Here is a 144,179-nt window from a genome sequence, read left to right as displayed (position 1 = left end):
TTTTTTTTTTAAATAACTTTTTATTGACAGAACCCATGTCAGGGTAATTTTTTACATTATCCCTTGCACTCACTTCTGTTCTGATTTTTCCCCTCTCTCCCTCCACCCTCTCCCCCAGATGGCAAGCAGTCCTATACATGTTAAATAGGTTACAGTATATCCTGGATACAATATATGTGTGTAGAACCAAACATTCTCTTGTTGCACAAGGAGAATTGGATTCAGAAGGTATAAATAACCTGGGAAGAAAAACAAAAATGCAAACAGTTTACATTCATTTCCCAGTGTTCTTTCTTTGGGTATAGCTGCTTCTGTTCAAACCGGATCAATTGAAACTGAGTTAGATCACTTTGTTGAAGAAATACACTTCCATCAGTATACATCTTCATACAATATCGTTGTTGAGGTATATAATGATCTCCTGGTTCTGCTCATTTCACTTAGCATCAGTTCATGTAAGTCTCCCCAATCCTCTCTGTATTCATCCTGCTGGTCATCTGAACTCTCATTTCTTATCCAATTCTTTCATCTGAAACTTTCATTGCCTTATCATGCTGGAAGTTCCCTCAGCACTTATTGCCTTTTCATACTGGAACATCGCTCCATTCTTGTGGCTGCCTTTTGTAATTGCTGAGTTCCTCCTATGAATCTAGAAACTATAACATTTGGAGCATCTGTGATAAATATTGATATTAATTATGCCTGTGGTTCTTTTCAGATAATGTAATTTCTTTGTTTATCCCTATATCATGAAATTTTGTTTTTGCTTTGTTAGACAGCATAATTATAACCCTACTTTTTTTTTATTCACCTAATCAAGAATAAATTTTGTTTCACTCTCTTATTTTAATTCTGTAAATATCTTTGATTTTGAGTTATATTTCTTATAAACAATAAATTATGGGCTTTTGTTAACCAACCTGTCATTTTTTTTTTTTTTTTCTATTTTATGGGATTGCTTAAGATTCATTCACATTTAAAGTTATGGGCTTTGTATTGAAATTATAGATTAATATTTTCTTTGATTTGAATTTTTATTCTTGCTTTTAAAAAATACCTTCAATTAGTGTTTCTTCTTCCTTTAAAAAAAAAGACAATACTTCATCCTTATAGTTATTTTTCTTTACTTTATCTTAAGGCAACTCTATTTCTACAAGCTGTCTTCATCTTATCCTTAAACCCTTCTCCCTTTCCCTAGTTTTAGAATTTTATTAAGTTAATGATTCATTTTTTCTTCCTTTTTTTAGTTATCTCATTATCTTATTCTCTCCCCTCTTCTCTGCATTAAGTAGCAATTAATTAAAAATCTCTCTTCCTTTTAAACTCTTCCAAATTCTTTTATTGTTATATTATTAATATTATTATTATATCAAAACTAATTATATAATATAATATGATATATATTAATATTGATATTATATTATTAATTTTAAAAATATTCTGCATTTTCCTTTACTTTTTTTTTTGTCACTAATTCTCCTCCCTTTCTGGGAAGTCCAGACTTTTATTTCTTGATTCATGGTCTTCATATTTATTCCTTCTCTAATATTTTTGCATTGCTTTTTGTGTTGGAATTCTTCTGAAATTCTAATTTTGAGTTTCCTCTTCTAAACACTTTCTATGATTGCCTTGTAGATTGTGTTTTTTAATTTCCTTTTTTTCTGTTGTGTTTCACATTTCAAAGAATCAAATCCTACAAGGGAATAGTATAATTGCTACAGTGAATATAGAATTATTGTCTTAAAGTAGAAATTTCTCTGTCTTCTTTTCAACCCCCTGCTCTCTCTATGATCACTTTCCTTCCCATTTTGCCTTGGAATCTCATGGTGAGTCGATGGCCTCTTATCCTTCTGAAGTCTGTTAGTTCCTGTAACTTTGATCTCTCTTTTCATGATGTAGGAAGTTCATGGAGGCACAACACTTTCTAAGAAGAAATAGTCTCTTTGAGCACCAAAGCCCTGAAAATTATATGCATTGTAAGGCCCCTATCTCCCATTAGAGAATACATTTCTACCTCTATGAGAGTTTTTCAATGGGACCCTTCTCTAGCCTTCTCTACTTCTTTCTTTCTTTCCCCCCATTTCACTCTCTCCTTTTATCACCTTACTTGTTTTCCTGTATCCTCTCTTGTTTCTGAGAAACTATCAGAGTTATTTCCCCTTCATTGTTTACCATTGACTTGATTAGGATGTATCACTCATTCCTCTGTCTTCTATTATCTCCCCTGTGATATATTCTGTTATTTAAGCTCACAAAATACTTTGATTTACTCATGACAAATGAGGGTTTGAGATTAAGTTAATATGAAATTTGTAGTACCTTATTCCTATTCCTTTACTATCACTTCTGTTTCTTTGAGTTCCACTTTCATAATTTTTCCCCTGTGTAGTTTTAGAAAGAAACATCTAAATGGTTCCACTGTTATTTCTTTTTTTTTAAACTCTTTTAAAGACTAGCTGTCTTTGTCTTTCTTGGTTTTATTTTTTCCTTTGAAAACTCTCTCCAAAGATCTGGTAATTAATTTCCTTATTTGTGCTTCCTTTGGTAATTTTATTTATTTACCTTTCTTGTGTTTATGTTTTTGAACTATGAGTGAGTTGAATAACCTGCTCCAATCTGTTTTTTTCCTCTTTGGAAGATGGGGATAGAAATGTTCAAATGTTTTTCTTTTTTGAATACACATCTTTTTTGATTGATGATTAGGCTCAAATTTATAAGGTATGTTATATTTGGGCAGCATCTTAATCTCTTTTGCTTTTCAGATTGTATTATTCTATTACCTTCTGTGGTTTCTGGTGGGCACAGAACAGTCTTGTTCCTCAAATTTCCTTTCCTTTATATTGAATGTCTTTCTCCAGTTGCCTGTGGAATTTATTGTTGTCATTAGAATAATTAAATCTAATTACATGTTTCTTGGAGTTTACAGCATAGGTTTTTTCTCCCCCTAGAGAAAGTTTTTGGGTTATTTTGATTGATGCTTTGTTTTCTGTATTTAGAAGTTCTAAACAATTTCTTGTATTACATCTTGCATTATGGTGTTCAGGTTTTTTGATTTTTTATTTTCTTGAAGACTTGTAACCCTTACGTTGTCCATATCCATGCCATCATTGAGATAAATGATTTACTTGTATAAAGATCTTGTGTTCTTTTAGCATTATTGCTTTTTGCTTTTCTTTTTTCAGATTGTCCTTCACTTTAGTCTATTTGATTTCCCAAACAATGGTTTCTCATTAGCTTCTATGGAGAGACTCATCATTGTGGATTCAATTTTAGCGATTTTGCTAATTATTTTTGCTGTGCAGGCCATACATTCTGTCATTGTTCCCTTTTAATTTCTATTAAGTTTTCAATTTGTATCTGCAACCATTCTGAAACATTCTCCTGTATTGTTTGCTCTCTTGAGAATCCATAGAGTTGTCTAATTAAATATATTCAATCTTCTTTGTCCTGTTATATTTATTTAGAGACATTTGCAGTCATTTAGATGACTTAGTAGTCATCTTAACTTCTGTTCTAATATCTTTTGATATATCTGCTTGTATTATAGATTTTTAATTGAATTTTCTTTCTTCTTACATCTTTGATAGTTTTGATCTTTCCCTCTTATATTTGTTTTTCATGTTCCTCACTTTCTGATTCCTTTCCTTTTGATGACAATACTTCAGTACTTGGATCTCAAAGGTGTTTAAACCTTCTCCCAGTTTACCAAGTTCATTTTTCACAAATGACTTTTGTAGGGATCAGCCCCAAGTGGATGTCAATCAGTCCCTTTTTCTTCAGTCCTGCTACATTGACACTTTGCTCCAATTCCTTCTGCTCCTTAGTTTTCTGGCCAAGCATTGCCAGAGCACTAAAGACATCCCTGGCATAGCACACCCTCCTATACCGTCCCCTACTCCAAAAATGGGTGGTTAGAGTTGAGGTCTATAGCTTATTGCCAGAGTAGTAGGATGGAGGCCAGTTGCAAGGTATAGTGGGCATAAACTGGAGCAGCATTAGGGAAATCACTGAATGGATCTCTAAACATATATTGAATACAAGCCCTGCTGCAGAAGCAGGGCTTTTTGAGTGAGAACATGAGAATTTAATATTCTCTGCTATTAATTCATATTGTTGCTATTTTATATGGCTTCTTGGTATCTTAGCTTGTGGAGGCAGCTGCAATTGCTCCACTTTTGGCATATAGTTCCTCTTCTGGGGAGTTTCTGGGAACTTATGAGAATTGGGGGGAAAAAGTTTCAACTTCTGTATTGTTGGCTATGTGATTCAGAGTTTCCTTTGATATCATTTTATCATTTGATATCCCTTTTAGACTCTTGTTTCATGTCTCCTAGAAGTTGTAGTTGATCTTGTGGCCAAACTGTATTTTTATTTGAGATTTCGCTTATAAGTACTTTGGAGTTACTCTCTTCTCCTTGATGCCATAATAGGTCTTTATCATTGACGTCTTTTTTGTTTGTTTGCTTGTTCTTCCAGTCTTATTCTTGAACTGTGACTTTGTATTAGGACCAAATTCTGTGTACTTCTGTAGGGAATGTTAGAGCCTTGTATGGTGTTCTTTATATTATCTGGAGTCATGTCACTGCATTCTCTGGTTATTGAGTATTGTGTTCTTTAAGGATCTCGAGGGCAACTTAGTCCAGAGAGTTATAAACTTTGAGTGGGACCTAAATCTTCTGTTGTAGGGCACTATTTGATTGCTGCTCTCATAGTCTGAGCATTTTAGGCTTTGGATCCTGATTTGGGTTTGAGAAACACAACTACAAGCTTTCTTCCAATTACAGTTTCAGTAGACAGTTGCTGACCCCAATCCCTGACAGCTAATTGGAAGGTTCTGAAGGTTCAGAGGGACTGAATTAAGCTGTTCAATTACCTTGTCTTCAGTTCCTGCTCCTATCATTTGCTTGTAGATTAAATCTACAATTTTTCTCTGAAGTTAGAGTGATGGAGTTCTAAACACTGGTTTGTAGGGCGACTTTGGACCAAATCTGAGATCTCATTCTAGGATCAAAACAATAGGGATGCAAAAATACTCCAAATCTGTACTCTTGGAATGAATTTGGGATTCTTCTCTGAAATTAGAGTAGCACATCCCATCGCTGGCCACTTACCTGTGGACTGAATATCTGATCTTGGACTGGAAAAATAATCCATTGTGGTTAACTGTAAGTTTGTGTGTGTGTGTGTGTGTGTATGTTTCTCTGGCTGACTGCAGTAGCCTGAGAAAAAGGGAGAGAAGGGAAGAAATTAAAAAATAAATAAATGAATGAATAAATGAATAAATAAATGAACAAATAAATGAATAAATAAATAAATAAAATTTAAAAAAGGGGGATTTGAAAGTTTGGAAAGTTAAAAAAAAAATCTAGAAGAGCAGTGTGCTAACATTTAAAGAAAAGAAGTTTAAATGGAATATCTAGGCCTTCTCTGAAGGCACAAAATGGGCTTGGAAGTTCATAGAAGACTCTTTGGATTCTGGAAGGGAAAAAGGGAATTCAAGGTGAAACAAACTTCTCCCCCAGGGTAGAGGTCTTGGAATCAGCCCCTAGTCTGTTTGCCCAGGTAAAAGCTTTAGGTTTTTAAGAACAATGATTAAGGGATTTGGGAATTTGTTATTTGAAAATCTGCTTGTGATTTTAAAACTTTTAACCTGATGTACTAATTTTGTAAGTAAATGGAATTTAGATATTTTAAACAAGACAGGAAAGTTTTTTTCCCTTGAAACAGAGCCCGGGCCAAAGGAGCGTCTGAGTCTTCAGGTATATAGCTAGGGAGAAAGAGAAAACTGGAAATGGGTGGATTTGGGAAGAAAGTAAATAAAACTGATGGGCTAAATCTTGAAAAGGATCCCTATGTAGGACCCTGAGCGGAGAACCTGAGAAGATTTTTCCTAGGAGACAGGAGTGGGGGAAGGGAGTCCTCTCCTCTCCTCTCTCCCCACAGTGCAGCAAACCGTGATTTAAAGGAACATGCTTACTTTTAGGTTACTTGATTGAATATTTGTTTCTTGATACATAAGTTTTCTTGGCTGAGGAATATGGTCATAAATGTGATCCATACTTTGGTAAGAATATTTCTGAAAGTTAAATTAGTAATTTTAAGAAACTTCTTGAATTCTAATAATGGAATTGGGTATTCTGTATAAGTTTAAATTGAATGTATTGGGTCATCCTGAGGTTATTTAAAGGGCCTCTGAAAATAATTTTTTCTTTGTCCTTTTGGGAAATGTTTCTGTTATGGACAATATGAAATTTGGGATATTTTTCTATGTATTGGGCATTTTAAAAGCAAAATGATTTGTATGTATAACGTTCACTTATGTAACATCTACCTAGATATGATAATTGTTTTTAAGTTGTGAACTTAGACAAAATTTCTTCCTGTTATTACTGTAAGGTTATGATAAGTCTTTTAAGATTTATCAGAAATTTGATTAATGGAATTTGTTATTGCAGGTAAAATTTCTCGGACTTAAAATTAGTTAATGCTATTTGGGAGTTTTAAAGCTCCACCCTCTGACAGTTACTGGGACAATTGATTGGAATAAAAGTGGATTAAGGCTATTTTATCCTGTATATGCTAAAGGTTGAGTTTTAACTGCTTATGTTATGTTATACTTTTTCCTCCTGTAACTGATCTCTATGATCAGAGCAATGGTCAATAGAAACTGTTAATTCAATTATGTCATACCTTGCTATTTTCAGTCTGGTTATATGTAATCATTGTATCCTAAATGCTTGGGCAACTAAGTATTTTGCCTGGTCATCTCTCTGTTACTGGATATTTGTGTTTTGTTTCTTTAAGATTTCTACATGATGAGAGGACAATTAATAGGGGTCTATAAGACAGCAGCCGTTTGCCTGACCTGTAAAGCAAACTCATCTCTTCACATAGGAAACAATTTATTTTGGCCTCCTCATATTTTGCAGCAATCTGGTGAACTGAGTCTTTCCATCTGAGACTGATCTAAATTGGTCAAATTACAGATATTGGCTTGCTTTTGGAACCTTGATCAGCTTTGATTGTCAGCATGGCACACCCAGTCTGCCTGGAATGAGAGCCTCCTGTCACTTCACAGCCTGAAGCAGTAGTTTTTAAAATGAGACCATGAACTGGACCCTGCATCTACTGTACTTTGGACTGATATGAGGGACTTTGGGAATGTTTGACTGACTGTTGAATCTTGCCTGGATCATCTATCACTCTGTGTTTAAGATTTGGGATGGGATTTGTTAAAACTGTGTAATTATTGCTGTTATGTTTGAAGGATTTTTAGGAAATGCCACTGTACTAGTCTGTTATGTATAGGGATTTTAATTCACTCTTGGGATTTATATGGGGAATAGTCATTTGATAATTCCTTTCCGTGAAAAAAAAAAAAGGGAAGAAAAGATAGAACATTTGGAAACTGGTAGATCTCACTAGTTTAGATTGAATTTGGATGCTTTAGCTTTAGAATCCCTTATTTTGTTAAAATTGCCCTGGCAGACTCAGTTTTGGGGATTATTTTTTAAGCTTTAGAATTCATTAATTAGTACTTCAGAAGTTCAAAGGGCCTTTAATTGGCCTTCTTTTGCTTTTGTCCCAAGTAGATAGTGCGCTGGCCAAACCCATTCATGTACACTATCACCGCCTTGAGACTGGTGATGACCCCCTTGATGCTCATATGAGCAATAGAAATTTTTGACAAATATCGAGACCTGGTTAGCCAATGACAGGTAAGATTCCTCAAGGACTAGCTGACCTAAGCCAGGAAGAGACGTTTCTGTACATCCTTCCTATGACCGGTAAGGCTTTTCCCCATAGGAACAACCTAAGCCAGGCACAGGTAGAGAAATGAAAAATTCTACATTTGATTTTTTTAATATAAATGAAAAAAGGGGGACCTGTGGGGAGCCGGCACTAATCTACAGCCACATAAGGCCAACCTTGAATAGGTTGAATCTCCTAATCACATCATACCAAAGACTTCCTGAATAGGAATCTCCTAATCACATCCTAACTTTGAATAGGCAGATATCTAGGCATCCCCTAATCCCATCATAGAGCTTCCTGCCACCAGAAACATCTGAGCAGCTCATCCTTGGGCGGGATACAAACCCTTTGTCTAGGACCCCCACCCTGTACTGTGTTTGTACAACCCTGCCTTCTTTCCTACTGCTATATATATCTGTACTATTGCACCCATTAAAATGAGGCTTGATCAGATGGATTTGACTTGCCTCCATTTTGCACGTCCCCTCTCTCTTACCCTTATCTCTTTTCTTCCAGGGTCCACACACTCTGCCTCGCGGGCCTAGGCAGTTAACCAAGTTGCTGGTCTGGTCTGATGCTGATACTTGATCTTTGTTGGAATAGTAGCAGGAGATAGCTGGGCTATATTGTTTTCTTCTAATTTGCCATCTTTACTGATCTCATTTTTTTTTTTTTAGGAAAAAAATCACATAATATATTTCAGAGATAAATGTAAATGATTTTTTAGCATGTCAATTACTTTATATTATCTATGATAAATAGTTCTACATTAATTCTAATAATTGGGAGTTGACTACATAAGGAAAACATGAACATATATATTATAAGACCTATATCTTGCCCCTTTTATTTAACTTGAAAAGCAAAGCAAAGGCAAAAGGAAAACAAAAATAGATTCTTCTCAGAATATCAGACATTAAAATCTCTTGCAATTATCTCCCAAAGCTCAGGGCTATTAAAAAAAGTACTGGTGTCTATAGGAAGTAAATTTCTGTCCAAAAACTGACATTAGGGGATGCTGAATATAATTTTCTCCCTTTATCACTACCCATCCTGAAAAACAGAATAAAAATGAAAAAAAAAAAAAAAAGATAGCTGTACAGGATGCTTTTCTTTTTAAAGAAATTGATAGACAAATGGCACCAAGTCCCCTGTTCTCACCAGCTGAGAGTTTAGCTACCAGAAAGCACTACTTTAGGAAACAAGTAGGGTAGTGTACAGTGACTGAAAGACTTCATTGACACAACAGCCTGGAGGCTCTTGTACTACATTGTCTGGTATGCCATGTCTTTCTAAAACTAGCTCTCTAGATTTCTTTTCCTTCTAGTACCCTAAAAGATAAGTATTAATAACAACATCAATAATGATAATGATCTGCGGTTGGGTTTTTTGGGGGGTTGCATTTATACTTCGTCATCCAAATGATGCCTAAGAAATTTCTTTTTTGACCTTTTGCTTTTGGATGTTGAACAGGAACTTTATGAAAGTCACTTGGCATATTTTTAAGAGTGGTAAAGAGTAGGTTTGTGGTATTTGGATAGCTATCGGACAAATCCATTGAACAAAAGTGGTTTTTTGTTCTCAGGGGGGAAAAAAGAAAAAGAAGTGGGGAAAGAAGTCAAATTTGAAGTTAAGGTGTTAATTGTTATTGATTTTTCCATCGTTTCCCAATGTTACCAGTTGTTAAAAAAAATCAAATCTTAGAAAAATAAAATTATCTTCCAGAAGGACTCTAAGTAATGAAGGAAACAGTTTAGTGTAGAAGGTAAGTCAGATAACTTGTTCAATTATTCATTCAAAGAACATATCTTTTCAATTCAATTGAACAAATATTTATTAAGTTCTTACTATGTATAGTACTGTGATAAGTAGGGTGAGCTGCAATTTTCTTCCTACTCAGAATGTAGAATAAAATGTCACTAATTTTACTTTAGACTTACTAAATGAAACTCTCAAAGTGATTTGAAAGAATTTAGGTAGCACTCAGTAGCATAATATATATTGAAAGGAATTTTTGCACTTTGAATCAGAGTAGACTAGCTAGTGTTCTTTTTTGGGGGTAAGTTTATTTATTTATTTATTTATTTTTATTTATTTATTTTTTTTTTTTTTGTTTATTTATTTTTAATACACATTGCTTTATGAATCATGTTGGGAGAGAAAAATCAGAGCAAAAGGAAAAAAAACATGGGAGAGAGAAAAACAGAAAAAAAAAGAAATGAATATAGCATGTGTTGATTTACATTCAGCCTGATTAGTTCTTTCTCTGGTTGCAGATGGCATTTTCTATCCTTAGTTTACTGGGATTCCTTTGGATCACTAAACTACTGAAAAGAAGCAAGCCTTTCATAATTGATCATTGCACATTCTTGATATTTTTATGTGCAATTTATTCCTGGTTCTGTTTGTTTCACTCAGCATCAGTTCATATAAATCTTTCGAACCATTCTATAATCAGCTTGTGCATAATTTTTTTTAATAGAACACTATTCCATTATCTTCATGTACCATAGCTTGTTCAGTCATTCCCCAATTTTGGGGCATCCACTCCTTTTCCAGTTTTTTGCTACCACAAAAAGAGCTACTCAAACATTTTTGCACATGTGGATCCTTTTCCCTCTTTTATGATTTCCTTGGGGTAAAAAGACCCAGTAATCACACTTCTGGGTCAAAGGATATACATAGTTTTATATCTCTTTAGGCATAGTTCCAGATTGCTCTCCAGAATGGTTGGATCATTTCACAACTCCACCAACAATGTATTAGTAACCCAGTTTTCCCACATCCCCTCCAACATTTATCATTATCTTTTCCTATCATTTTAACCAATCTGAGAGGTGTGAGGTGGTATCTCAGAGTTGTTTTAATTTGCATTTCTCTAATCAAAAGTGATTTAGAGTATTTTTTCATATAATTACAAATGGCTTTAATTTCATTACCTGAAAAATTGTCCATTTATCAGTTGGGGGAATGACTGTTATAAATTTGACACCGTTCTTTATATATTTTAGAAATGAAACCTTTGTAAGAAATACTGGCTGTAAAGATTTTCCCCCAGCTTTTTACTTCCCTCTTAATCTTGCTTATGCAAACCCTTTTTAATTTAATGTAACCATAGTTGTCCATTTTAACTGGCTAGAGTTCTGAACTAGAAAAGAGCTGAAATAGCTGTTGGAGCTATAAGCTAAAAGATCAAAGGGAATTGTCTCTGCCTCAGAAAAGGGCATATAACAGCTTCAACTTAGCAGACCGCTTAGCAGATAGCAGTGGTGGAAATCCTGCAGAATAACAGCAAAGACAGCATCACCACAGAGAAAGTAAACCAAAGAAGACTCTAACCATATGTAGTAGTGGAGAAAACATTTCAAAACCATCACCAGACCGGGGGATAACATTGTGGGGAAGTAAACGGCAGCAGCTTTGGAGGTAGTAAGGTGTTCCACTGGGATTGCAACTTAGGAGCATGAATGGACTTAGCCACATATATTCCCTGGACACATGTTCCAGGACTAAGTGCATTCTGTCTGCCACTACTGATGTGGGAACTTGTGGGAAAGCAATAGAGGGGGAATGTTCATTGTCATTTATTTTACTATAATTAGCATTTTTTCTGAAGCAATTGGGGTAACTTGCCCAGGGTCACACAGCCAGAAAGTGTTACGTGTCTGAGGCCACATTTGAATTCAGATCCTTCTGATTTCAGAGCTGGTGCACTATCCACTGTACCAACTAGCTGCCCCTATAATTAACATTTAATCAAAGATTTTTATTTATTTTTTATTTTTTTATTTTTTTTTATTAAATAACTTTTTATTGACAGAAAGATTTTTATTTTTAACTAATGTATCTTTTGGATGGTTTGGTCAAGAGAAAAACTGGTAAGGGATAACGAGCTGGGTTTTTTCCCATTGAACAATGATTCCCAAATGTGTCTTGAACCTGAACCAGCTCCAGTGGCTTAAACCAAATCAATCTCATGGTTGGCTAACAATAGGTCCCAGGCCAAGCTAAATCATTGTTTGGGCCCTGATTGGCTCAGAGTGAATGTAAATAGCAATTGTTTCTGGTTTTGGTCAGAAACCCTGAGGATCTCCCCTTCCCAGATTGATTTTTTTTTAATTAGGTAAAAAAGGCCATCCTCTGGTTCACTTTTTACTTAGTCTTAATCACTAATTGGCTGTTACCTCAGTCAAACTAAAATCTGTAAAAGACCTTAGCTTGAAAAGGCCAAGGCCTCCCACTTCATTCAGGGACATTTCCAGCCATCCTGATCTATATCTTGCCACTTATTTAAGGCATAGTCCTTAAGAAAAAAATCTAGTTCGGAAGTTTCAAGATATCTTTTGAGGTTTCAGAGACCAAAATTTACTTTCCTTTGGGGACAGTATCCACAGGATATGATACCCTATGTGGGCAGAGGGAAGGGAGGGGAAAGAAGAAGAAAAAGGAAAAGAGAAGGAACTGTATTGCCCAATTGGCCAGTTATAGTTCAGTCCCCTGTGGGGCAGCTCCTACTACTCACAGAGATTGTTGTTTGTTCTTATTTCTCAAAGAGGACCATGACATCAGGGAGGTGATGCTGCCATGCAAGGAGGCTGTGCAAGGTCAGCAGTCTTACTTTGTCCCCCAGAGCCATCTGGGTCCAGAGGCAAGATATAGATAAATTACCCAGAGAAAACCACTTTTGGCCCAGTGAGATTAGGACATTCCCCTTCCCCCTCTTGTACTGAGGAGTCCCTAATTTTATATCTATGCATTCTCTTTTCAATCCTGGAAGAAACTGGCCTCTGAAGAAACAGATCAGGCTCTTTTTCTTGCATTCTCAATTTCTTTATCTCCCTACCTCAGCAACTCAGGAAAAATATTCAGAACTTAGGTTTTCCTGAATCTAGGGTCTTCTCAAAAATAAATAATAGAAAAGCACTCAATAAACAATACAAATCAGGTATGGATCAGTTATTTATTTATTCCCCACAAAAGAAATGCTTAATAAAAAAAGATTCTTGTGTGTACACTGACAAAGATTTATGGAATAGTAACTTATAAGTCTACTGTTAAACTTCCCCAAGTGGTTGACACTTAAAACAAGCAGACATGAAGCATTTTGAGGGAATATAGATTTAACATTTCACCTTCAACCTGCCTGCATTGCTTTTCTAAAGGCTAATGTTTTATGGCAAGCCAGTGAGAGGTTGAACCTTTGTTCCCGTTGATGTCATTTCTTTTTGCCAAAAGTATTGTAGTTGTAGGGTACATCTCCCATAGCACAATTAGCATTGTTTGAAGTTTCTAGGTATTTGGGACTTCTCTAAATTACAAGTTGCTTCTAAGTTTGGAAATGTCCATCTCAGGATTGTTATTTATCTGTGCTAAGGAAAAAGCAGAGAGCAGAAAAGGCAACTATGACTTTGAGATGCTGACTCAAGCTCATTTAGGCTGATATATGCTCCAGCTACCATGTGCAAACAATTCACTATTTCTGCTAGTTTAGATGAAGGAGCTGTTTCCCTTCCCATCACCAGAAGTACAGCAAGAAGCCCAAAGAGTCCTGATACATTCAGCAAATGGAAACTTCTTGTCCCATGTTCCACAGAGTTGAAGGGTACAAGGCAAGTAGGAAGTCTATGGAAGATGTAATTGTTCTTGGCTCAGTGGCCAGGTCTCTCTGATGTAGCTTTAACTCAGTCACCCATCCCTGCATAGGAAGAAGGTGAGAGAACTCCTTATCTAAGTTTTCCTCCATTATCCCAAAGTGCCAAGGTCAAACTATATTCCAGGGAAGCTCGGTTGCATGTTCTATGGAGTGGCCCCTCAGACTCATCATCACATATGCTCTCTTGGATCTATCCCAATCATTCTGTGATACACATGATTATAAGGGAATATTACTAGGCTCTAAGAAACCATGAATATTAAGTATTCAGAGAGGCAAGGGAAGAATACTATGAACTGATGCAAAGTGAAGGAGGCATACTTTATGATTACAAGAATGACCAATGGAAAGAACAACAATAACATCACAAAATCCCAATTAATTTCCATGTAATTATAAATACCAACCATGCAAGTGAATTGGATTTAAATGATGGAGGGTTGTGTGAGGTCATCTGCCTCACTTTCCCCTCTAGAGCCAGAAGAACAAGAATGACCAAGATTCAGTAGTTTAGCCTGAGGGTGATAACTTTTTGACCTCAGCAACACTAGAGCAGTGATCTCTAAACTTCTTTTATTGTATACTTCCATAAGTAGGGCTTTTTGGTTCAGGCACCCCCAAATAGTTATTTATAAGTTACAAATATGCACTATGGTACTAACATGCTTAAGATTCAAAACTAGAGTGGAGGGAGAGTTGGTGCATGATTTTTTGTCCACAAAATTTGAATGCTGTGGATAAGCTCATTTAACTTCTTAGTATAGTTTCCAGGGACGTACACATAGATGATGGAATTAATCCATGTATTGCCAGAGCTAGCTCAGTGTTTGGGAAGCTCTGAAGGAGAGTGTGGAAGATAAGAGGTATTAGGCTTCCCACCAAACTGAAGGTCTACAAAGCTACAAGTTATGTTGACTTCATTGTTGCATACCTGTGAGTTCTGGATGGTATACCAACACCATGCCAGAAAAGTGAATTGTCTAAAGATTTTGATGATCCTCTGGCAAGATAAGATACCAAAGAATGAGGTCTTTTCTCAAGCTAAACTGCCAAGCATTCAAAGTCTCTTTCAGAGCAAAATAACAAAAGTGTAGATTTGTCTAAAAAACTATTTTTCAGAATGATGCAAAGGAAACTCACATTGTAGTCAGAAGAAGCAATACAAGGACTCAAGTTATTTCTAAAGAACTTGGAATCGATAATGAGACATGGGGGACACTGACAAAGGACCACCCAGCATAGTGTGCCCACATCAGAGAAGCATCTCTCTGAGCTCTGTGAGCAAGCAGAATTGCAGTGTTCAAAAGAGATGTGAGATGTGAAAATTTAGAGATGTTTCCATTCCAAACATTCATGTGGACTATTTGTCTCCAACTTATGGTAGAGTCTTCTGAGCTCATATTGGTCAGATCAGCCAGCCAAGAATATACCTTGACCCTGTCATAGTGATGGATTTTGGTCCTCTTTGAGAACCAAATTGGCCAACATAATATGTACATTATAAAACAAACAATAAAATATGATTTATTGTTTGATGAAATAATGTTTTATATGTTGTAAATATATTTTAAAGTTTTTTTTGTTTTGTTAGTTCCTCAAAATATCTTTTACTCTCATTAAAATATTGTTAGAGGATAAGGATTGAACCTGTGATTTTATTGGTGTAGAAAACTATTTGGTGAGGAAACTGATACCTTTTGTACAACTTAAAGTTTAACATATTTGGCTAGAACACAGAGAGATGTCCAGGGTTACACAGCTAATATTTGTTATAGGCAAATCTTAAACTTAATATTTCTGGCTTTGTGGGTCAGCTCCATATCCATTATGGTGGATCTGGTGAATCAAAATATTATAATCAATAATTTTTAATGAGAGTGATAGCATCAAATATGACTTATTATTCTTGAAAATCTTGGTTTAACATTGTGATCTACAAAATGCTGAACGTGAATAAAGAAGTGAAGATAATCCTTCCAAGTTATATAATTTGCCTTTTTTGTCTAGATACTTATATAACACACAATTATTTGATATATATTAACCAAGTGAGGGCATCACTGTAAATTTATATTAAACATTAGTAATTTCTTTGTTGAGGGAGGTATTTTTTCAAAATGCATTTATGAAAATCAGCATTTATAATTTAGTTTCCCTAAATACATATAGGCATGTCATATCCTATTCTTACTATAAACTGAATAATAGTCATACCTGATATAATGTATGTGAATATTAGGGACTAGTTGGAATTAGGGACCATTGGCAAGTGGGGAACAAGCGTGTTTGAGATACTATTCTTCCCACTTTAGGAAGTGTGATAATTTGAATTCTAAGCAACAAAGAATGATTGATGGGAATGCTTTTTAAATTTATTTCAACTGTTGTCTGAAATAGAAAGGGAGGAAACCTGTAGTAACCATGTTATAATCCTGAATTGGGTTATCCTCATAAATAGTTCTTCCTGGATTATTATCTAAAACTAGGCAATGCTTCTCACCCTTTAATGCCCCACAAGTAATGAAGCAACCATAATTTCTCAGGTATTTCTTTTTTTTTTTTTTTAAATTTAAGATATCACATTGTCCAGACTGTCTTGAAGCTCTTTTTCTTTAACATTTTTTAGATGTACTTAGTGGTTGTTCAGATTCTAAATTCAAAAAACCTTACAAGAACGTTTTTCTTTTGGGCCATCTTCCTGCCTTTCTTGGATTTGGGGTCCTGAGATGCTTGAGCTGTTAGACACATCCAAGTTTAGCACAGATCTAGTTCTTCATCCAGATGGTCCACAGCTGGCTGCAATGGGAGAATTTAAAAAAATAATTTATAATACATTTGTATTGATATCTTTTATTTTCACACTTTATATTTCACAATATTTCTAATTTCTTCCCAGTCCAAGCAAACTATCCTTTATACTAAAGATTAAGAAAAAGAAAAAAAAATCTAATCAATTTATCAAAAAAAATCTAATATTATATGCAGTGTTCCATACTCATGGGCCCAACTTCTACAAAGAAGCCAGGAGCTGTCAGTCAGTTAATCAATAAACATTTATTAAGTATGTACTACCCATTGAGCACTATGCTAATCCCTGAGGATACAAGGAAAGACAAAAACAGTCTCTGCCAATAAGGAGCTCACCTTCTAATAAGGGGATAACATGTACATACAAGGAATATAAAAGTTATCTACAGAGAAATAGAAAATAATTCCACAGGGGAAAACACTATTTGGCTGGAGGGTATTGGGAAACTGCAGAAAGTGAGATTTGGACAGTCTTGAAAGAATTCTAGGCAACTAAGAGGCAGAGGTACAGATGGAAAGGAGCATTCTGGGCATGGCATGGGGGCAGCCAATGCAAATGAAGAGAGCTGGAAGATGGACCACTTTATATGTTTTCTCAAGTCACTGTAATTATCATAGTCATTATTTCTTCCAGCATGATAATTTTTCATTAAATTTGTGTGCCACAATTTGTTTAGTCCTTCCCCAATCAATGAGTAGCTAGGTAACTCAGTGGATAAGGTAGAATCAGGAAGACAGCTCATCCTGGGTTCAAATTTGACCTTAGAAAGTTGGTGAGTACCGAATCCTAGACAAATCGCTTAACTTGTTTGCCTCAGGTTTCTTATCTGTCAAATGTATCGGAAAGTGGCAAATCACTACAATATTTTTTGCCAAGAAAATCCCAGATGGAGTCATGAAGAGTCACACATGACTGAAAATAACAGCAATCAATGGGCGCTAACTTTGTTTATGGTTCTTTGTGAACACATAAAGTAAAGCTATAAATATTTTGGTATATATGGGGATTTTCTATCTGTTTTTGTTGTTGATTTCCTTGATGTATATATATGCTTGTGGACATTTCCTTTTCATAAATTTCACAATTCATAGACAGTTCTTTTTCTTAATATCAAATTGCATTCCATAATGGTTGGACCAATCACAGTTCCACCAATACTGTATTAGGGCACCTGTCTTTCTACAATTCCTCCAACTTGACTATTCTTCTCATTTGTCATCATTGCTAGTTTTCTGGGTATGAAGTGAAAACTGAGGGTCATTCTGATGTGAATTCTCTTATTTTAGTGATTTAGTGAATAATTTGCAATTTTGCTTTTGAGAATTGTTATTCATGTCCTTTAATCACCTGTCTACATGGAAGTGGCTTTTGATTATTTATTTCCATTAATTGCCTATATAAGGATTTTATCATATCCTTATCAGAGATATTTGATAACATTTTTTTTCTAGTCAACCACTTCTTTGCTTATCTTAGATACATCAATATTATTTACTCAAAAGCTTTTCTTTTTAAAAATTTTCATTGAATTTTATTTTTTCCAATTACATGTAAAGACAATTTTTGATATTCATTTTTTATAAAAATTTAAGTTCCAAATTTTCTCTCTTCCCTCCTCTTTCTGCTCCTTAAGTTGGTAAGCAATTTGATAGGTTTTATATGTACAATCATGGAAAATATTTCCATATTAGTCATGTTATGAAAACAGAAAAAGAACAAAAGGAAAAAAACCTCACAAAATGAAATAAAAATATCATGCTTTGATCTGCATTCAGACTCTATCAGTTCTTTCCTTGATTGTTGATAGAATTTTCTATCATAAGTCTTTTGGAATTGTCTTAGATCATTGTATTGCTGAGAAGAGCTAAGTCAATTATGGTTCAACATTCATGCAAAAGCTTTTCAATTTCAAATATTTATGTTACCTTTTATATTTGTGTCTATCCCTTGTTTAGTTAGGAATTTACCCCTTAGTCATGGTTTTTGAAAAGAACCTAAATTATTCTGTTCTTCTTTTTTTTTTTTTTTTTTTTTTAAATTTTGAGATCTTTAATTTTCTAGGTCACATATCCATTTTGTTTTTATTGTGGTATATAGTATAAACTGTTATTCTAAACCTAATTTTTTCCAGGCTTCTTTCCAGTTTTTCCCAGCAATTCTTTTCATGTTTTCAGATTTATTGAGCTCAATTATTTCTAATTCTAATTCTTCCTTCCTCTTGTCTTCTATTACTCTACATTTCTATTTTATAACCAGCACCAAATACTTTTTTTTTTTTTTTTTTTTTTTTTTTTTTGCTGAGGCAATTGGGGTTAAGTGCCCCAGGGTCACATAACTAGGAAGTGTTAAGTGTCTGAGGTCACATTTGAACTCAGGTCCTCCTGACTTCAGGGCTGGTGCTCTATCCACTGCACCACCCAGCTGCCCCGGCACCAAATACTTTTAAAAATTACTCTTTTATTACTCTTGACTTCTAAGATTACTTGACTTCTAAAGATTATTCTTGACTTCTAAGAATACTAATGAGGAGGTAATGATTTTCTGATAAACCTCTGAAGAATATGGCCCAAGTCCATATACACTTATGGTTATTGTATGGATTTCTTCAGAAATCATATCAGAGAAGGGCCCTAAAGGTCAGTTCATCTGCATACCCAATCTTCTACCATCTTTCACTTTGTCCGATTTTATCTGTGGAAGTTCTGGAGTGCTATTACCTGTACGAATTCAGTACCCACATTTAGCTAGAATGATAAAAATAATTCTTGAGGGACCTAGCCTAATGACTCATAGTCACATAGAGGGGCTGAAGTTTGTTTAAGAGATGAAACTTCACATTCTGCTCTTTTTCTTCCAAAATATAAAACTGTGAAGGGTTAATTCACATGTAAGCAAGACACGGTCCAGCCTTTTCTCTTTGCGTCTCTGATGCTTAGCACAGTGTTTTTGGTTCATGATGCCTAGTCAATGCTTTTTCATTCACTTATTCATTTAAAAATATTTTCTGCCTTTTTCTCAATCTATTCCAATTAAAAGCAATCTTTTTAAAAATTGTATTGATATCTTTTGTCTTTAAATTACCAGAATTTCTGCCCTTATTTATCCCCATCCAAGTCAAGCATCCATATAACAATGAATATATATATATATATATATATATATATATATATATATATATATATATATTTGCTGAAGCAATTGGGGTTAAGTGACTTGACCAAGGTCAAACAGCTAGGAAGTATTAAGTACCTGAGGTCGGATTTGAACTCAGGTCCTCCTGACTTCAGGGCTGGTGCTCTATCCACTTCACCATCTAGTTGCTCCAACAATGACTATATTTTCAAAGTTAAAAAAGAAAAATATAAGAAAAAATTCAGCAAACCCCACCAACACATCAAAATGCAATGTTCCACATCTATGCATCTTTCAACTCTGCAGAGGAGTGGGGAGAGAGCATCTTTTTTATATTTCTTCTATGCACCCATGCTTATTCTTTGGAATTCTACAGTCTTCATTTTTGATCATTTTGTGGTGGTTCTTTGCATTTACATTTTTATAATCATGCACATATTATTTTCTTGGCTTTGCTTGCTTCAATGTGCATTAGTCTTTCTTTGAATCTCTGGTTTCATTGTATACATCATTTCTTACCATGCAGTAACATTTCCTTATATTCATGTACCACACTTTGCTTAACTATTCCCCAAGTGATGGGCACCCACTTAGTAACAATGTTTTCCTTTAAAATAATTTTTCATTCATGGCTCTCTTCTTCATGCGTTTCTGTATCATTGTCCTGTTTATAATTTAAAGCCCTTCACAACCTGGTCCCTAGTACCTTTCTAACCTTATTAAAGATTAATTTCCTTCTTGGTTTCTTTAGTCTATCCAAATTGCTTTTCTTGCTGTTCCTCGTATACAATACTCCAGGCCTTTGCACTTCACTTTGCACTTTACAATGCCTTTGTACCAGCTGACCTCCATCTTTGAAATGCACTCTGACTCTAAACATTCTAAAATGGCTAATTTTCAGACTCAGCTAAAGCAGCATCTTCTAGTAGAAACATTTCCTGATACTCCTTAGCCACTAGTGTCTCCCTCCCTTTATAATTATTTTTTATGAATATATTTATATGATTCCTACTTTGAAAGAATCTAAAGTTTTCAAAGGTATGAACTCTAAAGAAATGTGACAGAATTTTGGTTTTTATATCCCTGAGCTTAGTACATAATGGATGGTCAATAAGTGAATGCTGATTGTCACTTTCCGTAAGTTGGCGACCGCTTCTTCCCTAGCCCATGGTCCAGTCTGTCTGGGTCTTGGTCTGGGGTGGACACTGCTCCTCCCAGCTTCTCATTTAGCCTGCATCTGTCCCTGCTGTTACCACTGCCCTAACCCTTAGAAGGGAGAGGGGAGAGGAACTAGTAGCTCATCCTATTGCTACTGCCAGATAAAGTGGCGTCCATCACAAATTAGCCATGCTAGAATGGGAAGCAACTGGGCCCTATGTTTTATTACTGTACTCCAACTTGTTGGAGAAATACACTTTAGAGCAGTGTTCTCCAGAATGGGTACTATTATTCTCAGGGTCCATGACACAATCTCAAGCGGTGTGAGATCAATCAGAGGAGGCAGGGACAAACCCAAAGACCCCAGCTTTTGGGATAAGAACTTACTGTTTGATAAAAATTGCTGGGAAAATTGGAAACTAATATGGCAGAAACTAGGCATTGATCCACACTTAACACCGTACACCAAGATAAGGTCAAAATGGGTTCATGACCTAGGCATAAAGAATGAAATTATTAATAAATTAGAGGAACACAGGATAGTTTACCTCTCAGACCTGTGGAAGGGGAAGGACTTTATGACCAAAGAGAACTAGAGATCATTACTGATCACAAAATAGAAAATTTCGATTATACCAAACTGAAAAGTTTTTGTACAAACAAAACTAATGCAGACAAGATTAGAAGGAAGCAATAAACTGGGAAAATATTTTTACAGTCAAAGGTTCTGATAAAGGCCTCATTTCCAAAATATATAGAGAATTAACTCTAATTTATAAAAAATCAAGCCATTCTCCAATTGAAAAATGGTCAAAGGATATGAACAGACAATTCTCAGATGAAGAAATTGAAACTATTTCTAGTCATATGAAAAGATGCTCCAAGTCATTATTAATCAGAGAAATGCAAATTAAGACAACTCTAAGATACCACTACACACCTGTCAGATTGGCTAAGATGACAGGAAAAAATAATGATGATTGTTGGAGGGGTTGTGGGAAAACTGGGACATTGATGCATTGTTGGTGGAGTTGTGAACGAATCCAACCATTTTGGAGAGTAGTTTGGAACTATGCTCAAAAAGTTATCAAACTGTGCATACCCTTTGATCCAGCAGTGTTACTACTGGGCTTATATCCCAAAGAGATTATAAAGAAGGGAAAGGGACCTGTATGTGCACGAATGTTTGTGGCAGCCCTCTTTGTAGTGGCTAGAAACTGGAAACTGAATGGATGCCCATCAGTTGGAGAATGGTTGAATAAATTGTGGTATATGAATATTATGGAATATTACTGTTCTGTAAGAAATGACCAACAGGATAATTTCAGAAAGGCCTGGAGAGACTTACACGAACTGATGCTGAGTGAAACAAGCAGGGCCAAGAGATCATTATATACTTCAACAACAATACTATATGATGACCAGTTCTGATGGACCTGGCCATCCTCAGCAATGAGATCAACCAAATCATTTCCAATGGAGCAGTAACGAACTGAACCAGCTACGCCCAGAGAAAGAACTCTGGGAGATGACTAAAAACCATTACATTGAATTCCCAATCCCTATATTTATGCCCACTTGCATTTTTGATTTCCTTCACAAGCTAATTGTACAATATTTCAAAGTCTGATTCTTTTTGTACAGCAAAATAATGTTTTAGTCATGTAAAAAAAAAAATCAGAGGAGGCAGGGAAGAGGAATTATATAATACCTTTCCTACAATAATATTTGAACTTCCCCTCACCCCAAAAACCAACTATACTACAGAATGAGGAACGGCCATTAGATTTGGCCATTTAGAGATCATTAGAGAAAGCAGGTTTAGTCACATGCTAAGGTCAGAAGGCAAATTTCAGAGATTTAGTGAGAGGAAGGGAAGTAGAATTACTACTTGTAGATGATGTCTTTTAAAAGTTAAGCTTCAAAGAGGGAGATTTAGGATAATAGCTAGCAGGGGCAGTATGATCCAATGATAGCTTTTTAAGGTTGGAAAGACACAAGCATGTTTGTAGGCAGCAGGGATGAGGCCAGTAGACAGAGAATAAAGATTAGAAAGAGTGGAGATAATAAAGGGGGTACTCTTCTGGAGGACATGGGAAGGGATGACATCAAAGATGCTTGTAGAAGATTTGCCTAGACAAGGAGAAGGGCCTCTTACTGAGATTAAGGGGAAGATAGTGAGAGACGACATTTGAGTGATGTGAGAAGAGGAAGGGAAAAAGTCTTGGCAAATGGACTCCTTTTTCCAGTAAAGATGCATCTAGATCCTAAAAAAAAGAGGAATGGGGAGGGGATGCTGTGCAAAGTCTGAAGAGGGAAGAGAAGTTTTGGATTGTGTTGTGTTGGTTGGGAAAACAAAACTTTTAGGGAGATGTGAAAGGATTGCTTTCTTGACGTGATGGTCCAGTTAAGATTATGTAACATAAATTTGTAGTGGAATTTGTATTTTTCTTTAACTCCATTCTGCAGTGCAGATGTGAAGGTGACAAGTTGTAGTAGTAATTCATAGCTGGGGTTTGGGCAAGGGGGCAAGTGATTAAAATCTAGTGTGGATAGTGTAGAGTTAAACTGATTCACTGAAGCATCAAGATAAGGAATAAAGAAGAGTATAGTCGTTACAGGGTGGGGGGATGGTCTGGGAAAAAAATGAGGAGTGATATGATGAAGACAGGATTAGGAATGGTAAAGCACAAGAAGAGATGGAATCATGGGATGTTATCAGATAAATGAATTTCAGAGTTTGTGAACATGGAAGGGGAACACATAGGTGACAGCAAGATTAACATTAAAGATATGACTATCTCTGAGTGCAGCTAAGATATCGTACAGGAAAAGGTCATGGAAACTAAGTAATATTTGGGGAACTCAGGGTATTTGAGGGATATCATTATTTACATTGAAATCTCGATTTGAGGGAAAGAGATGGGGTGGGGAGGAGGCAGACACTGAACTCATTGAGGAAGGAAAAGTGTGTCCTGGGGTCATTAAATAACCATCAGGATCTGGAATGGGTGATAAATTTGAATGGCATGAATCCCAAAGGAGGATAACAGTAAAAGGTGTTGAGTGATAACAGTAAAAAGAGTATCTGGATTTGGTGGTGGGAAGCAAGGAATATTTCTACTCTCTTATCATGACCAGTTAAGGGGTATGAGTGGAAGTGTAGCTAATACTGGAAAGAGTGACCAAGGAGGCTGTGTAATTAGGGAAGAGTCTTGTCTCAGCACTAGAAAAAAAGGAGTAAGAATGAACAAAATTTAAGATAAAAGCAAGTTTGTAATTTTTGAGCAAGCATTCCAGCAGGTATAATAGAAAGGACTGGTAGATCTAGATTGGGACATATGACTAGGAGTGAGAGACTAGCTAATTTGGGATTGGGAAATGAGGTTTGTACTTGTGTATCGTCATAAGTGGGTGGAAGTGTGCTAAACAATGAAGAATGGATCTAATTAGAGTATCAGTGGCTAAAGAGAGATATATTGAGGGAGGCAGATGATTATTCAAGCTTCTCCCCTGAGGTTCATCCTTATAGCAGGTGGTAATGCTGTGTCCAAAAAGGTCCATTTCACAATAGGTAGGAGTTGGCAATTCAAGGTGGATTGGGAAAGACCTCTGGGGACCAGGAGAAATTACAGGAACAAGGAGACCCTAGGGGAATGACCTAAGTCTAGGCTGATGAAAACCTCCTGAGAAGTCTCTGAAGAGGGATGGGGAAGTGGATGTCCTAGTTTGGGATTGAAGTGGGGCTCTTGGGGAAACCCTGCAGTGAAAACAAAGGGCAGGACTTGGGTGACCTAGATCCAGGGTCAAAGTAGGACTTCTGAAGAAGTCTGTAGAAAAAAAGATGAATGGCTATTTCATCATAAACACAGGGCACCCTTGAAGAAGACTAAGGTTAAGTGCCCTGAACTCCCTGGCTGAAGCAGAGCTCTCAGGGAAATCTCAGAAGCTAGGCAGATGGCTAGATTTGGGTTGGCTGAGATATATATTCTATATACATATGTACGCATCTTGTCTATTAGAACATAAGCTCCTTGAGGGCAGGTACTATTTTATTTTTATCTTTCAGGGTTTAGCACAGTGCCTGCGTTAAATAAATGACTACTGATTGACTGATTCTGCTTTGTCACTTTGGGATCAGTTCATTTCCATGTTTCTCCCCATGTTTTTTCTGAATTCCTTATACTCTTAGTGGTGCTCTTTTGGTACTGCTCTAATTTGTCCTTGTCTCTCTGAAATGAATAAGTAGCAGTTCAATATGCAGCAGATGTGGATTGAGAGCTGTATCAGTGAGGTTAGTCTAGTCTGGATTGGCTTTTATTTATGTCTTCATAGGTCACACACGGGTAGCTCCTTTAGGTGCACATAGAGTTAATTCTTATACCTCTGAGTGCTCTCTGTCTATATCTTCTTTCTCTACCTCCTGACTAACTATCCCAGTTCTAAATGGGTGTTTAGGGATATATTCCTGCTAATCATGCAGTTCTAGATATAACAGCTACTGTTCCTATCACTGCATTTGAGACAGGGTGAGGGAGAGAATAGCAGAAAAGAAATAATTAGGGAAATGGAAGGAATTAAGAATCTAATTCTTTAGGTCTCTTGCCCAAAAGTTTATCGACCTTTATAATGAGCACTTGAGATTTCTAATATCAGATGAATTTTAAGTCTTTTGGTCCAAAGTGTTTAGAAAGAATAAGCATACAGAGTCAAATCCTCCATACTACTTATATATTGTTTCCCCATACACAACTACAAATTTCCTTTTGCCAGAAGGCTTTTATTGGGAGCCAATTAGATCAGAAACTCCTCAAGGAAACAAAGCATGTTTCTCCCAATAGACAGAACTTTGTGAAAGAAATGATTCCTCCTTTCCCACTGTATCACTCTGTAGTGCTGAAACCCAAGGGTGTTTTCCATAATAACATCTTCCAAAAGAAGATAGCTAGTCCTTTTTCCCCCCTATTCTGTGGTCAGGAAAGTTCATTGAGCTGTCAAAAATCATCATTTCCCAGATATGCTTTTCCTATTTTTTTTCCTTTCTATTACTCAAATGTCAAAAATTGAATTTGGGATGGCATTGGGGAGACAGAAGGAGTCTATAATTCTCATCTATCAGTAGTTTTAAATCTATTTTCCAGTTACCAAGCAAAGTATTGAATTGACCCTCACTTCCCCTTTCCCAGCTCTTCCTGACAAAGTCCAAAGTGGTGTCGGGGGATTATTTCTAATCTGTTTTCTCTCTCCTGGCACTGAAGAGACCCTAGGAAAAGAGAAACAAAAAGATAGACACACATAGAAAGACAGAGATCAAGATGTTACTGTTGTATTACCTTCTCTCTACCTTATATTTCATAATCCTTATGTAGAGAATATTTATCCATTTGTAACGGGGTTCCCCATTCCTTCGACTTCAGCTCATTTCCTCTTTAGTCAGATAATAATAGCTAACATTTGTGAAACACTTACTAGGTGCCAAGTGCTTTGCTATTGTCTCATGTGATCTGTACCACAACCCTGTGATAGATGCTATTATTATCCTCATTTTGCCGATGAGGAAACTGAGGCAAACAGGTTTAAGTAACTTGCTCAGGGTCACATCTCTGGCCACATTTGATCTTCAGATCTTCTTGACTCCAAGTCCAGCACCCCATTGTCACTTAGCTGCTAGATGATAGTAAATTGGGATCTGAGCCTTTCAAACTCCCAAGTCTCCCCACTCCCAAGCTGTTCTCCATTCATTGGAGTAGCAGGGGAATTGTTTGTTTGTGCTGGTCCAGTTTTGTGCCCTCTTGCTTAGTAAGGCTTTCAGACTCATTTGAATATTCCCTGAGACACTTAACTAGCTCTGTGATTCTGATTAAGTCATTTAATGTCTGTGAGCCTCAATTTCCTCATCTATAAAATGGGGATCATAATAATAACCTCATCAGGTTGTGGTGAGGATCAAATGAGATACCACATACAAAGTGTCTTTTGAACTATCGGATGCTATAATTAGTGTATCTATTATTATTATTATTACTTTATTGCCCAGGATTCGAGGCAAGAATGAGATGGGAGCTTTGGAGAGGGTTTTTGAGAAGGCCCCGACTGTTGGGAATGACTTGATGGATGACCTTCCTGTCCTTTCTTTCTCCCTCTCTCTCAAAATAGGGATGAGGAGATGCCCAGAGATCACCCTCAACATACAGAACAAGTTCCTATTGCTGTTTGTTTTCCTCTCGGGTCACTTTTGTCTGAATAAGAAGCCTTAACCTGACTCCCTCCTAAGTCTGCTCGAGGAGGAGCTTGGGAAATGGATATGGAGAAGGTAGCCACATCTGGACAGCAGCAGACACTCTCACCCTGTTCCCACCTATGTCCTCCCGTTGGAGAAGCCATCTGTCTTCCCCATCCGCTCTCACAGGTCCAGTGTCTTTCATCTCTCCCCCTCCCTCCCATCTCAAAGATCCAACCTTCAAAGCAACACTGATGATTTCCACAGGGGAGGGGGCGGCGGGTGGCTCTGACTTCGTCTCATTTCCCGAGTACAGCAGAGCTGGGAGCTGCTCTAATTGACCTCCAGGGTCTCAGCTGCGCTAAGTTGGGTGATGGGTGGATATAGTTAGGCCTGTAATTAGTGCAGGGGAATCTAGGTCAGAGCGGTTGGAGTGTTGATCAAGGGGGTGTGGGTGGGGGTAGTGGTGGGCAACAAATAGGTTCCCCAAAGGGTTGGGAGGTGCAGAAAGGGAGGTAGCTGAAATGAGGAAATCCATGTAGTGAGATACACAGACACATATGGATATGAGAATCTGGTCACAGAGACACACAATTGTGAGTGTGTGTGTGTGTGTTCCCGCATTCATTTGGGTTTCTTTCCAACTTCTCCATATATGGTGCTGCTCTAGAGCGGGCTGGGGATTGGCTGCTGTAGTTGGGAGACCGGGAGGTAGAAAGAGAGCAAAAAAACAGAAAAGGACCCAAGCCAAGGAAGCCAGATAGAGACGTTCCCCCATGCCAGGCAGTGCAGCTGGGGAGTCTGTGACTCGCAGAACTAGGCAGTTTTGGAGGTTCGGAGGAGGGGACTCCCCCCCCCCTTGGGTTTCGGGAGTGAAGAAGGGGGAAGGGAGGAGGGGATCTTGCTATTTTCTAGCTCCTTGAACTGTGATGGTGAGAAGGGGGAGTCTCAGTTTCTGTTTGAATTGGGAGAATGGGAGAAAGCCTTGAGGGTTGGGGGAAATAATGGGGACGGAGTGGAGGGAGCTGAAAGACGCGGAGATGTCGGACGTCTTAGAGAACGTACCAATGAGACAAAACAAACTGTATATAAGTTCTACTTCATGAGACAATGGCTCTGCGACTCTTTTTTTTTTTTTTTTTTTTTTTTTTTAATAAGACAGACCAGAAACACCTCCTTCCCTCACTCCCTGACCCCCAGGCTTCTGCCTACTTTAGAGGCTAGAAGAGGGGAAAGAGAGGCACATGCTGACAGTGACTGGATGGGGAAGCAGAGGAGTGATCCTCCTTTTTCTGCTGCTTCCCCTAAATATTGGCAGCTAGTTCCTTGTCTTAGACTGCTCACTTTTCCCTCTTTGGAGAATCCTGAAAGCCTCCATCACCCATAATATTTTTGTGCAAAGATAAGACAATCAATTTATCATTGGAAAGATAGGAGTGGAGGTAGGGAAATGGGGTGGTGGCTAAATATTTTCTGGGAAATGGCTGATAGACTTTGATACTCAAAATTTCAGAGCTGGAAGACACATTAGAGACGACCTCCCCTCCCGCCTTTTCCTTTTTCACCGAGAACAATATTAAGAGACTTTTCCAGGTGACTAAGCATAGGACTAGGGCTATGTCTCAGATCACCATTTAGCAAGGGAGCGTAGTATCTGACAGACTGTGCAGCCTCGCTCAGCTACGCGCTCCTCCCTTCCTGCTCCCATCAGACCAGCACTGCGGGCTGGTTAGGTCCCTGTGTAATCCAAAGGGTCACAAAAGACAAAGAATGGGGGGGGGAGGGGGAAAGTTTGAGAGAAAGTGATGAAATACCCTAGGGACAGCTGGCTAACTGGTGGGAGGGCTGGGCCTGGAGGCAGGATTCCCAGGGTTCAAATCCGACCTCGCATACTCACTTGCTGTGTGAACTTGAGCGAGTCACTTAACCCCGTTTGCCTCCTTTCCTCATCTGTAAAATGAGCTGGAGAAGGAAAACACAAACCAGAGCAATATCTTTGCCAAGAAAACCCCAAATGGGGTCGGGAAGAGTCAGATCTGAATGAAATGATCGAACAACAATAACATCCTAGGGATGGGAACGAGGGGGTCTCGATGTAGCGTAGCGGAAGTAAGGCTCCATTTAATAAATAAAACTGCCTAAGGTGTTGATCCAAAAACATGTTTGTAAAGAAAGACCTGCTGTCAGCAGGGCAGAAACTTGGAACTTCTTTTCTAACAATGATGACAAACTTGCTACTGATCCATCCCCACAATCATAATTGTAAAACAGTCAGCAAAGATTAAAAAGGGCAGACACTCTGGCCTTGAAATAGTGAAACAATCTAGGTTAAGCCAGGATTGAGTTTGTGAACTTGACCTCATTAGTACCAGATGGTAACCAATTGAGCTAACTGGTCTATGGATAACAGGAGTATGCATTAAAAAGATAAATTATCTAGTTTTAACATTTTTCTAGGGATTTGGAGACTTGTTCCTGGGCACTGATGAATGGTTGAATAAAATAAGCATTTATTAAGGGCTTACTGTGTGCAAAGCATTAGGGATACAAATTGGAAATTAAGATAGTCCGTGCTCCTATGGAGCTTAGTTCTAATGGGGGAGATAATCGAAGGTTTTTAGCTGCAAATCAGATGAAAATGTCCCTGGTCTTTAAAGTATACCTTAGAGCTCAGTTCTTCCCTTAGTCTCACTACTTTTGCTTTTTGGCATTTTTCTCTTGGACTCCCCTTTTTTAGTGTCTCCCCCATCTTTCCAGTCCCCTGGGAAACAAGACTAAGTGGCATGTTTTAGGAATACATGTCATTCTGATTCTTTGTCTCTCCTCTTGTTACGTGGGAGTGACTGGGAAGAAAAAAGGGAGAAAAGGGGAAAACGCTGGTAAAATAAAATGAAAATAAAATAAGATGGAAGATTTAGAAATAGAAGAAAGTGTAGGTTGAATTCAGACTGTAGGTGGCCACAAATTTGCTGGGTCAGGGGATTTTGGAGGTCTTATATATTTAGCACCCCACAACTGTATTTTCTTGTTCCAATATCCCAGATGATCTCCAGCCTGGGCTGTGGGGAAACCAGCCTGGTTATTTAAGCCCCAAAGCAGCAGCATCTATTCCCCATCAAAGAAAGCACCTTCAGAAAAGGTGCTTACTGAGGTTCCTGAGAAAGAATTTCTGACTACGAAGAAGTGGAGAGATGAAAGATTTGGTGGAAGTGGAAGAGTTATCTATCTTCCTGATTGGGTTGGCAAGGTGGGTGGGGAGGTGACATCAGGAGGAGAAATGGAATAATCCTAGGAGCTAGCCTTGGATTTGTGAGGTGATAAAAGGTTTGTGTTTCTCCAAGGACTACTTTCCTTTATCCCTCTTGACTCATCTCCAGAAAAACTGGGAAGTGAGAGGGAGAATGTTGAAATAGGAATGGATTTTTCTGTTTGGGTTGTCTTGTTGGTCACGTCCCCTTAGATTTTTCCATTTCCCCATACACAAGCCTTCCTGTTCCCCAGATTGAAGGGTTGAAAGACCACCCTGGGTAAAAGAATCATGAGGGTCCGTCTTTTTTTCTTTTCTCCTCTGCCTCTCTCTCTCTCCTCCCCTCTCTTTTCCCTCCCTCTCTTCCCTCTCTCTCTTTCTCCCTCCCAGAAAGGGCCAGTTTTAAGCTCTAGCTATCTCTATTTCTCTCTTTCTTGAAATCAGTGACATGTCTTTTCTCTCCCCTCTCCCTCATCATTGTTATAAATAGCAAAGGATAAGCAAACAACTCGAAATGTAAATTGTACAGGATTTCTCATAAACAAAAATGCAAGGAAGCCTGGCACCTGTTGGTGAACCAGAGGTTTGAGTCAAGTGGTGTGTGTGTGTGTGTGTGTGTGTGTGTGTGTGCACCTTCACTTTCTGAGACAGGGACAAGTGCTCTTGGGGGCAGGCAGAGTAGGGGGAAGGACCCAGAAAACTCTGGCTTGCTAAAAGAGGAACACGAACATGTGTTTGGTTTTCCCCCTCTCACCTACCCAGCATGCTCCCAGTTTCATTCTTAGATCAGTTCTCCCTTGGGGTCAGCTGTCCCTCATTTCCCTGCTACAGGAGTCCCACCCTCCCAAGAAACAGAGAGAATGCGACCATCTCTTCCTAGTTACACTATAAGCATCGTGTCTTTAAACTCATTCTGAGGTGGAGGGAGAAGTAAACACCCACATAAGAAATAAAAGAGAGAGAGAGAGAGAGAGAGAGAGAGAGAGAGAGAGAGAGAGAGAGAGAGAGAGAGAGCTCAAATAGCAAGGAAAGGCTGATGTTAGAATGATCATGTCTGATTGCTGATTGGAGTCTACAACTATTCTCCTTTCTCTATGCCTAGCTCCTTTCCCTTCACTGATACCAAGGGCTGGAACAGGTGGAAGTGGAATCCACCTCCTTAGAGTCTGGACTTTCTGGCTAAAATTTCATCCTTAGAGGGCACATGGATAGGGGGAAATGATTCTTCCCTCCGCCCCCATTGCACTAGGATTGGAAACATAAACATACGACCTCTGCATAGGGGTAGGGGATGGCAGAGAGTCCGGCTCTGGGGAGTTAGCCTCCCCATATCTCTAGTGCTAGATGAGAACTTGGCCAGACGGCCTCCAACATTTCTTTTCTCCCCAGTGGGTCCAGATCGCTACCATTCAGCGGGGAACCCCTCTCCCTCCGATCTGAGCCCAGTCTATGGCTCCGGAAAGAAAGGGGGAGGCCACAGGGGAGAATTAGGCACCAGCGGGAGCCGTGAGTTGTTTTTTGCTTTTCTTTTTGGATTGCGGTAAATTAAAAAAAAAACAAAACGAAAGAAACAAGCCCTCTCCCAGCGTCCGCCAGTCCATCCCCTGCAGCGCGCCTCGGGGCCGCTTCCCCGCTCCCTCACATCAGGCTCTTGCGATACTGGCTGTGCTGAGCGGTGTGTCTGAGCTGGGAGTCTGGGCTCTGAAGGTCCATCTGCCTGTACAGGTCCCTCAGCTCCCTCACCTCCTGCAGTACTTTCTTTGCCTGGCTCCAGTTGGAGGACGCTTCCCCGAGCAGTCGCTCCGTCTCCAGCAGGAGCTGTTCTGACTCAGAGTCAGGGGGAGAGCGCGGAGGGTCCTTGGCCTTTCGTTTCCCATCCCCCAGCCCCTGCACCTCCGCCAGCAGCTCTTGCGTCTTCTCCAGTTTCCTTGCTACCAGGTCCTGGATCCGAGACAGCTGTCCGGGGGGAGGTGGGGTGGGGGTGGAGTGCTCCTCGGGCTGGAGCGGGCCGTGGGCTGGGGCAGCATCCCGCTGTGACAAGATTTCTTCCAAGGAAGCGCACCGGCCTTTCTCTGAGGGCGTCTGCTTCTTGGGGGCCTGGGGAGTGTAGGGGGCCCCCTTCTCCGGCTTCTCCCAAGGCCGGGGAAAGCTGCGGCCCCGGTCCAACGGAGGATGGATCCGGTCTGAGTCTGCCCGTCTCTTGCCTTCTGCCAGCTGGGCCATAGATTTGTCCAAGTCCACCCGGAAGCTCTCGGCACAAGAAGTGGGGTCCTCCGGAGAGGGGTCCTCCTCCTGGATCAAGTCCAAGGTCAACATTCCATCCGAGGTAGAGGTCGAGGCCTGCACCGGGAATTATAACCATAGGTCATGAATAGCGATACCCAGGCAAGTGCTACTCCTCCTCAGCCCCCCACTGCTGCCTCCTCCAATTCAATTCTAGACTACAAACATATATTAGAAGCCTCCTTTGTGCTGGGGAATTAAACACAGGGAGAAACCATTTCTGCCTTCCAGGTTCTTTCCTAATTGTGATCACTGACACTTGATTATTTGAATCCATGTAAGGATTTTTCATGTGGAGGGAAGCATCCTCAAGTACCCACTGTAGGGTTCCACACTGAGGAGATCTACAGGATCTCTTCATCCACATCCCCAGGGAGCTGGGGTGGGATGGGAGGACAGGGGTAACTGAAGCATGATAGCAGATAGAGTGATGGGCTCAAACCTGGACTAGCCAAGTCACATAATTTCCATCTGCCTCAATTCCCTCATCTGTAAAACGGGAATGATGGTAACACCTACCTCAAAGGGTATTGTGAAGATAAATGGCGTCATATTTTTAAAAAATGCTTAGCACTTTGCTCTGGCCAACAATATGTGCTACAAAATGTCTATTCCCTTCCTCCTAGCTACATGACTTCAACTCCCTCTACTACCCTGACCTCATATTGGGACCTTAAAAAGACCCTAAGAAAGTAGTAATACTCAGAATTACTAAACCCCTTTGAAACTTGGACAAATATATAGCAGGTTAGCAAACTTATAAAAATATGTTCATTGAGACTGACTTCTATATAGTGCTTTATATATGCATTGTCTCACAAGCTTACTAGCAACTCAGTGATAAGTCACTTGATTGACTTTCTTATACATTACCTCATGACATCTCTTGTAGTTTTTAAAAATTCTTGTGGTATTACTTAAATTTTCATATTTTACCTCCCTCCTTGACTCAAGGGTCTTCTCTCTCTAATCTTTCTTCCACAGAAACACCATAGTGATATTCCCAAAGTATCAGATTGACCATGTCATATTCTTGCTACCTTCAAAACCTTTCCCATTCTGGCTCCAATCTACCTTTCCACACTTTCTATTCATCATTTCCTTACATTCTTTAGTCTAGTTAACCTGTTCTTCTGGTACTATTTCTGGGTCTAACCACTGATTGTCCTCCATATCTGAAATGCACTTCCTCTTTACCACATTCTACCCATTAGAATCCATCCTTGATTTCCTTTAAAACTCAGTTCAGGTATTGCCTTTTACATTTAATTCCCAGCCCTGTTGCCCTGAGCTGCTAGTGCCTACCCCCACAACTTTATTTTATTTATATTTACAGGTGGCCATGCGTTCTCCCCTAATAAAATATGTTTCTTGAGTTGCAGAACTTTTATTTTTGTCTTTGTATTTTCAGCACTTAGTAGGGGAATAATAAATGCTTGATGATTGATTGGCCTTTCAATTAGTGTTCCTTGAGCATAAGATTTATGAATTTAGATTAAGATTTTTTTACATGTTCTACAACATGACACTTTCTAGGCAGTTGGTATATGTTAAGTATCTCTTGAATAAAAGTTTTGGTAATGATTCATAAAGCATTTAAGGGAAACTAGGAAGTCTATCAGATGTAAACACAACCTTTAGAGGCTGATGGCAAGACAGACACCCATCTACAAAGATGTAACCTGGTGCCATTTTATAAGATAAAATCTTGGTCTCAGTTAGTAGGGAAACTCTGGTTCTTACGTACCACAGCCATTAGGTGTCCTCTGGTTGGGGGACGTCGAGAGTGCTGGATCTTTGCTCTGTCACGGGTGGGATGGGCAAGGTAGCTGTCCTCTTCAACAGTGACCTGGCAATGAGAAGAATTGTGTTCCCTAGAACCTCCCTCCTTCTGTCCCAACTTCCCTGAAAACACCTGTGCTGGGGAACAGTTCCCATGACCTGTCTCACAATATATCCCTTGAACTTCAGGATCTCCTAGTTTTGAAAGAACCGCTAATCACATCCTAAAGTGGGAATAGACCTGGGCAAGAGAGCTGGGAAGGGGGTAGGAGGAGGTAAGCATGAGTTTGAGAGAGAGAGGGAGTTGGAGGGGAGCAGGTCATTGGGGCCAGTCAGTTAATTCGGCTTTCCTCTTGGTTCTAGCTAGACCTGCCCATCTCCACACTGATCCCCACCTCACCAACCTCATCCAGGATTCGGTTCTTGGCTCGAGTGATGGCGGAACTGAGGGCGTTAATCCAAGACTCCTTCTCCTCTGGACTCACTGCCAGGAAGATCAGGTTGGGTGCCTGGTTGGGGGTGGTGGGGAAGATTTTTGTTACAACAGGGGGGATCACAGTCAATGCCCCTGCCCCTGAGGGTAATTTGGAGACCTCGTGGTGAAAACACCAAGATGTCCGATTAGTTTTGGTCCCACCTTTTCTAGGAGGGAGATTCTATTTCTGTCATTCTCTTCCCCCTCCCCACAAACCCACACCACCTCTTTAGGGATACTGCTATGTCTCCCACTACAAAACTGCACAACTGGGCGCTATGTCTCGGAAGTGATCATGGATTGGAAAGGGAAACATATTTTGTACAGGAGAGAGTCTTGGGCTCGCTGTTCTGGGCCCTAAGCTCAAATGAAGTATGGATGTGAAGGAGAGAATATTGAGAGGGACACAGGTGATTATGCAGCTGGAGAAGAGAGGGCTGGTGGTTGGGGGGCAGCGAAGGACAGGCAAAAACCAAAAAAATCAAAAACAAACAAAAAAAAGGCTCTTTACATGTATGAAGGAACATTTTCCAGGAAATGGGAGTAGCTGCTGTGTGTTCACTTAGACAAAAGGAAATAGGCTTTCAACTACAACTTGCCTCTTAGGGACAATGTAAGCATTCACTCCCAAGAAAAGTAAAGGGGCTTTCTTCTCTGGGCAAATTTAAGAAAATAGGATGGGTGTCAGTGGGCAGAGGAGAAGAGCCTGAGGGACTGGGAGAGACTGAGGGATGAATGCTTCCCAAGAAAAGGTCAAAGCTGATGTCGGGGAGCCTGGGGATTCGAGACTTGGGAGGTAAGAGAGCTCCCTGAGACAAACAGTGAGCATGTGTGTGGGAGAGATCTTCTCAACACCGCTGTGTACAATAAGCGTCCAGGGGGCCAAGGCGGTGGGGACACATACCATATTCCCAGGCTGTTTGGAGTGTGCCAGGGTAAACTTGCTGTGATTCTTCTTGCTCCGGCTCTTGGATTTCCGAAGCTCCTCGCATTTCTCATAGTCGCTCAGGTCAAATACTTCCTGGACATTTTTCTCATCTTTTATCTAGGGGGGCGGGGGCGGGGTGAATTGGTGTGGGGGAGATAAGAATTATTTGGCCCTTTCCCCCATTCACTCATTTGGTTCAAACCAGCCCAGGGAGAGGAAAAAACCAAAAACAACAGTCTGGGGTGGTCACCTGTCAGGAGGCCTTGGGAGGTACCACTGAAAAGGGAGGAATTGGGAGGGCTCATGTATTAACTCCTAGCTGGAAGATTTGTTCACAAACTCGATATCCCCTATTCTTCTCCATGAGGACAGAGTTTACACTTTCTCGTTCCTACTCTTCCAGTCTTTTCTCTTGTCCTTGGAGAACATGGTTTCATTGACTATGTTCATCCCCTTATTCTGAAGAAGGCAGGAATGATCTCCCCAGTCAATGGAGGCTGCCAAATCAAAGTCTTTTAACCTTTCTCTTCAGTTCATCTTTGCAAACTTTCTCTTAGGATGCTTTCAGAGCCTTTCCCCAATGTGGACACCTAAAACTGGCTCTTGGGTTCATTTGGGTCTGATTAGGTCAGAGATGTTAATCGATTCTACAAATAAATTAGTCCAAGATCTTAGAAGGAAGGAAGAGAAGTTAAGGCTAGGGAGGATCCACTTGTAGCCTCCCCACTACAATGACACTCACTATTGGTGATCCTCACTCTGCCCCTTCTTAGCTCCCCCCCCCCATCTTTACTATATCTTCTTATAAAGAGACTCATCTGCCTCTTGTATTTCAGTAACCGGATGGTCATAGCAAGAGAGGCTCATTCCCTGTGCTGCAAAGTTTGCTCTGTACAGGTAAAAGTTACAAATGCTCTTTTCAATCTCAGGATCCCCCTTTAAGGCCCTGTGTCAATTCAACCTAAATTCATTGAGTTTATAAAATCATCTAAAAATAATAACAATAGTTAACATGAATAGAACACTTTACAGCCTACAAAGTATGTTTTTCCTTGCAAAAATACCATGAGATGGATATTGTAAGCACTATTAGTCCCATGATACAGGCAAGAAAACTGAGTTCTTTAGAGGTTAGGTGATTTGCTAAATAAAGGTCATAGGCTAGGAAATGGTAAATTCCAGGTCTTCTGGAGCCAGTCAGTGTTCCCTGCAATGAACTTCCAATGCTGCCTCTGACTGAGAGGAATTTTCAGAGAGTTCTAAAGAAAATACTTTACAATCTCTTTGAACATCCATCCCATTTTGAGAATCGAAGATTCCGAACTATTTTTTTTTAATTTTGGTTCCTAATTATTAAGAAATTATTTCATGTATTTAATCTTAATCTTTCCTTTTGTAATCTCCTTCTAAGAATCTACCCTTATTCCTATGGCCTTCTCTGATCACAACAAATCAAACTTTCTTTACCTTTCCCCCACGTTCATTTTTTAAAAACTTTCTCTTACAATCCTCTTCTATCCTTTCCCAGAGTGTCCCCCATCATCTTCTAAAGCTGGGAGACCTAGAACTGGTTCTTGGATCCATTTGGATCTGATTAGGTCAGTGGAGGTAGACTTAATCAGTTTCCCAAATGAATTAGTTCCCAATCATTTAGGGACTTTAGAGTTAGAGGTCTATACTAGGTGGACTGTTGGGGGAGAAGGTAGCATCTGGTACTGTTTCCCCATTAGTTGGGAGGCCTGGTGTGAGGGGTGACTTTGAGGATAAGCAGGCCATACTTGCTGGAAGAAACACAAAACCAATCTCCATGTGTGACTCCAAATGCTGGCCTTGTTATGGATAAACACACAACTACATGTAGCTACATGTCTCCCAAGTCCCCCCGGGACACAGCCCCATGCACGGCAGAGTCCCCCAGTCAATGATAAGCAAATTCTCACACTCAGACACAGAATTCTGAAGCACACATGTTTTAGAATTACAAGCTTGGCACTCCAGAGGAGACTTTGTTCCTTCCAAATCAGACAAATGCAGGTTTTTCTACCAGTCCATACACCCTTATTCCCAACTCCTCTCCAGTGTCTACCTATTCTTTGGAACCAAGAACTGCTGTATCGTATTGAGCGCCTAACAAAAAGTTCATCTTCCCAGCCGCTCATCTCCAATTTGGTTCCTACCTCTACTTTGACTTTTTTCATAAAACTCTCAGACCTTTTCTCTTGTTATCTTTTTACATTTTTGGGGGGGTGGGAAGGAGGAAGGGGAGGAAAGGAACCAAGGACTCTGAAGCTACATTGGTGGAGGTGTGGCCAGATCCTGGCAAGGAGCTCCTAAGTCAAGAACAATTCCCAGAAATATGGGCAGGGACATAAAATGATGTGTCACTTCTCTTTCTCCTCCTTTCCCAGAATTAAGAATATTAACAGAAATCAGAAGTTATGGAGAGGAAAGCAATAGGTGTGTGTAAGGGAAGGGGCACACAAGGGGGGCACACGAGTGAGTGTTTTGTTCTTTTTTTTCCCCCAGAAAAGAGGAATGGATTCCTCTATAATCAGAACTGAGAAGCTGGAAGAGGCCTTAGGAAAAAGGGAAAATTGAAATGGATACTAGGTAAGATAGGAGAGAAACAGAAAGAAAATAAGAGGGAACATTTCAAGGGGTCAGGTCAGGGAGTCTGGACCTTAATTTCCTTCATGCATTTTATTATGGCTTTTTATTTCATAAAAAAAAATCTCTCAAAGCCATCCACAGATTTATTGATCTTTTGAAATCACCTCTTCCCTTCTTTTGCCTCTATGTCCCAAGTCTACAAAGGCTGAGATGTTTATTTAAAAAAAAAAAAACTAAAGAAAAAACAAAAACAAAACATGTTTTGACTCCTTTGCTCCAATTATTCCAAAATCTTTTTGAGGGAGATTTCTATTCCCACAATGTCAGCACAACTTATCTTGAGTACCCTTAGATCTTTTTGAAAGATCTTGAAAGCACCTTCGTGCTATGAAGTGGAAAACCTAAAAATGACATATATAGGTTGCTTTTAGGAAGGGAATTTGTGGGAGCTCAGCTTTTACATCCCTAAAGAAACTCCCTCTTGGCATTAGAGGGTCTGTTCCCTCTTGGGGTTGCCTGTCTGTTCTATGGTCCCCAGGGCTGAAAGGTAATTGGAAGGAGAAGGATAAATATGGGAAATTTACTAGGAGCCAGAGGTATAAAGACAAAGACATTCTTGCATCATTGTTACCATCACCATGTATAGCGCTATATATGTTAACATTGTTGATCTTGCATGAAACAATTTATAAATGAGCTAAAATAAAATAGTGTGTCACAAAAGTCTTAGTGTGCTTTTAAATTACTGAAGTTTAACACTAAGACAAAAGTCTACTTAAAGCTATTAAAGCTTAAAACTTCATTAGGATATACACTCTTTAATTTTTCCCTTTAAAAACTTAAATTTATACTTTAGAGTCCTCAAGGCTCAGTCCCATCAATGCTCGAGCACTTTGGGGGAAAAGGCTGTTTTGGTCTGAGATGGGGACTTGATCACCATCTGGGGTTCTGGGGGAGAGATTGTGAGGGAAGTATGAGAAAATCCATACCCTTCTTTATGAGCCCCTAAAACTTAGGCTGTTTTCTGCATAGAAAATGTCTCCCAAGAAGAGGGAGACATCAGCTTATTTGTTTTCCAGATCACCCAATGCCTTCCTCTGCCCTAATCCTTTCTACTGAAGGACCAAAGCTACACTTTGAACCTCTCCTTTTAGATTCCATCCACCATAACTAACCAGATGCTGCTGATTTATAGAACACTCAACATCTCTGCCTGAGGTCATCGCATCCTTCCCTCTGCCTCCACACTCCAACCTTTCTCTCCTCTAGGCAGGGGTCAGTTACCCTGACCCTTCCCATGACTAGCCCCTTGCTAAGACATAGACAAGAAAGGGATACCCTGTTTCCCTCTGTTCCTTCCTATTCCCTCCTCCCCCTCATCATAGTTGTGTTTCCCCTTGTGATGTGACGTGTGGGAAGTCCTCCCTGACTGTTCTCTGATGTTTCCTGCCATTATGAAGTTCAGGGAAAACAGATGATACACTTTGACACTTGTTCAGGAAAGCCAGAAAACTTTGAAAAAAAAAAATCCTCTGGAGGAATTATATATATCTGCATACGTGAAGTTGAAGGGGTATTTTCCTGTCAAACAGTTCCCTAAAAACAAGTCGGCTTCATTTCTTTTTCTTTCTTCCTCTTCTCTGGGTCCAGACTTTCTCCAGTATTTAAAGACCCAAGGCCCCACACTAATTATTCCCCCCCCCCCCCCCCCCCCCACGCAATTGGGGTTAAGTGACTTGTCCAGGGTCACACAGTGTTAAATGTCTGAGGTCATATTTGACTTCAGGGTTAATGATCTATTCACTGATACCACCTAGCTGCCCCTCTATACCGATTTGGACAAATAGGGGTTTCCCTCTTAAAGAGGAATTTTGAGAGTAGAAGGTTTCCAGGTCTTTCCTACTCAGCTACAATCTTGATTTCTCCTGTGCCTTTAGTCTCCAGACAAATGTGTAGGATTTATTTACCCAAGCACAATCTTTAGAATAAGAAAAGCTGTGTCTTAAAGCAGTGCCTGGGAAGTTAGAATCCAAGGAGAACTTCCCCCAGTCAGTGCTGGGTAGAGAGAAAAGGGAAGAAGAGGAGGCAAAGGAAGTCACACTATCTTGACTGGAAAGTCTAGGAAGAGTCTCTCACTGTGTGACTCAGAGGTAGGAATAAAGACAAAATGACTTCTAGCCAGGGGGTCTGTTTAGATTTCTCTATAAACTCTATAAACTAAGGTCTGTCTATAAACCATCTTTTTCCTGGTTTGAGATACTAAGTCCTTTTCTTCCTTCCAAGGAAACACACAGAAAGCCAGGGGTGGGGAGAGAGGGAGGAAAAGGGTAATGTCCGGGATCTATGACCAGGACCTGGCCATCCTAACCCAAGAGGAGTTGAAGTTTCTAGTTTAACAACAGAACTGGAGCTGGCTAAGGAAAAGACAAAGACTATTGGTTGCATTTTCCCCCCTGTGGTTTCCTCCTTCAGGAAGGCAAAAAAGGAGATATGTAACTCTGGTCCCCAATTGAGTTGGAGTTTTTTGTTTATTTTTTCCCCCCTCTGTCCTTTTTATTTTCCTGGGAGGTAAGGGAGGGAAAAGAGCATAATAGACATAGAATAAGAACTTAATAAATGTTTGTTAAGTTGAATAGTGACAAATAGAATCCCCCAGCACTCACAAAGCTACACATTCTATCCCAGGTCACGTTAGCTGACTTTCACATATCCCAGTGATCTTGGGCCTTGTGTGTGTTATTATTCTATCTCCCTTATGATTCAGTGCAGTTGAGCTGTTGATATGATCAATGTATGGCCTCGCTAGAAACAGGAAAAGGGAGGGAGCTTGGCTGGGGGGTGGGGGGGGGGGGGGGTTGGACTGAGCAGAATGTTTTAGCAGCAGCAGAGGAAACAATTCTGTCTGCAGATGGAAGCTGCAGACAGGGCTGGGGGTTGGGTAGGAGGGGACACTGGGGGAAGGGCTCCCCATTTTATCAGAAGGGGTTTTTATTTTGAAATCTTGGGATAAAATCACCATTGTTTTCAGAAAAATAGATGCAAGGGAAAAACCACCAACTAGCTTCAAACTCAACGTCTGTCACCCAACTCAGGGCATTTCTCAGCAAAGGGCAACCTTGTCATCGGACAAGGTGTGGTGGGAGATAGAAAGTCTGCTCCCTCAACTTGCTTTGGGAATACAAATATGGTTTATGGGGGTGGGGAGGTAGAAGTGAGGGGATGTAAAAGGCTGATGGAGAGAATGAGGGAAGGTGGAGAGGAGAGCTGAGGTGACTGAAGGCAAGGGGATCCTACCTCCTTCTCAGAGATGTAGAGCTGGTCCCCTTTCAACACCACGTAGCGGTTTTTCCAGATCTCCCTAAAAATCCCTTTCCCACAGAATTTCCGCACCCAGCCGACCTTTTCAGGCAGTGCGGACTGATGGTTTCCATCCTGGGGCCCCTGCCGCAGGGGGTGGGGGGTGGGGAAGATAAGAAGCACATTAGTGAGTGATAATTTCTTCTTTCTCCCGGTCTCTCCTAGCTGCCTCCCTCCCGGCCTTCTGGATCACCCTAGGGGGCTGGAGAGACTGGGGAAAGCCAGTGAGGTTTCCGCCGGTCCTCACTCCGGGCAGTCAGTCCCCTTCCCCATCCTGACCTCCCTCAGCCTGAGATAAACAGCTGAAACGGCCCTGGAGAGGTGATGCGGAGGCTGGGAGCTCAGGCCTCGGGGAGGGAGAGGGGGGAAAAAAGTGGGGACCTGTGACTCTTTCTCCCCCGATCTCTTTCCCCCCGTCCCCCGCCCCCATTTTCTCCTTTCCGAAGCGCCGGGTTAAGGGCATTTTATTCTATTTTCATTGTCTTTTTCTCGCTCTCCACCGCAGAGCACGATGCAAACTGCTGCTGGTTTCCCAGCACAGAGGAGGTGGGGGGTAGGAGAGAAGCCGAGGCTAGTACTACCCATCTCGACCAGTCTCCCCCCAGCAAAAAGCACCCCCCGGTTCTTGCCAGCAACTAGGGTGACAGGCTCAGGGACCCGCGGAAGGCAACCGCATCCCAGAGATTGAATGAAATGTAAAATCTTCAGACCGGGATGGCAAAGGAGAAGGGGGGAAGGGGAGCGGGCGCGGTGGGGGGGGGGGGGAAGGGGACAAGACTACACTCCCGAGGTCCCTGCTCCCCAGCAAAACAGGCCAGAACCCCGGAAGGAGATGTTGGGGGGTCCTGGGAGGAGTAAGTCAACTGAATTAGAGGAAGCCAGAGACACTCACCCTCTTGCTGGAATTGTTCTTCTTCATCATCCCGGGTGGGCACGGGTGGAGGGGAGGGGGTGTGGGCCGGCCCGGGGTCCCGGTGGCCGAGGCCGGTTTGATGTGGCTGGTTCCAAGGGGGAGGGTGTTGGAGATGCCCCCGGCGCCGCCTCCTCCTCCTCCTCCTCCCTCTTCTCGACTCTCCCTGTCTCCCTTCTTTGTAGCTCCGGTTACACTAAGGGCCGGCCTCCCTCGCACTCACACTCTCACACACACGCATGCCTGCCCCCCCCTCCCCTCGGCTCCCTCTATCCCGCCCCCCGCACGCCTCCCGTCCCCATCCCAGCGCACGCACAAACACACGCCCGCTCGGGGGCTGCTCTCTCCTCGGACCCGGCTCTCTCTGGGCGAGCCAGCGGGCTCCCGGCAGCTCCATCCACAGTTGCCCGCCCGGGCCCGCTGACGTCGCGAGTTCAGAATAAAGGGCGAATCGCCGAGCCCGACCTACTGTGCAGCTCCCCCCTCCCTCCTTTGTTTCTGACACACCAGGGGTAAAGAAGGGGAAAAGCGAGACCGAGACAGGGAACCACAGGAGAGAAGCGGAGGGAGGCTAGAGAGATGGAGAGGAGGCCCCCGGCCAGACGCGCAGCGAGAGGTGGAGCCAGGGAGGCTGCGAGCGTAGCGACACACTCGGAACGGGGCTCGGGACGCGAGCCCTGCAGACACGGGGGGAGGGTCTCGGGGGCAGGGGGCGCAGCCAGCCGTCCCAGGAGCCAGACACGCTTAAAGAGACAGAACTGGCACTTGGAAGCTTCTCCCCCAAGGGCAGGGCTTGTCACCTCTCCATTTTGGACTTCCCTCCAAACGAGGGCGCGTGGAGGGGTAGGAGAGCTCTGAGAGCAGGGAAGGTGGCAGAGAAAGTGGTCTAAGGAGTTGAGGTGTTCTGGAAAACTTTTCTGCTTTCTCTGTTCCAGGGGAAGACTGCGGGTGACAAAGGACAGCAGAAGGGGGAGGGAGGGACTGAGCAGAGGGAGGAAGTTCTGAATGGGGGAAGAAGCCCCGTTGCCAGTTCAATTCCAGAAAAGCCGGTGGTTCGGAACCCAGCGTCTCAGGGTCCTCAGCTAGTGGATAAAGAGAGAAGGCTGAGGCTCCCAGATGGCTTTGGACAAGGCTGAGAGAATGGTGCCCTCTCTACTTTCGGGGATGTTATTAGGATACAATGAGATTAGAAAGGACAGCTCTTTGAAAACTAAAATTCTCTGGAAATGAAAAGGATACTGATAATTGTTGGGAAAGAAGGGTGGTCAAGAAGGATCATAGATGTGCAGTATTTGGGCTCATGCATTGTCAGGCTCAAGATTAGAGGAAGGCCACTCTTCATCCCATTCCCAGGACACATCCATCCACAGGATGGATCTCCTGTGAAAGATTTGTAAGAGGACATAGACCAGAGTCACATGGGAGAAAGACAAGAATAGTTTGAGATGTGCTGTGAGGTAGCATAAATGAGATCCTCGAGCCACCAAATTATTATTAAAATCCCAGCTGATGGGTGGGAGACTGTAATTTTCCCCTCCCCCTGGAATTTACTTAAGAGTGGGGATAAAGGTTAAGGGACATGCTATTTAGAGGCAAATAATAAACATGAGGATCGTTTCCCAATGTTCCCAACGTGCCTGTAAATTTTGTGACAGACAAGGAGGAAGTCGACCCCTCTACTATCCATTCACCTTCTTCCACTGAACATCCCAGTCACATTAAATAAAAAATGATGGCAGGTCCTTACAGTTATAAAGCACTTTATGGTACCCAATAATCATTTTTATTGTATCTTCAGAATAGCTCCTAGAGTAGGTGATGTGACAGATCAAGTCAAATAAGACAGATCAAGAAACAGGTTGAGAGATAGTGATTTTTTCTAGTCTCTGAATTTGTTTTACTGTCTGAACTAGATTAGAATCCTGCACCTTCTCGGTCTCTGTCTTATACAGGTCTATCTATGCTCCATTCCCTTCTTTGGTTACCCACAACCTCTGTCTTCAAGTCTATTTGTCAAAACAAAGATGAATGAGGAAACTTAGGCTACTTTGATATGACATCAATCAATCAACAAGCAAGTAACTATTAAACATATGCCAGACAATCAGGGAAGGAAAACAAGCACTTATTGAGTACCTACTATGTGTCAGATGTTTCACAAATATTATCTCATTTGATCCTCACAATAACCCTGGGATGTGGGTGATATCAATATCTCCATTATACAGTGGAGCAGTTAGGTTAAGTGAATTGGCCGTGGTCACATAGCTAATAAGTATCTGAGGCCAAATTTGAATTCAGGTCTTTCTCACTTCAGGCCCAGTGCTCTATCCATTTTACTACCTAGCTGCTTCAGGGTCCAAAGACAAAAATAAAATGCCCTGTCCTCAAGATGTTTATATTCTGTGGAGGAAATAATATGCACACACAGAGGAAAATATTAAATAATTTGGAGAGGCACTAATGCAATTTTTTCTCTTTTCTTTTTATTGTGAACTTAAACTTTAACAAACATTTAAAATATGCTAAGAACAGAAAAGAAGATTACATATGAAATAGAACCTTCAAGTGTTTCTTTCCTTCTTTCTTTCCTTCCTTCCTCTCTCTTTTTAAAAATTAAATGTTATTTTCTTTTCAATCTGAACTCTCTTCCTCTTACCTCCTTTTCTCTTTCTCTCTGATCCTTTTACAAACATGTATAGTCAAGTAAAACAACTTCCCATGTTAGTCATGTCAAAGAAAAAAGGGGCTCTTTGAATCTATCATCTTTTTATCAGGAGGGGAGTAGTATGTTCTATTATAAGTCTTCTGGAATCGTGGTTGGACATTTTGTGTTAAGTAAAGTCCCTAAGTCTTTCAAAATTGCTTTTCTTTCAATATTGTTGTTATCGCATCAATTGTTCTTCTGCTTCTGCTTACCTCATTCCACACTTCACTCATGCAAACCTTCCCATATTTTCTTATAGTATTAAATTTTTACTTATTTTTTGTATTTTTAATCAAGTTTTTATGAAACCATTCATCCTCTTTATCATTTCTTTTTTTCCCCCACAAGGCAATTGATAAGTGACTTGCCTTGGGTTACACAATAGTTAGCTTTAAATGTCTGAATCCAGATTTTTTTTTCCTTTTTTAATTGTTTTATTTTTTTCTAGTTAGCCATGTACATTAATTTTTTAAATACACATTGCTCTATGAGTCACATTGGGAGAGAAAAATCAGAACAAAAGGGAAAAACCACGGGAGAGAAAAACAAAAAACCAAAAAAGAATATAGCCTATGTTGATTTACGTTCAATCTCCATAGTTCTTTTTCTAGATGCAGATGGTGTTTTCTATTCAAAGTTTATTGGGATTGCCTTGGATCACTGAACAACTATGTCTTTCATAGTTGATCATCACACAAGCTTGCTGGTACTGTGTACAATGTGTTTCTGGTTCTGTTTGTTTCACTCAGCATCAGTTCATGTAAATCATTCCAGGTCTCTCTAAAATCAGCTTGTTCATCATTTCTTTATAGAACAATAATATTCTATTACCTTTATATACCACAACTTGTTCAGCCATTCCCCAATTTATGGACATCTCTTCATTTTCCGATTTTTTGCTACCACAAAAAGAGCTGTGAAACCAAATTTGAATTCAGATTCTCCTGTCTTCAAGGCTATTGTTCTATTCACTATTCCACCAGCTGCCCCCCTCTTCATTATTTCATACAGCACAATAATATTCCAGCACATTCATATATCTTAACTTGTTCAGCCAATATCCAATTGATAGGCATTCACTCAAAAAAGGAATTTCTATTATGTACTATTGCATATTAAATTCAACACAATAGGAACAGCACTGCTTGTTTGTGTTCCTGTATGAAATTCTCATCTTTTTTGTGAATTTTTAATGTTTTGTTGATGCTCTTTTCTTTCTTTTTTTTTTTTTTTTTTGTATCACTTGTCACTGCCTATCAACTCCTCACCAATTCTTCTGGTGCTCTCCTTTTAAGTAAACAAATGTAGACAAGTTAAACAAGTTGATATATTGGACATTTCTGAAAATATATTTCATTTACACCTCTAGCTTATCACCTGTCTGCCAAGATGTGAGAAGCATGCATGTTTCATCACCAGTCTTCTTAAATCATAATTGATTATCAAATTTATAAGAATTCTTAAGTCTCTCAAAATCATTTTCTTTTACACTATTGCGTTCAGGGTAGAAATGATATTTCTGGATCTGGTCACTTCACCTTGCATCAGTTTATACAAATCTTCCCAGGTTTCACAAAATTCATTATGTTTCTCATTTCTTCCAGACTTATACTATTCCATTCCGTTCATATATCATAATTTGTCCAGTCATTCTGTAGTTGATGGATATTCACTTTGTTGCTATAACAAAATGTCACTGGAAGCATTTTTATATCATAAAATTTATTAGTTAAAAGAAGGAAAGAAAAGAGACAAAAAGCAAAGAGTAATTTGCATAAGGAGAGGTAGGGGTCTACTAAGGCAGAAAATTGTATATATTGTCAGAGATGATTATTGTATAAGTGGGTTTTAATTAATTGTTTTTCTTTGTTATTGTGAGTTTAATGGGATAAGAAAAAATTATTAAATCACAGAAACAAACTTGAAAAAAAAGTTTAAAAAAGAGAGAGAAAACAATGTGTTATTTCTTGAGGGTTTTGCTAGCAATAAGGTATAGTCAAGCCAAGTCAACAAGCATTTATTTGGGGCCTATTGTATATAAGCAAAGGTATATAAAAAAAGGTAAAAAAAAAATCGTCCCTGACTTCAAGGAACTCACAATCTCATGACGAGGGAAAGAGATAATATGCAAATGGCTATGTACAAACAAGATATATACAGTACAAATTGGAGATGGAAAGCACTAACAGTAGAGAGAAACCTGGAAAGGCTTCTTGCAGAAGGTGAGATGTTAGTCAAGACTTGAAGGAATCCAGGGAAGGAAGGGGATGAACTGAGGAGAAAGAATTTTAAAGCATGGGGGAATTGAATCAAAAAATGGAGTATCATCTGAAGTGTAAGTAAAGAGCCCAGATTCACTGGCACAGAGTACATAGAGAGAAGTAAAGTGGAAGTCTGTAAAGGTAAGAAGAGAGGAAGTTACGGAGGGCTTTAAAAGCCAGAGGATTTTATATTTTATACCAGAGGCACTAGGGAACCACTGGAGTTTATTGAATAGGGGAGTGACATTGGCAAACCTACATTTAGGAAGAACACTTTGACAGCTGGTGGGGGAGGGAATGGGGTTGGGAAAGATGAGGAAGGGAGATCAATAGGAAGGCTATTGCAATAGACCAGGTGTGAAAGGATGAGAGCCTATAACAGGGCAGTGGGGTGCCAAAGGAGAGAAGGGGACAAATTTTCCATGTTGAAAAAGTAGAATCAACAGGACTCAGCAACAGTTTGTATATGTAGGGTAAAGAAGAATAAAGTGTCAAGAATGGTACCTAGTAAAATGCTCAGATGACTGATACCTTGGACAGTCAGAGAAATTAGAAAGAAAGGAGGGTTTAGGGTAATAACAATTCCCTTCTCTGGTTTAAAATTTCTTACCAACCAACTTGCCTGTAGCAATTCACAAATGCTTGTTCCCACCTTCCTCATGAGTTCAGTTAGGGACATGTGGAGTTTAAGATATCTATGGAATGTCTAGTTCAAGATGTCCACTAGGCAGTTGGAAGTGTGAAACTGGATTACAGAAGAGACGACAAAACTGGACAAATAAATCTGAGAATCATCAGCACTGAGATGATACTTGAATCCATAGGATCTGGCAAGATTACTATGTGAAGCAGTATAGAGGGAGAAGAGATGAAAGTTTAGGGATGATCCAGAGCTCTAGTCCAAGGGGTTTCTGTTGAAAATAAGCATTTTTCTTTCTCAGTTTTTCTCTGTCCTGTTTTTTCAACATCATGCATTCATTCACTTGGTAAATGGCTACTATGTTCAAGGCACTGTATTCCCCAGACATTGCTTTGGTTAAGAGAAGATGGAGTTCTATGAAACATAAAGTAGGGGGTGGCTAAAAAAAATCCTAAAGTAGTGTTCAGATGCCAAAACAGATACATGTGGGCTGCAGAGTCTTCCCTGACTGCTTGCTCTTTCCTATGTTACATAAATTTTGGGCTTTCCTTTTAGACGATGGCTCTTATCCTGTCTCCTCTGTTTATTAACTTCAACTCCCCTCATGGCAACCACTCTTCCTCATTCCATTTCTCCCTTTTTTGTCACCTCACCCCTCTTTTCTTAATCTATTCCATTATTCTGTCCCGTTTTTCTTTAGACTTGCTCCTATTCTCCTACCAGGAAAACGCAGGTGGAATCTGATTTTAGAGATCATTTCTAGGGGCCAAGTCTTTTTTTTTTTTTTTTTTTTTCAGACTGCTGAAATTTTATTTTATTTTATTTTATTTTTTTCAATTTTTGAAAATTGTTTATTCATATCTTTTGACCATTTAACAATCCAATAGACATCTTAAGCTCAGTATGTCAAAACCTGAATTTCTTTTCTTTTCTTTTAGGGGCCAAGTCTTAAATGAGCAGTTTGTTAACAGGATTTCTGGATTCTATTACACATTTTCACGGCTCCTTTCTGTTTCTAGGTGCAAGGTTATTATAATAATAAACAATAGGTGTTTAAATTTCTACAGTGTCCTATCATTTACAAGGTGTTTTCATATATATTGGTCCTATTTAATCCTTAAAACAATCCAATGAGGTTAGTAAGCAGGATGGATATAATTTTCATCTCACAGAAAAGAAAAATGAGGTTTAGAATAGTTAAATGACTTTTTCATAGTGATACTGCTAATAAATGTGGAAGCTAGAATTGGAACTTGGGCTTTCTAAATATACAAGCACACTAATAATCCTTCCCACCCCCTCAAAAAAAATCCACCATTTACTTAAGAAACAAGGAAGTGAACACTTCCCTGCTGGAAAAAAGAGAGACAAAGATTATTAGTCTGGGGTAGCCATGGAAAACAGGAGTCCTGAGTCATTTTGTCAGCCTCACCATCATGGGTCAAAAGACATGAAACCTCATGAGACTCTCACACATATTTCCTCATATAGAAATTTACTAATTCTTCATATATTTTGGTGAAAAGGGAAGGAAGGTGGGAACCAACATTTGTGAATTGCTATCGGCAAGAAGTTTTAAACTGGAGAAGAGAATTGTTATTATTACTCAAAAGCAATACTCCTGATTTATGTGGAGTGCACAAGATTGACTAGATAATATGCAAATGGAATAGGATGGCAGAGAGTGGGCACTTAATGAAAAATGATGCTTTTTAGAAGAAAATAGGTGAAATGTACAGGAAGAGAACTAGAACTGGTAATTCTCATACAAAAATGCCTGTGCCCTTGTCTTTTAATTAGGAAATGTTAATTTTCATAATAACTCTGAGTCTCTTGAGAATTGGCCCTAGGTTTGTATTTCTTTGGCCTCTTAAACCCTAACAGTGTCACATATACATACATATGCAAGTACTTATAAGTGTTCAATGATGATGATGATGTGAACACTTACAGCTTACTAGAAAGAAGAGTAGTTAGAATTTTCCTTCTGCCATTTACTTCTTGAGATGTTGATTTAATTGGAGGAAATTAATTCCTCAAAGCTTCAACATCAGAAGTGAATAGAGGAGGAAATGATTTTTAAAAAAGAATTTATTATTTATCTATTTTAATATTCTTTTGTTTTTTAAAATTTTAGTTTCTCTCTCTTCCACACTCTCTGAAAAGGAAGTAATAAGGTATCAATTAAACATATGAAATCATGCAAAATCTATTTCCATGTTAGTCATACCTTCTTCAAAAAAAAAAGGCAGGAAAAATAAAGTGAGAAAACGATATTTCAATTTGCGCTCAAAATTCATCACTTCTCTCTGGAGGTGGATAACATTTTTTGCATCATGAGTCACTTGGAATTGTTGTGGATCCTTGTATTGATTAGAATAGTCAAGTCTTTCACAGTCGATCATCATTACAACATTGCAGTTATTGTGCACAATGATCTCCCAGTTATTTTCATTTTAATTTGCATAGTTCATATAGATCTTGGCATGTTTTTCTGAAACCACTTCCCCTTTTCATTTTTTATAACACAAACATCACAAATTGTTCAGTCATTCCCTAATTGATGAGTACCACCTTGATTTTCAACTCTTTGTCACAACAAAAAGAGGTGCTATAAATATTTTTGTATGTTATGAGTTCTTTTCTTTTTTCTTTAAACTCTCTGGAATATAGACATACAATGTGTGTGTGTGTGTGTGTGTGTGTGTGTGTGTGTTTGTGTAGTGCTATTGCTGGTCAAAGTATATATGTAGTTTTATAGCCCTTTGGGCATAGTTCCAAATTATTCTCCAGAATGATTGGACTAGTATATAGTACTCCACCAACAGCTCATTGGTGTACCTATTTCCCCTCATCCTCTCCTGCATTGTCTTTTATGATAGGTGTGAGGCGATACCACAGAGTTGTTTCAGTTTGACTTTTTTTAATCAACAGTGATTTAGGGTATGTTTCATATGATTATAGATGGCTTTGATTTCTTCTTTGAAAAAATGCATGTTTTTATTCTTTGACCATTTCTTAATTGGAGAATGATTTTTTTGTATAAATTTTAGTGTGGATTCAGTATAAAATTGAAAAAAAAAGGCCTTTATCAGAAAAATTTGCTGTAAAAGTTTTTGATATTACTTCATCATCTATAATATCTTTGAGCACAATGTAGTTTCCCTAATTATCTCTTCTAATTAGGTCTATTTTTGCTTTTGCTTTGTCTAAGATAATGATTGCTACTCCTGTTTTTTTTTTTTTTTTTTTACTTCAGCTGAATCATATTAGATTCTGTTTCAGCCCTTTAACTCTGTGTGTCTCTTGTAAACAAGTTTCTAATTCATTCTGCTGTCCATTTCCATTTTTATAAGCGAGCTCATTCCATTTACATTCACAGTTATGATCACTGTTATGATTCATATAATTTTCTTTTGTTTCTTCTTTCTCTCTCTCTCTCTTTATTGTCCTTCCTCAAGTTTATTTTGCTTTTAACCACTGCCTCCCTTAACCTTCCCTCTCTTTTATCACCTTCCCCTTTCTATTATTCCTTTCACTTTCTATTTCCCTATTGAGTAAGCTAGATTTCTATACCCAACTGAGTGTATGTGTGTGTATAGTGTGTATATTTACGTGTGTGTTTCGTGTGTGTATGTGCATATATATATATATATATATATATGTATATAATATCCAGTTTTCCCCTGAAGGATTACACTTAGTTTTTCAGGGTAATTGATTCTTGATTGGGTTACAATTCCTTTACCTTCTGAAATATCATATTCCTAGACCTCTGATTCTTTAATGTAGAAGCTGCTAAATCTTGTGTGATCCTGACTATAGCTCCATGATATTTGAATTGTTTCTTTCTGGGGTGGTTGAAGTATTTTTTTTTTTTAACCTGGGAGCTCTGAAATTGGACTATAATATCCCTGGGACTTTTCATTTTGGCATTTCTTTCAGGAGGTGATCAGTAGATGCTTTCAATTTCTATTTAGTCTCTGGTTCTAGACTATCAGGATAGTTTTTCTTGATAATTTATTGAAATATGATGCCTAAGCTCTTCATTTGATTGTGGCTTTCAGGTAATCCAACAATTCTTAAATTATCTCTCCTCATTCCATTTTTCAGATCAATGTTTTTTTTTAATGATATATTTCACATTTTCTTCTCCCCCCACCATTTTTGACTTTGTTTTATTGTTTCTTGATGTCTTATGGAGCTGCCATTTGCCCAATTCTAATCTTTAAGGAATTATTTTCTTTATGAGATTTTGTACCTGTTCCCATTTAGCCAATTCTGCTATTTAAGGTTCTTCAGTGAAGTTTTGGGCCTCTTTTATCATTTAGCCAATTCTGTTTTTTTTTTTTTTTCCTAAGACAATTGGGGTTAAGTGACTTGCCCAGAATCACACAGCTAAGAAGTGTTAAGTGTCTGAGACCATATTTGAACTCAGGTCCTCCTGACTTCAGGCCTGGTGCTCTATCCACTGCACCACCTAGCTGCCCCACCAATTCTGTTTTTTAAGGTGTTTTTTTTTCTTCAATATTTTTCTCCCTCTTTTATTTAACCAAGAAGGGTCCCTGGTCCCTGGCAACCGAAAGTGTTAGTGCTTTTCTTTGCCTTAGAACTGAGACCAGAACCTTTCTCCTTTGTGAGTGACCATCAGTGTTCCTCTAAACCCTAGAACTATGAACTAGAACTGCATATGGGCAATAGAGCGTCAGCTGGCACCAGTTATACCCAATGCCAGCAAAATGTCCCCATGATATTTTTCTCAGCAATTGTCTGACCCACTCACCATCTCTGGGCTAAGAGTTCCTAAAACTGTTATTGCTTTTAGTTCTAGACAGGCCTCCACCCAAGTGTCAGAGAGAGGTGTCTCCTATTGAACTCCTAAGTTTTCTTAGGCTGGAAAATGTCTCACCTGATCCTTTGCCACCTCTGCCACTCCAAAATTTGATTTGAGGCATTATTTTAAAGTTGTTTGGAGGAGAAAATTGAGACTCAGCTGAATTTGTTCCCTCAAATCTGCCATCTTGGCTCCATCCCTCATTCTCAAAATGCTGTTTTAAAGATCAGATGAGATAATATGTAGATATAAAATACTTTGTAGACCCTAAAGTGTGACAGTAATGTCAGCACTTAAGATTAGAATTTAAGAGTCTTGTAGATGAAGGGGAGGAAAGGCAGGATTGACTTTTTAAAAGGCTCTTAAAACTGTCCCAACCTTTTGTGCACTTTCCAAAGGTTCTGATACCCATGTCCTCAATCTTAATCTTGAGTCAAGACTATAGGGAAACCAAGATTATAGTCTCTTTATAGAGTCTCTTCACTTGAAAAGACCTAGTACTATGGACTGAGGACTAACCTCAAATTTCAAAAGTGTAATTGGAGTGATATACTCCCAGATATGTGATTCTCAAATATTTGAATAAATAAAATTCAGAGTTTAGATTCTAGCTGGATATATGTATAAGGTTAGGGTCTCAGATATACATGATTATGGATCTTGGGGGATGGATGAGGTTATTTTTCAGAGTGTCTAGCTTCTGTTTCATAAGGAGCTGACTTTTTGGAGGTGGATTAAAATCATCTTGTATAATGACTTTGCATTCCTAATTTCAAGCCATTCTATTCTCCCCCTGTGGTGTCTTTTTTTTCCATCCCTTCCCCCATGCTTCATGGTGTCTTTCTCCTTGATAGCTAACTAACTCTTTTAGGGTGCTAAACTCTGTAGTCTGCCAGTTGATGGCATATTCCCATCTGATGGTATATTTATTTTCTCCTGGTTAATTGTGAGCTCCACTAGGAAATTTGTGTTTTCTATTGTTAATTGTTAAAAATATTGAAATGGGATCATGATTTAGATATAAAGGGTGATTCTATAAGTAAATTAGGAGAACAAGAAGTAGTCTACCTCTCAGATTTGTGGAAAAGGAAGGAATTTACCACCCAAGAAGAACTAAAGGACATCATTAAATACAAAATAGACAACTCTGATTATGTTAAATTAAAAAGTTCTTGTATGAACAAAACCAATGCAGTCAAGAGTAGAAGGGAAGTAGAAAACTGAGAAAAAAAATTTTATATCCAAGGATTCTGATAAAGGCTTCATTTCTAAAATATATAGAGAAGTGACTCAAATTTACAAGCCATTCTCCAATTGACAAATGGTCAAAGGATATGTCAAAGGATAATTTTCTGCTGAAGAAACTGAAACCATTTCTAGTCCTATTTTTTCATAGGAAAAGACCAGCAGGATGATTTCAGAAAGTTCTGGAGAGACTGACATGAACTGATACTAAGTGAGCAAAATCAGGAGAACATTATACACAGCAACAAGATTATACAGTGATCAATTCTGATGGGACATGGCTCTGTTCAACAATGAGGTGATTTAGGCCAATTCCAATAGACTTGTGATAAAGAGATCCATTTGCATCCAGGAGAGCACTAGGGAGACTGAATGTGGATCACAATATGGTATTTTTTTCACCTTTTTTTGTTGTTTGCTTGCTTTTGGTTTGCTTTCTCTCTTTTTTTCTTTTTTCTTTGCTTTTTCTTGTGCAGCATGATAATTGTAGAAATATGTATAGAATAATTGTACATGTTTAGCATATATTAGATTACTTGCTGTCTAGGGGAGGGGGAAAGGAGGGAGAAGAATTTGAAACACAAGGATTTGCAAGGGTGAATGCTGAAAACTATCTTTGCATATATTTTGAAAATAAAAAGCTATTATTTAAAAACAGATAAAAAATTGTTAAAAACCACTTTTCTTGCGAGCTATATACTCTCCCAAATTTATTTCAAATTTATCATTTCTATTTTACTTCTTCATTTTGTCTGTAACCTCTTCTCAAATAAACTTACCCTTTGGCAAAGAAAAAGGCCATTGTGAATTCTTCACATGTAAATTACTATCAAACTCCATTATTTGGTGCTGAACCCCAAAATTTGGGGCCTTTGCTCATAGCTCTTCTCAGTCCCATCATCTGATGCTTACACTAATCTCATCAAATTTACTCTCAGAGTTGTGAAAGAATGTTGATCCCTCTGGTCTTAAAATTCTGGAAGGCCAAACAGTTCTCAAAATCCTATCTCACTTCAAAAATATACTGACCAGTAGTACTCAAATGTTTGCATGGGCTATGTAGTCCATATGATGGCACTGAAACATAACATTCATGTTATATTCTTAATTCCTTTCCAGTAGAAGGAAGTGAAAACTTATGCTTATGCTAAAGTAGGAAAAGCTACTACAGAGATCAATGGACAAAAGTGGGAGGGGGGAGGTTAGGGAACACATAGGCCATATTAGGTTGACCTTAATGATGGAAGATGGAGGATTATATGTTTGAAAGCTCTTCTGCTATTCTGTACTGATTTGGTTGATTAGGGAGGTAGACAGGAAGTACCTAAACAGTGCATAAACTATAATAGAAGTTACAGAAACTGGCCTTGAATATTCCCAGAGTCTCCAAGATGTGGACCCCCCACTAGGGGAAGGATGATTCAGCCCTGAGCAGTCTCACAGAATAAGCTCAAACTGGGCCTTCTGTCTGCTGGATTCAGCAAAGAATTCAGAATTTGGATTTGGCCTGGAGTCAGAATTCAAGGTCACCTCCTTCTGGAACGGTACCAACAGAGCACATTTGAAGATCAAGGGACATTTTGCTACAATTCAGGAAGACAGGAGCATCAGCATGCTAAATGCCCTCAAGACAAGAATTCAGGATCAGTCTGCTAGGAAATGGTACCCACCACATTGTGGCTGGGAAATAGAGATAATATCGGGGTTGGGGCCATTCCAGCCCTTTAGGGAATCCAATTCCAATCACCGTTCCTGGGTCCTTCCTTCATAGCAACAACTGCTGATCAATTGCCACTAACTGGCAGAGAGGCCCTGGAGCCCTGGGAATGGCACAAATCCACAGACCACCACCCCTGCTTCCAGCTCAGCCCTCACAGCCTTTATTTAGGAAAGCACCTCCAATGGAGAAAGGGCCAGTCATCCCTGCCATCTGCCAACAAAGCCATGCCCAGGGCGGGCATGCCAACCTAGCTGAAGCAGCAAGGATCCCTGAGGGAGAGACAGGAGGCAGCATGGGCCGAGCAAGTCAAACCATCTTCCCTCAGATCCGGATGGGAAGATCCTAGCATCCTCAACCCACAAGCCCTAGGGATAATCCTATTAAACAACGACATTAAAGAGGAGGTATTAATATTAACATTAATAATACCTCTGCCTAGAGGGCAGGGCCCTAAATGAGAAGGAGGGGGCTCATACAGTCTTCTCCCCATTTCCCACCAGTTAGCAGACACTTACTGGGTGACCCAGGGCACATCACTTAATCCTGTTTGCCTCAGTTTCCTTATTTGTAAAATGAACTGGAGAAAGAAATGGCAAACTGCTCCAAGAAAACCCCAAACCCCAAATGGGGTCATGAAGAGTTGGACAAGCCTTAAGAACTGAATAACAACAATAACTTTCTCTTTCTACTCCATCTACTTTTAAACTTCCATTTATGTACTGTCTTCCCTGTTAGAATGTAAGTTATGTGAAGGGCAGGGACTATTTTCATTTTTATTTGTATCCCCAGTGCTTAGGACATTGCTTGGCACATAGTTGGCAAATGAATACATTTTTATGACTTATTGACCCACTCTGCCATTATACCCTAAGAATCATGGGATCTTTTCATCTCACTTGCATCTACAGCCTTCCTTATGTGTTCTCTTTCATTTGAATGAGAACTCCTTGAATCCAGGAACTGTCTTAGACTTCTGTCTGTACTCTCAGCATTTAGTACAGTTCTTATTAAATGCTTCATTCACTCACTCATTCAATCCTATCAGGGCTCATAGGTCCAATGACAATAAGGATTGAAGATGTAACATCTCCCATGAAAGTCATATGAGAATTATGTTCAGTTGAGTGGATGCCCATCAGTTGGAGAATGGCTGAATAAATTGTGGTATATGAATATTATGGAATATTATTGTTCTGTAAGAAATGACCAGCAGGATGATTTCAGAAAGGCCTAGAGAGACTTACATGAACTGATGCTGAGTGAAATGAGCAGGACCAGGAGATCATTGTACATGGCAACATCAAGACTATATGATGATCAATTCTGATGATCATGGGTCTTTTCAGAGAGAAGTGATTCAGGCAACTTTCCACTGGTCTTGTGATGAAGAGAGCCATTTGCACTCAAAGAGAGGACTGTGGGAATTGGGTGTGGATCACAACTTAGTATTTTTGCTTTTTTTATTGTTATTTGCTTGCATTTTGTTTTCTTTCTCATTTTTCCCCCTTTTTGATATGATTTTTCTTGTGTAGCACAATAATTATGGAAATATATATAGAAGAATTGCACATGTTAACATAGATTAGACTACTTGCCATTTAGGGGAAAGGATGGGAAAAAGGAGAGAGAAAAATTTGGAACACAAGGCTTTGCAAAGGTGAATGTTGAAAATTATCTATGTATATGTTTTGAAAATAAAAAGTTTTAATAAAAAATAAATAAAAAGAAAAAAAAGAGAATTATGTTCCAGTCATTTTGTAAAGAATATAGGAAGATATTCCTCTGCTGACTATGTAGGGATTGGGCTCCTGTGAACTGAGTGAGGACCACAATAATAGGACTAACAAAAAGTCACTACTGTAATACATTCCATAATGTTTAAATTATAGTTCTATATCCCTTTCTGTAATGTATATAAGGTTGTGTTCACTATTTAGTACTTTTAAAATTAAAAATGCTATTCTGTTGAATGAATTGCCTACTAGGAAAAAGCTGTAACTCTTTGAAACAAAACCTCTATTGTCTTTTTCATGAAAAGAACACGTTTCAAGGCTATTCCCTTTGGCAATCTTCAAGTTAGTTTTAGATAAAAGAACTCCTTAGCATATACTTTGTTATTTTTCTGCTTACTCCTATAAATTATTGCAATTTCATTATTTTGCCTTATATTCCTAAATGCTGGGAAGATCTCTCTCTGTTTCAAAAATGAAGATAATGCTTATCTGTGTTCAAGTGAACTAATTTCCTGTAGGACACTAGATATACTAGTTGCTTGATATAACAGCTTCTGCATTTGAAGGAGAGATAGGAAAGATGAACTTTCCTAAGGAATGCCATCTGTATTTCATTTAGCTAATCACTGCCCATGAATCCTTGGGAACTAAGGAGTTGAAACATACCTGATATGCTTCAGAGATGGGACCTTTTTGCATGTGATGGGAATCATTGAGGGCCCAATCCTGAAAGAATGTGCAATGTTCTCTGCCAACTGCCATTCCAATTTGGGGGAGCCAGTCCCAAAAGTGACTGAAATGCTATGGGGGATTAGGCAATGATAAAACTCTGAAGCTGGAAAGACTACTGACTCAGTAGAGCCTGAGCTGGGTACACAAAAAAGTTTTAAGATAATCTCTTGCTCTCTTCCCAAGAGATTTTAGAATAAGAAGGAAGAGATTCCATAGGCCTCCGGGGTTGGGCACAAGTCACATCATCTCCCTATGTGGCTACCCTGTGACTAGGATTGAGTAATATATTTTTGTTTTTTGTGTTTGTTTTTGTGTTTGTGTTGGTTGCTGACTATTCTGAGGTATAATCGACAAGGTGAAGACTATGGAGGTTCTAAGATCCTTTGGAAAGGTGGGAGATCCACCAGAAGACTGACAACTTGAGTCAGTAAATGTGCTGGTAGCTTTAAGAGTTAATTATGACATTTTTACAGTCAAAGGTTCTGATAAAGGCCTCATTTCCAAAATATATAGAGAACTGACTCTAATTTATAAGAAATCAACATTGTCTAATAATTGATAAATGGTCAAAGGATATGAACAGACAATTCTCAGATGAAGAAATTGAAACTATTTCTAGTCATATGAAAAGATGCTCCCAGTCATTATTAATCAGAGAAATGAAAATTAAAACAACCCTGAGATACCACTGTACACCTGTCAGACTGGCTAGAATGACAGGGAAAGATATTGCGGAATGTGGGAAGGGATGTGGGAAAACAGGGACACTAATACATTGTTGGTGGAATTGTGAATACATCCAATCATTCTGGAGAGCAATTTGGAACTATGCTCAAAAAGTTATCAAACTGTGCATACCCTTTGATCCAGCAGGGTTTCTACTGGGCTTATATCCCAAAGAAATCTTAAAGAAGGGAAAGGGACCTATATGTGCACGAATGTTTGTGGCAGCCCTTTTTGTAGAGGCTAGAAACTGGAAACTGAGTGGATGCCCATCAATTGGAGAATGGCTGAATAAATTGTGGTCTATGAATGTTATGGAATATTATTGTTCTGTAAGAAATGACCAGCAGAAGGATTTCAGAAAGGCCTGGAGAGACTTACACGAACTGATGCTGAATGAAATGAGCAGGACCAGGAGATCATTATATACTTCAACAATAACACTATATGAGGATCAATTCTGATGGACGTGGCCATCCTCAGCAATGAGATGAACCAAATCAGTTCCAATAGGGCAGTAATGGATTGAACCAGCTACACCCAGCGAAAGAACTCTGGGAGATGACTATGAACCATTACATAGAATTCCCAATCCCTTTATTTTTGTCTGCCGGCATTTTGGATTTCCTTCACAGGCTAATTGTACACTTTTTCAAAGTCCAATTCTTTTTATTCAGCAAAATAACTGTATGGACATGTATACAATATATGTTAAAGTATGTTATAATATATGTATTTGACTTATACTTTAACATATTTAACATGTATTGGTCAACCTATCATTTGGGGGAGGGGATAGGGGTAAGGAAGAGAAAAGTTGGAACAAAAGGTTTTGCAATTGCCAGTGCTGTAAAATCACCCATGCATATAACTTGTAAATAAAAAGCTAAAATAAAAAAATAAAGTAAAAAAAAGTAGGAAGTAAAAAAAAAAAAGTTGATTATGATGATGAGACTGTGCAGCATCTGGGTGACCTGATTGACCCATATGAGATAAGAGAGTATCCACTGGCAATGCTATGGCCAGAAATGAACCCGATGGGGATTTGGGAAGGGAGACTGGCAGGGGCCAGGAAGTATCCCATGGCCATACATGTTCCCTACATAGCCTATATGTCTCAGTACCTTTGTGCTTCTAGCTTGAGCTCACTTTCCAAAGGGACCGAGTCTATGCAAGAGGGGGAGTGCCCCAATTTGAGTCTGGTAGTAATGTATGTCCACTACTATATACTGAGTAGGCACTGGGATAGAGGGATGTGACTCCTAGCTTGAGGAAATGTTTTTGTACTTTATTTTCATTGTTGTTTGGCCATTTTTCAGTCTTGTCTGGCTCTTTGGGACTCCAGAGAAACTGGAGTGATTTGCCATTTTACAGATAAGGAAACTGAGACAAATAGGATTAAGTGGCTTACCCACAGTCACACAGCTAGTAAATTTCTTAAGCCAAATTTGAACTCGAAAAGGTGCTACCCCATATTCATATCTGACATTTCTTTCCTTCCTTCCTTCCTTCCTTCCTTCCTTCCTTCCTTCCTTCCTTCCTTCCTTCCTTCCTTCCTTCCTTCCTTCCTTCCTTCCTTCCTTCCTTCCTTTCTTCCTTCTTTCTTTTTCTACTGAGGCAATTGGGCTTAAGTGACTTGCCCAGGATCACACAGGTAGGAAGTGTTAAGTGTCTGAGACTAAATTTGAACTCAGGTCCTCCTAACTTTAGGGTTGGTGCTCTATCCATTGCACCACCTAGCTGCCCCCATATCTAACTTTTCATGACTCCATTTATTTATTTATTTTTTTTTAGCAAAAATACTGGAGAGAGTTCCTTTCCCACCTCAGTTTACAGATAAGAAACTGAAGCAAACAGTGTTAAGAGACTTGCCCAGGATTGCCAGTGTCTGTGGCTGAATTTGAACTGTAGGCCTGACATTCTATTTACCATACCATCTAGCTGCATATATATATACACACATACATACATACATATATATGTATACACATATAGTATATATATGTATGTATGTGTATATATATATATATATATATATATATATATATATAAAACTTTGGCTGTACTTTCTCAGTGAATATCCCTTTGGAAAATTTAATTGATATAAATTATTTAATTAGGGAGCACACCAGTTGGGAGTTCATGAGTAATAGTACTAAAAACTGGGTTTCTTTCAGAGTTCTTCCTGGAGCCTTTGGGGAGAGTAGTCAGAGTAAGGTTGGGAGGTAGACCTGAGAGGGTACTACACAAAAGGAAAAAGCTTGGCCAGTGGGAGGCGGGTGGTAGGGCAGCATGGAGCCCCAGGTCTCTGGGCTGCCCAGTACCTGATTGGTGCTGTACCCTTCCTGATATGTCTGGGAATTGCTGCCTCATCCCAACTAGTTACTCTAGGACTGCAGGTCTCTGTGCTGCTCAGAAGGTAAAAAGCGACCCTGGATGCTGCCCCCTAATCAGGAATATTACCATACCTACTAGACCTGCTAGACCTACAGCTATTTCTTCCTTTCTCCTTTCTTCCCTTGCAACTGACCCAAGACTGCAGGTCTCTTATGCTATTTAGATAGCTGGTGGAGATCAGACCGGAGACATAGTCCCAGGAAACTTTCCCTATTACTTTCAGCTTTCCCAAGATCTCCACTGGCTACAAAGCATATCCTGCAACAAATCTCATTAAGACTAACTTCTCTGAAGGGGACCTGTTTGATTCCACAAAATCATTGCCAAGAAGGCAATTGTGGCAAAAAATGAGATTGTTAAGATGAGAATATAGATTCTCATTTTCAATGACATGCTATAAATCCTCAAAGTAACCCCTGACTCTTCTGAAAAAAGGAGTAAGGTAAATGACTACCTATATTTGAGTTATGTTATTATTATTAGTGTGTTGTGGTGGAAGGGAATAAGCATTTCTGTAGTGTCTACTAACTATCTGGCACTGTGTTTTCTTTTTAAAAGTAACTCATTTGATTCTCACAACAGTCCTGTGAGGTAGCTGCTATTATAATTCCCTTTTACAATTGGAAAACTAAAAACCAGAAGTTTGGGACAGTGCTCCTCCCCCTTAGGAGTACAGCCCAGCTTTAATATGAAGTTAAAAGTCAAGAAATCAGCTGAGAAAATGAGAAAAACTACAATCCCCCCACTCCCAAACCCACCCACAACAAAAAAAGAACCTGATTGGAGAAAGTTACTACAATAACAGGGAAGATCAAAACACAAAACTCAGGAGATTGCAGTGTCAAAACAGCTACATGCAAATTCTCTCTCTCTCTCTCTTTTGGCTGAGGCCATTGGGGTTAAGTGACTTGCTCATGGTCATACAGCTACATGCAAATTCTCAAAGAAAAATATCTCAGGCCTAAAAAGAATTCTTATAAGAGTTCAAACAGATTTTAAAAACCAAATAAGAGAAGTCAAGGAAAAAAATGGGAAAACAAATGAATAATATAAGAGAATCATGGAAAAAAAAGTCAATAACTTCGTAAAGGAGGTACCAAAAATGTTGAAGAAAATAACACCTTAAAAAAACAGAGCAGGTCAAATGGTAAAAAAAAGGCACAAAAATACACTGAAGAAAACTCCTTTAAAGCAGAATTGGTTCTCATATTTCAAATATATAAATAACTTTGTCAGATCCATAATGAGTCTTTCCCTAACTGATAAATGGTCAAGTGATATGAACAGGCAGTTTTCCAATGAAGAAATCAAAACAATTTATAGTCATGTGAAAAATGCTCTAAATCATTATTCATTAGAAAAATGCAAATTAAAACAACCTTGAGATATCATTTTATATCTAGCAGCCTGGTTAAGGTGATTGAAGAGGAAAGTGACAAATGTTGAAGAGGACATAGAAAAATTGGGACACTAATTCACTGTTAGTGGAATTGTGAATTCATTCAACCATTTTGGAGAGCAATCTGGAATTATGCCCAAAGAGTTATTGAACTGTCTCTGACCCAGAAAATCCACTACTAGGTCTATTTTCAAAAAATGATTAGGGAAAAAGAGAAGAATCTAAGTATGTTCTAAAATGTTTATAGCAGCTCTTTTTATTTTGGCAAAGAACTGAAAACTACCCATGAACTGGGGAATGGCTGAATAAGTTGTGCTATACTATTGTGATGGAATACCACTGTGCTATAAGAAATGATGAGCTCAGTAACCTTAGAAAAACAGTGGAAAACTTGCACAAAATAATGAAGAGTGGGGAGAGGATTCTGGGAAGAAGGTGGAGTAGGCTGGTAAATTTCAAACTCTCCAGATTTCCCCCCCAAAATTTGTTCCTCAGGGTGAACACAGAGTGGTGAAAAATCAAGGAAATTTGGGGCAGAACAGGGGTCCCTGAGCTGGGGATTAACCTAAGTGAAGTGCAAACACCTCCAGGCTAGCTTCACAGAAACGCCAAGTGAGAAGCCCTTGGGCTATCTGGATATATCTGCAGCCTCAGCAGGAACCACATAAACTTTTACCTCCCAGACAGTTTGTCAGGGTTTGAGCCTGGAGGGAACCTCAGGCTGATTAGGAACAAGCCCAGCTATGCAGCTGGGATGGACCCTGAGCGAGAATGAGTGAAGAAGCAGTAGGGCAGGGATGCTGCTGGCTGTGGGCACTTGCAGGAGGGGGAGCTCTTGGTTTGGGGTTCCTGGTCAGAGGAGAAAACTGAGGGGAAATTTGAGGTGCCATTTCCCCACCTCATGATTACAGATGCTTACATTAATATGTATTATTAAAAAAAATGAACTGGCAAAGAAGAAAGAACTCCACCACTGAAATATTTTATGGAAACAAGGAAGACCAAGGTTCATCTTCAGAGAACATGTTAGTAAAAAAAAAAAAAAAAAAAAAAAAAAAGAAAAGAAAAGAAAAAGCTTCTATCTGCAAAGAGTACCATGAAATGGCTTCCCACCCAGAGACAATTTATAGGACTCAAAAAAAAAAAAAATTAAAATCAAAAGAGGGACATTGAGGAAAAACTAAATAAAATAAAAAAAAAGCCATCCAGGAAAAACAAGATTTTGAAAAAAAGTTAGCCAACTAGAAAAGGAGGTACAGAATCTCAAAGATGAAAATAATTCTTTGAAAATTAGAATTAGGCAAGGGGAAGCCAATGAAGCTATGACAGACCAAGAAAAAGTAAAACAGACTATAAAGAATGAAAAAAAAAAAAAAAGAACAAAATGAGAAACAAGAAAAACAACAGATCTGGAGATCAAGAAGAGAAATTATAAGAATAATTGAACTGCTTGAAACTTGTGATCAAAAAGAGAATCGTGACTCAAAAATGCGGGAAATAATCCAAGAAAAATTTTCCTGGAGTGGCAGAACATGAGTGGAAAGTAGAAATAGAAAAAAAAATCTACCAATCACCACCTCAAAGAGATCATTTGTGGAAAAAACAAATTTTGAAATCCTCAGATCAAAGAGAAAATTTTGCAAGAAACAAGAAAACACAATTCCAATACACTAGAGCTACAATTGTACAGGCTTATCCTGCAGACACAATAAAAGACCACAGGTCCAAAAATCATATCTACTGAAAATCAAAAGAACTAGGCCTATTGCCAAAAAATATCACATCTGAGCAAAATTATCTATAATTTTGAATGAGAAAAACGGACATTTAACGAACTTACAGATTTTCAAGACTTTCTATGATCCAAATCTTAACAGAAAAATTAACATATAAGAGCCAATATCAAAGATCAATTTTAAGGGATTAAACACAAACTGTTTAAATGTAGACAAATTTCTTTTATATGGAAAATGTATATTATATGTTTAAGATTCACATCAACAATAGGGTAGCTCAAAAGAAAGATTGGCAGAGTTAATGGAAAAATAGTAATCATGTTATACAAATGCGATGCAGAGGAAGAATAGACATAGAGGCATTAGAAGGAGGGGAGGGCTGGTAGTTCTGAAAACCTACTCACATTGGGAATGAATTCAAACAGGCAACACTACATATATACCATGAAGGGTATAGCACCCTCCAAAATCTTTGAAGAAATAAGTAGGGAGGGATGGATGAGTGGATGGGGAAGTAAAGGGTGAAGGAAAAAAACTTTAAGAAAGGGATCCATAGATGGGGGGAGTAACAGCAACATTGTTTTAAGAATGACTTGGAACAAATAAGTGATTATAAAGTGATTATGAACACCCAAATTAATTATAAAGGATATATTTTTAAAAATACTATCTATATCTAGAGGAAGAACTAACAAATATATTAGTATATATAGAATAATTTTACACACACCCACACCCACACACCCTATTTGGGGTATGGTAGCCATCTCTAAATGGGGGAGGGGGAAGAGGGAAGAAAAAAACAAAGAAAAAAGAAATTTACATGATAAATTTATTATATATTTAAGAGAAATAGCAAGTTGTGTATAATAGATTTGCAGTTTTATGTGCAATCATCTTTTTTTTTTTAATACTATGTTATGGAAATGCTTATGTTATTCCATATCCATATATTAATTCCATATATTAAAAGTAAAATAAATTGCAATTTCAATAAAGCAAAATTCACTGAATGAAAAAATTATATATATAAATATATATATATAAAACTCACTAAAGAATAGTGAGTTTCTGTTACTGTTTAAAAAGTACTGGGCTTATATTCCAAAGAGATCTTAAGGGAAAGGGACCTGTATGTGCAAGAATGTTTGTGGCAGCCCTCTTTGTGGTGGCTAGAAATGGAAACTGAGTGGATGCCCATCAATTGGAGAATGGCTGAATAAATTGTGGTATATGAATATTATGGAATATTATTGTTTGGTTAGAAATGGCTGATTTCAGAAAGACCTGGAGAGACTTACACGAACTGATGCTGAGTGAAATGAGCAGGACCAGGAGATCATTATATACTTCAACAACAACACTATATGATGATCAATTCTCATGGACATGGCCCTCTTCAACAATGAGATGAACCAAATCAGTTCCAATAGAGCAGTAATGAACTGAACCAGCTACGCCCAGCTAAAGAACTCTGGGAGATGAGTGTGAACCACTACATAGCCTTCCCAATCCCTCTATTTTTGTCTGCCTACATTTTTGATTTCCTTCGCAGGCTAATTGTATACTATTTCAAAGTCCGAATCTTTTTGTGCAGTAAAATAACTGTATGGACATGTATACATTTTTGTATTTAACATATACTTTAACATATTTGATATGTATTGGTCAACCTGCCACCTGGGGGAGGGGGTGGAGAGGAAGGAGGGGAAAAATTGGAACAAAAGGTTTTGCAATTGTCAATGCTGAAAAATTATCCATGAATAGATCTTGTAAATAAAAAGGTATAATAAAAAAATGCAAAAAAAGTAGAACTGGACAAATGAAAAGAAGGTACAAAAGCTCACTAAATCCTTAAAAACTAAAATTGGACAAATGTAAGCTAATGACTGTAAAACATCAAGAAACAAAAAACACAGGAAAAATAAAGAGAACAGAATGGGAAATATCTTTATTCAACAACTGATCTGGGAAATAGATCCAGGGGAGATAATTTAAGAATTATTTGACTACCTAAAAGCCATGATCAAGGAAAAAGATTAGATATCATGTTTCAAGAGTATTAAGGAAAAACTGCCATGATATCCTAGAACCAGAGAATTAAAATAGAAATTGATTTATCAGATCACTGATCATCTCCTGAAAAAGATCCAAAAATGAGAAGGTCAGGAATCCAGAATTCCTAGGTAAAAAGGAAAACAAAGCAGCCCAGAAAGAAACAATTCAATTATCATGAAGCCACAGTCAGGATCAAACAAGATTTAGCTGCTATTACATTAAAGGATCAGGGTCTTGGAATATGATATTCCAGAAGGTAAAGGAACTAGGATTACAACCCCAAATCACCTACTCATAAAAATTAAGTTTAATCCTTCAGGGGGAAAACTAATATTTAATGTAATAGAGAACTTTTAAGCAGAGTGCTTGAAATGTCCAGAATGTCCAGAGCTGAATATAAAATCTAACTTTCAAACATAAGGCCCAAGAGAAGAATACAAAAGTAAATATGAAAGAGAAATAAATGATTAAGGTTAAACTTTCCTATATGGGAAGATATTTATTATTCTTAAAAACTTTCTCATTATTAGGGCAGTTAGAAGGAGTACACATAGATAGAAGGCATGGGTGTGAGCTGAATCATCTAAAAAAAAAATTAATGGGTGAGAAAAAAAGAGATGCATTGGAAGAAAGGGAAAGAGAGAGACAATAAGGTAAATTATTTGACATAAAAGAGGCACAAAAGATCTTTTATAGTGAAAGGGAAGATGGGAGAGATGGAGGGGAACAAACCTTATTCTCATTAGAACTAGCTCAAAGAGGGATTAAAATATACATTCAGCTGGGAATAGAAACCTTTTTTAGTACACAGGAAAGTAGGAGGGGAAGAGGATAAAATAAGGGTGAGCGGATAATAGAAGGTAGGGTAGACTGGGGGAGGTAAAAGAATACTTTTGACAATGGACATGGTGAAATGATTAATGATGAAATACATAGTAATCAAACCGTGAAAAAAATTTTTACAGTGTTTCTCTGGCAAAGACCTCATTTCTCAAATATAAAGAAAATGAAGTCAAATTTATAGAAACAAAAGTAATTTCTCGATTGATAAATAGTGAAAGAATAGGAACAGGCAATTTTCAGATGAAGTAATCAAAGCTGTCTATAGTTATATGAAAAAAAAACCCTAAATCATTATTGATTAGAAAAATGCAAATTAAAATAAATTGGAGCTACCATCCCACAACTATCAGACTGGCTAATAAGACAGGGAAAAAATGACAAATGTTGGATGTTGGAAAATGGAAATATTAATGATGAACTGTTGGTGAAGTTATATACTAATACAACCATTCTGTAGAGCAATTTCAAACTATTCTCAAAGAGCTATAAAACTATGCATACTCTTTGATCAAGCAATAACCACTTACTAAGTCTGTATCCCAAAGAGGTTAACCAAAAAAAAAAAAAAGGAAAAGGACCTATATATGTACAAAAATATTTATAGCAGCTCTTATAATGGTAGCAAAGAATCGGAAATTGAGGGGATATCTATCAATAAGGGGATGATTGAATAAGTTGTGATGATGATTGTGATGGAATTCTATTGTGCTGTAAGAAAGACGAGCAGAATGCACTAAGAAAAACTTGGAAAGACTTACATCAACTGAGGCAAAATGAAACGAGTAGAATCAAGAGAGCACTGTATACAGTAACAGCAGTATTATACAATGATCAACCGTAAATGACTTACCTGAAAGTCTCAGCAATAAAATAATCCAAGATAATTCTGAAGGATTTATGAAAAAATATCAACATCCAGAGAAAGAATTGATAGTGTCTGACTGCAGATCAAAACATACTTTTTTTTATTATAGCTTTTTATTTTTATTTTTTACAAACCATGTGCATGAGTAATTTTTCAACATTGACCCCTACAAAACCTTCAGTTTCAATTTTTCTCCTCCCCTAGAGGGCAGGTAATCCAATACATGTTAAACATGTTAAAGTATAAAAACATACTTTTTAAAACATTTTTTTTTTTTGGCTTTTGGAGGGGGCAGTAAGAAGGGGAGTTCTGCTTCAATATGACTAAAATTGAAATGCTGGATGAGAACACAAATATTAATTATTGAGAATTTCCAAGATTAAATCTGGGTCTACATGTGTCCAGATGCTTTGGTAAGCAAGGAATGAGATAAGTGTTTTTGCTTTGGTTGTGAGGTTCCAGTCAAGACTACTGTTATTAATGACTTATTTTCCACTGATTTTCAATGAGAAAGTAAAGATGATACTAGTCTCTGTTATTTATCTTAGCAAAGTTTAAGTCTATTGAGGGAAAGGACCTTATACATGTTCATTAGAAAATCAAATTCTCTTTGAATGTCCAAATATGTGAATTAAAATGGAGACACTAAAAACAAGCCTTCCACAAAACTGATTTTATTTTATTTATACATAGCTTTTTAGGGCCAAAAACAATCACAATATGGGGGAAGAACAGTTACTAGATAGCTCTCTGAAGAAGCATTGCTTTAGCGTTTTCAAAAATTAGTTGTACAGGAATGAAGTTAATGAAAAATGAGTGAGGAAGCTTAGGAAGGGAGCGGGAGAGAGGGAGCGAAACATTTATAGCAAAGTTTTCACTCCTCTCTGATCGACTATGCCGGTGTCCCTTTCCTTCAAATTAGACAATCTCACCAAACTCTGTTAGAAACTGAAGTGACACACAGAAAAAACAACAGGTTTACTGGACCACAAAAAACTGGACTGAACGTAGTAGACCATAATTTACTCTTAACACGTCTTTGAGAGTCGTGGAGTGCCAGTGGTGTAGAACCTGGTGACCTGGCCTGGATGACGGCTGCTGGACCCCCTCGCCCCAGGAAATGCTGCTCGTCACGTGGCAAGCGGCATCATCCGTCTCATTTTCATCGCCTGCTTGCTGGTCTCGATGTTACCTGGGAGGTCTCTGTGCTTCGCTTGTGCAATGCGGCGGCTAAAACTTCCTCTAGGAAACTGACAAACAGATAAGAGATTATGAAAAGAAGTCATACTTTCCAAATAAGTTCTCCTACTGGGTCATAAATAAGAACTGTTTAACAGCTGATTTGTCATTCTGTTTTACCCTCGACCTTGGCACCTCCCCCATGGCACTTCTGGGGCTCAATTCACCAGATATATATAATTCAAAACCCATATGATAATTCTGGATTTCCAATCTAAGTTTCCAAAAGATTATTCCCTTTATCCTTTACTGCAAATATAAATGGATCTCCAGGAGAGAGGGATGCCCATTGTGGGCCCCTCTGTAATTTAGGGGATGCTCAGATATTATTCTTACCTATGCTTTTCTTAATAGGAACAATTTCATAGCAGGTAAGTTAAAGGGTAAGAGGAATGGTTGAATATCTTTATTATTATTATTTATTAGGCTTTTCCATGTTTGCAGTGTTTGGAAATACCCAGAAAGGTACTAGGCAGGCTAGAAAGCCAACCTTTGAAACTGCTGAGCATAAGGTAGCAGTGGGGGCAGGGGAACGGGAGTAGATGCCATCCGATCACTGCACTAGCCTACTTATAGCTCAGTACACTAGACACTCCATCTCTGGTGCCCATGTTTTGCCCTGGCTGCCTCCCATTCCTGAAATGTTCTTTATCCCTTCTCACTTCCGTGTTTTACTTTCCCTGGCTTCCTTCAAGACTCAGCTCAAATCTCACCTTCGCCCTCCCCCCATCTGCTAATGCCTTCCTCTCTGCTATCACCCTTTATCTACTCTGTACCTAGCTTGTAGCCAGCTACTTACATGTTGTATCCCTCTTTGGAATTGGGAACTTCTCAAGAACAGGGCTTCCTCCCCTCCCCCAACTTCCTCTGTATTCCCATAGTCACAGAATTTAGCACACTGTCAGGCACCCAGTAAGCATTTATTAAATGCTCATTGCCTGACTGCCCCCATATGGATATTCAGCTACTTCTGCTATCAAATTGATTAGAAATGCAATAATACAATGAGTGGGAGTCAAAGAAAAGTAGATTTAGGCCTGATGTCTTAAAACACTAAATTATGGTTGTCTAAATGTAGAACAGACTCCCTGGGAAGAAAATGGGCTCCTTTTTGCCTGGAGGTCTCCGAGTTAACACTGAATGACCAGAATCATAGAATCTAGGGGTTGCTTTGGAAGGAGCTTCAAAAATCATCTAATCTATTCTGTGCCCTGAATAAGAATCAATTCTACAACATACTTGGCAAGGGGCCACCTAGCCCTGGCTTGAAGAATGCCAGTAAATGGGAAGCCAACTACTCCCAAAGCAGCCCATTGTGGGCCCTTGGGACAACTCTAATTTTTAGGATTTTTTTTTTTGTCTTTTAATATTGAGCCTAAGTATCTCTGAAATTTGTACCCACTGCTAAGTCTCATTCATCTTCCACATGACTTCCTTAAATACAAGAAAACACTTATCATGTTTCCTCCTTATCTGTCCCCTTTCCCTCTCTTCCAAGTCTTTTCTCCATTAAAGAGATCCAAGCCAACCCTCATATAGCACTCATATAGCAAGCATGACCTTGAGATTTTTTAATATCCTGGTTGTTCTTTTCTGCAAAATTAAAAGCTTAACTTTTTTTTTTTTTTTTTTTTTTAATGTGCTGCACAGAATTGAACACAACACTCTAAATGTGTTCTAAGAAGGACAGAAAATAAAGGAACTTCTCTAGTGCTCCAGACATGATGGTCTCTTAATCAAAATGACATTAACTTTTTAGGCTGAGTTATCACTCTACACGAAGAGGTGGCGTGGTGGATGGAGTGTTGGGTCTGGAGTTAGACCAACCTTCATGAGTTTAAATCTGCTCTCAGACATTTCCTAGCTGTGTGACTCTGAACAAGTCATTTAGGCCATTTTACCTCAGTTTATCCTTTTGTATGTTGAACCAGAGAAGGAAATGAAAAACCACTCCAGTGTCTCTGCCAAGAAAACCCCAAATGGGGTCACCAGGAGTCAGCCATGATTGAACAACAACAAATCAGCCTCCTGACTCCTGTTAAGCTTGCAATCCACTCAGCACCCCTCCCTCTCAACCTTTTTTCTGATATGCTATGGTTAATTAGACATGTCACCAACATGTTGTCGTCGTGAAACTGATTTTTTTGAACCCAAGTTTAGGAAATATTTATGCCTCTTAAATTTTATTATAGATCTACCCAAGTTTTAGTCAAGCTATTTTTAAAAGGGCCTACTATGTGCCAGGCACATAGTGCTAGGGATATGAAGAAAGGACAAAGACCAAGAATTCTTGTCCTCTTACAGTTTAATGGGGAAGACAGCACACAGAATAACTATGTACACACAAGATAGGCACAGGATGCACTGGCCACAATCCACATGTGTAAGGAAATAGCATGAAGGGGGATCAGAATAAGCTTCTTGCAGGACAGTCTTCAAACTGAAACTTTAAGGAAGCCAGGGAAATAGAGAGATGGATATGAGAAAACACTTCCAGGAATGGGAAACAGCAAGAGAAAAGGCAGGATCAGCAGTATCAAGGCTGCAGGGAAATGAAGGAGAATGAGGACTGAGAAAAGGCCACTAGATTGGGTGATGAGATCATTGATAAGAGGCCAGATTGCAGATTTAAGAAGGGAATGAGGGGAAAGTCAGTGGAGGTGTTGATTATACGCAGGTTCTCAAGATCTAGCTATAAGAGGGAGGAGAGGTATAAAATAAAAGCTAATCTGTGAAGATCTTCTTGGACTTTAATGTAATCCAGTGTGCTGACTATCTTTTTTTTTTTTTTTTTTTTAAACAGGGCGTTATCTACAAATATGAGAAGCCCACCATTCATTGCTTTATCCAAATCATTGATTAAAAAAAAAAAAAAGGTTAAAACTGCATAGGGTCAAAAAAGGTTCTCTCTTGTTTCAATTCTTACTTAGCCCAGTCACTGAATGGCTGCTGCCTCAGACCAACTGAGGTCTGTAAGGGGTTGGGATGGAGGAAACCTTAATTTAGAGAAGCCAAGGTCATCCCTTGCATCCAGGGTTGTGCCAGGCATTTTGACTTTGTCTTGTCACTGAACTTTGATGACTTTGGAGAGACCAAGGCTGGGGACTTTGAGCAACTCTAACTCCCTCAAATCCAGTTCATTTGAAAGTCAAGATATTATCCTTGTGATGTTGGTGGTCTTCATGAATGAAGGATAAACAACAAGTAGAGATCCCTGGAGCTCTCCACTAGAAGCACTCTTGTAAGATGACCCTTAATTAATTAATTAAAAACTACTGATTAGGTCTAGCCATTTAATGAAGTGTGATGATCTGGCACAGCATCTCTCCATTTTGTCTATTAAGAACAGCACAGAGAGACACTTAAATGCTTTGCTAAAATACAGGTCAACTGTTTTTACAACATTCCTTTAATCTGCCAGTCTTGTCCATCAAGGTCAGTGTTTTAAGAAGCTATAATTCTGTCAATGGGAAGCATTCTCTCCAACAATGCACATTGTAATCAGACTCGAATTTATGGTTTTAGAGGTGAAATGAACTTGTTCTATGATGATACAATAGTAAAGGGTCAGTGAGTCAAGATATTTCTCCTCCAAGGTCCAGCACCCTATCCACTAGACCACACTGCCCCTCCACTACTATTCTAGTAATCTTGTCCAAAAAGAAATGAACCAAGCCTGCTATGACCTGCTCTTGATGAAGCCATGATGGTGATTCCCTTTTCCAAATGTTTACTAACAACCCCTTTAACAATATATTCCAGAATTTTGCTAGGAATTAAAGTCAAGTTCATTGGCCTATAGCATGCAGACTCTGCCTTTTACTCCTTTCTGAAAATTAGGACAACACCTGCCACTGAGTTCTATGGCTGTTGGGAACACAATATGCAATTTTGCTTTACCTCTGGCAGACCTTTTCTTCTCTTCTTGTGAGAAGATGATGGTGATTCAAGGAGAATGAGAGGCAGTTGCTGTTCTCTGACTTCCCCCATCCTCCCCTACCTCCTCTCCACTGAGAGGCCATTGCATTGTCTGACCTCTGCTCTTCCCTCTGCCTTCAATTTATTTCATTCCTGGTCCACAAGCAACACCGGTGTCAGTAAAGGCTGCTTTGCAACTCCTTCAGATGTTCATAGCTGTGGAGGCTCTCAGAGAATTGACCTGCCCCTTACAATGCACTTAGGCATGGTCCTTAACATGCGGCACCTTCTCAGTTCTCCACAGTTGTTCAATAATTATGAATAGTGAGTCAGTAATCACATGTGCTGGTTTTTTAACGCCAACCCCCCAACATAGCTTCTTTGGGTCTAATGATGTGAAATACTCAATGGTGGCTGGATACCACCTTCCTATTTACCTTATGTATCAAGTCCCTAGTAGCAAGTTTTCTTTAGCTTTCCCAGTTAGTTAGTAAAAACTACTCCTTGTTAGTAAAAACACTAAGTAATTTTGTCTTCTTTGTTGCTGATTTTCATTATTCAATTTACTGTGAGCAGTAGCAAGGTTTTATCTTTGATTTTCCTTTTTCCTCACTGTACAGATATATTTTTTAAAAGTCCCCTTTTTGTTTGTCCTTAGTATTCCTTTTGAGCTCTAGCTTTCCTGGGATTATTTGTACAGAACCTTGTTACTACTTCTTATTCGTCCACAGTGATGTTTTTGCTTCTCTCTTCTTAAATATCTTTTTTTAAAAAACTGAAGAGTTGATGAATTGAATCCCAGAATACTTACAGGAACAAGTTTAGACAACAGTCTTTTTTCTCTCCTATTTGGAATTATTTCTTTTTGTATCTTCAGAATTTCAATCTTGAGATCTTTTCCTCCTACTTCCCCACAGAATAATCTTTACACACCCTTTCTCTGAATCTATTGGAAATTCTCTAAAAATATATAGAATACTATAGTAAAATCATGCTTTTCTTCTCTCTCACATATTCTAAGATGAGCAGGTCACTTCCCTCTAGATTCCCACCAGTCTAAGTCAGCAATAATTTCTTAATGTTTGGTGAGAATCAGGTCCAGGACAATAGTAATTCTCACTGGCTCCTCTACTTTAGCTGCTCAAAGTTTTCTGTTGAATTCAAAGTAAACAAAGTTCCTGAGGCTGCAGGAAAGTACAGAAGTAGCTTGAGTAATTAGAAAAAAAAGAAAGAAAAAAAAAGTGGTTTCTAGGCTTTATTTTTGGTGTTTTGCTTTTGTTTTTTACACACACATACACATAGACAGACAGACAGCTATTTCTATTCTTAAGCAGCCTGCTAAGGGCAGGGAGCAAAAAAGGAGCAGAGAAATGGGCTCAGATGTACTTTAGAAGTGGAAAGTATAAAGAAGGCCCAGGACTGGTCTTGCTGGGCTTGCTGACCTCTAGCTTCCTCCTGGCCTCCCTCACAAGTAATGTTGCACCAACAACCTAGCCAGTTCCTGCGTGCTCTGAGGATTTATGTACTGTGGCCATGAATGGATGGCTCAGCTTCCCAGAGAAGTTGGCCACCACTGGCCTGGGCCTGACAGGATAGGGCCAGGAGGGTGTTGATGCCTTAAAGTACATGGCACCCTTCACAGAAGCTGTTGCTGGAAGTAGGACCCCAGCTGCTCTATGTGAACCACTGGGCCGGACTGCTTCTCTTCTGTTGTTCCTGCTTCTGTTGATGAGATAAAGAAAGCTTAGCAGTGACTCTTGAGCTGCCTTTCAGGCACTGGGCTGTGGCAGATACCATCAGTGACTGAGTATCAGACCACAGAGTCACTTTTGTACAGAAGATCACAGGAACATACCCCACTTCTTGGGGTTTGGTTTCTCCTCTTTGCTTAAGACAGAATTATAATGACCAAATGCATTTTTATTAGTAGTAGAAACAAAACCAGCAACAAACTCAGGAAGCTCTAAGTTCATGCCTTCTCGATGACATATGCAGCAGGGTCACTGAATCTGCAGAGAATGCGTGGGCCTGCAGGAGTAGAGGAAGCTTCCTCACTTGGGAGTGCCTTCTCATAAAATCCCAGGTCTGGTCTCTGCCCTTTTCTTCTGATTAACACACTTCTTGGAGATGTTTTAGACTAGAGGCCGTCTTCAGACCTTTCCAACTTGAAGATTTTCTGATTCTGGGGCAAGCTGACTTAAACAGAACCAACTTCTACACAGAGTAATGAGAAACCACTGATCCTGTCAGGTGAAGTCTGTTTCATGGTCCACGCCTTGAATTTATCGATATTTTCAAAGGGCATAGGAGACTTCCTTGGTCAGTGAACCTGATTTCTATTCTTGGGGAAAATCTAGAATGGATCATTAAAGGGACAGGCGATGAAGAGCCAGAACAGGCAGCAATGGCTTCATCAAGAAACAATCATGCTTACTAGTGGAATTGTGAACTGATCCAACCATTCTGGAGAGCAATTAGGAACTATGCCCAAAGGGTTAGCAAACTGTGCATACTCTTTGATCCAGAAGTATTTCTACTGGGTTTGTATCCCAAAGGGATCATAAAGGAGGGAAAGGGACCCACATGTGCAAAAATGTTTGTAGTAGATCTTTTTGTAATGGCAAGAAACTGGAAACTGAGTGGATGTCCATCAGTTGGAGAATGGCAGAATAAACTTATGGTATATGAATGTTATGGAATATTATTGTTCTATAAGAAATGATCAGCAGGATGCTTTCAGAAAGGCCTAGAAAGATTTATATGACCTGATGTTGAGTGAAGTAAGCAGAATCAGGAAAAAACAGTACATATTAACAGCAAAATTACGCAATGATTAACTATGACAGACTTAACTCTTTTCATCAATATGGTGATCCAAAACAATTCCTATAGACTTGGAATAGAAAATGCCATCTGCAGCTAGAGAGAAAGCTATGGAGATTGAATGTGGATCGAAGCATAATGTTTTCACTTCTTTTGTTTGTTTCTTCTTTCTTGGAATTTTTTTGTTAGGATTTTTCTTTCACAACATGGCTAATAAGGAAGTATGTTTAAACTGATTTACAAGTATAACCTATATAGATTGTTTGCTGTTTTCGGGATGGGAGGAAGTAAGAGAAGGAAGGAGAAAATTTTTTAGAAAATCTTACAAAAATGAATGTTGAAAACTGTCTTTAGATGTAATTAGAAAATAATTTTAAAAAGTCAAGCCAAAAAAAACCCCTCATTTCCTTTTCTGATAGAGGCAGGTAGGTGATGTTGCAGTGGATAGAGAGCTGGGTCTGGAGTCAGGAAGACCTGAGTTCAAATCCAGTTTTATACATTTAATAGATGTGTGACCCTGGGCAAATTAGTTAAACTCTTGTTTGCCTCAGTTTCCCAAACTGTAAAATGGGAATAATAGTATCTACTTTGCTGGACTATTGTGAATATCAAATGAGATAATATTTGAAAATGTTTAGCATAATGCCTGGCATGTACTAGGCACTATGTGTATGTGTGTGTATATGCATATATGTACTAGGCACTATGTGTATGTGTGTGTATATGCATATATATATATATATATATATGTATGGGTATATATATATATATATAGTTATTGTCTTCCCTAGACCACATTACAAAACTAGAAGGGTATAAGAAATGTTTTGGAAATGGTTTTCCTAGATTTTAGCAAAGCTTCTGATAAAAATTTTCATACTATTCTTTTTAAAAAAAATTATTTTTCCCCAATTACATGTTAAAACAATTTAAAACAATTTTTTTAAACATTTGGGGTTTTTTAAAGTTTTGAATACCAAATTCTACCCCTTTCTCTTCCTTCTCCTCCTCCCTGAGGTGTTAAGTAATATAGGCTATACATGTGCAATCACTTTGTACTATTCTTGTGGAAAAGATGGAGAGCTATGGATTAGGAAAGAAAACAATCAGATAGATTCTGAGTTGGCTGAATAGGCAACTGTTAATGGTTTAAAGCCATGGAGGCAGGGGGCCTCCAGTAGAGTGATCCAGGATCTGTGTTTAGTCCTTGGCAGGACTTAACAGTCCCATTGTTTTCTGTAATAATCTGGAGTACGAGGTCAGCTCTTAGCTGTAGAGTATCAAGCCTTGGGCAGCTTGGACAGTAAAGGGTCTTGAATTCATAACAAATGAGGACTGGTCAAAAGAACTGCTAGGAGAAGAAGGAACATAATGGTTGTTGTATGATGGAGGTATCAGACTTGTTTTGTTTGGCTTCAGAAGACAGAACTAGAAACAATGAGTTTTAGTAGCAAAGATACCCTTTCAGGCTTGACGTCAGAAAATTCCAACTACCCAATCTTTACAATGGTCCAAGAGCAGAACAGTCTGCCTTCAGGTAGGTTTCTCCCTTTTGGGAGAGTTTTAAGTCGAGGCTGGGTGGTTGTATATGCTTACAGTGGTGTAGACTAGATGGTCACTAAGGTCCTTTCCAACTCTAAAATTACGTGACTCTGAAAACTGCCCTTAGAAATCCTTCTATACAAAGGAGCAAAATCTTAGGCTCCTGATCTCCAGCACAAGATACTGTCTTATTTCTTTCCAACTAGATTTTGTTTTCTGAAGCCACCTTTACTTTATTTCTTTAAAAATTCTATTTGGAGTCTTGTATTATAGATGAGTCACTACAAAGAATGCTTTAAAAAATTATGAGCAATGAATATGTTGCTGTTTAGACTCCAATTTTAGATCTTGTTTAAAAACACAAATATGAAGGTTGACTTTTTTGAGTTCTTAAAACTAAATTAACCTCACTTAAAAAGAAAAAAAATCTCACCTCCTAAATAAATTCCTTTTCACTTGGTAATATGAATACACAATCACTTAGTGGATTGGAGCTGGGGTACAGGAAGAAGTGAAAGCCCCATTTGCAAATTTTAAAAAACAGCCTCAAAGAATGTGGGGTTATATTCTCAAAAACATATCTGATCTGCTTACTGAGTTCTTGGTAAAGAAAAGAGCCATAATGCAACACAGGTAAGATTAATTTTTTTCTAAAAATAAATGTAAATTCAAGGCATATCTTTCTCTCTTTTTAGTAAATACTATACTTCTAAACAGATACTGTGCCAAAGACATGAACTGGAAGACTCACTGGATCAAAACAGAAAGGTGGATGCAGTGAAAAGGACCTTTTGGTTTAGGGGGTGGATGAATCAAAAGAAAAGAATCTTGGGAATTAATGATTAGGAAGAACATAATATCTCCATTAATGAAGCAATAAGCTCCTAATTATAGCTAAATACTGTCACCAAGTGAGCCCAGGGAGCTGGTGCTTTTCAGCACTGAAAATCCTGAAGTTTGGAATGTGATCTCATGATCTGGAGGCACTTACAGGCCTCAGACAGAATGCTACCAAGATTCTCAACAACAATGGATGAGGGCACAGGGACAGACCTATGAATCTCTAGCCAAGCCTGGAATATCGCAGACAAGTCCTGTGCAGTGATGCTCTAGACATGCAATCATGTTTGCAAATGACTGCTGACTGCCTACTATGGGTTAGGCTTGGTGGAGAGGACAAAGATAAGGAACACCTAGAGTTAGCAGACTCTAGGACTGGAGTTCATTCTTCCCTGTTTCCAGACAAGAGTTTCTACTAATTCCTCCAGGAAGGAATAACAATTGATTGGGTCCCTTCAGCAGATGCTTCTTTGACCCTTAATCCTTCAGTTTTTCAGTCTCTGGTCCTTCTACCTTCCCCAATATTTTCTCAGGACCTCCCATCACATGCTCCTGGATCCCTTGCCCTCCTCTCCCATCACAGATCACTTCCTGCTGAGTCCTTGCTCTGGATTATTCCTTCCATTTACCTCTTTTGATCCCATCGTAAACTTCCCACCCAAATCAACCGTTCTTCTAAATGTCCCTGTTCCTGTCAAGGATCCTATGCCCTTTCTGGGCACTCTAGCTTGCCAGCTTGGTGTCAAATCCATTCCCTCCCTCCCCCTCCCTCCACAGAGCCATTCAGTCTTATTTCCACCTTGACAGCATCTTTGTCTATATGCCCTTCTTTTCACTCACACCACCATGGCAGTCACACACTCATCACTCCTTGTCCAGCCTTTTCTTGCTCCATTTATCCACCACTTAGATGAGCACATTTTTCCCTTCTCCATAAACTCCAGGGGCCTCCTATCACCTCCAGGATAAAAAATCAAGTCCTCTGGCATTTCAGTAAACTCTCTTTGGTCTGGTCCCTTCCTCCCTTACCAGTTCTCATGGTAATCCACTCTCCAGCTTTACTGGTCCTACTGAGTGCTCCTTCACGTTGTCTGTGCACCGGCTGTTCCTCATCCCTGGGACCCTTTTCATATCCACCTCTCTCAAGATTTAGTCAAATTCCATTTTCTGCAGGAGACAGTTCTGGATTATCTTCCATCTATTTTTTTTTGAGGGGGCAGGAGGCAATCAAGATTAAGTGACTTGTTCAGGATCACATAGCTAGTAGGTATCTGCTGCTAGATCTGAAGCCAGATTCTCCTGACTCTAGGTCCAGTCCTCTATCTTTTGCACTTGTATCCACCTTGCTGCCCTATCAGCACTTATTTATGTACTTGTCTTCTCCATTGGAATGCATGCACTTTGAAGGCAGGGACTGTTTTTTGCTTTTTTGTATCCTTAACACTTAGAACAACATCTGGTGCATAGCTGTTAATGTTTGCTGACTGTTTTAACTTTTAGTGCCATGATTTTCAATAAAGAAAATTTCTTGAATTTATGAGAACAAAAAAATTAACTCCCTGATCCACACTGAAATATTCTATTAATCACAATGTCAACTCACGATTAAATTTTGGAAAGGAATATCAATAACTCCTTGTTGTTTCATGTCTTTCCCCAACCATGTTCCTGAGGGCACAGCCCAAGTATTACATTTCTTTGAATGCACCTAGGGTAAGTCATCAATAAATTACCACTGAACAAATCAAGTAGTTTTGTGATAATGTAGCTTAAGGATGGTGGGGTTGGCCTAATTCTTCTATTGAGAAGACTATCTGTTTTGAAGCTAACTAATCACTCTTTTCAAGCAGTCAGCCACAATAAATAACAATAGGCCACACTGCATTCATCTTTCTCCCCAGGCCCAAATTGAGCAAACAATCATGATCAGTATTTGATATACATTTGGCACACATTTTCTCTTGCAGCTTATTGCCTTGATAGAAATAGAAAACATTCTCAAAGACAGAGACAAAGTTGGCTTCTTTTGTCATTTCGTCAGCTGGTCATATACAACACAAATAGCTTTATCATAAGAATTATTTACTTCTAGTTTAAAAATTAACTTTTCTTACATATGCTAGGATTTTTCCAAGGCTCTCAGATAAACAGTGGTCTCCAATAATGTCTCAGTATGTCAAATAATCATGGTTTTGAATGTTTTTTTCCTAGTTCTCTTTTAAGAATATGACAACTTGGGACCATAACTGAAAAGGGGTTAAGATTTTAAATTCTAAAACCTGGTCCAAAGAAAAAAGGCACAAAATCTTAAATAAGATATTATCAAAAAGATTACAGAAAATCATCCCCAGGATAATACACCATGACCAAGTAGGATTTTTACCAGGAATGCAGAGCTGGTTCAATATTAGGAAAACTATTAGCATAATTGACTATATCAATAACCAAATTAACAAAAACCATATGATCATCTCAATAGATGCAGAAAAAGCATTTGATAAAACCTATTCTTATTAAAAACACTAAAAAGTATAGGAATAAACAGACTTTTTCTTAAAATAATCAGTAGCATCTATTTAAAACCATCAGTAAGGATCATATGTAATGGAGATAAACTGGAACCACCATTCCCAATAAGATCAGGAGTGAAACAAGGTTACCCACTATCATCATTATTATTCAATATCGTATTAGAAATGCTAGCTTTGGCAATAAGAGATGAAAAAGAGATTAAAGGAATTAAGAGGAGATAATGAGGAAACCAAATTAACATTCTTTACAGATGATATGATGGTATACTTAGAGAACCCCAGAGATTCTACTAAAAAGCTATTAGAAATAATCTACACTTTTAGCAAAGTTACAGGATACAAAATAAATCCACATAAATCATCAGCATTTTTATACATCACCAACAAAATCCAACAGCAAGAGATACAAAGAGAAATTCCATTTAAAATATCTATCAATAATATAAAATATTTGGGAATCTATTTGTCAAGGGAAAGTTAGGAACTATATGAGCAAAACTACAAAACACTGCATACAAATAAAGTCAGTTATAAACAAATGGAAAAATATTAAGTGCTTTTGGACAGGCTGAGCAAATAAAATAAAGATGAAAATACTATCTAAGCTAATTTATTTATTTAATGCTATACCAATCAGATTCCCAAAAAACTATTATTGACCTAGAAAAAAATAACAACAAAATTCATCTAAAAGAACAAAAGATCAAGAATTTCAAGGGAACTAATGAAAAAAAAAATCAAACGAAGATGGCTTAGCTGTACTTGATCTAAAACTATATTATAAAGCAGCGGTCACCAAAACCATTTGGTACTGGCTAAGAAATAGACTAGTTGATCAGTGGAATAGGTTAGGTTCGCAGGACCAAATAGTCAATGATTATAGCTATCTAGTGTGTAATAAAACCCAGCTTTTGGGATACAAAGTCAGTATTTGACAAAAACTTCTGGGAAAATTGGAAACTAGTATGGCAGAAATTAGGCACTGACCCACACTTAACACCATATACCAAGATAAGGTCAAAATGGATTCATGATCTAGACATAAAGAATGAGATTATAAATAAATTAGAAGAACATAGGATAGTTTACTTCTCAGACCTGTGGAGGAGGAAGGAATTTGTGACCAAAGAACTAGTGATCGTTATTGATCACAAAATAGAAAATTTTGATTATATTAAGTTAAAAAGCTTTTGTACAAAAAAAAACTAATGAAGATAAGACTGGAAGGGAAGCAATAAACTGGAAAAACATTTGTATAATGAAAAGTTCTGATAAAAGCCTCATATCCAAAATATATAGAGAATTGACTCAAATTTATAAGAAATCAAGCCATTCTCCAATTGATAAATGGTCAAAGGATATGTACAATTTTCAGATGAAGAAATTGAAACTATTTCTAGACATATGAAAAATTGTTCCAAATCATTATTGATCAGAGAAATGAAAACTAAGACAACTGAGAAATCACTACACACCTCTCAGACTGGCTAAGATGACAGGAAAAAGATAATGAATGTTGGAGGGGATGTGGGGAAACTGGGACACTGATCCTTTGTTGGTGGAATTGTGAACAGATCCAACCATTCTGGAGAGCAATTTGGAACTATGCTTAAAAAGTTATCAAACTGTACATACCCTTTGATCCAGCAGTATTACTACTAGGCTTATATCCCAAAGAGATCTTAAAGAAGGGAAAGGGACCTGCATGTGCAAGAATGTTTGTGGAAGAAGGGAAAGGGACCTGCATGTGCAAGAATGTTTGTGGCAGCCCTCTTTGTAATAGCCAGAAACTGGAAACTGAATGGATGTCCATCAATTGGAGAATGGCTGAATAAATTGTGGTATATGAATGTTAAGGAGTATTGTTGTTCTATAAGAAATGACCAGCAGGATGATTTCAGAGAGGCTTGGAGAGACTTACATGAATTAATGCTAAGTGAAATAAGCAGAACCAGGAGGTCACTGTACATGATAACAAGATTATATGATGATCAATTCTAATGGACATGGTTCTCTTCAACAATGAGATGATTCAAACCAAGTTCCAATTATTCAGAAATGAAGAGAATCAGCTACACTCAGAAAGAGAACTGAAATGAGTGGGAAATGAGTGTGAACCACAACATAACATTTCCAGTCTTTCTGTTATTGTTTGCTTACATTTTTGTTTTCCTTCTCAGATTTTTTTCTTTCTAGATCCAATTTTTCTTGTATAGCAAGATAAGTGTATAAATAGGTACACATATATTGGATTTAACATATATTTTAACATATTTAACATGTATTAGACTATCTGCCATCTAGGGGAGGGGGTGGGGGGGAAGGAGGGGAAAAGTTAGAAGTTTTTGCAAGGGTCAATGTTGAAAAATTACCCATGCATATGTTTTGTAAATAAAAAGCTATAATAATGAAAAAAAGAAAAAAGAAAAAAGGCACAACAATTTGTAAAAGGGATGTGTCCCAAAATAGAAGGGAGAAAAGAAGGCCTGCCAAGGCCAGGGGCACTCACAGGGGCTTAAAACCGTCCAGTCATTGAAAATGTACCACCTTAAAAGACCTATTGACAATAGCAAATGAATACAATCAGTTCCCTTTCAAAAAGCCCTTACTATTGGCAAACTTTGGATCCGGTAACTGTGATTAAGATAGGACCACTTGTGGCTTTCAGTTTTTGAAGGATACCACTACTGACCACATTCCTGGGAATGGAAGGAATTGTAAACAGTGAGCAAATCTGCCTTTGTCCATTTACAAGCATCCTCATTTGTCATATCAACATGGAAATTTATGAAAGAAAGTTCCATTCCATTAAAGCAATGTTTTTAGTGGGTCAGGTAATTTTCTTGGTGAAATCAACAACGCTATCACTCATAAAACATTCTAAGCCAGTTTAATCACAACCTCCCACTTAAGGAAGATGGTCAGTTATATGGAATTTCAAAGGAGACTCACTTTTCTACTCTTTGCCTCCCATAAGTGAGGAGAGAAGGGAATGTGATTAAAAGCCTAGCCTACTCAGTAGGGATTTTAGTCATCATCTCTTTTAAATCCTAGCCTTCAGGAAGTATCTACACATAACCCACTCAAATGGGAAGGGGGATGTTGGGAAAGAAAGAGAAACAGTTAACTTATTCTGAGATTCTCTATCCCAGGGAATTTTGGCTTCTCTTTTGATAGCTAATTCTAAATAATTTCTGGGAATTTTGTTTTTATCTCTAATCTAAATTTCTACTATTACAGTCCAAGACCAACTATAGATATGGCTTTCTCTCTCTCTCTCTCTCTCTCTCTCTCTCTCTCCCTCCCTCCGTTATTCTCTCTTTCATATATATATATATATATTTTATTTTATTTTTTTTTTGGCTGAGGCAATTGGGGTTAAGTGATTTGCCCAGGGTCACACAGCTAGGAAGTGTTAAGTGTCTGAGTCCAGATTTGAACTCAGGTTCTCCTGATTGTTACCTAACTGCCCATGCTTTGTCTATATTGAAATTTGTTATTTTTGGTCAGCTTAGCTATGACAAATGTGAAGATTGAAGACTCTAGGGTTGTCTGTTTCCTTAGCCCGATGTCTTAATGAATCTCAGCTTTATTAATCTCCAAAAAAACTATTATCAATACTCCATATGTTTCCTGAACCACAGAGGAGCTGAAATTCAAATTATTGATGAACAAAGGTATACCCTTAGTATAATACTATATTCTAAAAGCTTTGTTTAAAATTTTTTTCTATTGAGTTTTATTACCATTTAAGAATTTGCATTATCAACAACCACTGACATTCTAAGTTGATTTAACATCTTACATGCATCCTCTTTTCTATATCCATAGAATAAAATAACATGCTCAGACTACTGTGGGTGAATATACCAGATCTAAGACTTTCTGTACTCAAATACTAACAGTGAATTCTACAGCTGTTTCTGAAATATATCTTAGGTTAAGATATGAAATATTCTTCTGGGATCATAAGTCCCAATGAGATTAGTTTTCTCTTTGACACCTTCTTGGAACAAGGTAGCATAATTCTTGCCTTTTCTAAGATGACTGCTCTTCCTCTCACCCTTACACTAATATAATTAAGGACTTGAATTACAAAAGAAAAATAATAAAAGAGTAGCCTTGGTGTTTGTCTCTTTCCTACACTAAGAAACAAATGCAAAAATGTAACTATGGCACGTACATAGAGTTCTACATGTAACATTCACTGGCATATCATGTGAAGAGAGGAGAAAAAGATAACCTTGAGGGTTAGGTACAAAGCTAGCGATGGATGGTATCCCTTGGGGAGAGACCGGCCCATGATATCAATTACAGGGAGGTCTGAAAGGAGGTTATCACCTAGAAATAAAAACAGCTCTCTCACAAGCAAGAACCACGAAGACAGGAATAGTGTGTTGGGACCACTGTAACTCTGGGGTAGAGATCATTCCTTAGAACAAACAAAAACCCATCACATCAAGAGAATCCATTCAGAGGACTGTATGAAAACTGTTAAAATGCTGAAGATGTAGTTAGTTAATTTAACTTTGTGGAACTGAAAGGGGGTATTTTGTGTGTGTGTATCTGAAAGACAGAGAGGAAAAGGGGGAAGAGAGAGAAACACACACACAGACACACACAGAGAGAGAGAGAGAGAGAGAGAGGGAGAGGGGAAGAGAAGGTCCTAGTGACAATCAGATGCCCAGCCCTCCCCTCATTCAACTACTACTGCTATATCTCAAAGAGTAATACAAATGGATAGATGCATTACTACTTAAATAACTCCAGTGGTCTGATCAAACTAGAGCCAGGTGACACACCACTTCAAATCAGAATTTTAGGTTAAATTTACTTTGTTTCAGGATGTCCATAATAATGTGTTTGCAATTCCAAGATAGGGAGATTTTTTAATTACTAAGAGGAATTAACTCAGTCATCACAGCTCAAGCCTATGACCTGTTACATCGGGAAAGCAACTCTTAGTGACTTAATCTCAACAGTGAAAGTCTCGGCTCTGATAGCCTGTCTGGAAATATCAACATGTGGGGAGTGCCCTCTAGATTTCTCTCCCTTTGAAATGCAAATTCTGTCACAGTATCCTAATTTTTCTGTAAATAATTCAGAGATTGCGCCAACTCATGGTCACAAGAGAAGCTCCAAGTTTCTAGTATTACTTGTTAGGTAGAGATCTACAAAGTACCTGTTGACAATACGAATTTGCTCCTTGGTTCAAATTTACTTACACTAAGTACATGTCAGCTAGTTTTTTTTCCCCTTAAAATGCCCTAAACTAAACCCTTTGGCAAAAGGTTCTGCCTGACATCTGCCATTGTTAAGTGCTACTAGCAATCAGATGCCTCCTTGGGTGGCTAACCTAAAAGTGCCACTTTTAATCAAGTTAATCATTTTAATTAGAAAAAATATTTTTTGACTTTTAATTTTCACTCTCAATGATACCTGGACAGAGTAAATTTTCAGGCACAACTGAATGTTTTTTTATTGGCCCTGGCCTTTAAAAACTCCCTCTCCTCTGGTTTAACATTATTTTTTAGAAGGCAGAAAGTGGTGTATATCTGACAAAAAAGTGGTTGGCTAATGACATTTCAAATTAAAAGGCATCCTTCTCTTAAAAATGGCTAAATTTTAGGTAACCTGGAGAGAGATATGAAACAGGAGTTATTTTCCTTGTTTGTTGTTTGAATCATTTGTATTTACTTTGCTGAAATCAGACGTTTGAGGTAGGATTTTGCTCTTCATTTTCCATTTCTGTTTGATGAAATAGATTTTGGAGGATGATTGTGTTTATAACATTATTTAAAAAAAAAGTCTTTCAATTATTGTTCTTAGCAGCGTAAATTCAGGGATATGGCTGATGAGCTCCATGGGCAACAGAAATAGGCATAAGTAGTCACCAACTCTTTCATACATTTATGGCTGACCCCTTTCAAGTGAAAGGGAATCTCACAACTGGAAAATCTTAGTTCCAAGGGCACCTCTTGCCTGTGAAAAGGGCAGGGCTCTGAGCTGCCCTACTGTCCACTCACCCACAGCTTAGGCAGCCGTGGGCAGCACTGCGGTTCCCCACACATATTCAGTGCCTCTTTCTCGTGTCAGCCACATCTGGGTCAGGGTGGAGCAGTTCCATGCCGTGATGCTTTTGCTTCTTGGCCTCTCTGTCCACCCTGCCAACTGAAGGTGTCAACTGATACTGGCAGGGACTAGGCCTCTTTAATATTGATTTGAGCTGTGAGGTGATAAGGCAGACCATCCTTAAACCCCAACCAAGACATAGGTTATATTGCTAGGTAGGATCGTTTGTCACAGAAATATTAAATACATTCTAAATGAATATCTCTAGGACAAAAACTCCACTGGTTTCATACTGTGGGTCAGTCAGGGATTTAAGTTTTTACAATATACTTAAGTCTATGAGAGGCAGGAAGAGAGATTCCCTTAATTGACCTTCTCTTCCTACCTTCCACCTCACCCAGGATTTTCTGTGTAGGTTGATCTAGGCTATGAATGGGAAGATACTACATAGGATATAGTTTACTCACCTGAGTAAAAGGCTTTAGTTAAGTCTCAAAGCAGGATGCTAGAAAATCCCATTTGACACACCAAAGTAAGGTACAACATGAATTTGACATTTGATAGTTTTTTATAGGTGAGTATACATTATGTAGGTAAATAAAGAGAAAGGACAGAATAGAACTGCAAGAGATTAGGCAAGTCCTGAGATGCTCAAGGTCTGAGCTCTACAAAGGACCCTGGGAGAGCAGACTTTGCAATGAGACAACTGAGAAAATAGGCATGTTTTCAAGCTATTATTACAGAATTGGGTTCTCAGAAAGAGCTCTTCTTCAGCAGGTTCTTAGCCTTCAAAAAAAAAATATGACAGTTATACCTTTATAGAAAGCTCTGAGCAGTTGTTCTTATTTCTCCGCATTTCATTATGTATAAAGGGGAAAGAAAAAACAACATGACTGACTGTTAAAACTTCTACTGATTATACACAGAGAAGAAAATATTTACCACCTCTGTGTTCAGGATTATTTCAAAAAATAATAGTCCTGTGAAGACATCTAAGTTTTGTCATATCAACTAAGTGGCACAGTGGATGAGCACTTAACATGGAGTCAGGAAGAAAGGAAGCAGAGAAGCGTCATGCAATCCTCACAACAACCTTGGAGGTAGGTATTACTTTTACTCCCATTTTACAGATAAAAAAACTGTGGCAAACAGAAGTTGTTACCTGTCCAGGGCTACATGAACTGAGTGTCTGAGGCTGATCTGAACTTGGATCTTCCTGTGCTCTAGCCACTGAGTCACTTGGCTAACTATGAATCTAAGTACTAAGTGTGTACTTGGAAAAGTCACTCCATCTCTCTTAGCTTCAGTTTCCTCCTCAGTAAAATGAAGATAATAATATTATTTCCCTCCTAGCTACTGTGAAAATCAAATGAGCTAATATATGCAAAGTGCGCAAAAACCCTGAAGCACCACACTCGTTCAGGCTATTATTATCATGTCCCTTAGGATCTTAAAAGGAAGTGAACCATTTTGCCCTATATGGTCTTTAATTCTAGATAAATACAGGTACATGTCATGCCTCATCAGCTGATTCTACAGAAACAAATAACATATAACCAGGCACCACATACAGAAACACAGACACACACACATATAGAAACATTTTTTTTTAATTCTCTGGGACAAAAGCTTGACTTGCTTAAGAGATAAACACTTGAAAGACTGTTTAAAAAAAACCAAATATTTTCAAAACCAAGGTACTTAAGAACAGAGAACTTAATCTATAACCTCAAAGGCAAATTAAGCTTTGGACTCAAATAACATACACTCTACTTTAAAATATATGCCTGGAGAAAGATGAAAAAAAGGAGAAGAGAGGAAGATGGAATCCTGTCCAATATCCTTCTAGCTTCCGCTGGAAGAAGTTATCTTAATACATAGGTCTTTGTGATTTCTCCCCAACACCAGAAATGGGCAAGCTTGTGTGACTGAGTCTATTGAGTTACAGCAGCACAGGTTACTATTCTTTGTACTGCAGAAACACTTAAAGTCCCTGGGAAACCAAAGTCCCTTTGGTTACTTGAACTGCTACCTATGACAGGAAGCAGTCATATAGATGCCATTTCTGGAGACAAGACAGAATATCTCAACTTCACTCTTGCCACTAATCTTCTATTTGGGGTAAAGAGGATCTCCAGATTAGTCTCAAATTCCAATTAAGGGCTGTAACCACTGGCTCTGGGACATCTGCCTCCTGTGCGTTCAGTTGGGCCCTACAGTTTCTAAACTACCTCAAAAGGATACAGGAAGGTTATTTTCACAGTGAGATAAAACACACCAAGCCCACCTGTTTTTTATCTTGTCAGAATCCACAATGACACGTGATAGAAAGGGAGCCACAAGCCAAACCAGAAGCAGAGGAACAGGATTCTTCCCTACCCTAATTGCTGCAGGCACAATGTTTCTAGGATAGAGCTGCCCTTGAGCCTGGGATTTGGGCTCTGCTCAACCCTGGCTGAAGCTTCTGACCAGGTGAGCGCATCATCTGGCTCGAACCTGCCCTGGCACAGCCGGTTTTTCCCTACAAGGAGCAGTTCTGGTACCGGTGCATGAAATCCCCAGCCAACAAGTGCCCATTTCCTTCCTCCTCATGGCATATCTGCCAGTGCTAGCCCTTGGTCTCTAAATTCTCTCCACTGTTTTTGTTTTTTGCCTTCTGAGGGGACATTTCTTCTTTCAAAATTTCCACTTAACTAAATAGGGCTTATAGATTTCTGCTAACCTGTTGAAGCTGAGGTTTTTAGTGTTTTTGCAGAAAAACAAACACATGCCCAACTCTTATATCAGACTGTGACACAGATGTTCCACAGATGGAGACATCAGAAAATAAAAGTAAGAAAACCAATAGCCCAGCAAAACAAATGGCTATAATATGTTTTCTTTTTGCCAAGATTTGGCATTTTCTGATTCAAATCAGTCTCATTAAGTTGAGACATATAAAGTATTATTTTCAATGTTAACTTTTCTTGTAACTGCACCTCAATATGTTTAAGGAGCTTTTAGCTTTAGCTGGGACTTGGAGGTTTACTGAATAGGCTCCTAATAACAAAGGTGGCATTCATTGTGAAGCTCAAGCCTCAGTGCTAATAACTTCATACCACTGCCTAGAACTGTCTACATATGGCAACTGAATACGTAAGTATTTGTGATAACTGATCTCTGAAATGCACATTTTACTACCTACTAAGAGTTTTATAAAAAAGAAACAGGAACATAGGCTCAGGAAGGAGAGCTCTGCAGGTGATGAGCATAAGAACAGAACAATGAATCATATGATCAGGTGAATTTTTCCAAGTTGATATGCACTTTGGCAATTAAAAAAAAAGTCCTATCAGAGATGAATGGTTCAAATTGAATATCATTCAAAAAAGTGTCAGACTTGGCAGAGATAGACCAAAATGAGCTCAATAAGAGAATATCTGGTCAAAAGGGTTGTAGAGGGTTGACTTCCTTAAAATTATCTGCTTTGGAATTCAGGTACTGACTTCAGGGAAAATCTGATGCTCAGTCTAAACTCTGATTTTAAATGACAAGCAAACTTACCCCCTTAGGAGCAGGTCAGAAGGCAGCAGAATCTCAACAGGAAAAACCTCTTTCAAAGGAACTACTTGGGAATCAATCTTTCAGAACTCTGACAGAGAGGTTATCTAACTAGAGATAAGTAGGTTACTGAGATAAGCCTAAACATTGAGAATAAAGATCCTTACATGTCTCTCCATGGTCAACAGACAAAACCCCTTGATTCCTAAAGTGAGTTTACATTATTCAGCAAGTAGGATGATATCATTCAAGCAATAATTTCAAAGAAAAAGCATTTTTTCTCTGCAAAGGGAAGCAGATGAATGGCAGAGTTTGGATGGCTTAGATATATTAAAAAGAGGTCCAATTTGAGACAAAAATTCAAGTTAGAACCACAGGAAAGATTTCTGTTTACTTGCTTCCTGAAAACTGGCAGGAATGTGTTTTCCTCCTTTCATCTGGTTTTGAGAATACGGCAAAAAGACTTCCGTCATTTTCCAAGGCAAATGTATTAGCTATCCTCCAGTTAGAAATCATTCCTTTCTTTTAAACCAACTAGGACAAAACAGTCCACTCTTTGATTATTTGCTTTGTAGCATGCTTTAAATACTGAGCTACCTTGGTTCCACTGCCCAAAATGTACTCTGGTTATACAAGTCAATTCCAATATAAATGTAAACCAAATCTAAGTGCGAAAGTATCACTGCAACCAAAAACTCCCATTAGTCATCCCCAAACCAGGTATAAATCATTTATATTGCCTTTTATTTTGCCTTATCTATGATCTATTAATAAAGATAACTAAAAATCTATCTGGGGACCAATCAAATCTTCTGCCAACTTAAGATATAGGAATAACCTTCTCAATAAGACTGGATGACTATTTTCAAACTCCAAGTCACAACTATTTTATCTTGAAAGAGGCAGAATCCACAGTGACCATTTTACTCTTAATAGCTAGTATTCCAAAGAAAACTCTAAGACTGAACAGCTGCTGAATAACTTCTATGGTTTGGCCAGCAAGCCTCCCATCCTGGATCTCTTTGGTTTCACCACATTTCTACTATAGCAAATGGGAGTAAGTCACCTGTTTCATTCCTTCTTACTTTCCTCTTGTTCTGTTGAGTTAGTTTATTATACAGCAGACGGAATGATTTCATTACAAGATGAGGGAGTTTTGTATATTCAAAAGGGGGAGGGAGTAAAGAATGGATAGAATCCTTGAATTTTTGCTTGATTAGCAGCTGACAGAGGAAGGCATAATTGTAAGACAGGACTGGGGAAGACTGAAGACCTAAAAGACTATGACTTCTCGATTAGATTAGGGCTTCTTAAACTTTTTCCACTCACAACCTCTTTTTGTTAGAGAAATTTTTATGTGACCCTGAGTATGTAGAAATATAAAATAGATATACAAATCAAATGTTTATTGAAAATAAACCACAATTTCATGATCCCCCCACATTCAATTATCAGACTCCACATGGTGTTACAACTCATAGTTTTGAGAAGCTGGGAATTAGATGAGCCATTTACTATTATTCACAGTGTATCCTAAATGTATTTCCCTTAGTATGCGCTCAATCAACATTCTTTTAACTTTCAGCTGCTATGGGAATGCAAAATTATTTTATCATTAGCCAATGCTAAACATAATTAAGAATGTAAATTTTTTTCAAGAAAACTGAAATAATGCATTATGAAGCCAAATTTCTAAAACTTTTGGGCTGTGTGGTACTGTTCCTGTTTCTTAGTATGGGTGATCAAGTGATGACTATGTTGTCATTTTCTGAAAAACCTCTGAGGATGTTATTTTGGGGAAGTAGAAGCAGATGGAAGGAAAGGGTGAATAAAGAAAAATCTGAAATTTATCATCAAAATGGGGAAGCCCAGAGATGTCCAGCATCAGCAGTCTGTAGTAGAAAGAGCATTGATCTAAGAAGACTGGAGACCTAGATTTAATTCTACTAGAGACATACTTAATTAATTCTATATAGTCACATAGTAAGAATTTGAACATCTCCCATGACAACACTTATACCTATCTCACAGGACCATTGTGAGAAAAGTGTTTTTTAAAACTTAATATAGAAATAGGACCTACTAGTACTGTTTGGAATTTTCAAAGATGCAGTGTTAATGATTAAATTTCTTTCTCTCCTGAGCTATAGAAACAACAAACTTCTTGCACTAAGTTCCTGCCTGAGCCACTACTCTGTAGACCCACTTTAACAAAGGGATAGAAGATAGATTCTGCATGTGACTAACTCCAAACCAATGAGTGAATGAATACTCTCCTAACAATGGCCTCCACTTAAGTAAACCTTTCTCATCTACAGGAGACCTGAGCCATACTATCTGGGAATGGCTGGTGTGTTGCATCTTTTACCTTTTGGTATTGTGTATTGTGGTCCCTCCCAAGACAATTCTAACTCCAGGAGTGGTGCGATTCAAATTATAAACTGTCAGCGCCTCTTCGTAAGTGGTCCCTCCAATTATAAATATGATAATGTCTTGAGGCCTGTCGTAAAGAAAGGAGAGTTAGTACTTTGGAATAATAAAGAAAAGGCCAGAATCTGATATCATGTGTACACAGTTTGAATATTTTGGTTGGGAAAAAGTAAGAGGGTAGAGGTGGGGGTAGGGACATGACCAAAAATAGTACAGAATGAAAGGTTTCAAGGAAGTTTTATTTATCTAAATTGGCAGGAAACAGAATCTTGGAGATGCCAAATAATCATTTATTCCGTATTTATGAGTGGATATCCTATAATCCCCATACAGTGAGTTTCAAAATAGCATACTAATGGTTGCAGGGGCAAAATGAAGAAATAATCTTTTATATTCAAGAAGCTCCAGAGTGCTTTATCATATTATGGAATCAGCTTCCAATGTAAAAATAATTTATTCTTCTGCTAAACTTGTCCTTTCATGTAAAAGCACTTGAGCAATATTTAGTAGAATATGGAGCCAGCGGCCTCTATCCAAAACTTAGGAAGCGCTAGTTATGAGGCACTTGGTCTTCCCTATTAGACAGAAGCATTTATTTTGTGCATGTAGCAACCTCAATTTTCTCCAAAAACCTTTATACCCAAAACCTTTGCAAAATCAAGAATATCTAATGCATGTGGCATGGTTTTTCGACTTGTCCATAACTCATCTATTGAGATGTTTTATTGATTTTTCCACTTTTATCAAAGTGACTCCATATAAAATCATCCTGCGTCTCCTATCATCTCTTAATGCAAAAAGGAAAAAAAATGGTATGAATGACAAAATCACTAAGGTCTTCTTTATTTTGCCTCTCATAGGATTACTTAAGCTACTGCATGGAATCACTGAAATCAAGAGTGTTTGTGTCAAATCACAGACTGCATATTAATCAAGATTATACCCATGAATCAAGTGGAAACATTTACTGCTGCATTTATGCTGTAGAGCACCATTTTTAATCAAAGCATGTAACTCTCAAAAAGCCAAAGCTATGTCCCTTCTGTTATTGCCTTGAAAACACTTCAAAAAAGTCAGTGGGGCATTCTGCATGAAGCATTCACCTTCTGTTATGAAACTCTAAGGGAATAAAAGCAATTGATGATAGTTATAAACACCAATTTAAGTGGCTACTGCATTGTAGGGGAACCCATGAAAAAAATCCTCTCAGATAGAGCTTATTTACTGTTACAATCTTAAGATCACTTCATAAGATCAAAACGAGATCTCCTTCATGCAACATAGGCAAACTGGGACAAAAGTTCTGAGCATTTATATCCTATTTAAGCAATGTAACTTATTTTCATACAATACAAATATTTGCATTTTCATACATCACAAAAATGTTACATATTCGGCAATTATTTTAAAGTAGTCAATCTTTTTCTTGTTAGTAGTAACTATTCCTTTAGTCTTTATATTTTTTCCCCTGGCATGTTCAATGCATGATCAAGTATCCACAATCTGTGCCTTCTAAAGTCCAGGCCTTTGATCTGGAGGAAAGGACCATCTGGGGGGATGGGTCTACAACAGCTTTGGGACTTCTGACTAAATCCCTGGAATTGCACATAGCTTGCCTTTGAGACTAAACAATGAAAAAAGAAGGCTGGACTTTGCAAGAAAACAGCTGCAAGGCTGAAATAGCAAGCTGTCTTCACCTCCACAGGCACAGAGAACAGGGGGTATGTTTCAGCACATTTTAGTTTACCAAAGAAGGGCGTACCTTGATGTTCTTCCAAGAAGAAAAGATGGCTCTGCATTTTTAACACCTCCAGCCCACATATTTCACCATTTAAATTCTGCCTGAGTTTCACCTCTGGAGATCCAGCATCTTAAGGTGAGTAGCAGGAATTTGGTTTTGCACAGAGGCCTAATCACACAAAATGGCTGTGATGGGCACAACTAATAACTCTTCATTGAGCAAGACAATGCTGACCCTATCATTACATAGTTTTCCTCTGGCTGCTAAAAGACTACCCTTATCAAAGTTGGAGAACTGACTCTCAGTCCTGACGCCACTGGATTCTCGGTAGGTTACTTCCTTCCAAAAACTAATTTTTTGTTCTGTGGTTAGGTTGTAATATTAATAGCTGATGCTGCTTGTTCTGAGACTTCTTAAAGTAACAGATACTCTTCTGCTGTCACAATCCAAGTCAGATAGGCAAATGCAAGTAAGAAGTAATTTTTAACAAATATAAGTAAAGTTTCCCAAAGCGGTAGTGACATGTTTAGTCCTGCCTTTTGATTTGCATAATCTATTGCCTAGTTACCAAACTGAAAGCAAAAAAATCTTTATTAAAGAAAAAAGTTTAGTAATATATTTGCCCAAAATAGAACCACTAAATTAAAGATTGAGATTAAATCATGAGCTAAGGAGGACCTCATCAAGAGCCCAACCATTCTGCACACATAGTCACACAAATCCCCCAAACTGTCTTTTCTTGAATTACCCATATAGCATATAATGTTTTATAAACATATGTGCTTACGTAATTGGCCACCAAAGGGATAAAATTATTCTTTAACTCCTACTGCACAAGATCAGGCCTTTGTCCATAAGAAAACTTGAGATGTTTGTTCAGAGAATTTGGGAAAGTCAGAATGCAATTATCCATTTTGGAACAGAGCCAATAATCCCAGGCTAAACTCTTCTGCTCATGAGTACTTCTCTCCACATTCCCCTTCCCCCCACAAAAAGAATCTTCCACATTACAAATGGCCTTGTTCTCAAAACTGACTTGAAAGATGGCATTATGAGCAGAACAGTTTCTCTTAGCTGGGGTGAGATATTACTGTAATACCAACTTGGTACTTTGAGCTCCAGGGAAGAGAAGCTCTTTAGAAATACAGAGAAAAGCATTATTATTTTCCATGCATCATTAATACTTCCTGCAGAATCTGGACTTCTTCCTTCCAGTCCTCCCTTTCATAATGAGCAAAGACTCTTCTCACTCAGAGTAGTTCCACTGTAAAGCAGTATGGCTTCAGGACTATGTTTTTTTCCTAAGTACTGAATTTAGAGTTACTTAGGGGCTGAATTATTCTGTGGATTATGCAATATATTCTTGTTTCCTCTTCTCCCACTGATTGGGCCATTACTCATTAGCATTTCCCCTAGAAAAAGGGAAGAGGCTGTCTTCAATTTCTCTAGGAATGTTACTGGGAGGGAGATGAATAATCAATAATTGGATTTAATTAGAAATGCCTTCGAGTCATAAAAAAATCTTAAAATTGTTTATTCTGTCCATGAAATTTATTCTGCCTAGCAAGATCACTGGCTTGGGGTAACAATCAGAATTGTTCATCAAAAAGGACATGTTTTGGTTCTGAGGGTCATATACATGGAGTATGACAACATGAATGGACCTGAGGACAGTCAACCAGTAGTAAAGTTTAGAAGGCAAAAATATATATAGGGGTAGTTTAGTTTATAGATACCATTTTTTAAAAAATTGCCTATCAAGATATTGAGAATCAGTGGCACTTTTTAGGACACAGAACATACTACATTATTAGAAAATGAAGTTCCTTAGTAAAAATTTTCCAATGCTACACTATTTATAGTGAGTAAATTACCCAGGTTATTACAAGGAGAAAGGAAGGTTGATTCTGGTCCCTGAACAGCTTAGTGACCACTCCCCATCAGAAGATAAACAGCTTTGCTTCATGATTTTGATCTACTTTGTTCAAAAAAATGGGCAGAGCCTCCAGGAAACTTGATGTTGGTTCTCCATAGCTTAATTCTGACCATTACCTGCTCCTGGGGTATACTTTTCTCTTACTGCAGAGAAAGTTTTTATGGAAGTAATGCCTAAGCACAAGAAGAAATGAACAGAAGTAGATTCTTAATGCAATCAGAGCATAAAATACCATAGCATAGTAATTTTAGGATGTCAGAGCATTTTTGTTGAGTTGCATTTACTTGAAAATGAAGAGAATGCTTGGGATGGTAAACTGTGGGTGTTAGTTACATAAATGTAAGCAAAAGCACAGATACAAGGGCAGTGACAGGGAGCGACTAGGTTCCCTGTGTGCCTAACAAACATGATGCTGTCAGATTTTGCTACAGAGATATTAACCAATGTTTTCCTGAGCCTCCCACATCTTACCCAAGTGAAATGGAGGAAGAATATAAAGTAACAACAATGATAATAATAACATTCCCTTCCTTCCACCCCACTCATCCCACAGCCTTGATAATTCCCTTTTTTCTTCCTTTCCCCTAATGATTTTAAAAATGAAAGAAGATACTATCTGTGCTGATGACGCCAATGGTAAAATGTACAGTAAATCTTCTGGTGTGATGGTCAAAACCAAGGAGGGTATACAAGTTCACTCCTTTATGGACATCTCCCCGTTCTCAGTAATTCACCATGGCAACTGGAAGCATTAATTAATGCAGAAAGCAAACATCTGAAAACAGCAGTCAGAACACACAAAAGGACTGAATTGCCAATAGAAGCGCAGAGACACCCTGAAAACACAGGTGGTTTTGCATCCAACTGTTTAAAAAAAACAACAACAACAAACTTTCACCTCCAATTCTTCTAGAAATCAATACTACCAAATATGGAAAACATAAGCAGACAACCAAGTGTTAATGAAAAGTACCATTTTTATGAGTTTTGTGGAAATACCACTTTTAAAGATAGTCATGCGTTGCAAGCCTAAGCACTTAACTGAAGTCGACAAAAGCTGCTACAAGCAAAAAAAGACTGAGCCTTTCAAGAGACCCCAAATAAATGGTTCCACTAAGACATTATTGAACCACTGAAAAAAAGGGAGAAAGTGGTCTTTTTGAACTGCCTCTCTCCCTCCCCAATGTACACTCATGCAGTTCCCTTTTTTCACTAACCTCTCAAAGTTCTTGTTTCTCTCAAGGACGAATAGCTAGTTTCAGAGCAAGAACACAAACTAACAAAAAGGATTTAATGGAAATCAACCTTGTAGGACGAGTAAAATTATTTAAGCAGCAGCTACCTCAAAACCCAATTTGTGGATATGGCAATACTGTGATCTAATTCAATAGCTGAAGGCTTAAAAACTTTACACCAAAGAAAAAAGTGCTGTAAAAAGAGACAAGGCCAATAGGAAAGGGTCAGCACTCAGAAAACTTATTGAGTTTCCTTACTTTTTAAAAAGCTTCTATCCTAAATGTGCCCCACTATATTCCCTAGTCCCCAGCCTGACCTCTGAGGCATTAAAGGTGAATTCTGTTCTAGGGGTGGGTGAAAATCTTTCTTCCTTTCATCCACCTGAGATCCTTTACAGTTAAGGGTCTATCGGATAATTAAGGGGGAAAGCAACACAAAAGAAAATCAGGCATCAGAGCTCCAGATGGTCTGGAAATATGATAATATTTATAGAAATATGGATATGGGAAATTCTTAATCTTCTTTTTCTAAAGGCTCATCAAACTGTTGTAGTAGAAGCTTAAAGTGTCTCCTAAAATATGGGAGATGAGCCAATGGAGCGAGGGTTCAGCTGTGAGGGCTTTCTCTCTACCTGATTGGGTTTGGTTTTTTCTAGGCAATGCTATTTAAGTGATATATAGTGTCTGTGTGGCAGTAAAAAATAAAGAAACACCAGTTAGAAAATTCTCAATATGTAACTAATTTTTTGTTACTGATTTTATTCTTGCTATATTTTATCAAAACTAAGAAAATTCTATCAATGATGAGGTACTAAAAACACATACAGGAAGGGCTAGAATATTTTTTTCTTTTTCTTCATGAAAGCTCACATTTTAATACTTTCTTAGGATTCCAAATTGATTTCATCCCGGCCACTCTATGAGGTAGACAGTATAACCATTATTATTACTAGATTACAGGTGATGATGATATTATGAAATTGGTACAGGACCCAGTATACAGTGTCAGATGCTGACCTTGACTGACCTTGTTAACTGACCTGCCCCCAATCAAAGCTAGCCAGAGAACCCAGTTTTTCTGATTTCAGGTTCAGTAGACTCACTACTAAACACATTAGTCAGTCACCTGATTCCCTCCCCTCCTCTGCACTCTCATTGAGCATGGGCCACATCAAGCTGGGGCTCTATAGAAAGTTGATAACTGTGATGGGCCTGGAGTCTTAGAAAATTGTCTCTGGAGTCACGAGACCAGAGTGTGAACCTCAGCTTCTACTACTTACTCCCCGTGAAGCCTTGAGCAGGGCACAATCTGAACCTCAATTCCTTCAATTCCAAGATTCTCTTTCCAAAAGATAGAAGAGAGAATACAGTGGACTAAGGACAAAACTGGACCCAACTTCTGCCAGGCACTTCCTGGCTATGTAACTGTGGGCAAGCTGCTTCAGCTCTCTGAGGTCATGACCTAAGTGGTATTTACCATTCTGGACTTTTTCGAGGAGCTAATGAGGTAAGCTCATCAAGTGCTTGATAAACCTGAAAGTGCTCCATCTCATCAAAAATGATTATTACTATTAGAGATTGAGCCTTTGGCAAAGAGCACAAACCCTGCTTCTGCCATACAAATTGTGTGGCAAAATGACAACCTGGCTAAGTCTTAATTTCTTCACATATGAAACAGAGCAATTAATACTTGCTCTCCACATTCATACTATTATCGATTAGATAATACATATGAAAACAGGTTGTAAATGGTAAGCCTATAAAAACCCAAGTTATTACAGTAATTCTAAAAATCAGCAAAACACAAATCTCTCATCCCGACCCCCCAAGGTAAGCTTAAAGGAGTTCTTGTTGTGCATTTTCATTCCAAATGACTTTGTATATGTTCTGTAGTTTTAAGAGTCCTTCTTTGACTTTTAGTATCACAAAAGCCTGCAAATTAGAGCCAAGCAAAATTTTTATTTGACTATGATGTATTCATTTTATCAAACTATTAAGAACTCAACTGGCCAAAAAACCCAACAGTACCCCTAAAAGAGCACAAGTTGCAGGTTTCGGGTCACTGGTTCCATAGGAGTGTGTGGGTTTAATTTCTGAGCTTATATTTCACAAGGAATAAAAAATAATACCAGATTATGAAGGCCCTCTGCAGACATCCTGCTGTAAAGTGGTTAATGGATATATATTCAGGTGAGTGGTAGAACACAGCAGCAAGAATTGCTGAAATGGTACCACTTCAAACTTGTTAGAAATTAATCCCAAAAAATCAGAGAAGTTGATTAATATAAACAAATCACATACAAAATTTCTTATGTGACCCACATTTTCTTATTTTGATGTAAATAGTCTTACTGATGTCCCATAATTTTTCTTATGTAAGTCACAGTTCATTGTAAAATAAACTTTTTACTCCTATTCGATTAACTGCAATGCCCCATAGTACATCTAAGAATAATGAATGGAACGAAAGATGAACTTTCTAGTATGTTTCTCAGACTATCCAGAAAATGGGTAACTAGGTTTGGAGGGACTTCATTCTTCCCACTCAGCTGACATTTCTGAACTTTGACTCTCAGGTCTCTCACACATTTCATGTGAATGACTCTATGTTCTGAATTTAATTGCGAACATTCTGCTAGCAAGCCCTGGATTTAGAAAAGGTCATTTCCATCTTTCATGAAAATTGCAAGATTTTGAAAGAGGGAAGAATAAGCTCTATGGAAAAAAGGAAAGAATTCTTCCAAAGAAGATTCATCTATACTTATCACAATACTTTTAGGAAGTTAATGATGTTTGTAAAGTCTTGTTTTTTAAGAGTTCTGAATTACAACTATTAGCTAAAATAGTTACTCAGGTTCCATGTAAATTTCCCAAAACAGATTACATTATATACAATAATCTGGATTTCTAATATGCTACACATATGATCTTAATTTAGAATACTGGCACATATTTGGCATATATTTAGGTACTACATATGTACATGCTTTATAATTCAGGCTGATTTAAGTTGTATTGGACGAATTTTTGTTTTTGGCAAAAGCACTTGATCATCGTTAGATAAGAAGGATCATTTCAACCAACTGCTTCCTTTGGCCAGTCCCCATGACAAAAACTATCCATGGACTGTGTAATTTAGCAACTGTGACTTCATTAAGTAGGGCTCTCAGCTTGCATGCTGGCCACATTTGGCAAAGTCCAGTCACAACCAAAAATAGCAACAACCTGCTTTGGATCATAATCAAGTAATGAATTTATTTTTGGCATTTATGCTACAAGCCCCAGATGCCATGGGCTTGAGCTTGAAGAGTACAAGAAGATTTGTCAGAATCTAATGAGCAAATATGACACTGTCTGGTGGGCTTGCAGGAATATCTGAAGATGATTTCAAAAAACAGGTGTGTTTGAGGACCAGACAAATGTTTCATTACAACTATATCCCAATCTTGAAGCTAGCTTCTAAGGCCAAAAGAACTTTAATTTCTTTTGGCCATATTGATACTTTGGAAGAGAAGGGTCTCTTTAATTTGACCTATGTATTTTTTTGACTCATCTTTCCTGGTTTATGCCATTAAGGTGGGGTTTTTTTTTGTTGTTGTTGTTCTTACCTGTCTCTCAGTGTGCTGGGGCCTAAGTAAGGGTACTGATTTTCCTTAAGCTTTCCTTTGATGAGATGGTCCAATGTTTCATAGAGGAAAGGCTGATGCTGTGTATAAACATTTTCCACTCCCTAAGACAGAGGGAAATGGTTCTTATGTCACTCATGAGATAATTTGCAATATAAACACATTAATGACACTCAGATCAGAAAAAGATGGAGAGTTCTTGAAAGAGGTTTAAAAGTGAATTCAGGCAGTGGGTTCCAAACATGCCAGCTCCATCCATGCTTGGCATCCCAAGGGCCTCTGTCCACTGGAATACTTTTTCCAGTGCCATCTTCTCTTTATCCTCACCTATTTCCTAACCAGACTTTATGCCTCTCTGTCAGGATTTCTAACTTTACTTCCAATTCCCCTAATAAACCTCTTTTATCAATCTAAAAAAAAAGTGAATTCAAGGTTCATTTCATTATTTACCTCATCATCAGGTGTTGCTACTCTGTAGAAAATACTATAAAATTTAGGGCTATGAATGGAAAAGGATTTTATAAAATTTTCTAAAGTTACCATTCACTCTTCAGGGATTTCTTTGGTGATGTTATTTGATGTTGTGTTATTTGATGTTATGTGGAACAGAAGGGAACAGGAAAGACATGAGAGAAACTTCACTATATGTAATAATTGTATTGTTTGTATTCAACCTTAAATATCTGCTAGAGGAAGGGATCAAGGATTTACACAGAACCTATTAGGTATTAGGCACTGTAAGAGATTTTACAAATAGTATCTTATTTGATTTTCACAACAACCCTATGAGGGATGTGCTAGTAATATCTCCATTTTACAGGTTAAGTGACTTGCCCAGGGTCACACAGGTATTGTTTGAGGCCAAATTTGAACTCAAGTCTTCTGGACTCCTGACCCAGCACCTTATCTACTGCACCACCAGCTGCCTCAATCTATTAGAACTTGTTTTCATTATTTCCTATTCAACTATTAAATTCTATACAACACTATTCCAATATGGAAAACTCGTAAATAAGAACACTGACTAGCATTTAAGTAGCATTTTGTAAACCCAAAGGTTTACAAAATACTTTACATAGGTTACATTATTTTCTTCTCACAACAATCTTGTAGGGTAGATGATGACATCATGCTTCAAATTTTACAAATAACTCAAATGACCTGCCCAGAAACACACAGCTACTGAGTGTCTGAGATCACATAGGAACTCAGGATTTGGTTTTAAAATCCAGCTTTCTGTCCCCTATGCCTCTTAACTGCCCAGATGAAATTTCTTTTAGGACATCTACTCTAATCATTTAACTGACATAGCATTCAATCACAGCAATTTAAAGATACTTTGAAGTTTGTATTTACTCATTTATTCACTTGTAACCTCTTGACCTTCAGTTACTTCTCATCTAGGGGAACATGACAGAGATTTTAATACCTTCAATCCTTTGAGGAACTGCTTGGTAATAGCCACTGCATCTTTGGGGCTAAAGAGGTCACTTCCCCGTGCTCGTTTGCCACCATACTCAACAAGAGCAGGCACCAGCTATAGAAAAAGAGAAGGAAGCCTAGTTACAAAAGACAAGGAAGCCTAGTATCTCTGAATAAATCTCACAAGCAACAAGCTCTAGTCACATTTCTCCAGAAGGGGTAAAATCACATGTGTAAAGTCATATCATTGCCCTCAATGTATTTTTTGTGACGTTGTTTTAGATAAGTTTTTATTATTATATCTTTTTAAAATAACTTTTTATTGACAGTACATATGCATGGGTAATTTTATTATACTTTGTTTTAATCACATTTTCTCCCAGTATCCCTTTTTCTCTCCTTCCCAGAGAACCATCCCAAATAACAAATACTGTTTTGTAAAGAATAAAAAAGAAAAAAAAAAACAAATCACCATACTAAAAATAAAAGAAACACATAACACTTGTACATGCTTATACATACACTTGTATAATGCTGGGGGATATCTTCTTTAGAGGAATATTTGTGCTTTATAATTTTTAAAAATTGATAATTTTTTTAGTGGTTTTGCTTTCCATTTACCTTATAATAGCCATTGTATATACTGTTTTCTTAGCTTTTCTCACGTCACGCTATATCTGTTCATGTACATCTTTTGATATTTCTCTGCATTCATCACATTTGTCCTTTCTTTTAGAACAGTAATATCCCATTATATTCATGTACCACAATTTGTTTAGCCATTCCACAACCAATGGACATCTACTTTATTCCAAATTCTTTGCTTATCACAAAAAGTACTGAAACATTTTGGAAAATAAGGGGTCTTTCTTCTTAATTGTTTCCTTGGGTATAAGACAGTAATAGAATCTCTGGGTCAAAGGGAATGACGTTTTAGTTACGTTATTTGCACAATTCTAAATTGGTTTCCAAAATGGTTATATATTGATTCATAGCTCAACCTACAATGAACCTTATGAGTCTCTTTTTCACAATTTCTCCATACTGACTTCCTATCTTTTGCCATTTTTGCCGATTTGCATGGTATATGGTGAAACTTCAGGGTTGTTTTGATGTGTATTTTTCTTATTATTAGGGATTTGGTATATTCTATGTAGTTGTTAATAGTTTGCAATTTTTTTTATTTTATTATAACTTTTTATTGACAGAACCCATGCCTGGGTAATTTTTTTACAACATTATCCCTTGCACTCACTTCTTTTCTGACTTTTCCCCTCCTTCCCTTCACCCCCTCCCCCAGATGGCAAGCAGTCCTATACATGTTGAATATGTCATCGTATATCCTAGATACAATATATGTGTGCAGAACCTAACAGTTCTCTTGTTGCACAGGAAGAATTGGATTCAGAAGGTAAAAAATAACCCGGGAAGAAAAACAAAAATGTTTGTAATTATTTTGAGAACAGTTTCAGTTTGTTATAATTTATACCCTTTGACCATTTATATACTGGAGAAATGACTTTTGGTCTAATCCATTAATTGTTTACATATCTTTGATACCAAACCCTCTCTCCTTTTGAATTTTAATTCTTATCCTAAGTGCATTCATTTTGTTTATGCTCTTGTTTTTTTACATTTCATAAAATCAAGAGTTATCTATTTTATTTTCTGTGATTGTCTCCATTCATTGTTGCTATGAATATATCTCCCAAATAGGTTTTGCATTACTTCACATGCATAATACATGTCAAATTGCTTGTCTTCTCAAGCAAGGAGAAGAGATGGGAAGGAAGGAGAGAATTTGAAACTCAATAAAAAAAGTGTTAAAATTTTTTTTACCTGTAATTGAGAAATATTTATTGAAATAAATTTTTTTAAAAAGAGTCTATAGATCATTATTGATCACAAAATAGAAAATTTTGATTATATCAAATCAAAAAGTTTTTGTACAAACTAATGCAGATAACATTAGAAGAGAAATAAACTGGGAAAACATTTTTATAGTCAAAGGTTCTGATAAAACCTCATTTCCAAAATATATAGAGAACTGACTCAAATTTATAAGAAATCAAGCCATTCTCCAATTGATAAATGGTCAAAGGATATGAACAGACAATTTTCAAGTGAAGAAATTGAAACTATTTCTAGCCATATGAAAAGATGCTCCAAGTCATTATTAATCAGAGAAATGCAAATTAAAACAACTCTGAGATACCACTACACACCTATCAGATTGGCTAGGATTACAGGAAAAGATAATGTGGAATGTTGGAGGGGATGTGGGAAAACTGGGAGACTGATACATTGTTGTTGGAATTGTGAATACATCCAGCCATTCTGGAGAGCGATTTAGAACTATACTCAAAAAGTTATCAAACTGTACATACCCTTTGATCCAGCACTGTTACTACTGGCTTATACCCCAAAGAGATCTTAAAGAAGGGAAAGGGCCCTGTATGTGCAAGAATGTTTGTGGCAGCCCTCTTTATAGTGGCTCTCAGAAACTGGAAACCGAGTGGATGCCCATCAATTGAAGAATATCTGCATAAATTATGGTATATGAATGTTATGTAATAGTATTGTTCTATAAGAAATGACCAATAGGATGATTTCAGAAAGACCTGGAGAGACTTACATAAACTGATGCTGAGTAATATGAGCAGGACCACGACATCATTATATACTTCAACAACAATACTATATGATGATCAATTCTGATGGATGTGGCCTTCCTCAACAATGAAATGAACCAAATCAGTTCCAATAGAGCAGTAATGAACTGAACCAGCTTCACCCAGCGAAAGAACTCTGGGAGATGACTATGAACCACTACCTAGAATTCCCAATCCCTCTATTTTTGTCCGCCTGCACTTTTGATTTCCTTCACAGGTTAATTGTACAATATTTCAAAGTCCAATTCTTTTTGCGCAGCAAAATAACTATATGGATATATAAACATATATTGTATTTAACATGTATTGGTCTACCTGGCATCTGGAGAAGGGAATGGGGGGAAGGAGGGGAAAAGTTGGAACAAAAGGTCTTGCAATTGTCAATGATGAAAAATTATCTATGCATATATCTTGTAAATAAAAAGCTATTTAAAAAAAGAAGATAGACTCTTTTTTTTTTTTTTTACAATATTTCAAAGTCCAATTCTTTTTGCGCAGCAAAATAACTATATGGATATATAAACATATGAAATCAAAAATGCAGGCGGATAAAAATAGAGGGATTGGGAATTCTAGGTAGTGGTTCATAGTCATCTCCCAGAGTTCTTTCCTGGGTGTAGCTGATTCAGTTCATTTCTGCTCTATTGGAACTGATTTGGTTCATCTCATTGTTGAGGAGGGCCATGTCCATCAGAATTGATTATCATACAGTATTGTTGTTGAAGTATATAATGATGTCCTGGTCCTGCTCATATTACTCAGCATCAGTTCGTGTAAGTCTCTCCAGGCCTTTCCGAAATCCTCCTGCTGGTCATTTCTTACAGAACAATCATATTCCATAACATTCATATACCACAATTTATTCAGCCATTCTCCAATTGATGGGCATCCACTCAATTTCCAGTTTCTGGCCATTACAAAGAGGACTGCCATAAACATTCTTGCACATACAGGTCCTTTTCCCTTCTTTAAGATCTCTTTGGAATATAAGCCCAGTAATAACACTTCTGGATCAAAGGGTATGCACAGTTTGATAACTTTTTGAGCATAGTTCCAAATTGCTCTCCAGAATGGCTGAATGTATTTAAGAGTCTATCTTCTACTTTTAATTGTTGAGAGGCATGTGATTTGCTTTTCTTCTAATGTTCTAATAGATCTTTAATATTAAGTTCTCTTATCTAAGTGGAATATAGTGTAAAGTGTTGGTCTAGACATAGTTTCTACCAGATTGCCTTTTAGTTTTCCCACTATTTTTTTTAATCAAAGTAATTTATATTTTCCAGTTGATCAAAAACTGATGATTGAATTCCATTATTTCTGATTTCCCTTTTTCTAGTCTGTTCTACTTGATCAACCTATCTTTTTTTTTTTTTTTTTAAAGCAGTAACGGATGATTTTAATGACTGCTGCTTTATAGCAAAGTTTGAGGCCAGGAAGTACTATTCCCCAATTGTTCTACATCTTTTCATCGTTTCCTTTGATGTTCTAGATCTTTTATTTTTCCAAATGAATTTGATTATTTTATGGAGTTCTGTAAACTATCCCTTTGATAATTTAATTCATTTAACATTACCACTGTAAATTAACTTTGATACTACTGTTATTTTACTTATACTATTATTTTTCTTTATTATATTATATTGGCTGGGCCACAAGCACTGAATATACCTCCAGCTATTTAAATAGCTCTTTATTCCTTTAAGGAAAACTTTGTAAATGAATCTATACAGGTCATTTTTGTATTTGGAAAGATTGATCTCCAGAGATTTTTTATGCATTTTGTAGTTCTTTGAAATAGGTTTTCTCTTTTTCTTATTGCCTGTTGGGTTTTGTCCCTGCTATATAAAAAATATTATTGACTTTTGAGGATTTTGTAGTCTAAAACTTTGCAGAAGCTATCATATCAATCACTATCTTTGATGTTTCCCTAAGATTTTCTAAGTTAATCATTATATCTATTTAGCAAATAGGGATAGTTTTATTTCCTCTTCATTTATCTTTATACCTTTAGTTTCTTTCTTTTCTTTTACTGTTATTGCTAGCATTTCCAGAACTGTAACAAATAATAATAGGAAGGTTAAACATTTTTGCTTTGCTCTCATATTTGCTAGAAAAATAAAAAGTAAAATAATAAAAGAAAATACACTTGTGTATTGCCATTGTATTTTAGTTTTAAAAGGATATTTTTTATGAAATTTAGAAAAAAGTTTCTTTATGTCCATACTTTGTAGGGAATTTAGCATAAATGAATGTTATATTTTGTCAGAGGCATTTTTTGAACCTATTGGGATATTTTGCAGTTTTGGATGCTGAATTGATATTCATTATGTTTTGAATTGATATTCATCTATGATATTGGTCTACAGTGCTCCTATGCTTTATCTTTCCCTCTTTTAGGGAAAAAATATCTGTTAGAGTGCTTTCTCCCTCAGCTTCTGAGAATAATTTATATATTAATTATTCTTTTAAAATTTAATAGAATTCTTCAATGAATTTATAAGGACCAGCATCCATTCCATCCCTCACTCTCCCACTCTCAACCCTGCTCTGATAGTTCCTTTACAACTAATTGTATTTTCTTTTCTGGCACAGGTTTAAGACCTCTATTTGATCTTCTGTTAAAAATATTTTAAATTTTTCAAGGTATTTCCCTATTTCTTTTATATTCTCAGTTTTGTTAGCACAGAACTGTGTAAAATAGCTATGACAATTCTTTTTATTCCTTCTGATTTTTTTTAACCCATTTACTATTTTGTTGATTTGATTTTCTGTTCATTTCTTTTTAATCAGATTGGCTATTTTATCAATTGGATTGATCAATTTTATTAGTCTTTTCAAAAAACTCGATTTTCATTTTATTTAAAATTTCTTTAGAGGTTGGTTGGTTTGTTTTCTACTTTATATTTTTTTCCTCTAATTTTAAAAATCTCTTTTGCACTTATTTTATGTTTATTTGTTGGTTGTCAATTTTTAAAAAATACATACTTAGTTCATTTATCTTCTCTTTTAATATTTTATTAATGTTTATTGGGTTATGATTTTTCCTCTAAGGATTGCTTTAGCCACATCCTAGAACTTTTGTTATGTTGTATCATTATCATTTCTTTTTACATAATGTTTCTCTGATTTCTCCTTTGACCCATAATTCATTTAGAATTTCATTATTAAATATTTAACATCTACTGGTCATCCTGCCATCTGGGGGAGGGGGTGGGGAGAAAGAGGGAAAAAATTGGAACAAGAGGTTTGGCAACTGTCAATGCTGTAAAGTTACCTATACATATAATCTGTAAATAAAAGGCTATCAAATAAAAAAAAAAAGAATTTCATTATTAAGTCTCCATTTGGGTCTGTGTCTTTTGTTTATGTTCTTTAAACTTATTAGTCTTTATGTAAAGGACTGAAAGTCTGAGTTGATGCACTGAGGTCGGACAACTGAGCACTTAAGGCTAACTACCGATTGGACAATACTCTATTAGCACATGCTTGGAAAATGGCCCTTCCTACTATTCTGTGCTGGCTCAATCTTTTGGTGTACAGAAAGAATTGTGGGAAGGATTAGGGGGTGGAGTAAGACAAGCCAGGGTCACTTTGGCGGTAGGGAAGGTCCTGTGTCCATCCTGTTCACTTCTACCCCTAAAGACCAAAAATAAAGATCAAGGACTTTTGCTTATCCTGACTCCAGCTAATTCTAAGGTATCCAGGGTGCTAACTTGGGCTTCACATTTTTATTATATGGTCTATAAAGAATATGTTTACTATTTCTACTTTTTTACATTTGTTTGCAATCATTTTGTACTCTCATATACATGATCAATGATTTTTTAAAAGTTTCAGGTGTGCCATTAAAAAAATATGTAATACACACACCACAAACATCCATACACACCCACATACTTTAGCAGTCCTATATAGAAGACATCAAAAATCTTTTAGTTCTAATTTATCTGGCAATTTATTCAATGCTTTATTTTTTCTTTTGTTTATCTTTCTGTTAGACTTATATAAAACTAAGAGGGGGATATTGAAATCTCCTATCATTATTGATTTACTGTCTTTATCATCTAGTAATTAATTTTTCCTTTATAAATCTGGATCCTAAGGCATTTAGAGCATATAAGTTTAATACTGAGTTTATATATTAAGTTTAATATAAGTTGATATTTATTTGTCATTCATGGTTCCTTTCAGAATAATGTGGTTTCTTTGTTGATGCCTTGTTTTATTCGTTAATTTTTTAAAATTTCACTTTCTGTACCTTTTTCTATAAAAGATTTCTTCCTCTTGGTTGTTATTTTTCTTCTCTTTCTGTCAATTCTAGATTTTAATTCTTTAATTCATGGACACATGCCTATTTTACTTTCTTTAATCTCTGTATTTCTCATGACATTAAAGCTTCTAAAGTACTTCTTCTGAACAGTTTCTATGTTATTGTCTTATAGAGTCTTTTTCCTGGACCCTTTTTTTCTGCTGTGCCTCATTCTTAGAAATACCAATTCCTGCAAGTGATAGAGGATATTGTACCATCTTATGAATTTTCCTATGTCTCTGACTGTGAAGTTTATTATTAACATTGCCTTTTCCAGGATCTTCTTTCTGGGTCCAGGTCCTCCCATGTTTTTAGGTGTCAGTACCTGCAGGATATTCCCCATTTCCTATGTCCTTTCTAAGAACTACAGATAATACCCACTGTAAGGTCTTCATCACTATTTATAGGATATTTCTCTTTCTTGATAGGAGCATTAATCAGCAGTATTTCCTTTGACCACTGAAATAAAGTTTTCCCCTTTAGTTGATCCCTTTTCAATCCTTCCCTTTGCTTCATCACCCATTTCTCAACGAATTCTCTTCTTTTTGAGAAATGACAGGTGTTATTTTCCCTTCATTGTTAACCTTTGGCTTGATTAGGATTCTTCACATATTCTCCTCTATGTTCTTCCTTCTTTTCTTCCTCCCTCCCCTTTTACTTATCATGTTATTCTATAATTTAATTAAAAAAAAACAACCACTCACCAATGATTTACCAGTGTTATAAGTGCATGATTTTTCGGGCCTGTTTCTCTACTATTAATTCTAGTTCACTTCTGCTTTTACTGTTGACTCCTTATGTACTGTTGGAAAGAAATCTCTTAATGGTCCCCACTCCCCCACTTTTCCCAGCCAAACCTTCCCATTGGTTGCTATATTTGTTTACCTTTTTTGTGTATTTCATGGCAGGGATGTTTCAAAAGCAATTCTTTTAGGTAATAAATGCACCAAACATTTCTTTTTTATTGAACATTAACCTTTTAAAATTAATATTTAGGGTTCAGATTTTCAAGGCAGGCTATAATGGGCTATATCTTGAACACTTTTGCTTTTCAAAACAAATTATTCCATTCCCTCCTATGCTTTGTAGTGAGTACAGAAAAGTCTGGTGATATTTGAATTTTCTTTCATGTTTGAAGGCATTTTCCTGGTCATATGCAGAATTTGTTGTTTGTTAATGGAAGTATTAAATTTAGCTACTGTGAGTCTTATAGCTTGTAGCACAGGGTTCTTTTTTTCTTTTAATTTTTGGAGGAAATCTGTAGATGCTTTCAATTGGTACTTTGTTTTTTATGTTCATACAAGTAGGGTTATTTTCTTGTATTATTTCTTGCATGGCGGTATTCAGGTTTTTTCATCTGTTTTCTTGTGGAATCTACAGAGTTCTCTGCTTCAGCAGATATCAAATCATTTTCTTCTCTTCAGATTTACCTACAGTCACACATATGTCCTGACCAATTCTCTCTATTCCTCAAACCTCAGCTGAGGTCTGTTGTGGCAGAGCATGACCACATGGCACTTCTAGCCGGAGTGAAATTTTGGTTTTCAAGTGGCACTGAGAAGAGGAGGGTGGAGGGTAGAATAGAATTCTGTTGTAAGCCCAACGGTCTGCTTGCACAGCCCTAGAGTTGGAGCATGGTGGGTGATGGGAGAGGAGATATTAAGTCTGTTAAGAGTTAGTACTCCTTTGCTGTCAGTTCACTGAATTGTTACCTTTTTAGAGCTCTTAGTATCCTAGACCATGGACACAGATAAAATGCTTTATCTCTTGCACATAATTCTTATTTTGGAGAAGTTTGAAAAGTTATGAGGATCAGAGAAAATGTTTAGGCCTGATTTATTGGCTATGTGATATAGAAGTCTACTCCATATAGGATTTTCCCTATGATCTGGCCAAATCCTAAATCCTCCAACCAGGAAATAAGATCAATGTTACATTCTATACTTTGTCTACTGGATGGGTTTCTGATCACTCAACATTAAATTACCATGTTTTTATTCAAATAAAGGTATTTTCTAAGTTGACATTTCCTAACTAAATTATTTTCCCAAAAGGCAAGTTACTTTACAACACTTCCCCTTCTACTCCCAATTAAATAGTCTTTTATAAAGATTACCTTGCGATACTTCTCTGAAACACCTTTATTTCTGAGGTCCATCATCAATCCAGGGAGGCTATTACTGCTGTGACGTTCATAATGCAGGGCATAAAGCATCACTAAGCGTACAGCATCAAATTCAGTTACTTTGGGATTCTGCAGTAGCCTTTTTATGTTCTGTAGGGAGACAAGAAGTTATATTATTTCTCTTCACTTGGGAAGGAAGATGTAGTACAGTGTCTCAGTTCCACTTCATTGACCCACAGTGATACAATTGAATTTGTGATGATTTAAAATCCCAACAGAGCATTGTATATTTCATGCATTTAACTAGCTGCTTAAAATACAGACAACTGCAAAACATTTGAGCAAGCTCAGAATTAAACTAAGGAAATAAGCCCTTTCTGATAGATATTTATGAATCAAAAAGCTTCTTATGTGCCAGGCACTGTGTGGAGTGCTGGGACAAGATAACAAAAATAAAAGGGTCAGTGCCCTCAAGGATCTTATATACTCTTGGGGAAGGCAAGAGGTACAATGAGTACAAGGTAATCCCTCTGTCATGGAGGCACAAACTGCTAGAGGGAATCACAAAAGACTTCATGTGGGAGAGAGCATTAGAAATGAGTTTTGGAAAAGAGAACCTCTAGGAGGCAGACATGAAGAAGGAGTGCATTCTACACCTTAGGGATAGTCTGTTCAAATACAGAAAGTTAGGAAGTGGAATGTTAGGTATATCAGGTGCATCAAGAAGTCCAGTCTGGTGGAACCCTTAAAAGGAAAGCGATTTAACCAATCCACAAATATTTCTTTTTTTCTTCATCTAATACCAACTTTTCCAGTAAAACAAAGAACAAATAACTAGTGAAACCATCAGTGCTGATACAGAACAGTTGAACTGCCTAGTACTTAGCACAATACCTGGCACACAGTAAGCACTTCATAAATGTTTATTGACTGATTGACCTGTCATATAAAAATTGGCTGAGCTGGGAGAAAAGAAGATTCAAGAAGAACTTGTTCTGATTAGCCCCAGAAAGCATAGCCAGGAGTAATGGACAGAAGTTAACAAGAGACAATTCAAGCATGATATCAGAAAAAATGTCCTACTTTTAAGTGTGGTACCAAAGTGGAAGGGGTTTCCTTGAAAAATGGCGGATTCTCTGTCAAAGGAGGTCTTTGAACAGATGACCAATGGTTAGGACTTCCAATCTGGTATGGGTTAGATTAGATAGCTTCTAGGATACCTTCCAACATTAAGACTGTGTGATTCTAAGAAAATCAACTTTTTACTCAGTGCAACTCCAAGTAATTACTACTAAAATATAGATTAAAAATAGATTTCAGAGCCAAGTAGATAATATTCAAATCTCTTAGCTACCCTTGAGGATAGATACTGAGGGTAGAGAGAATCAGAGGCTTTTCACAAATTACAAGCATTGTTGTTGTTATTCTGCAATAGAAAGAGAAGAAAGATTCCTAACACGCACTATGGATGCTATCTGCTGAAGAAATATACTATTTGGTATACTTGATTCTCCATAGGAAATCCTCTGTTATGATGGTACTTTTAATACACTGAAAACCCACAAAAGCTCTGCTGAATGAGATGAAAATTCTGTTTAAAGAAAAAAACAGACTGATCTAGATCAACATGTTCTTAGTGAAGTCACAGAAGTTCCTCATGATCCCTAGTTCCTCATGATCCCCAGTTCCTTAAGTATGTATAACTATGTTTACAATTTCTAAATTTTGGGAGGATTTGAGAAAATCATCAGATCACAGTTCCAAGTCTGTAATTTCTTTCCCCCTTTGAAGATCAGGACAAGTCATGTCCCTCTCCAATTTTATAGTACCTTTTAAAATTATTAAATAAGGTTCAGATATCAAGTTTTTTTAGGTTCCTGGGACATAGTTCATCCAGTCTAAGATACATGATGCAGTGGAAGTGATGGTTCTAGATTTGGTGTCAGAGCATCTAAGTTTAAAGCCCAGTTAAATAAGCTTGAATGTAACTATAATGTCTTTTGTGAAGTTCTCTGCGACACTCCAAATCCTTTATGTACAAATGGCTAGAAGCAAAATATCTGTGCCCTTCTTTTTCCTGATACAGCATTTAAATAGTAGAGATACTCAATACATAAAAATATAACTACAGTTCTTAGGGTATATATTAGAGGAATGCATTATAACAACAACAACAAAAAGAGCTACAACATTCCAATAGACTTGAGATGGAAAATATCAATCACACCCAGAGAAACTGAATGTGGATTGAAGCATATAGTATTTTCACCTTTTTGTGTTTCACCTTTCTTTTTTTTTTTCCTTTTAGTCTGATTTTTCTTATACAACATGACAAATATGAAAATATATTTAAAGAATTGCACATATTTAACCTATATCAAACTGCCTGCTATGATGGAGAGGGGGGAAAGAGAAGGGAAAAAGAAAAATTTGGAACACAAAGTTTTACAAAATTGAATGTTAAAAACTACATATATTTGGAAAAATAAAATACTACTGAGAAAAAAATTGCAACAATAATTTCAAAGTTCAACATCTTGGGGGGGGGGGGTTCTAGGCAAAAGACTATCTAAATTTACATACAGTATGATTCTATGTAGCATCATTCAATGAAGATGCTAATATAGCTAGATTTTAGCCTTGACATCCCATTTCACTTATAAGCATAGTCTACTGTGCAAGGATCCTTTCCTTTTTTCTTATAGGAGAGTCCCTACATATGAGGAGACTCTTCTCAGTTGGATTACTGAAGCTATGTTTTGAGTTTGCTTTCCACTGCGAACATCTGTAAGAACCAAAAAATGGAGGAATTTATCCTTAGAAGATCTCATCCCTGAATTTACAAATCTCTTCTTCATTTTTTCTTCTTTGAACCTGCTATTTGGCCACTGCATAATGTTCCAAACCTGTTCAAGTATATAACTAAGTCTTATTCCAGTGTTTCAGGATTTTGGTATGCAAACTATATATAGCTGAAGAACATTAGAAGCACATAATTAGCTTGTTACTGGTTTAAGACATTAAGCCATCTCAGCCTCTGGTTCTATCTTTATCATTTTTCCAATGAACAGGCCCCTCCCCTGTCTGTGGAGGTCACTGTCTTTTCCTACTATCAGGGTTACACTAGCAAAGAATATACAACTTAGTGTCAGGACTTATCTGGTTTTGAATCCTAAATTTGACATTTAATAATTGAATAAATAAGTCACTTAACCACCTCCCTGAGTCTGTTTCCAATCAGTGAATTATCATTTACTCCACAAAGTTATCTTGAGGATAAAACAAAATTATGTATGAAAAGCATTAAAAAAAAATTTAAAACACTAAATGTGTGTCAGCTCTCTTATTTATCTAACTCCTGTCCCTCAGTGGAATGCACTCAAAAGAAGCAAGATCTTATTCAGTCTGCACCTGAGTCTATCCTTCTGACTTAAGCTGAAAGTGCTCTCTTGGGAACTGCTTGATTTGCTGACTGGGTGAGTACATCCTAGGTCCTGCTGGCAGGAAAATGCTGACTAGCCTTTCTTTTGGTTCTAGAAACTCAGCCCCTTAGATAAGCAACCTGTCCCATCAATACATCCCTTTTGTTCCCTTTATTTCTTCTCCTCAACATTCATTGAGAATCTATTGTGTACAGGACACTAGTAGGTGCTGGGAATAAAAATCTACATATATGTGTTTACCTAAAACAATTTAAAATCTAGGACACTCTGTGCTCTTCAGTGTTTTATTCAGTATTTATTAAGCACCTATGCTGAGCTAGGCACTAGGGGAGATATGAAGATATTCCAACTTGGTCTTTGGTCCTTACAAATTTGCTGTGAAAATCAGATGAGCTAACATGTAAAATTCTTTGCAAATCATTGTGATATATACGAGATATATCACTTGGTCCTATTTTCCAGATTATTAGGGAGAATGAAACGTTCCTATAAAAGAAATAGCAGATAGACATCAATGTACAAACAAAAAAGAAAAAAGTCTAAAGGAAATCAGAAGGGTATCTTGTCCTGTGACTGGTAACTAGAAATAGGAAAAATGAGGAGAAAAGGAAAAAGGCTGAACATTGGGAGGTAACACATATATGGCTTTTCTTGAAGAGGCAGGAGTTTCATCCTCTAAAGTAGCTACATTTCCTTCAAAGAATGGCCATGGATCCACAAATCTGACAGGTGAGAAATCATTTCATAAGGATCAAAGAAAAGAAATTTGAGAAGTCAGCTGACTGATTCCAAATCTAGTCACTCAAGTGAAAACAAATGCTATACCACCATAAAGAAACTAGAAAGCACTGCTAACTAATCCTTACAGTTTTAGGTAAGAAAGTGAAAATCTTTGTGGGCATAGGTGCTATTTTCTTCACTGCTGCCCAATGAAGGCAATTGATTTAGAAGAGAAAAGCAAATTTAGAAAATGAACAGTTGCTTAAGATGATGATGTCTGAGAAAGTAATTTAAATTTCTGGGCTGTGGCTTAAAATGTCAGAACGATAGATTCTTGACCAAGATTACAAGTATATCTAACAAGGGCTGATAATAGTACATTTGCCTGGAGTCTAACAAATCTAATTAAAGGTGGAAAAAAGCCTGTAATGAAGCCCATGGCCTTAGATGTCTATAAACAAATACAAAAAGAATGAGTAACAAGGATTTAAATTAGAGGTCCTAATTCAAGGAAGCACATTTATCATCAAAAGTGTCTATGATTAGCTAGGATGGGAAGTATATCTAGGATATGGTTCTGAAAAGGCATACTTTATACAAAAGAAACTGTATGGATAAATTGGGGGAGGGGAAGAATAGCACTGAATATTGAGATATACTCATGTGAAGAAATACAGCTTGGAAATGGCTTTTCTTATTTACACTAGTGTTGTCATGTAAATAAAAGAACTGTTTAAAAAAACTCTTTACAACTGTTTGCGTTTTTGTTTTTCTTCCCGGGTTATTTTTACCTTCTGAATCCAATTCTCCCTGTGCAACAAGAGAACTGTTTGGTTCTGCACACATATATTGTATCTAGGATATACTGTGGCATATTTAACATGTATAGGACTGCTTGCCATCCAGGGGAAGAGGTGGAGGGCGGGAGGGAAAAATCGGAACAGAAGTGAGTGCAAGGGATAATGTAAAAAAAATTACCCTGGCATGGGTTCTGTCAATAAAAAGTTATTATGATAAAATAAACAAACAAACAAACAAACAAATAAATAAATGATAAAAAAAACCAATTCTTTACAGATGGGGAAACTGAAGCTTGGGGAAATTAACTGATTTGGTTAAGCCAAGTTTTTCTTGTTGGGTGTATTTTTTTTTTAAATTAGTATTTAAATTTTATTATATGCTTTTTTCTTTTTAAATTTCCTTTTTTAAAAAATTAGGAAAATTTGATTTTCTCTCCCTTCTATCTCCCTATTGGTGGGAAAAAAGATATGGCCAAGCAAAACAAATTCTTGCACTGGATATACCCCAAAATATCTATGCCCCATTCTGCACCTTGAGTCCATGATGTCTATAACAGTGGGTAGGGTAGCAAACTTCATCATTTTATCTTCTGGAATCATTGTGCTGATTACAGTTTTAAAGTCTTTAAAAATTATTTGTTTTTATAATGTTGCTTATATTCTCCTCCTGTTCCTGAACTTCTGAACTTCAAAAATCACACCTCTACTGCTATTTCATCCTGGAACCTCTCTCATGACCTGGAGATTTTCTCATTGTAGACATCCAACAACCCCCAGTTCAGTTTATTATAGAATATTTACTATAGAATAACCTTGCACAAGGTTTCCTCCCATTCTCGCACTGGTGAAATCCTTTTGGAATCTCGGTTTGATGAAGAGGTACAAGCTGGCCTGCCTTGTTTCTCCTCCTGGCCTTGTTTGTGACTTTCTGAACTTCAAAATCAGGCCTCTATTGCCATGTTCCCCTGAAATTTCAAAAGAGTGGGGCCTTCTTGTCCTAGAACATCCTACCTACCACACCCTCAGTCTTGAATTTGTTTGTGCAAAAACTTCTTAATTTTATGTACTCAAAATTGTCTACTTTAGCCTTCTGTGATCCTTTCTATCCCTTGTTTGGTCATGGGCTTAAGTCAAGGTTAAACAACTTAAGCCATGGTCACATGGTTAGAAAGAGGCAGAACCAAACCTTGATATAAACACAGGTCTTCTGAAACCTAATGCTTTTTCCATTACAAAAAGCCATTTGATTGAAGCCTATCAAAAGCTATAGAGAATTCCACATTATAACAGAATATATTATTATAAAGTTGTAGTGTGCAAACTAATAATGATATGGACAGAGAATGTGGTGCCTTCCTGTTATACAGCAGCTGTGTGTCATGTGGCAGTATTTATATGCCAGAAATGTAACTGGATTGTACTATGAATTTTTGGTGCTCAGCCTTATGGGAAGGCTTAAAATAGATGTTGGGAGTATACAAGAGAAAAAACCATCTAGATATATAATAGCAATGATGAAACAAAAAAAAAATAGAAAAAAAAACACTTTTGAGCACTCAATAAGATCTAAAACCTTCTACTGAGTCCTGACATATGTATAAGCCTAATCAAAAAAAAGGGAGAAGCCAAAGGTACTCTCTCTAGAGACCAAGGCCTCAAGAAGAAATGATGACACTGAAGGGAAAACAATTCTCTTCGCTGATATTGGGTGATTCATCATTTTGGGCTGACTGCTTTCTATCTCAACCCAAACCATGAAGAGGTAAGAACAAGAAAAAAGGTGATGATAACAATCACTTGTGCTTTTAAAACTATACCCCTCACTACTTGATTTAGGAATGAAGTCTGTTATTAAACATCATGTCTTTTCTTCTAGTTGGCTCTGATAAATCTTCCATTCCCTTGTTATTACATTAAGGTGGGTTGCAGTAGGTGATGACAATGATGACACAAAGATTAGGGCAGCAAGACAAAACCATTAGGTATTTCCAACATGTTTATATAATAAAATTTGTCAAAGTCTCATAATCAAAAAGGACAGTGACCAGAAAATGTCCAAATGCCATTTAAATGAAATCAGCGGAAAGCGGGGAAGACATAATGCCTCTGATTAGATTTAGCAAATATATTTGCATTAATGTTTCTTCTTGAAAAACTATCAGAATTTACCTTTTGACCCAGAGTTCTCATTGCTATCTCAAAGAGGGTCAAAGACAGATAGAGAGGTTCCATTTATAACAAAATATTCATAGCAACACAAAAGAATTGGAAATAAAGTAGAGAACACATCAATGGTAGAATGTCTAAGCAAATTACAGTATGTGAATAAAAAAAGAATATTATTGAGCTATAAGAAATAATGAATATAGATCAAGAGAAATATGGAAAAGACACATGAATTAATGGAAAGCAAAGTAAGCAGAAACAGGAAAACAATATATTAAATGCCTACAATTTAAATGGAAAAAGAACCCTGAACTCAAAACTAAATGCCATATGATTATGTTCAACATTAGTTCCCAAAGAAGAGAGCAGAAAATGTCCCTTGCTCCTTCTTTCTCCCAATGGGTATGGAAAACTTCACATGCTATCAGGCTTATCTGGGGTGTTGGCCAGTTTTGCTGAACTGCCCTTTTCCTCTTCCTTCCCACACACACCCTTCATTTCTTTATATGCAAATATAAATTATATATATACACATATGTATACATAAATTTTATGTTAAAGAATGTTTTAAATACATATTATATATGTATATAGAAATGAAAGTGACATAAAAATAAAAAATTATCAATTCATTCTTATAAATATTAGAAACAAAGAATATCATTATTAGAAAGCCCTTAACGGTAATTTAATCAATGATCTCTACTAAGTCAATGCCAGGTGATCCCTGATCTTCTCCTTGAATGTCTCCAGTGGCAAAAAATTTTCCATCTCATGGAAAAAGCCATCCCATTTTTCAATAATTTTAACAGTTAGGAAGTTCTTATTAATTCAGTTTAGGGTTATATTAGGGCTTTTGTTTTTTGGCAGTTTCATCACATTCAGACATATTCATAATGGTCAACCAAAAAATTCTATTTATTCATAAGAAACTGTTAATACAGGCCCCCATTTCACTTTTATCTCTACTAAATCTCATCATGTAAGTTTTGGCTTGTCTTTTTACACCATCAAAGCATATATGAACCCTGATTATAGCATCCACAGCAGAGATGTCATAGACATAGTATGATTAAAATGTTAACTGAGAAATATTTAGCAAAAAAATTAAAAAATAAACAAAACGTAGATAACATTTTAAATCAATATGAAGCCTGCTGGGATCTTTATATATGAAATAGTGGCCCCTTTTGAGTTTGATATCACAATCCCTCCCAACTGGATAATCATGTCTTCTTTATCTTTACCTAAAAATCACAGGAAAAATAGTCAGCACAAAGGACCTATATAGGAAGCTATATCATTATAGGAAACACTTTCAATCATTGTAGCCTGGCATTCAATCTGATTTTACTATCTTAGGGTGGTCACTAAAAGGTACCTGAAAGGTTAAGAGACTGACCAGGGTAGGCCACATTGCAAGTATTCCCAGGTCTTCCCACTCTATCACAATGTCTTTCTTCCTATCTTTGGTATAGGAAATCCCAATATAGCAAATCATTTAATCAATTATAAATCAACCTAATTGTGCTATTCAGTTAACATTTTTCTTAACTCTTTCACAAGGATTTTGTATAAGAATTTTTCAAAGGCGTGGATGAAAAGCAGAAATGCTAAGTCTCTAGCACTGCTCTGCTGAACTAGATCGAAATTCTTGTTAAAAAAAAAAAAGACTGATCTGGAATGACATGTTCTTTGTGAAGGCAGTCTGGCTCCTCATTTTCTTTAGTTCCTTAATTATGCACAAACCATGTTTACAAATTATTCTAAATTCTGGGAGGAATTGAGAGAATCGTCAGACCATAGTTCCAGATCTACAATTTCTTTTCCTTTTTGAAGATCAGGACAACTCATGTCCCTTTCCATCTTTCTAGCATCTTTTTTATAATTAATAAGGCTCAGATGTCATCTCTTCAAGTTCAGAGTTCATTCAGTCCAAAACACTTGATGCAGTAGAAATCTGAATTTGGAATTGGAGCACTCCACCACCTGCATGAATGATTCATCAGTGAGATGGGGGCTATAGGCAGTGATTTCCAAGGTCCCTCTGGTTCCAAATTCAGGCACATACGTCCTGAACTTGTTGACAACAGGGAGGGAAGTGCTCTGGCCCTTTCTTCAATGTTCCGTCTTAGTTTTATCATTCTCCTTTCCAGAAGAGATTCCTGGTTGTTCAGTGAGAAGGGCCCCTACCTATAACAGCATAGTAATCCTCTCTCCAACATCTTCAGTAAGTGGCCGTCCAAGCTCACCAGCTTCTAGTAAACATGATTCCTCACCTCCCTTCCACTTTGGGATGACTAATCATTGGGAAACTTTCCTTTATATCAAGCCTAATTTTGCCTCCCTGCAGCTTCTCACTGCTCACCTACTGTCCTCTAGAGCAGAAAAGGACAAGCAGCACCCTAGCTCTGCAAAGGCAGGAAGCTTCCGCTTTCGTTCCCCCAAGCACTTTCTTCTCCGGGCTAACGTCCCCGACTCCTTAGGCAGGACCCTCTCCAGCTTAGCAGTGTCCTTCCTGAGATGTGGCAGGAATCAAGTAGTACAGAGTCCTCAATCTGGAGGCCTGGGGCACAAATCCCACTATTGCTACTCACAACTTGGTGCCCTTGGGCAGCCCCTGGACCAGATGTGACTTCTAAGTTCCCTATGACTCTAACCTAGCATGCCCCCAACGTGACTCTTCAGATGTGGTTTAGCCTGGGCACAAGTTTTTTCCAAACTTGCACCCCATGCCCTCTTAATGCAGCCTAATGTCACACAAAACTTTCTGGCTGCTGTGTCACATTAATACAGCCATCTACTAAAACTCTTTCACAAATGAAATATTTACTGTCTACTCATGTCTATCTTTTATTTGTGAAGCTGATTTTCTGAACTTAAGTATAGGACTTAAGTCATATTTGTCATTGTAAAATTTAATCTTTACATTTTCAGCATTACCTTTCACTTTATGAAGACCTTTCTGAATCTTAATTCTGTTATTTGATGCGTGAGCTATCCTTCCCATCTTTATTGTGTGCCTTTTGATCAATCAGCACAATAATAAGAATACCTAGCATTTATAGCATTTTAAGATTTGGCTTTTCACAATGCTGGAAGGAAGGTTGTGATTCCTTCATTGTGAATGTGAATACAATGATTCTCCCCATTTGAGGAAAATGAGGTTGAGTGACATGCCCAAGGTCACAAAGCTACAAAGTATTTGAGACTGGATTTGAAATGAGGTCTTTTTGACTTTGGGGGGGCAGCTAGCTGACTCAGTGGACAGAGCACAAACACTAGCTGGGTGAGCCTGGACAAGTCACTTAACCCCGTCTGCTTCAGTTTCCTCATTTGTAAAATAAACTGGTGCAGGAAATAACAACCACTTCTCTGCCAAGAAGATCCCAAATGGGATCATGAAGAGCTGGACACAACTGAAACGAATGAACAGCAACAAACACACATAGCTCTGACTACTAGCTGTCCAGGTCACTGAACACTAGCCTGAAGATGCTTGCTGACTATCTCCCCCAATTGCGGGGCACTCACTTCTCAATCATTTTTGTTTTGTTTGTTCTATCAAGTCTAGTCGAAGAATCATGCTCCTCAACAGATAAAATAAAAGTAAGTGAAACAGCTCCACCTCCTCTTAGCATCCATTACTATCATCCCCTCCACATGCAACAAATTTAAACACTTAAAAAAAAAAAAAATCTGTGTCCCTAAATACAACTGAATCTCCTTTTGTTATCCCTTTTATTCACAGCTTTGGCTCATTTTGAGCACACTGAAGACTGTTCCTCACACAGTTCTTCATTTTCTGTTCGTATCTTCCTGAAATGCTTCATTGCAGTGTGGAGAGGACTCTATATCCTCAAAGGCTCCATCAGTTCTAGCAGGTTCCTTTACTCTGAAAAAGCTTTGAGCAGGGGTCTAGTAAGAAAAACTGGATGAATGTTGTCTGAAGACTAGTTTGGGGCAAGGAAGAATCTCAGAGATTCTTAAATCTAAGAGAAGATTCTCCCTAAGAAGAAGCTCTGTTATAAAAATGGGTACAAAACCCAAATAAATGACACATTTTCTGAAAATGTTTTACTTTCATGGTATAACAAATAACTTTTCCTAATTATATGGGATCAATGACCAGAAATGGTAGTAGCCTAACAGATTCGGATTAATATTTATTTCTGTGTGTATGAAGAGGACACTGTGCCATACGACAATACTAGTCAACAATCCCAATTCATTGCTTCATGACGTACCATGAACCTTAGGTCAAGTCAAGGAATGCAATGACCCATTTAGAGGTCACAACACTGGCATTAACTCACTGTCAAACAAAAGTTCCCTTTTGGGGCTATTTAAATCAAACCACCAAAGGCACTCTTTATCTTGGTGACTTCAAATCAGTTGCTCACTGAAAAAACCTAGTGCCTTGGGGAAAAAAACTTTTTAAAAGGAAATGATTAAATATGAACTGGAATATTTGTGGATTTGGTATTTTTAATGAATCTAATTCTTTATATGAAAACAGAAAGTAAAAATTTTAGGCAAGGAAATACAATCACCTGTATAACGAAGTCTGTTAATGACTGTTTTCTTTTTTTACTAAAACAGACAAAAAGACAAGAAAAATCAAGAATCACCATACCTACTTTCAGAATCTTAAATTCAATAACCGCTATAAAACATATTTTCTAAAATAAATAAAAAAGTCTTTCTTGGAAAAATTTCTACCTAAGCCCATGAGACCATGACAACTGCTGCATCTTTTTTAAAAAGTAAGTTAGTCAAAGATTTAAAACTCCGCAATGGATTTTTGTGTAGATTTGGAAAACTAGAGGCTAGGTATAAACTTGCTAGGAAGCCTACACAGAAAATCAAGTTTATTTTGTCTTTTCTTCAATATGGTGGAGCTTCCAAAAGTTGTTAGAGGATGCACTCAATAAAGATTATTGTCAACATGGAGCATTTTATACAAAGATCTTTTTCTTTAAGCTGTATCGTTATATAAAAGTGGATGACAATCTGTGGGTCATTCTAAATGACATATTTTGAAATGCCTTCTTTAAAACCTTATCTTAATCTCAAATAAACTCGAATTTATTGTATATAAAAAGAAAAAGAGATAAATTTCTAGGGTCAAACTCCTTTTAAATAACATGCAATTTTACTCAAATCAGTCTAAGTGGTTAGATCTTTTTCCAACTTCCCATTTATAAGTGGTGCCACCATTCTTTCAGTCTTCCTAGGTTAAAGATCTTTGAGCCATCTTTAATTATTTGTTAATCTTCATTGCCTCTAACTCATGTGTCACCAAAGTCTGCCTTTTTTTTCTTCTTTGAAATATCTTTTGAATTTGTTCCTTACCCTATCCTCCCTCCCCTTCTCACTCCCATCCTTTGTCCATACTATTACTGCAATGGTCTTTCAGCCTTTTTTTTCCTGACTACCATCCCTCTTCACTTCAAGTTCATTCTGATACTATTTCCTGACTAATATTCCCAAACAACCAACACTTATTAAGTGCCTACTCTATGCCAGACACTGTTAAATGCCAGGACAGAAAAATAGGCAAAAAGACAGTTCCTTTACTCAAGGAACTTACAATCTAACTTAAAATTCCGCAAACAAATTTGTACAAACAAGCTACATACATAAATCAAAAATAATTAATAGAGGGAAGGCACTAGATTTAAGAGGGATTCAGAAAAACTTCTGTGGAAGCTGGGACTAACTGTCAGTTAGAAAACTCAGTAGGTAGAGCTGAGGATCCAGGTATTGGGGATAACCAGGGAGAATGCCCAAAGTCTAGACATGGAGCATCTTGTTTGTGCTTAGCAAAAAAATCACTAGATCAGAGAACATGGCCGGGAGTTTAAGGTATAAGTAGATTGGAAAGGTAGGAGGGGCTAGAATCATGAATGGATTGAATGCCAAACAGAGCATTATGTATTTTATATTAGAGGTAATAGGTGACCACTGGACTTTATTGAGTTAGGGGAGAGACAGGTGGACATGAGCTTTAGGAAAATCACTTTGATGACTGAATGGAGGATGGACTAGAGCAGATAAAGCCTTGACAAAGGCAGATCCACCAAGAGGCTATTTGCTTTCATCATTTCATTCTTTTGCCCAAGAACTTGTAATGGTTTTTTCCTGACTTTTATATAAACTCCAACCTCTGCTTCCTTTCAACGTCCCTCATGATCTGGCTTCTTTTCGTATAGCACTTCCTCCTACTATTTCTCATGCATCTTTTGTATTCATTTGGCCTAGACTACTCACTGTTACAATATTCATTCCTGTCTTTGTTCATCATATAAATATTCCTAGGAAAAATCCTTCCTTCTTCTCTAAATTTTAGCTATCCAAAGATGGTCTTCTGTAGATGAAGATAGCAGTTATCTTATAGGTGAAGCTCAGCTCAAGTCCCACTTTGTAGCAATGAGCTACAATTTTGGTGGATTGTTCCCTTAACTTTTATTGTCAAAACACAGCTCCTCACACAACCATATAACACACCGTTACTGTTTTCTAACTGTGTCATATGTTTTCATCTTGTCTCCTCAAGTGAACTGTATTCCTTGAGTGTTGGGACTATATCTTACATTTTTTTGATATCTTTCACAGCCTCTACCATGAATTAAGCACATATTAAATCTTCACCAAACACAGGCTGATTTGGTTGATGGATACCTGGAGAGCAGCAGAATGATCATTTTGGCAGGCCAGTTCTTGTTCAACCTCTGAAACCTCCAGTAGATTCCTCTCGCTGACCAAGCGAGACAACTCCCCAACCACAGTCACATGCTTTGACACAGTCCCAGACATCTTCTTGAACTGTGGATAATTCTCCACAAAGGCCTGTCAGAGAAAAAAATGGTGGGAGATTCTGAGTCATCATTTCTCAGCAGAGGATGAGTGAAAACAAAAGACCATCTCTACCCACCCCTGCTGACCAGAATAAGATTTCTACAGCTCATTCTGCAATGCATTAAAACAGAAGAACTGCTAAGTCTTGAAATACTGAGAGTTTTAGAACAGTGAGAATACAACTGATGGGTATAATGGGTACCAAAGTAATTAGGGCTTATGACTCCAGAAAAGACAGACTAAATAGGTGACATAAAAGCTAGGCACAAAAATGATTGTGGATTCTTCCAGCTTACACCAGAATACTTATACATTGTCACCATCTCCATAGCAACTCATTAGCCACACGTTTGATTTACCTTCATATCTGCTATTGATTCTAGTTTTTGTTGTTCTTTTGGTTTCCTTTTTTGGAAGTCTTCCATGAGATTCTTGATGTTACTGCCAATCTCAGCAAAATTCAGGTACATGTTCTGTGTAAAAGCAAGAAAGAGACATGGCTTGGTAATACATGGTTTGATTATTTTATAGTTTAAAGATCAGATATGACCAAGAATCTCCTAAATAGCTGGAAATGAAGGGAAAAACAGAATGCTACCAATAATTACCCAACTTGGACTTGGACCAAGATAGTTGAGATTAAAACTACTACCATTCTCCCAAAGGGCAACTGGGTCATGAAGGGCAATATCAATATGGTTTAATTATATTGAATTCACATTGCTTAAGAGAAAAATTGATTTTTCACAGCAAGTATTATTTCTCTACAATTTTACTCAGTATTAAGTATGCAGCTGCTTATTGCAGAAATGATAATTAAGAGGTTGGAATGAAAGTTCTAGGTTTCCTCTGGAGATGTAGCTCACAATACACACACAGATATATAGATATGTTATATTTATACATATGTATTAATATGCACACATGTAATATTTGTACACTTAAATGTAGCTGATTTCAGGTTATAGCTACTTATCTTTCCATGTCAAATCCCACCTACTTCTACTGGTTCCCACTTTTAACAATCCAACAATACCCTGTTTGTAATTAAAAAAACACCTACATTGGCATAGAATTCATCGTTGTCAGCAGATAACACCACCTCTCTCAGATCTTTACTGATCCCTGGTACTCGAGAAAGGTCAATCCGATTGTTGTTGATGCCCAGCAGTTCATGGACCATGGCCTGATATGTCCACTAAATAAAAAGGCACACAAGAAGAAAATAGGTAATTATGATAAGCTAAATAAATCTTTAAAATACAGCCAACTCAAAAAGATCTTAAAACAATAATTCACCTACAACCTTAAATATATGTAATGTTTTTTTTTAAACTAGTACTATTCCTTTGAATTGGTAAACCACTAAATATTCAGATACCTTGAAAGTTTATATTTTACATTTCTGGAAGAAAGTCAACAAAGATTAGCCTCTCTGAAAGAAAATAAATGCTGTATCTATCCTGAGCTTCAAATCATTGCCTGTAAATTATGCGTCTATTTTTGGTTTCACAGACAGAACTATACTGGTCCTGCAGTTACACACTGTACCATTTCCTGTGAGCTTTTGTGGTTTTCTGTCGCACGAGGAGAGCACTCTTGCAGATTTGTGCGGTGCTATATTTATCCTGGGAACACTAATATTATCAGAAGGAAGCTCGTGAGTGGATCAAAACACTGGCATCCTCAGAAGCTTGCCTTCGCATCCATTTTCTTTTACATTTCTGCAAAATTTGAATTAGAAAAAAACTCAAATGCTGACAGAATGTGAATTTATCTGGTAAAATTGATCAGAACTCCTGCCTTTCTTCTGCATTATTGTTATTTGTAGAGAGAAAATTGCTGTCTGTGAAAAATACATAAATTCCTTGGGAGAAGTATCCATCAGCTCTCCTAGTTATGGATATATAAGAGAGTACCCAAACTTAAAAGTCTTTCCTTGCATTTTTATATTATAGAAAGAGTTCCAATTAGAGTGAATAAAGAATTGTGTAAAGTGTTGAACTGTTCCAATCTGTACTATACCTTTCCACTGAACTTGGGTCAATGACAACCTTTTATATAATTATAACTCTGAATAGTGCAAATTCTAATTCCTGCAACTACTTCATGGGATTTATTATTCCCACTAATCAGAGCATAGGTATATATTTCAAATATAACAAATAGAAAAGGCCTGTAGATTAAATTTTAACTTATGACTCACTAGAAAGTGATATTCAGGTATGTTTCATTTTTAGCAAAACTAATAAAATTTAGACTTAACAAAAAATAAATTAGGAGTTGATTAATTATATGCACTCAGGGAACTTGTTTTTGATAGAAATTTTATGACTAGCTATTCTTTAATAAAGCTAAGAACATTTCTGTAAAGTGTTTGAATCACTTATAATCATTTGATTTGCACCCAATAATTCGATCACATAATCCAATGTCAATTTGTACTATATATAAGTTTCATTGTACATAGCAATGAATTTATGATTTCACAGGCTAAAGTTTTTTCTCAGACACAGATCACAATTCAACCAGGTGACTTCATCACAGGATACTTATCCATTTCTTTCTGAAAACACACTAGAAACTTTCTGACATTTCTTTTAATATTTTATAGATGTTAATGTAACATTGATGCTGTCCATCTGTAATCTGCATTCTTTTTAGAAGATCAACTCATTTCCTTTTCCAGATAGAAACATTCTTGAAGATGGCTCTTACACTATTTCTTACAGGAAGTCATAATTGGTAACATTCTGTAGGATGCTTACACCTACTATATATCTTTCTGTTGCTCAGTGGGTGCCCTGGAATTATGATTCTTTGGAGAATATGATATTCCATCATGTGCAATTGTATAGCATCATAAAAAGAATAAATATTGGTGATTTTTTTAATGAATAATGAGCAATAAGGAATCACTGAAAGCCCTGTACAAGTTCTGTAATTACAATCCAGCCTGATCTTTTCTTTTGATCAATTTTGGAACCAGTTCACAATTCCTCCAAAGAACCTATTTAATTCATATATACTACTGGACTAAGTCAATGGGTTGCCTGTCCAATTGCACATCATAATCTGGCCGTGTGGACTTTATTTTTCCTCTATAGACAACCAAGCTGATCTCTTTGGAGGACCTCAAATCTCATTTGGAGTAAACTGCAACTGGATGCAATTAGCACAGTATGTTGAGTTTAAGAGGAACTTCTGCAAGAACTCCCCTTCAAAAGGTCTTCCTTCTTTCATTCCAACTTTACATAAGATACACTGGAAGCCAAGAAACAAATTTTACTTTATAACTACAAATTCTCCTTTAATATTATTGTAGAATAGGAACAATTTGAGAGATTGTATTTTCGATGACCAACTAAAAGGGGTGTCAAAGACACAAAAGAAAAGGATGGCTGAGAATAAGGTGGCAAAAATGGGTCCTGATAGCTACTCTCTACTTCAAGTTTCTGTTGCCATAAAGGTCAAGAACTCTGATTTTTTCCTTTCTCATTTGCCTACAAAGATCATGGCACCTGGTTCAGCAGAGGAGTTATGGCATCATCACAGCGATCTAAAATCAGCAGCAATGGAGGGACTTCAGTTCTTCGGAATTCAAAAAGTTCATATTCTTTAGTAATCACTTGCTGTGGGTAACAAAAGAAAGTTTGGTCACCAAATGGCTACAGATGGAAACAATGTAAAAATAAGAAAAGGAGTGAATAAAGAGAACAATTAGGTGACTAAATGAAGTTTGCCCCAGCATGAGTCTTCCACAAAATTATTTACAAGCTCCTTATAAAGTGAATTTGATAGCATTATATTCACATGAAATTGGATTTTAAAAATCCTTATTTTACAGTAAATATAGATATGAAGAAGTACATAACTTGTATACTGTCAGCAGAATTAGAGACAGAACCCAGGAGTTCTAATTCTTAGTGTCTTAGTTTCAGTCCCTTAACTTGGAATACATTACAGTCTAGACCCCTTGCTAGTGAATGTAGGTCATATTTTTAATGAATGTTTCGAAGTAGAGCCACTTAAATCTTCACTCTAAAAATCTGTTTGTTTGTTTTTTTTAGTTATGAAAAGCGATTTGAAAGAATTCTCTCAAAAGCATATTCTGTTGACAGCTGAAAAATCTAGAGAAAGAATGATTTGGCACAGTAGTAGGCAATGTCTCACCTTCACACATTCAGCAAGTCTTTTTGCTGAGTCTGATGAAAGTTGGTAACGTATCATGGGACATTTCTTTAGGGATAACAGAAGAGCTGTCAGTCCTTGGGTTGTCCTAGATAGTTGGACCGGATCCCAATTTCGACCCTGCATGTTAAGATGATATGCCCAAAAAAGTCATTTTCATTCCTTATATGCCCAATTTTTAGCTGTAATAATTCTGCTCCAGGTTAACTGAAGTATTTACCCTTTTTCATACCTGGCAACAACCCAGGATATTGAGGGAAAATAAATGTGGATTCACAGCAATGTAATCACCATAAAACTCCTGCAAACAAAGAATATCACCGTCAGTCTTCACACTGACATGTCCGTATCTCATACTAACGCACATGATATAAAAACAAAATGTTTGCTCGGAGGTACAAGCATAGATTATATCAATTCAGTAAGACAGTGAGAATTTACTATGCCCAAGACATTACACTCTGTGCTGGCAATACAAAAGTAAAGGAGCTTACATTCTACTCAAAAAATGAAACTGACCTTCCTCAGGGGACTATCTGCGAATAAGAATAGAAGTAGTGAGGGACATGGCCATAACACTGTAGACCTGATTTTAAGTCCTGGCACTGATAGATTATGACTACCCAACCACGGACAAGCTGCTTAATCTGACAGTGACCCCAAGATTCTATAATTCACCAAATACTTATTAAATGTTTACCACGTGCCAGGCACTCTGCTGGAAGCTGTGATCACAAAGACAAAAATTCAATTCTACAGGAAACTATAATATATACAAAATATATGTGAAATAAAGTTATTTTCCGGGCATGGTGTGCTGACAAGCATTTCTAAGTGATTGCTATTTTCCAGGTACAGGCCAAGTACTGGGAATACAAAAATAAGTAAAAACAGTCCCTGCCTTTAAGGAGCTCACAATCACGTGGGGGAGACAAATATGGCAAAAACAAAGTACAGAGAAGATGTAAAGAAAGGGGAAAGTAACAGCAGTCGTAGGGCCTAGGAAAGGAGACGCTGAAATTAGAGCCGAGTTTTGAAGGAAATCAGGGAAATTAAGAGGCAGAAGAGAAGAAGATGAGCATTGCAGATATGGTGGACAGTCAGAGTGACTGGACTGGGGAACTGGCTGAGCCAAGGAACGTGCAAGAAGTCTAGAAGGGCAATGATGGCCTACTTGTGAGGAACTTTAAGTGCCAAACAGAGGAGTTAAAAATGTATCTGGGAGGAAGCAGAAAGCCCATGGAGTTTTTTTTTGGTTTTTTTTTTTTTTTTTTGAGAGAGAGAGAGAGAGAGAGAGAGAGTGAGAGAGTATGTGTGTGTGTAAATGGTCAAATTTCCATTTTAGCAAGATCACTGTAGCAGCCTGGTGGAGAACAAACTGGAATGGGCATATTCATGGGGCAGAAGATCAATTAGAAGACTCCAGAGATGGTCTAGGTAAGAGGGGATGGCTCTGAATTTAGGGTGGTGGTAATATGAATGGAAACAAGGGGATATAACCAAAAAATAAGAATGATGATAGAAATTACAAGATTTGGCCATAGACTAGATAAATATAGGGTGAATGATAGTGAGGTGATGAAGCTTTGAATTTGGGTTCCTAGGAGGATAGAGATACCCTCAACAATAATAAGGAAGTTCAAAAGAAAGGAGGGGAAAGATAATGATTTCTAGGGCAGCCTATATAAGGACATAGAGTTTGAGATGTCCATAATGCAATGAGTGAAGAGGGACTTAGGTCAAGAGACTCTGCCCATTAGTGGGCATGAACTGGATGAAGATACAGGAAAGCAGAGTGAGAAGGAGCAGTCAGCCAGACAGGAAGTAGTATCATGAAAAGCTAAAGGGAAAAGCAGATCCAGTAGGAAAGGGTGATTAGCAGAACTCAAGGCTATAGGGAGGTCAAGAAGAATGAGAGTTAAAAAAAGATCTAGATTTGGTGATTAAGAGAACAGTGGACCAAGATAGAGAAACAAAATTATGGACCAATTTCCCTAATGAGTATCAATGCAAAACCCTTAAATAAAAATTAATAAAGAGATTACAGCCAGTTATCTCCAGGATAATATACTATGCTCATGTGGGATTTATAGCAGAAATGCAGAACTGGTTCAATATTAGGAAAACTATCAGCATAATTTATATTAATAACAAAACTAACAGAAATCATAATTATCTCAATAAGATTCAGAAAAAGCATTTGACAAAATATAGCATCCATTCCTAATAAAAACACTAGAGAGCATAGGAATAAAAGGAGTTTTCCTTAAAATGATAAGTAGTATCTATCTAAAACCATCAGCAAGCATTATATGTAATGGGGATGTTAGAAGCATTCCCAATAAAATCAGAGTTGAAACAAGGATGCCTATTATAACTAGTATTATTCAATATTGTACTAGAAATGTTAACTTTAGCAATGAGAAGAAAAAGAAATTGAAAGAATTAGGTAGACAATGAGGAAACAAAACTATCACTCTATAACTATGTATACATATACTAGATTTAACATATATTGTAACATATTTAACATGTATTGGATTACCTGCCATCTAGAGGAGAGGGTAGGAGGAAGGAGGGAAAAATTTGGAACAGAAGGTTATACAAAGGCCAATGCTGAAAAATTACCCATGCATATGTTTTGTAAATAAAAAGCTTTAATTTAAAAAAACAAAAAAAGGAATCATTAAAAAAACAAAACCAAAACCAAAAAAACAAAAACAGTTCACTCTGCAGATGATATGATGATATGTTCAGAGAATCCTAAAGAATTAACTAAAAAAACTAACAAATCAGGAGAACAAGAGATAGTTTACCTATCAGGTCTTTGGAGAAAGGAAGAATTTATGACCAAACAAGAAATGGAGAATATTATGAAATACAAAATGGATAATTTTGATTACATGAAATTGAAAAGTTTTTGCACAAACAAGACTAATGGAGTCAAAATTAGAAGGGAAGCAAAAAGGTGGGAAATGTTTTTTAAAGTCAATGTTTCTGATAAGGTCTCATTTCTAAAATATATAGAGAACTGAGCCAAATTTATAAGAATATAGGTCGTGGGGCAGCTAGGTAGTGCAGTGGATACAGAACCAACCCTGAAATCCAGAGGATCTGAGTTCAAATCTGACCTCAGCCATTTAACACTTCCTAGCTGTGTGATCCTGGGCAAGTCATTTAATCCCAATTGCCTCAGGGGGGAAAAAAGGAAATATAGGTCATTCCCCAATTGATAAAAGGTCAATGGATATGAATGGACAATTTTCAGATGAAGAAAATTAAAGCCATTTATAGTCATATGAAAAAAAATGCTCTAAATCATTATTGATTGCAACTCTGAGATACCACCTCACACCTCTTGGATTGGGTAAGATAACTGGAAAGGATAATGATAAATGTTGGAGGGAATGTGAGAAAACTGGAACACTAATACATTGTTGGTGGATTTGTAAACTGATCCAGACATTCTGGAGAGCAATTTATAACTAAGCTCAAAGGGCTAAAAACTGCATACCCTTTGATCCAGCAATGTCACTACTGGTCTGTATCTCAAAGAAATCATAAAAGGTAGAAAATTCCCACATGTACCAAGATATTTGTAGCAGCATTTTTGTGGTGGCAAGGAACTGAAAATTGAATAGATGCCCATCAATTGAGGAATGACTGAATAAACTATGATATATGAATATAAAAGCATGTTACTGAATATTAATGAAAAATGCAATTTTTGTATGAAGAAATTAAAGTTATCTATAATCATATTAAATATATAAGAAATGATGAACAGGCTGATTTCAGAAAAGCCTGGAAAGACATGAACTAATACTAAGTAAAGTGAGCAGAACCAGGAAAACATTGTACATAGTTGGTTATCATATAACATTGCTATTATAATGATAAATAGCTCCTCTCAGTAATACATTGATCCAAGACAACTCCAATAGATGAAACAGAAAAAGCCATCTGCATCCAGAGAAAGAACTATGGAGACTGAATGTGGATTGAAGCATACAATTTTCACCTTTATTTTGGTTTGCTTTTTTTCATCAAGGTTTTTTCCTTTTTTTTTTTTCTTTCACAACATGAGTAATATGGAATCATGTTTAAAATGATTGTATAATTTATATACTTGTATATAGATTATGCCTGTATAATTTATATCGGATTGCTTGTTGTGCTGGGGAAGGGGGAGGGAAGGGATGGAAAAAATTGCAACTCAAAATCTTACAAAAGTAAATGTTGAAAACTATCTTTACATGTAATTGAAAAAATAAAATAGTACTGAAATTTGGAGTGGGGAGAGAGAGAGAAAGAAAGAAAAGGAGGGAGGGAGGGAGGGAGAGAGAGAGAGAGAATGAATATGAATGAACACTGCTAACTTTGGAGAGAACATTTCAGTTGAATGAGAAAATCAGAAGCCAAACCACAGAGGCTTTGGATGACAGTGAAGGGGAGAAAGAAATAGAAAAAGAAGAGATACAGGATAACAGCTAGTGGGAATGGGCCAGTCAAGTGAAGATTTTTTTTTAAGAATGGAAGACACATGATAGTAGGGAAGCAGTTAGAAGAGAAGAATTAGAAGACTATAGAGTCAAACTACAGAGTGAGAGTGGGGATAATAAGAGGGCAATCTGTAGAAAAGGGGATAGGATCAAGCATGTATAAATAGGCATTGGCAGAAAACTGTGGGTATTGGAAAAAGCTTCATGTATCTGCTAAGTTGTTGATAGTCTCAGCAGAGGACGGCGTTTCCATACCAGAAGTTCTTCATATTGATAAAATTATAGGGAGAGAATGTAGTTGTAGCAGTAGCAGCATTACATTAAGGCTACACAGGGTCTAAATTGAGCAGCAATGTGGCTATGTAGAAATGATTTTTCCACTGAACATCCTATTTTCAATAAATGAAAATATAAGCAATTAAATAGTCTTTCCAATCTAGCAGATTAAAAAAAGAACAATATAATCCATGCATCCTCTTGGGAGGAAGGGAGTGATTATTGTACTTAAAAAAGGTCAGTCTTCATAGTCATTTATTAAATCATTATTCTTAAAACCAAAACAGTTAAGTTTTTGTCTTTAAGGTACTATATTCTTTTAAACATGCAAATACCACCGACTTATTTAAGGATGCAATACTATTTGGGAAGAAATAGATGTCATGGTCCTGTTCTACAGCAATGCATTGTATAGCATGTGCCATCAATGTTTAGAATTCTCAAGGCTTTGATCCAGTTACAAAAGATCTATTTTTCTACCTCATTATCTTGTAATGTATATGGGAGAAAAAGTTCTTTAAGGAAACATGAAAGAACATGTCAGGGAACCAAGATGTTTACCTGAACCTCAGCCACAACTTCCTGTTCATCAGCCTCAGCCAATGACTTCACATCACTCTTGCTGATCACGTTACTGAAATCTGAAACAGACATATGAGCTTCAGGAGACTCAGAGGAGATCCACTTGGCAGCAGTTAGGCATAAATGAAACTGGCCCTTGGTGATTAATGAATGAATGAGGCTGCGTACACATATATGCCAGAGTCAAAAGCCCTAAAACTAGAATTAGGAGATGATAATCTTAGTAAGGAGGCTACTAGTGATAGGAAAATTTATTATGATTAAAATCATAATATATATTCATATCAATTTGTTCTTCTAAAAGTATTTCAAAATAATAAGATAATGATAGACTTTGGGCCAATAAAATGTTGGTGTGACTGCCTCACATTAAATTTATCAAAGGTGATCTTTTAATGGCTATTAACCAACAATGTGCTAAGTATTGAAAAAATAAGCAAGCCTGCTTCTTGCTCATATATTCAGCCTAAATCAGACAAACCCACAGAACTGAAACTAGAAGGTAAGACCAACTCTAAACACAGCAAAAAAAAATATTAGATTTACAGCCTATATCTGTCTCAACTCAAGCGTGAAAGAACTCTCCCTAAAGGAAAAAGAGGAATTTCCTCTCAAGATCCATTCAATTCTTGGCCTCAAAGCAGAGGCTTACAGCCAAGAGACAGAGCAAATGAACGGTTCTATTACACACAGGCTTATGTGTTAAGAGGTCCAGAGAATAGCTGCACACTGTGTGTGCAGCATCAGGGAGGGAAATGTCTACCAAATCCTGTGAAGCTGAGCAGCCTGAAAATCTATGGGAGGACATCGTATGGTGGGTAAGTTTGCGGCTGTTCTTCTGGATAGTTTACTTTAAGCAAACATGATTTTATTTTTAATAATAATGTGCAGGTATGTAGCTGTTAAAATGTAGGCTGGGGGCCAAATAATTGAGGTCTCTAAAGCCCCTAATATTGTTCTAACATCCCAAATTATTAAGCTTGAAAATAGGTGGATCAGAGCTTTCTGAAGGGTCCCATTTTATTCTTCCTCTTTTGAACTGGGTCCCCTAGAGTCCTTTCCTCCAATTGTACAGATCAACCATGACATCTAGAGGCAAGAAGACGTAATTCAATTCAACCTTATCAAGTGCCTACCAGGTGTACCTAGTACTGTGCTGGGGATGGAGGTACAAAGACAACCACTTGCTTTCAAGGAGCTAATTCTATTTGAGGAAATACAACAGGTACACAGATAAGTAAATGTTAAATAATTAGAGAAGAAACCTAGCACTAATGGGGCTGAGGTGCAGAGAGTCTGTGTGTGGGCACCATCTGAATTATAAAAGATAAAGGATTCTAAAGACAAAAGGTAAGGAAAGCCAAATAGGCAAAGGGATGGGAGGTGGGCTGTTGGGTCTGAAGAAAAAGAGAGTAGGGGGTAGTACAGAGAGCCAATGGAGAGAGTTACGTAATTATAATAACATATATACATATATACACATATGAATAAGTAGGTAAGACTGTGAAGGGGTCTTTACAAAAAGATTTACTAATGGCTTTTGAAAAACAATACCATAGCCATTTCCTGATAAGTGCAGTCCAAGGCCAACATGGAAACCCCTTTTGTACCAAAGCAAAACCAACTAGGGCCACTGTGTCCAATTACACATACAGAGCTCACATCTCTTTGTCAAAGAAGAAAAGGGAGGTATGGTCTATTATCTGTCCCACTGGACTGTTTGGTTATGGCAATTATACCACTCTCTCTGGTACTGGCTTTGCTTACACAACTTCCTAACTGTTCTCCTGTTTCTGCTTTCTTTGTTCTGCGTCAGTCCTTCTAGTTTACTTATAAATTTCTTATAAATTTCATGTTGTTACCCGAGAAACAGGGAGACACTGAAGATTTCTGAGTTGTCAGTCTTCCAGTCTGGAAATGTTAACTTGCCAGTTCTGAGGCAGACATATTATAGAAGTGGAGATTATGAGCAGGTACAATTCAGGTTATTTTAGTGGTCTTGATAAGGAATGACCAGGGCCTGAATCAGAGGGGAAATTTGAATGAAAGAAAATCACAAGTCCCATGATTTTTGGACATGCTGAGTTTGAGATAATTAATGGTTTTTGGAACTGAAGCTTTAAAAAAGAGGCTGGATATACAGATTTATCTTGAGAGAGATAGTAATTAAACTCTTTGGTGCTGACAAGGGAAAGAGGGAAGTGAAGAGGGCATAGGACATCCCTTTAGAAGATGCACATGGTTAGGGAGGTGGATTGTGATTGAGCAAAGGAGACAGAGGACTAGTAAGACAGAGAAAAAGACCCAGGAGAGAAAAGTGTCTTGGAAACCAAGAGAAGAAAAAGTATTGGGGAGAAGGTTTAACCAATTTTATCACGTCACAGAGAAATCAAGTAGGATTGCGACTAAAAAAAAAGTGATCAGATTTAGCAGTTGTGAGATCATTAGAAATGAAGAAAGCCATTTCAGTCGAGTGGAAAATTAAACTGCAAATGTTGAGGAGGGAAAGAGAGGTGAGCAAGTAGAAATAATGAATGTAGGACACTTTTTGCTTATTTACCATGGAAGGAAGAAAAATTAAAAGAGCAAAACTTTGGCTTTGGCAGGGTCAAGTGGAAGTTTATGTAAAGGGAGATACAGATAAGAATTCTGTGGATAAGAGGTCAGGATTCCAGAGGACCTGAGGAAGTATATAGACTCAAGAGCAGAGATGGAAGGATTAAGCCTTTGCAAGAAGGCCCACTTCTTCCTCAGAAACTCTGAGCTAAGAACCAGAAACAAGAGCTCATGGACTCTCAAATTTCCCAAGTAAATGAAAACTATATCATAGTTATTTATTTTGCAATAATCATACCTCCTATAAATCTTTTGTTTTGTTTTTGAAGACCCAAAGTTACAATGCTAATGTCTGAAGCAGGATTTGAATTTAAATTATCCTTATTCCAGAACTGATATTATAACCCCTACCTCAGATATACCTTAATAGCAAAAATATCCCCACTATAGGTAGTCCTGTGAAGACAGCAGAAGCCATATAAATCCTAGATAACAATTCTGACTTATATCCAAATCTAAGAATTGCTCAGTGTTAGGCTCTTATGACATGTGTGATGATAAATTTATAATTCCTGGTACACAAAGTCATTCAATATGGGCTTTTTCCCTATGATATTTCTCAATACCAAACAACAGCAAATTCCCCCCCCCCAAAAAAAATTCATTTATCTATCTATCTATATTTTATGGGCAAGAGAGACACTTGAGGCAAGAGGTGTGAGAACCAGGAAAGGCCTCAGATGGAGATATGGGATGAGCTCTGAAGGAAACTAACAAAACTATTTATCCAAACAACTCCAACTCTATAGACCTAGAAGCTTAGCATAGTGCCTATCATATGATCAACTATTAACAAAAGTTTGTTGAATGGAGCAATAGGATATGAAAAAATTTGCCCTATATTTTGCTGCACTTTTTTCTACTCTCTCACAATAAGATAAGGACTTCTATGTCTTAGCTTATAAAAGCAAAATAGGGATATCTTTCTGATCATCAACATAAAATGTGACCATTCACATGAAATCGAAAATTGTCTTAAAAAGCAAAGAAAAACTTATTTCTGATATTATCTTTTCTTTTCTTAAATTTCAAAAACTTATGATAATTACATTCAGCTCTCTCTTAGGATAATGGTTATCTGAACTTTCAATACTTGAATATAATGCAATAAAAAAGAAAACTAAGTATATAATAATATGTTTTGATGATCCCTTAATCTATAGTAAGACAAAGTATGTTTAACAAGAAAATTAGCTTGCACAGAACTAAATGTAATAAAAAGAAAATTAAATACTTACAAATAAAATACACACTATATTTCGGTCTTCGGAGCTCCTGAATTAGGTAATCCACATTTTCCTTTTCAAAAAAACAATGTTAAAGACTTCAGTAAATAAATAATGATAACCCATTAATTAGCCCATTCAATTATTCATTAAGACTTTACTGTGTGTCTAGGGTAATATGAAGTGCAATGAGAAATAGGAAAAGGATTTTGTAACATGGGGAAAAAAAGATGTGGAGGTTTTTTTTAAAGCTAAAATTTTAGATGTTAAGAGGCTAGAATGATGATAGAACACCTCAAAGAGTAACAACCCAAATTTATCTTGATTCCTACTTATGTTCTTTGTACTATTCAGACCTGAATACAAAAAACTGCATGAATCTGGGCATACCCTGAATGTATAAAGTACCTTTGTAGGTCGAAGAAAACAAATGGCTTTTAGGTGTTTCATGGTCTCTCGATTCAGAGAATCAATCCGTTCAAAAAGATACACTTCCTTCTGAAGAATCTCTGACTGTGTGTACACCATACTTACTATACTGGTCTAGACATAAAAAAGAATAAAACGAGATTATACTACTAGAGAATGACAAACACCAATTTTACTACAGAATCATTTCTCTCTTCATTACCACTTAATTGGGAATAGCACATACATCAAATTTATCAATCAACAAGCATTTATTAAGTGCTAAATTTGTGCCAGACAACCACTATGGTGTTGAAGGTATAAAGAAAAAAATGAAAAGTCTCTACCTTCAAGAAGGTTCCATTTTATTGGAGCAGACAAAATATACATACATATAAAACATAGATAAGATGACAGTGTCAACATTTTTGGAGTATGGACAGGTTTTTACAAGAAGTATGTAAGAAGATGTAATGGGCCAGAATTCTGGAGAAATGTACTTGAAACAAGGATTCTTACAACAAGATGTTAATTCAATAATGTTGAAATCTTTATAAACTGTTACGCCATTAGAGTTGATAGAGACAATAATTATCTAATTTGGCATGGTTCAATGATTGATTTGATCTTGGAAGGAGATGTTTTGGTCCGGAACTTGAAACAAGGTGAAAACTCAAGGGTGATGTCAGGGTCCTGGTATTAACTGAACAGAATTGATACAGTGCTTGTTGGTTCACACCTTAGAGCGAATCCTTGCAGGGTGATGAGTTGCTAATACTGATAGACAATAATGCTTGTGTTCACACCTCCCTTGAAGTTCTTAGGACCAGAGAGCACTCTGGGAGACAACCCATAATCCCTGCCTCCAGAAGGAGGAGTTAACCTTTGGGAGATCATATATATGGAGGAAGCTAGTGGTTATCTAATTTAGCATGTGAATTCTCTAGTTCAGTATGATTGATTTAATCTTACAACAAATAATGGCTCCCTAGTAATATAATGATTGGTTTATACTCAGTATACTGTAATGATGTAATTGTAATAGAGTATATAAACTGAGGACAAAGTCAACCACAGACATTCCATCTTGGACCAGCACAATATTAGAGCAGAAAAACATGGTCTCTATTTATATTTATTTACACTTGAATTTCAAATAACACTTTCTGCCATGGTAACAAAAACTGAAATTATATATTAGTTCAAAGCTTTCCCCCCAAATAAGCACTTAGCATACATTACTCATTTACAAGAAAACCCTGTGAGGTAATTATTACTTTCTCCATTTTACAGGTTAGGTAGGACACTGAGATTCCGAGGAAGTTAAGTGGCTTGCTCATTGTTACAAAGAGGGTTAGTTGGAACTTGAAACAAGACTTCTCCAGACGCCAATCCAATCCTCATTTCAATGTACTACATATCTCGAGTAAAAAAGATAGATTTAATGTATAGAACTGCTTGCCATCTGGGGGAGGGGGTGAAAGGAGGGAGGGGAAAAATCGGAACAGAAGTGAGTGCAAGGGATAATGTAAAAAATTACCCTGGCATGGGTTCTGTCAAAAAGTTATTTTTAAAAAATTAAATTAAAAAAAAAGATAGGTTTAATTCATATTTTAAAAGCAAAGGAAGAAGGAACAATAATCTGTAAACTTGGGTGAATCTCCAAAGTTACAATCAGAAAAGTCTGAATGAAAACTAAAGGATCGTTCCTTCCTATCTTATCATTTACCTCTGCCATCTGCCTCATCCATTTTCAGTACCTTGCACACCTGACTTTTAGAATCCGTGTTTGGAACTCCTTTCCTGGAGCCGAGTTATTATGATAGGTGACTGTGGGAATAAACTATGTTCACTATAACCTGAAGACTCTTTACATTTTCCTCCACCCCTTTCCAATGTCTGACTCAGGATATTACTTCAAATCCTGAAAGTTCATGCCACGTGCATTTCCTATGGATTCTAACCCCTTTCCCAACTTCCTTGTCTGACCACCATAGTCCTGTAGACAGGATACTTGTCTCTCCAATGGTTAAAATAAGGGCTCTTCAAGGGCAAGGACCCAGCTCTTAGCACAGTGCCTAGCACACAGTGGCCAGTCAATGATTTTTAATTCCTTCATCAGCACTCATGTTTCCTCCCTGTTCACATCTAAGCATGCCTATCAGGGCTGTGCAACCGGTTAGTTAAGTCACAGATTTCCTTGTCACATTAAACTGCTTCCTAGAAAGGAATCCACTAGGGTGGGCAACCCAATTTACAGAATTAAAATCCTAGCCTTTCTGGATCCCCCTCAATGCTAGTGCCTTTCCCCTAAGACTACCTTCAATTTATATGAACCAACATACAGGTTAATGGGAGGCAATCTGATATATACACATATTATAATAATATGTGCATGTGTTCATAATACACATGTATAGATAACATATATAATACCTAGATAGTAAACATAATAAAATTTAATATACATATTAAATGTATGCAAATATATACAATTGTATGCAAATGTATACAAAGTTAACTGGAGATAATCTGTCTGATAATATATGCATAAGTATATAATACACACATACACAACACACCACACATATAGTACATAGATAAGTAGATGTGTTTACATACACACACGTGCACACACAGTAAGTTGGAGGTAATCGGATATATTTCTGCTACCTGATAACATACGCATGTGTATGACGCACGTATATATAACAGATTACATAGATAATATGCAGATATATTTACATAGACATATCTATCATACGCAATGTGGTAAACTGGAGGTAATCTGAAACGTACGTAGATGTACATGCAGGTGTCTACCTATAACTCCATCACATCAGCGTTTTCACGTCGTTCCCATTAGACTGTAAGCTCCTTGAGGGCAGGGGCTTTCTTTACTTTTCTTCATATCCTCAGCACTTAGCCCAGCGCTTGGCACACAAAAGGCGCTTATAAATGCTTACTGACAATACACATTAAACAAAATACCGAATTCTCCACATCAGGAAGAGCCCAGCTTGGGGGAACACGGAGGAGGAAAAGGGGGCGGGCTAGGAACCAGAAACAAACTCACCGTCTCCTTATCCATAAGAAGTACTTTCATGCTGGGTCCACTGTCCTCTATCATTTTGGAAATGTACTGCTTCACGGCAAAAACTACGTTCATGTTGGCAAAAGAGAGCTTTTCGCACAGCAGTTCTCTCCCCACCCCCCTATAAAAGCAAAGAGCCGGTCTGTTTATTTGGCAGGGTCGCCTTCCTCCACGGCTAGAGTTTTCGCTTCCGGGAGTGTCGTGACCAGCCTCAAAGGCTTCTGGGAATTGTAGTCTTATGCCGGCCCCTGACCCGCCATCCTGGTTTATCCGGTTTAACCCATTGAATGCTCTCGAGAAACCAATACTTGTTCCTGATCCATTTTAAGGCCTCTCCCCGCCCCTCCCCCCATTTATTCTTTTGTCTGTACTTTTTGGCTTTTCTCCAAGCTAGAGATAGGGAAGCGTTTAGGAGGGTCTAGTGGTTAAAGCAGGAGGAAAACTCTTTCCAAATTCAAATTCGGCCTCAGATTGTGTGATATTGGGCAAATCACTTAACCCAGTTTGCCTCAAGTTCCTCATCTGTAAAATGAGCCGAAAAAGAAATGCGACAGCACTCCAGTATCTCTGCCAAGAAATCCCCACTTAGGGTCACAACGAATCGGACACAATTGATAATAGACACCGTGGGCCCCTAAAACTGTTTAGGGGAGAGGGCTGGACTTCTGATGCTTTCTACTCCTCGGGCACAATCACTATGTTTTGGGGCCTAGTTTCCTACTTGATAGACCTGTTTGAAGAGATTAGGTGCTTTCTGAAAAAAACTGGGTGAAAGCTCGTTCTCATGGCGGATGCAGGAACAGAGCTAGGGAGGTGATGAACTTCAAATAGGGAGGAGCCCAAGGGGCGAACTGCCTAATGGCTCGGGTTCCGGCCCACAGTCTTTAAGAAAGGTACCAGACTCGGGGGCGTGGCTAGGATGTGAGTTACAGACTGAGGGCGGAGCTTAGAATCGAGCTTTAGTGCCTAAAGGCGGGGCTAGGACGCTAGTTTACGAGGGGCGGAGCAAAGATCGAGCTCTACGATAGGGGGCGGGGCCGAGACCCTAGCAACCAGACTGAGAGCGAGGCTGGGACTAGGA

The 144,179-nt window shown here is 37.6% G+C and overlaps 2 protein-coding genes across 5 annotated transcripts; both read right to left on the bottom strand.

Annotated features, from left to right (window-relative positions):
* Positions 1-29,215: 29,215 nt before the first annotated feature.
* Positions 29,216-42,547, bottom strand: PLEKHO1 (pleckstrin homology domain containing O1). Of its 2 annotated transcripts, XM_031967446.1 has the most exons (6): positions 42,302-42,547; positions 41,347-41,493; positions 35,419-35,559; positions 34,444-34,548; positions 34,005-34,106; positions 29,216-32,314 (listed from the first exon to the last, which is right to left on the bottom strand). In XM_031967446.1, the coding sequence occupies exons 1-6, from the start codon at positions 42,329-42,331 to the stop codon at positions 31,613-31,615; spliced, it is 1,227 nt and encodes a 408-aa protein (XP_031823306.1). In that variant the 5' UTR covers positions 42,332-42,547; the 3' UTR covers positions 29,216-31,612. The 2 variants fall into 2 exon arrangements, with proteins under 2 accessions (XP_031823306.1, XP_031823307.1); XM_031967447.1 differs by lacking the exon at positions 35,419-35,559.
* Positions 42,548-68,868: 26,321 nt separating this feature from the next.
* On the bottom strand, positions 68,869-143,410 carry VPS45 (vacuolar protein sorting 45 homolog). Of its 3 annotated transcripts, none has more exons than XM_003769905.4 (15): positions 143,081-143,408; positions 140,005-140,139; positions 139,609-139,669; positions 135,734-135,813; positions 130,627-130,695; positions 130,377-130,514; positions 129,725-129,835; positions 127,267-127,401; positions 126,563-126,676; positions 126,027-126,194; positions 112,205-112,363; positions 103,115-103,222; positions 101,668-101,789; positions 93,086-93,217; positions 68,869-69,462 (listed from the first exon to the last, which is right to left on the bottom strand). In XM_003769905.4, the coding sequence occupies exons 1-15, from the start codon at positions 143,171-143,173 to the stop codon at positions 69,375-69,377; spliced, it is 1,713 nt and encodes a 570-aa protein (XP_003769953.1). In that variant the 5' UTR covers positions 143,174-143,408; the 3' UTR covers positions 68,869-69,374. The 3 variants fall into 3 exon arrangements, 2 of the variants coding, with proteins under 2 accessions (XP_003769953.1, XP_031823305.1); XM_031967445.1 differs by lacking the exon at positions 143,081-143,408 and adding an exon at positions 142,804-143,020; XR_001121100.3 differs by lacking the exon at positions 101,668-101,789 and having other exon boundaries at positions 143,081-143,410.
* Between the last annotated feature and the right edge of the window lie 769 nt (positions 143,411-144,179).

This window comes from Sarcophilus harrisii, chromosome 4 (assembly GCF_902635505.1).
Source record: "Sarcophilus harrisii chromosome 4, mSarHar1.11, whole genome shotgun sequence".
Taxonomy (NCBI): Eukaryota; Metazoa; Chordata; class Mammalia; order Dasyuromorphia; family Dasyuridae; genus Sarcophilus; species Sarcophilus harrisii.
Note: the sequence above shows the minus strand (reverse complement) of the source record. Positions and strands in the feature narration are given on the sequence as shown.

Coding starts and splice junctions, on each gene's coding strand:
- PLEKHO1 (XM_031967446.1), bottom strand. CDS start 42,331: ATGATGAAGAAGAACAATTCCAGCAAGAGG. Junction 41,494..42,301: donor AGAACAATTCCAGCAAGAGG/GTGAGTGTCTCT, acceptor CCCCTGCGGCAG/GGGCCCCAGGATGGAAACCA. Junction 32,315..34,004: donor GAGGACACCTAATGGCTGTG/GTACGTAAGAAC, acceptor TTCCCGGTGCAG/GCCTCGACCTCTACCTCGGA.
- VPS45 (XM_003769905.4), bottom strand. CDS start 143,173: ATGAACGTAGTTTTTGCCGTGAAGCAGTACATTTCCAAAATGATAGAG. Junction 129,836..130,376: donor GACTTGCTGAATGTGTGAAG/GTGAGACATTGC, acceptor TGTTACCCACAG/CAAGTGATTACTAAAGAATA. Junction 93,218..101,667: donor CCCAGCACACTGAGAGACAG/GTAAGAACAACA, acceptor TCTTTACGACAG/GCCTCAAGACATTATCATAT.